The sequence below is a fragment of the Neoarius graeffei genome, chromosome 2, assembly GCF_027579695.1.
Source record: "Neoarius graeffei isolate fNeoGra1 chromosome 2, fNeoGra1.pri, whole genome shotgun sequence".
NCBI lineage: Eukaryota > Metazoa > Chordata > Actinopteri > Siluriformes > Ariidae > Neoarius > Neoarius graeffei.
Genome location: NC_083570.1, coordinates 101078896 through 101190373, shown reverse-complemented (window position 1 = coordinate 101190373; position 111478 = coordinate 101078896). Strand labels below are relative to the sequence as shown.

Here is a 111478-nt window from a genome sequence, read left to right as displayed (position 1 = left end):
CCCAGTAGCAGTCCACGGATCACTCCTTTTAATCCAAAGCCACCGTGTGGCTTTCTCTGCGGCTTCGCTTGCGGATGCAATGGCCCTCTTCTTAGCTGGTCCTACAATGCCCAAACGGTTCAGGACTTTGCAGAGGGAGCACCCTGCAAAACCCCAACAGCCGACTTCTATGGGCTCGTAGAAGGTTCTCCAACCTCTCTCCCTGCACTCCTCCACCAGCTCCTGGTACTTGGCTCTTTTCCTCTCATTGGCCTCCTCAAGACACTCTTCCCAGGGAACTGTTAGTTCCAGAATGATGAGGGGTTTTGAAGCCTCAGATGTTATCGCCACGTCTGGACGGAGAGTTGTTGCAACAATGAAATCCAGTATCTCAAAATATCACAATATTTCATTTTGAGTAAAACAGTATAAATACTGTGCATCACTCAGTCTAGTTCAGTACATGCAACTACAATCATGAGGAAGACTACTGATCATCATTGAGCCATAGGAGGTCATTGCTGAAAAGGTTGGCTGGAAAAGGTGCACAAGCAACAGGGATGACGGCAGCCTCGAGAGGATTGTCAAGAAAAGTCGACTCAAGAACTTGGGAGAGCTTCACAAGGTGTGGACCAAGGCTGGGAAGTGGTCATTGCTGAAAAGATTGGCTAGAAAAGGTGCACAAGCAACAGGGATGACGGCAGCCTTGAGAGGATTGTTAAGAAAAGTTGACTCAAGAACTTGGGAGAGCTTCACAAGGAGTGGACCGAGGCTGGTAGAAGGTCATTAATGGGAGGTCATTTAACGTTTGAGTAAAACAGTATAAATATCGTGCATCACTCAGTCTAGTTCAGTACACGCAACCACAATCATGAGCAAGACTACTGACCATCATTGAGCCATAGAAGGTCATTGCTGAAAAGGTTGGCTGGAAAAGGTGCACAAGCAACAGGGATGATGGCAGCCTTGAGAGGATTGTTAAGAAAAGTTGACTCAAGAACTTGGGAAAGCTTCACAAGGAGTGGACCGAGGCTGGGAGAAGGTTATTGCTGAAAAGGTTGGCTGGAAAAGGTACACAAGCAACAGGGATGACCACAGCCTTGAGAGGACTGTCAAGAAAAGTCGACTCAAAAACTTAGTAGAGCTTCACAAGGAGTGGACTGAGGCTGGTAGGAGGTCATTAATGGAGGTCATTTAACGTTTGAGTAAAACAGTATAAATACCGTGCATCACTCGGTCTAGTTTATTACACGCAACCACAATCATGAGCAAGACTACTGACAGATGATCATCATTGAGCCATAGGAGGTCATTGCTGAAAAGGTTGGCTGGAAAAGTTACACAAGCAACAGGGATGACCGCAGCCTTGAGAGGATTATCAAGAAAAGTCGAATCAAGGACTTGGGAGAGCTTCATGCGGAGGGGACTGATGCTGGTGTCAGTGCATCAAGAGCCACCACGCACAGACATCTTCAAGAAAAGGGTGACAACTGTCACATTCCTCATATCAAGCCCCTCCTGAACCAGAGACATCATCAGAAGTGTCTTACCTGGGCTAAGGAGAGAAAGAATTGGCCTGTTCTTCAGTGATCCAAAAGTCCTCTTTTCAGATGAAAGTAAGTTTTGCATTTAATTTGGAAATCAAGGTCCTAGTGACTGGAGAAAGAGTGGAGAGGTAGAGAATCCAAGGTGTTTGAAGTCCAGTGTGAAGTTTTCACAGTGTGTGATGATTTAGGGTGCCATGTCATCTCCTGGTGTTTGTCCACTGCGTTTTATCAAGTCCAATGAGCAACAGTCTGGTTCTTTCTTTCCTTAGCCCAGGTAAGATGCTTCTGATGTTGTCTCTGGTTCAGGAATGGCTTGATATGAGGAATGCGACAGTTGTAACCCCTTTCCTGAAGACGTCTGTGAGTGGTGCCTCTTGATGCACTGACACCAGCCCTGGTCCACTCCTCATGAAACTCTCCCACGTCCTTGAATCAACTTTTCTTGACAATCCTCTCAAGGCTGCAGTCATCCCTGTTACTTGTGCACCTTTTCCAGCCAACCTTTTCAGTAATGACCTTCTATAGCTCAATTGATGATCTTCTGTCAGTAGTCTTGCTCATGATTGTGGTTACATGTAATGAACTAGACTGAGTAATGCACGGTATTTATACCGTTACTCAAACCCAAAAATTCTGATGTGTTGAGATACTGGATTTCTGATTTTCATGAGTAAAAAGCAATAAACAAAACTAAAACAACAAAAAAACCCCTGAAATATTTCACTTGACATGAAATAAAAGATATGTAACATTGAATCATTTTCCTCAATAAATACATGACTAAGTATAATATTTTTGTCTCATTTGTTTAACTGGGTTCTCTTTATCTACTTTTAGGACTTGTGTGAAAATCTGATGTTTTAGGTCATATTTATGCAGAAATAATAGAAATTCTCAACGGTTCACAAACTTTCAAGTACCACTGTATATCTGCGCAAACGTGTACTTATTGCACTAACGCAGAATCGGGAAAAAATCCAAGCAATTTGTTTTGTGCAGATAATTTATGTTTTTAAAAAAAAAAGTCAAATACCAGTATAATTTACAGTATGTATATATTACAATTTTGTTCATACAGAAATGACATGAGTCGGTCATACTTAGAGCAAGTACAGTAAATAATCCAGAACAATGTATATAAAGATTCCATTCATTACAAACTACAGTGCTGTCACAAACACGTATCTTAATTCAATCAACTGTTCCACAAAAAATGTCTTTCAATGCTTAATTAGGTTAAGTTACATTATACAAGTGTTTAAGAGGTTTATTTCTCCTTCAGGAGGAACATTTCTGTTTTGTTTTGCTGTTAATGCGAAAATTTGACATGTAATTCGTGTGGACACTTTTACTCAGTAATGATTCACAAAAACAAACAAAAAAAATCAACCAACTAACCAACCAAAACTACAACAATGCAAGTTGGAAAACAGTGAAACTGACAAAATTCTCACCAAATAACGAAAAGTTCCATGACAAACACGTCATTTTTCAGAAAATTTCAGAACAAATATAATCATCTTATCTTTTCCAAGACTCCAAAGATGAAGACGCTGTGGGGTAATGTACATGTGGTACATTAGCTTGTGTGCAATGTTGCTACAGTAATAAATATCGCCACACCCGTAACAGTTCCTGATTGAACTTTAAAACACCTGCTGTAGAGGAGTTGTGGAAGCTCGGATTCAGTGTCCCAGTCCTTCGGTTGCGTCACAGTGCTGCGACCTTACTTGCCTCTCGTACGCCGCTCAGATATGCGCCGGTTACCGTCTGAGGAAAGTGTCTGTTTGTGGCCTGGAAAAAGAGATGAAAAAAAAGGAATGAGTGCATCGGGGGGAAAAAAAAAAAAAGGTAATACTGGAGACACACTTGGGGATGTGCTGTTGTAGGAAAATAATCAGTGAACGGATGAGGAATTACTGTTACCAACTCCAGTGTTTTATTTCTCTTATACCACAGCAAATTTAAGTTTACCCATTTACAGTCAAATTTAATATAGTGTGTAATGTCCATGAAACAAGTCCTGTTCCTACAGTGGTGCTTGAAAGTTTGTGAACCATTTAGAATTTTCTCTATTTCTGCATAAATATGACCTAAAACAACATCAGATTTTCACACAAGTCCTAAAAGTAGATAAAGAGAACCCAGTTAAACAAATTAGACAAAATTATGATGCTTGGTCATTTATTTATTGAGGAAAATGATCCAATATTACATATCTGTGAGTGGCAAAAGTATGTGAACCTCTAGGATTAGCAGTTAATTTGAAGGTGAAATTAGAGTCAGGTGTTTGTCATCCCATTTATTAAAATCAGGTGCGAGTGGGCACCCTGTTTTATTTAAAGAACAGGGATCTATCAAAATTTGAGCTTCACAACACATATTTGTGGAAGTGTATCATGGCACGAACAAAGGAGATTTCTGAGGACCTCAGAAAAAGCGTTGTTGATGCTCATCAGGCTGGAAAAGGTTACAAAACCATCTCTAAAAGAGTTTGGACTCCACCAATCCACAGTCAGACAGATTGCGTACAAATGGAGGAAATTCAAGACCATTGTTACCCTCCCCAGGAGTGGTCGACCAACAAAGATCACTCCAAGAGCAAGGCGTGTAATAGTCAGCGAGGTCACAAAGGACCCCAGGGTAACTTCTAAGCAACTGAAGGCCTCTCTCACATTGGCTAATGTTAATGTTCATGAGTCCACCATCAGGAGAACACTGAACAGCAATGGTGTGCATGACAGGGTTGCAAGGAGAAAGCCACTGCTCTCCAAAAAGAACATTGCTGCTCGTCTGCAGTTTGCTAAAGATCACGTGGACAAGCCAGAAGGCTATTGGAAAAATGTTTTGTGGACAAATGAGACCAAAATAGAACTTTCTGGTTTAAATGAGAAGCGTTATGTTTGGAGAAAGGAAAACACTGCATTCCAGCATAAGAACCTTATCCCATCTGTGAAACATGGTGGTGGTAGTATCATAGTTTGGGCCTGTTTTGCTGCATCTGGGCCAGGACGGCTTGCCATCATTGATGGAACAATGAATTCTGAATTATACCAGCAAATTCTAAAGGAAAATGTCAGGACATCTGTCCATGAACTGAATCTCAAGAGAAGGTGGGTCATGCAGCAAGACAACGACCCTAAGCACACAAGTCATTCTACCAAAGAATGGTTAAAGAAGAATAAAGTTCATGTTTTGGAATGGCCAAGTCAAAGTCCTGACCTTAATCCAATTGAAATGTTGTGGAAGGACCTGAAGCGAGCAGTTCATGTGAGGAAACCCACCAACATCCCAGAGTTGAAGCTGTTCTGTATGGAGGAATGGGCTAAAATTCCTCCAAGCCGGTGTGCAGGACTGATCAACAGTTACCGGAAACGTTTAGTTGCAGTTATTGCTGCACAAGGGGGTCACACCAGATACTGAAAGCAAAGGTTCACATACTTTTGCCACTCACAGATATGTAATATTGGATCATTTTCCTCAATAAATAAATGACCAAGTATAATATTTTTGTCTAATTTGTTTAACTGGGTTCTCTTTATCTACTTTTAGGACTTGTGTGAAAATCTGATGATGTTTTAGGTCATATTTATGCAGAAATATAGAAAATTCTAAACTGTTCAAACACCACTGTATATCAACATCATCTAGAAAAAATATCGAAAACCATATCAATAACTACACTTTAAAAAAAAAAAAATCCACTTATGTTGAATGTGTGCCATGAGTCCTTGTGAATTAGTCTTTTTTACTACAGAAACATATTAGAAGAGGTGCATTAACAAAACTGTGATTTGCCTTGAAACTGGAACTACTGCCTGAGCTACTGTTCTAGAAAATTAATCAACCCCTTCTGACCAATCGGAATCGAGATTTCAGCTCCAACAAGAACCAGTGCTGTTTCAGATAACCAGTCTACCAAGCAATTATGTTATCAGACGTAATTAAGAGTTTCCTAATCCAAGTGTCAAGATATGAACAAGCAGGAAGGATTTCTCAAGTTCTACCTTTTGCTTTTAAAACAAACACCACTCAGCCATAAAATTAAAAACTACTGACAGGTGAAGTAGTGAATAACATTGATTATCTCATTACAGTAGCACCTGTCAAGGGGTGGGATATATTAGGCAGCAAGAGAACAGTTAGTTCTTGAAGTTGATGTGTTGGAAGCAGGAAAAATGGGCAAGTTTAAGGATCTGCGTGACTTTAACAAATTGTGATGGTGAGATGACGGGACTCCCTAAAGTGAATGACGCATGAAATGGAATGACGAATGACAGCTAGTGATTTGAACAATAAATGGTCCCTTGTCATTCAGATTCTTATAAATGGAATAACGATTGAAATGTAGGTGGAATGACATGCTTTCAGCTCATGAAATGGAATGACATTGTTTCTAAGTGAAATGACATACTTTAAGCTAATGTTATCAGTGATATCCCCTTTTACAAATGGAATGACAGTGTTTTTAGGTGGAATGACATACTTTGAGGCAATGTTATCAGTGATCTCACCTATAACCTAACCCTAAAAACAATATCATTCCATTTGTTAATTTGATATCACTGATAACATTGCCTCAAAGTATGTCATGCCACCTAGAAACCTTATCATTCCATTTGCAAAAGGTGACATCACTGACATTAGCTCAAAGTAAGTCAATACATATAGAAACCCTGTCATTCCATTTGTAAAAGCTGATATCCCACCAAGCACCCACTTATCTTATCCTAGGGAGGTCTAAAACTAAAGATTTCAATCGTTATTCCATTTGTAAGAATCTGAATGACAAGGGACCATTTATTGTTCAAATTTACTACCTGTCATTCATCATTCCATTTCATGCATCATTCACTTTAGGGAGTCCTTGAGATGACTGGGTCTGAACATCTCCAAAATGGCACATCTTGTTGGGTGTTTCTGGTATGCAGTAGTTAGTACCTACCAAAAGTGGTTCAAGGATCCAAAGGTCAACCGGTGAACTGGTGACAGGGTCATGGGTGTCGAAGGTATATTGAGTCGCATGGGGCATGAAGGCTAGCCCATATGGTCCAATCCCACAGAAGAGCTTCTGTAGCACAAACTGCTGAAAAAAGTAAATGTTGGCTAAAACAGAAAGGTGTCAACATTAAACTTTTCAGCAATTTGTGCTACAGAAGCTCTTCTGTAGGATTGGACCACATGGGCTCACGTTCATGCCCCATGCGACTCAATGAACCTTTGACACCCATGACCCTGTTACCAGTTCACCGGTTGTCCTTTGGATCCGTGGACCACTTTTGGTAGGTACTAACTACTGCATACCAGGAACACCCAACAAGATGTGCCATTTTGGAGATGTTCAGACCCAGTCATCTCACCATCACAATTTGTTAAAGTCACTCACATCCTTAAACTTGCCCATTTTTCCTGCTTCCAACACATCAACTTCAAGAACTGACTGTTTTCTTGCTGCCTAATATATCATCATCTTGTCATGGAGATGACAAAATTATAGCATCTGACTGGCATTGTTGCGGTTTCGGGGGGGGGGGGGGGGGGGGATATTTCAATCAATTTAAAAAACAAAAATAAATAAATTTAAAAAACAACAAAAAAAAAACAACACTTTACGTGCAGTATTCAGTTTTCTGATGAACAGTTTAAATTACACCAATTGTGGAACATTTTACCATCAAAACCTAATCCTTGAGCATCCGCTGATTGATTAAGCACACGCTGACTTCATTTATTTATTTGGTTGGTTTTATTATTTATTTTGAGTGTGTACGTGCTTAAAGAGAGTTTCATTTGCTATCAATTCATTGTTGTTACTCTGACCACTGGTGCATCGCTGCAATAAATCGTTGTACGTCTTATTCAGACAGCCATCTTGAATTGTTGCCATGGTGATAAAATGGCTTTGCCATCAATTCCGAGATGTCACCGAGAGCTGGAACTGAACCAAGAACCGGAACTGAACCAAGAACCAGTTTTCTTGGTTCCTCGAGTGATACCCTAGTATCTTTATATATAACGCTAATTATTCTATCCACATTCAGTGGATATGAGCAACCACGCACTCGGATTGGCTACTCTACTACTAGGATATCAGCTCATATACAGTGCTCAGAGTAAATGAGTACACCCCCTTCAAAAAGTAACATTTTAAGCAATATCTCAATGAACACAAACAATTTCCAAAATGTTGACAAAACAAAGCTTAATATAACATCTGTTTAACTTATAACGGGAAAGTAAAGTTAATAATATAACTTAGATCAGTGGTTCTCAAACTTTTTTCACCAAGTACCACCTCAGAAAATACTTGGCTCTCCAAGTACCACCATAATGACCAACATTAAAATACAGTAGCGTAGTAGGCCTAAGTATTCATTAAAAACAAGGCGGAGGTTTTATTTAACAAGTATATTTAATATTGTTGGCCACTGTAACATTACACACAGTACTTTGAACAGTAACACTGTGTTTAAATATAGGAAAATAAAACACTGTACTTAAATAATGAATCAAATAAATTGGCCAAATCTGCAACATCTGTAGTCTCATCAAGCTGTATGGTAAAATATCTACTGTTCTTAATGCGCTCAATCAGTGTCTCTTTAACATCGTCAGCCATGTCGTTTATTCTCCTTGACACGGTGTCATTTGAAAGCGACACCAAGTTTAACTCTCTGGCAGCTTTCTCTCCACACATGATACGTGTCATCTCTCTGGCTAATGGCAAACACAGCAGTTCCCCGATTGTGTGCGGCTTACCGGCTCTGGCGATCAGGAGGCTGGCACGATATGAAGCTTCCTGTGCTTTGGCTACGGGTGTACCATAGGACAGAATGGTGGACTTGGACTGCTTCAGTTCATCACGTTTTCGTAAAAAAAATCCATTGGTTTGTCCTTTAGTGCTGTGTGTTTGGTTGTAAGATGCCGTTTGAGATGCGATGGTTTCATGGACTCATTGCTCAGAACGTCCCCGCATACAACACACTGCGGCCTGGGCAGCTCCTCTGTCCCGCTGCAAATTAATCCCAGTTTTATGTATTTTTCGTCATACTTCCTCCTCACTGGTTTCTGCCGTTTGCTAGCAGTTCTGGGGCTGGTTTTGCCACTGTCGTTAGCATCTGCGCTCAGCTCACACACGTCCTCTTCAGTTCTCCCTCTCTCCTGATCCACGCTCCCATTCGCGGATTTAAGCCACAACAGTAATTTTGTCATACTCGTCATAATTAGCAAAGCCACCTCCACCTTTTCCCATCACAGCCTAGTCTACCAATGGCGGATAACCGTCTGTCAGCGGAACCGGCGGGAATGCGTACGTACGCTACGTATGGCTACCCAGAAGCACTTGCAAACTTTTTAAAATTATTAACTTAATTTGTATCTCCTTTCATTTTCTTGTCATCGGTTGATAAGATATTTTTCATCCATTTGGATATTATGGATAGTATTTCACGTTTTTTTATTTTATTTTATTTATATTTAATTAAGTGATTCTTTGGCGTACCACTAGAATGGAGCCTGCGTACCACTAGTGGTACGCGTACCACAGTTTGAGAATCACTGACTTAGATTACACATTTTTTCAGTTTTACTCAAATTAGGGTGGTGCAAAAATGAGTACACCCCACAACAAAAACTACTACATCTAGTACTTTGTATGGCCTCCATGATTTTTAATGACAGCACCAAGTCTTCTAGGCATGGAATGAACAAACTGGTGACATTTTGCAACATCAATCTTTTTCCGTTCTTCAACAATGACCTCTTTTAGTGACCGGATGCTGGATGGAGAGTGATGCTCAACTTGTCTCTTCAGAATTCCCCAAAGAAAATAATTTCTTTACACCACAAAGGTGAAGGCTACAAGAAGATCAGCAAAGCTTTACTTATCAGTCAGAATACTGTAGCAAAAGTGGTACAAAAATTTAAGAAAGCTGGAACTGCAACCATCTCACAGAGACGTCCAGGTCGTCCACGGAAGTTAACACCTCGACAGGAGCGTCTTCTGATGAGAAGGGTTGAAGAAAATCGGCATGCAAGTTCACTGCAGTCATCTAAAGAAGTAGAAAGCCAAACTGGGGTGACTATTTCCCGTGACACAATACGGCGTACGCTGCAGAGGAATGGCATGCATGGATGCCGTCCACGAAATAAGCCTCTCCTAAAGCCCAGGCACAAAAAAGCCCACCTAGAGTTTGCCAGGGCCCATGCTGACAAAGATGAAGACTACTGGGACTCTATACTCTGGAGTGATGAGACCAAGATAAATGATTTTGGAACTGATGGCTTCAAAACTGTATGGTGTCACAAAGGTGAGGAATACAAAGAAAAATGCATGGTGCCTACAGTGAAACATGGTGGTGGCAGTGTCCTTATGTGGGGCTGCATGAGTGCTGCATTTCACTGATGGCATCATGAATTCACAGATGTATTGCTCTATACTGAAAGAGAAGATGCTACCATCACTCCGTGCCCTTGGTCGTCGTGAACTTTTCCGACATGACTAAACACACATCTAAGGCCACTGTTGGATTTCTGAAGAAGAACAGGGTGAAAGTGATTCAGTGGCCAAGTATGTCTCCTGATCTGAACCCAATCGAACACCTATGGGGAATTCTGAAGAGACAAGTTGAGCATCACTCTCCATCCAGCATCCAGTCACTAAAAGAGGTCATTGTTGAAGAATGGAAAAAGATCGATGTTGCAAAATGTCGCCAACTTGTTCATTCCATGCCTAGAAGACTTGGTGCTGTCATTAAAAATCATGGAGGCCATACAAAGTACGAGATGTAGTAGTTTTTGTTGTGGGGTGTACTCATTTTTGCACCACCCTAATTTGAGTAAAACTGAAAAATGTGTAATCTAAGTTATATTATTAACCTTACTTTCCCGTTATAAGTTAAACAGATGTTATATTAAACTTTGTCTTGTCAACATTTTGGAAATTGTTTGTGTTCATTGAGATATTGCTTAAAATATTACTTTTCAAAGGAGGCGTACTCATTTACGCTGAGCACTGTACCATGAGTAGAGGGGTTAAAAAAAAAAAAAGCCGATGATACTTTACCTCGCCGGCGAAGTAGACCTTCCCCTGCACATCTTCAGCGATGATGTCATAGGCCTCTCCGCTGCCGCCTGTCTTGACGAAGCTGTAGGACATCTGAGACCACGGGTCTTTACTCCAACGTGTCACAAAGTACTTCAGTGGGTCTGGAACATCCTGCAGGGTCACATTACACACACACAATAAGTTTCAAACAACCATCTTTTTATCTTGAATGCATTTTCCTCAATAATCCTCTAGTTTGCATGGTTTACATTTTGTCCGCAAGTACCAGGGTGTATTCGTCCCCTGATCAACTCACCTGCTCCTTGTAAAGTTCCCTGAGGACGTTCATGCAGAGCTCCACCACTTCCTTGTCCTCAAGATCTCTCACCATGGCCTGAGCCTCTCCTGTTATCACTGACATCAGAACACACTCCTCTCCCTGCAGAGAATCTCACACGCACATACACAGAGCCACTCGAGATTAAGCCTCAGGAGAAATTCTCCCAAATGTCCTCAATTAACTCACTAACAAGACAAGATTTTCCGCTTGCAATCTGTCCTCCATATTGTCCCCGCATTAAAGAATATTGAGTTAATGCCTGAGTGGTCTGACCTTTGGTCTCATGTCGTAAAACACACTGAACATGCCCCTCTTCTCCGGACACGGGGAAACGTGGCCAAAATAATCCGCTCCCTGCACCTTACTGTCCCAGAACCTGTACGGGAACTGCAGTGCAATCTGGAACCCAAGAAACCATCACTTTTACACACCATCTTGTAAATTCAGCTATCTTCTACTGCATGCAAATTTACTGGATTACACTGAGGATTAACGTTTACCTTCTCGATGACTCCGGCCCCCAGGCTGTTTATGGCTTTGAGCTTCCTGTCTGGAAGCGGAGGGTTGAACTGGATGATGTTCTTCTGCAGGAGAGCTAAAGGAGTCGTCACCAGCACCTACAACACAACACGCAATAAGAGGCTTTTCTCCCATTCTGTCAGAGAAACAGGATCCGCGTGTGGATGAGCAACACTGATTCAGGTCTGTACCTTCTGAGCAGTAAACTGGGTTCCGCTGGTGGTGCTGACCTTCACTACATCACCCGAATAATCCACCGACTGCACCTACACAGGAGCAGGCACAGCGTTATTGGCTTTTCAGCCATCTCATTCATCTCTATATCCATCTACCCATTCATCCATCAATTCCTCCATTCATCCATCCATGAATCCATCCATCAAATCCTCCATCCATCCATCTATAAATCTATCCATCAAATTACTCTATCCATTCATCAATAAAGCCATCCATCAACTCCTCCATCCATTCATCTATAAATCCATTAATTCATCCATCCATTCATAAATCCATCCATCAGTTCCTCCATCCATCCACCAATTACTCTATCCATTCATCAATAAAGCCATCCATTCATCTATAAATCCATCCATCAATTCTTCCATTCATCTATAAACCCATCAGTTCCTTCATTCCTTCATAAATTCATCCATCAGTTCCTGCGACCCTGTAGAACAGGATAAAGCGGCTAGAGATAATGAGATGAGATGAACTTTATCCATTCATTCATTTCATTCATCTATAAATCCATCAATTCCTCCATCCATAAATCCATCCATCAGTTCCTCCACCCATCCATCCATCCATAAATCCCTTTATCAATTCCTCCATCCATAAATCCCTCCATCCATCTATAAATCCATCCATCAATTCCTCCATTCATCTATAAATCCAGCAGTTCCTCCATCCATTCATAAATTCATCCATCCATCCGTTTCTTCATCCATCCATCAATAAATCCCTCCATCAATTCCTCATCTATCCATTCATCTATAAATCCATCCAGCCATCTATAAATCCATCCATTCACCTATAAATCTATCCACCAACTCCACCCATTCATTCATTTATAAATCCATCCATCAATTCCTCCATTCATCAATAAATTCATCAGTTCCTTCATCTATTCATTCATAAATTAATCCATCCATCAGTTCCTCCATCCCTCAATCGATAAATCCCTCCATCAATTCCACCATCCATCCATTCATCTATAAATACATCCATTCATTCATCTATAAATTTATCCATCAACTCCATCCATTCATTCATCTATAAATCCATCAATTCCTCCATTCATCTATAAATCCAGCAGTTCCTCCATACATTCATAAATTAATCCATCAGTTCCTTCATCCATCCATCCATCAATCCCTCCATCTATCCATTCATATATAAATCCATCCAGCTGTCTAAATTCATCTATAAATCAATCCATCAACTCCACCCATTCATTCATTTATAAATCCATCCATCAATTCCTCCATTCATCTATAAATCCATCAGTTCCTTCATCCATTCATTCATAAATTAATCCATCCATCAGTTCCTCCATCCCTCCATCAATAAATCCCTCCATCCGTTCATCTGTAAATACATCCATCTAATGCTACTTTGGACTCTACTTTGGCTGCTTTTTACCAGGCTGTGGACTGTCCAACTAGGAACAACAGGACAATTGACTTGCTGTATGCTAATGTGAGGGATGCATACAGAGTCACACCCCTCCCCCCACTAGGGAAGTCTGACCACAACCTGGTTCTTCTACAGCTGAAGTACACCCCCCTGGTCCAAAGGCAGCCTGCAACAACTAGCTCCATGAGGAGGTGGTCTTTTGAAATGGAAGATGCCCTCAGAGACTGCTATGACACCACTGACTGGGATGTGCTGCTTAGCCCACACTGTGAGGACATAGAGGGGCTAACACACTGTCTGACAGATTACCTCAACTTCTGTGCAGACGTGATTTCCCCACCAAGACTGTACGGTGTTACCCTAAATAAAAGCCATAGGTAACACAGGAAGTCAAAGCTGTCCTCAACAGGAAGAAGGCCGCCTTCAGGAACAAGGAGGCGATGAAAGCAGCACAGCAGGAGGTGAAACGCTGCGTGAGGAAAGCTAAGGACAGCTACAGGAGAAAGGTGGAGCAGAAGCTGAAAGAGAACAGCATAAGGGAGGTCTGGGAAGGTGTGAAAATCACAGGCCACAACACAAAGACCAGAGTTGTTGAGGGGGACAGTGGAGAGGGCGACTGAGTTAAATGACTTCTTCAACCGATTCAACCAGCCCGCATCCCCCTCCCCCTCACTGCAGCCATCTCTCCTTCTTCCCTCAACACACCTCCCCCCAGTCATCGCAGCAGCCCCCTCCTCAACACAGACTCCTCCATGCATTACTGCAGACCAGGTCAGAGGTCAACTGAGGAAGCTTCACCCCAGGAAAGCAGCAGGCCCAGACAAGGTGTGTCCCCGACTACTGAAGACCTACACTGCTGAACTGGGTGAACCAACTCCAACACATTTTCAACCTCAGCCTGCAGCTGGGGAGAGTGCCCACCCTCTGGAAGACATCATGCATCATTCCAGTTCCCAAGAAGAACTGGCCCAGCGAGCTGAACGACTTCTGACCGGTGGCACTCACTTCACATCTGATGAAGACGTTGGAGCAGCTCTTCCTCAGCCTCCTCAGACCCCAGGTGCAACATGCCCAGGACTGTCTGCAGTTTGTGTACCGGGCAGGTGTTGGTGTGGAAGACGCCATCCTCTACCTGCTACACTGAGCCCAATCGCATCTGGATAAGGGAAATGGCACAGTGAGGATCCTCTTCTTGGACTTCTCAAGTGCCTTCAACACCATCCAGCCCCTTATGCTTCAGGACAAACTGAACAGGATGCGAGTGGACCCCTGCCTGGTCACCTGGATCTCCAGCTACCTCACCAACAGGCCGCAGTACGTCAGGCTGAAGGACATCACGTCTGACACTGTGATTAGTAGCACCGGAGCACCCCAGGGCATGGTGCTGGCCCCTCTTCTCTTCATCCTGTACACCGCAGACTTCTGCTACAACTCGGAGCTGTGTCACATTCAGAAGTTCGCCGATGACACAGCCATCGTGGGGTGTATCAGGGACGACAGAGAGGAGGAGTATAGGAGCATGGTGAGGGACTTTGCCGTTTGGTGCAACAGGAACCATCTGTAGCTCAACACCTCAAAGATCAAGGAGCTGTTCGTTGACTTTGGGAGGTCCAGACCAAGGTCACGACCAGTTCTGATCGAGGGAGTCGAGGTGGAGGCTGTGGATTCCTACAAGTACCTTGGGCTGTGGCTGGACAGGACTTGCAACACCAACCACCTGTACAGGAAGGGACAGAGCAGGCTGTACTTCCTGAAGAGGCTGCAGTCCTTTAAAATCTGCAGGAAACTCCTGCGGATGTTCTATCAGTCCGTGGTCGCCAGTGTCCTGTTTTACACCGTGGTGTGCTGGGGGTCAGCACATCCAAGGACACATCCAGGCTGGACAAACTGATCAAGCGGGCCGGCTCAGTGGTCGGCATGAAGCTGGACTCTCTGGTGACGGTGGCAGAGAAGACGACTATGGACAAAATACGGAACATCATGGACGATGCCAGTCACCCTCTGAACACCGTCATCAGCAACCAGAGGAGCCTGTTCAGTGACATAATGCTCCTTCCCAAGTGCAGGACAAACAGACTTAAAAACTCCTTTGTCCCTCACGCCATCAGACTGTACAACTCCTCTCTGGGGGGGGAGGAGGGGTAACAGGAGGACAGAGGACAGGAAGGAACAGTAGTCTAGCATGACAGTAAACAATACTGGACAATGTGCAATACCTCTTCTGTTGGACTCCCCCCTTCTCCATATCTTATTCTTTTTTACATTTGTATATGCAAATACCTAATTTAATTTATCTAGAAGTTTTTCTCCATTTCTATTCTCTGTTTATCCTGTAATGATGCTACTGGAATTTTAATTTCCCTGAGGGAACCTGCCCAAAGGGATCAATAAAGATCTGTCTAATCTAATTCATTCATCTATAAATGTATCCATCAACTCCATCCATTCATTTATTCATCTATAAATCCATCAATTCCTCCATCCATCAGTTCCTCCATCCATCCATAAATCCCTCCATCAATTCCTCCATTCATCTATAAATCCAGCAGTTCCTCCATCTGTCCATAAATTCATCCATCCATCAGTTCCTCCATCCATCCATCCATCCATCCATCCATCCATCCATCCATAAATCCCTCCATCAATTCCTCCATCTATCCATTCATCTATAAATCCATCTATCAATTCCTCCATTCATCTATAAATCCATCAGTTCCTCCATCCATAAATCCCTATATCAATTCCTCCATCTATCATTCATTCATCTATAATTCCCTTCATCCATCCATTGATAAATTCATCCATCAATTAATCTATAATTCCATCTATCAGTTCCTTCATCCATCCATCAATTCATTCATAATTCCATCCATCAGCTCCTCCATCCATTCATTCATCTATAAATCTATTCATCAATTCCTCCATCCATTCATAAATCTATCCATCCATCAGTTCCTCCATCCATAAATCCATCTATTTAACCAATTCATCTAATCTGCCTATTCATCCACCTAACCATCAGTCCCTCGATCCATCTGTCTCCTTATCCAACCCATCTACACATCCATCATCTAATCCAAACATCTAAAATCTCTACCTGATCCATCCCTCTACCCATTCATCTATCAGTCTAATCCCTTCTTAGAGCCAATCTTTTTTTCTAAACCTTTCTTGGATCCAAACCTTGAATCTAATCTTTTTTTACATCCAATCCTTTAGTCTAATCTTTTCTTGGACCCAATCTTTTAGTCTAGTCCTCTCTTCCATCCAATCCTTTCATTTAATTTGTTCTCCCACATAATTTTTCCATCAATCCATCTAGTCTTCTCATTCTTCCTGACATTTATCCAACCAACTTTTTCTCCACCCACACCAGACATCAGCTGGAATGTAATTATCTCTCATGAGTGAACTCCACTGTTCACTATGTGAAGAGCAGGAGAGGTGTTGTGCGTTTCTCACCGCAGTGTTGAGATGGATGTCGAGGCCTTGGGCTAGTTTGTGCAGCAGAGTGGAATAGCCTGCAGTCAGCAGTGTGTGGTCCCCTGAGAACTGAGCAAAGAACTCATTATGGTCCCATGATCGAGCAGAAACCTACATAACACACAGGGGGGAGGAAGAGGAGAAAAAAAAAAAAAAGTGTGTAATGACAGACGTGGTGCTGAGGAAGTCACTGTATAATCATGACATCAGCAGCTGCTGGAAAAATGTTCCACAGTTGCTTTTCAGTTGTGATGTTTTGCATGATCTTAGAAAATGGCATCCTTGAGAATACTGGAAAACAAACCCTCAGCTCACACACCAGTTAACAACAAGATCATGTTGGCTCACTTCGGTGCCAATTTACTGCATCAAATGCGAATGAATATTTGAAATTATTGTTTATTGTAAGCAGATTACAAAAATCAGGTACTATAACTAGAAAAGGATATTTAAACAAGAGTGTTCTGAGAGTACAATATCCCCCACTGGCAGATATATCTATACTATACGGCCATCACTCTGGTAAAATGCAACCGAATTGAACAAAATTGCAATATGCGTATTACTGATGTATAATAAAGTATCCTGCCAAGTTTCGTGAAATTCCTCCAAAAATTGAGAGTTGATTTCAGAAGGTGAGTACCCTTCGCGGGACGGACATCACCACGACATAATCCCCCTTTGGGCCTTTCGGCCAGCAGGGGATATTTACCAAAAAAAAGGGTTTTTTTCTTTTGTTTGGGCTTTTTTTTTGGCCAAATTGCATGAAATTCCTTCAAAAACTGTGAGAGGACTTGATTTCAGAAAGCAAGCCCACCTTGATGAAATTGCCAAAGCACAAGTTTGTTGTTAATCAAGGGCATAACTCTGGTAAAATTTGCCCAAATGAAATGAAAATTCAATATTAACTGTCATATAACAAAGCCTTTTGCCAAGTTTGGTGAAATTCCTCCACACACAGAGGAGTTGACTTCAGAAGAACGCACACCCTCATGAAATTGTCAAAGTACAAGTTATTTAATCAAGGGTCAAAACTCTGGGAAAATTTTCACAAACGAAATTAAATCGCAATCTGCGTATTACCGTCATATAACAAGGCCTTTTGCCAAGCTTCGAGAAATTTGTCCAAAAATTGAGAGAGGAGTTGATGTCAGGAGGCAAGCACACCTTCATGAAATTGTCAAAGTACAAAGTTGTAAATCGAGCGCTGTAACTCTGGGAAAATGCAACCGAATTGAACAAAATTACAATGTGTGTATTACCGACATATAACAATGCCTTTTGCCAAGTTTGGTGAAATTCCTCCAAAATTTGTGAGAGGAGTTGATTTCAGAAAGAAAAAACACACTCATGAAACTGTCAAAGTATAATTTTGTTAATCAAGGGCTGTAACTCTGGTAAAATGTGAATGAATTTAATGAAATTACAATACGTGTATTACTGACATACAACAAAGAATCCTGCCAAGTTTCGTGAAACTGTTCCAAAAATTATGAGGAGTTGATTTCAGAAGGTGAGTACCCTTCCCAAGACGGACGGACATCGCCATGACAATCCTCCTTTGGGCCTATCTATCTATCTATCTATCTATCTATCTATCTATCTATCTATCTATCTATCTATATATATATATAAAATCTATGTTCTATTCTGAATAAAATATGGAATTTTGAAACTTCCACATCACTGCATTCCGTTTTTATTTACAATTTGTACTTTGTCCCAACATTTTTGGAATCGGGGTTTTTTTTAATATATATATATATATATATATATATATATATATAAAACCCCGATTCCAAAAAAGTTGGGACAAAGTACAAATTGTAAATAAAAACAGAATGCAATGATGTGGAAGTTTCAAAATTCCATATTTTATTCAGAATAGAACATAGATGACATATCAAATGTTTAAACTGAGAAAATGTATCATTTAAAGAGAAAAATTAGGTGATTTTAAATTTCATGACAACAACACATCTCAAAAAAGTTGGGACAAAGCCATGTTTACCACTGAGACATCCCCTTTTCTCTTTACAACAGTCTGTAAACGTCTGGGGACTGAGGAGACAAGTTGCTCAAGTTTAGGGATAGGAATGTTAACCCATTCTTGTCTAATGTAGGATTCTAGTTGCTCAACTGTCTTAGGTCTTTTTTGTCGTATCTTCCGTTTTATGATGCGCCAAATGTTTTCTATGGGTGAAAGATCTGGACTGCAGGCTGGCCAGTTCAGTACCCGGACCCTTCTTCTACGCAGCCATGATGCTGTAATTGATGCAGTATGTGGTTTGGCATTGTCATGTTGGAAAATGCAAGGTCTTCCCTGAAAGAGACGTCGTCTGGATGGGAGCATATATTGCTCTAGAACCTGGATATACCTTTCAGCATTGATGGTGTCTTTCCAGATGTGTAAGCTGCCCATGCCACACGCACTAATGCAACCCCATACCATCAGAGATGCAGGCTTCTGAACTGAGCGCTGATAACAACTTGGGTCGTCCTTCTCCTCTTCAGTCCGAATGACACAGCGTCCCTGATTTCCATAAAGAACTTCAAATTTTGATTCGTCTAACCACAGAACAGTTTTCCACTTTGCCACAGTCCATTTTAAATGAGCCTTGGCCCAGAGAAGATGTCTGCGCTTCTGGATCATGTTTAGATATGGCTTCTTCTTTGAACTATAGAGTTTTAGCTGGCAACAGCGGATGGCACGGTGAATTGTGTTCACAGATAATGTTCTCTGGAAATATTCCTGAGCCCATTTTGTGATTTCCAATACAGAAGCATGTCTGTATGTGATGCAGTGCCGTCTAAGGGTCCGAAGATCACGGGCACCCAGTATGGTTTTCCGGCCTTGACCTTTACGCACAGATTCTTCCAGATTCTCTGAATCTTTTGATGATATTATGCACTGTAGATGATGATATGTTCAAACTCTTTGCAATTTTACACTGTCGAACTCCTTTCTGATATTGCTCCACTATTTGTCGGCGCAGAATTAGGGGGATTGGTGATCCTCTTCCCATCTTTACTTCTGAGAGCCGTTGCCACTCCAAGATGCTCTTTTTATACCCAGTCATGTTAATGACCTATTGCCAATTGACCTAATGAGTTGCAATTTGGTCCTCCAGCTGTTCCTTTTTTGTACCTTTAACTTTCCCAGCCTCTTATTGCCCCGTCCCAACTTTTTTGAGATGTGTTGCTGTCATGAAATTTCAAATGAGCCAATATTTGGCATGAAATTTCAAAATGTCTCACTTTCGACATTTGATATGTTGTCTATGTTCTATTGTGAATACAATATCAGTTTTTGAGATTTGTAAATTATTGCATTCCATTTTTATTTACAAATTTGTACTTTGGCCCAACTTTTTTTGGAATGGGGTTGTAGTGGTTAGTGGTGGCACAGTGGTGTAGTGGTTAGCACTGTCACCTCACAGCAAGAAGGTTCTGGGTTCGAGCCCAGTGGCGCCCTTCCTGTGCGGAGTTTGCATGTTCTCTCCGTGTCCGCATGGGTTTCCTCCGGGTGCTCCAGTTTCCCCCACAGTCCAAAGACATGCAGGTTAGGCTAATTGGTGGCTCTAAATTGACCGTAGGTGTGAATGTGAGTGTGAATAGTTGTGTCTATGTGTCAGCCCTGTGATGACCTGGCAACTTGTCCAGGGTGTACCCCGCCTCTCACCCATAGTTAGCTGGGATAGGCTCCAGCTTGCTCGCGACCCTGTAGAACAGGATAATTGGCTACAGATAATGGATGGATTAATAATTCTTAAGATTCTTTAAAAGTTAAAATTCAACAGAAATGTGTTTCTTCAAACGTTGTTTCACTCACTTCAAACTTTAATCAACTGCTCCTTTAATTTCTTGCCCAGTGTTGAGAGATCCGTGCGGAACGTTTAATAATTAAACTTTCATTAATGCATGGAAAGGAGGACTTTGAGATTTCTGGGATGTGAATTCACTTTCATTAAAACAGTATCATTCTACATGGAAGTCTAATTAAACTAAAGAATCGAATACATTCCATCAAAAGTAGCCAAAAACCTATTAATTACATTAAAACCTTCTTTATGCAATCTGTAATCACTACTGGAGCGGATATCGTTTGCATAACAACAACCGGCATTATAGCATGTCTAATGTATCGCATGTCATGGATGTCTAATAAATAAATAAATTTTACAACCCCAGTTACATAAATTTGGGATGCTGTGTAAACTGTAAATAAAAACAGAATGCGATAATTTATAAAATCATGGAAACCCGATATTTCATTGAAAATAGTACAAAGACAACACCTCAAATGTTGAAACATAACTTTTATTGGGTTTTAAAATATATATATGCGCTCATTTTGAATTTGACTTCAGCAACATGTGTCAAAAAAGTTGAGACAGGGGCATGTTTACCACTGTGTTGCATCACCTCTGCTTTTAACAACACTGCAAACGTTTGGGAACTGAGGAGACCAACTGCTGTAGTTTTGAAAGAGAAATGTTGTCCCATTCTTGTCCGATATACAATTTCAGTTGCTCAACAGTTCGGGGTCTCCTTTGTCGTATTTTGCGCTTCATTATGCACCAAATGTTTTAAATGGGAGACAGGTCTGGACTGCAGGCAGGCCAGTTTAGCACCCAGACTCTTTTGCTACAGAGCCATGCAGTTTTAATATGTGCAGAAAGCGGTTTGGCATTGTCTTGCTGAAAGAAGGAAGGACTTCCCTGAAAATAATGTTGTCTGGATGGCAGCATATTGCTCTGAAACGTGTTTATATCATTCAGCATTAATGATGCTTTCCCAGATGTACTAGTTACCCATGTCATGTGCACTAATGCACACTCATACCATCACAGATGCTGGCTTTTGAGCTGTGCACTGATAAGCCGGATGGTCCCTCTCCTCTTTAGCCTGGAGGACGTGGTGTCCATGATTTCTAAAAAGAATTTCTACTTTTGATTCGTCAGACCTCGGGACAATTTTCCACTTCGCCCCAGTCCATCGTAAAAGAGCTCAGGCCCAGAGAAGGTGGCAGTGTTTCTGGATATTGTTTATATCTGGTTTTAACTGCGGATGCAGTAATGAACTGTTTTCACAGACGATGGTTTTCTGAAGTGTTCCTGAGCCCAGACAGTGATTTCCACTACAGACACATGTCTGCTTTTAATGCAGTGTCGCCTGAGGGCCTGAAGATCACAGGCATCCAATGTCAGTTTTCAGCCTTGTCTCTCGCATACAGAGATTTCTCCAGATTCTCTGAACCTTTTAGTGATATTATGTACCATAGATGATGTGATCCCCAAATTCTCTGCAATTTTACATTGAGAACGTTTCATTATTCTTAAATTGTTGCACTGTTTGCCCATGCAGACTTTCACAGAGCTGTGAACCCATCCCCATCTTTACTTCTGAGAGACTCCACCTCTCTGGGATGCTCTTTTTATACCCAATCATGTTACTGACCTGTTTCCAATTAACCTACTTAGTTTTTGTTTTTTATAGTATTACACAACTTTTTCAGTCTTTTGCCGTTCCTGTCCCAACTTTTCTGAAACGTCTTGCGGAAATCAAATTCAAAATGAGCAGATATTTTTCAAAAAATAAAAATTTCTCAGTTTCAATATCTGATATGTTGTCTTTGTACTATTTTCAGTGAAATACAGGGTTTCCATATTCTGTCTTTAATTTACGTTTTACAGTGTCCCAACTTTTTGGAATTGGGGTTGCGTATAAATATAGTCAAGTTTTCTGTAAAGAAAAATAATACGTTTTATTTAACATTAACAGAAGGTAGCTTTATCACAAATGGATGTGTTAATATTCTCATAAAGTTTCAAAATGTAACTATAAATGGATAAAAATTGGCAGTACATTCTTTAATTTAAATTAATTTTTTTTAATTCAAATAATCAGAGGAATAAAAACACTTCACACACACCTGGTCCAGTGGGCTTGCACAAGCGTACTCCAGGTTGCTGAGGTGGAACTGCAGCACTTTCTCTTCCAGCTCACTGAAGCGAATGTCTGACTCCTGCAGGAACGTCTTATAGACTTCCTGGATCTTCTCTGGGGAGAAAACAATTTTTAAAAATAAATTAAATCAACCAAGGTTTGCATAAGACAGGCTGACATGGAAATGTTCAGGATCACGACACGGTTAACACCTCATGCAAAAAGGAAATACTGAAAACTTTTTAACTCGTTTGTTGTATAATCTAAGATACAGAAAGAGCCTGCAGATTCTTTTCTTGTTCAGAACTCCCAGTACCCCCGAGCGGGACGTCCTGGTGCTGTGACTTGTCCTTCCTCCACTCGGAGACCACGTCGAGTATGGCGTTGAAGTGGAAATCCATGCGCTTGTCTATGGCAACATCGGTGGCTCGACCGCCCTCCTGGATCAGATCGCAGCGCTCTCCCAGCTTGTGCATCTTCACTCCCAGCTAGAAACATAGCAATTTGCATACTGCAACGTGATTGGCTGAACATTTTATTCACGAATATATTTTAAAATGACTGTAATATGTATCCTATGATGATCAGTACAGTCCACACATTATTACTACACTGCAACCCTGCAATAACGAAGTCCTTGGGGGACGTCCAAATAGTTTGAGATACCGAAAAGTTCGTAAGACTGAAATAGACCCACTTGGAACACCAAACACTCACTCTTAGACTACGTTCAGACTGCACCCTGAAACGACCCATATCCGATTTTTTTGCCCATATGCGACCTGTATCCGATTTGTTATTGACAATCTGAATGACACAGGTCCGATTTTTTCACATGCGACCCAGGCCGCTTGGATATGTGGTCCTAATTCCGATGCATATCCGATATTTTCACATGCGACTGCAGTCTGACCGGACAGGTCGCATTCATGCGACCTACACGTCATCAACAAGAGACAAACGTCACTATTCTGCGTTGGCTAATCCCGCCTCTTTGGTGGAAAACATTTGTACAGTTTTCAGAATTTAAATAGACTTTTATGAAATTGATCAGGCTAATGGTGGATTTGGTAGGGACCTGGATGTTGATCTGTTAGCCTGATTAAATAAAACAGTTTCTATAACTGATTTATAACTTAAACCATCCTGTATTACAAGATTGTTCTGGAAATTTCCAGTAATTTGACACCTTCGGTCTCATTAGTCTGCTGTTAATCAGATTATTGTGTGAGTTCCGCCGCCGCCACAAAAACCACATCGCCAGGTCTCGCCTCATCTCCATAGCAAACTGCACTGGTGTTTCTGCACCTTGAGCCAGCGCTGAGAGAAGTTGCAGAATTCAGCTGGCTATAAACAATCTAAATAAATATTTATAAAAATGTAGAAAAAGTTTATTAATATGACGAAATAAATATGTGCAAATTAAGCCTGAATTAAGAGTTTGGTAATACAGCGGCCGTATCCCAAATGACTGCCTACTGAAGCTCGAGTGCACTATATAGAGTTTAAAAATCCATTACTTCCTAGTAACATGTAGTGCACTTATATAGAAATTAGAGAGACATTTAGGAGTCAACCCTCGTTACCAGGCTACACGTTTTCATTTCAGTTCAGAAACAAAAACACACACGAGACCTCACACTTTAACCAGATAATTAAACAAACAAACAAAAAAACGAAATCATTAAACATGAAGAGTGCGCTTTTTTTTTGGTTTACATATTACGTAGATGTGCTTATTACGTGTCAATTTGCGCATGCGGGACACTTTTGGGTCGTTTTCCGTTCATATTGGAGATCGCATACAAGTCTCATATAATTGGTAATGTGAACGGCCTAACAAAAAAATCGGATTTCACAACAAATCGGATATGGGTCGTTTCAGGTTGCAGTCTGAACGTAGTGTTATGTAGAACAAGACCAACTGTGTGTTTAATTTATAATCACACTTAATTTCACTTACATATTTATGAAGTAAAGGAAAGAAGTTACTTTTAAAGCTAGACGGCCTTTCGATGTCATAAAATCGGTGAAATTTAGCTCCCTCTGAAATGTGGTCATTGTGATACATGTTTATTTCTGTAATATCTCAAAATATCAGGCCTTTCTGTGGCTGGAAAGTTATTATTTTGAGGAGATTAAAGCAAATAATGTGCATGAAATTGCTCGCTTTGCGCAGTCAGGCAGACAGAGGAAGTCCGTGTGTATGCGCAGGTTGACCTTTGAGCGTGCACTGACCGTTCCATCATTCTGTCGCTAAACGAACAGCTGATCACACCGAGGTGCTCGCTGACCGCCGATATTTATTAGTTTGGTTCTGTGTTTCCTTTCCTTCGTATATAACAATGTCTTTTCTTCTCGCTTTCTTTCCGTTACTGTAGTCGGCCTTTCACGTTTCGTTCGCACACTCGCGTCTTCCATTTTTCTCTCCTGTTTCAAATTTGTATCCCACAATGCCTTGCGTGAACGGGGAAAGCCCACCATGTCATGTATGATGTAGTATCTTGAATTGGGTCATGGTGAAGCAGGAAAAAAAAATAGCGGAGGATTTAGGGCCACGTGGCTCTAAAGTCATTAATTGCTCTATTAAAAAAAAAAAAACTAATAAAATTGGAAGTCTGTGATTCGAATTCAGTAGCTTTCGGTCCACTACACAAAAATAATTGGGGTGTCGGGCAAATTCTTTTTATGACCAACACTTGAAAAATCTGAAAGGCAGTCTACCTTTAAAGAAAGGAAGTAAGTCACACTCGTAGTCGTTTGCTTGCCAGATCTTCTTTCTTTCTTTTTAGCCAGTCATGTTGCTGGCAGTCATGAATGAAGTCTCGGAGCGCTTTTCCTTTAAAAGATGAAATTGAATTTTTCGGGATACCAATTCACTGCTTTCTCACCATGCTTTGGACACTCCAGGATATGAAGTTTGTCTTCAATGGTGTCATGTCCAAGCACACGTAGCGCCATTACATTCGGACTAATTACCATGCACCTGTTCCGGATTAGAGCGCAATCACAGCGCACTCTTATAAGGACACAACACAAAGACTTTGTGAAATACACGCGCTGTACCTTTTATAGCACCGTGTTGATATTCTGGTTTCCGACTCGGTTTTGTGTTTTGGATTTTTGTCTCAGACTTTAATATCCTGTTTGTGACTCGCCTGACCATTGCCCGTTTCCTGACTGATATTTGATCAGTGATTTGAAGCTGTTTGCCAGCGTGTTTTATTTAAAAACTCTTCCAGCAATTTTCTACATTTTCTAACAAGAGGAGTAGCTTACGTTTACGAGGAGCCATGACAACAATGCTTATGGAATCAAGACTCGAATAAAACTGCCTTTAGTTGGTGAAATAAAGTGCTTTTAAGGAATTTTTTGAAGTCGATGATCACTGTTCTCGATAACTGCTAGCAATCAACACCCAAGCGAGGCTCGTTAAGCCTGTTTTATGGCGTTAACATGTATTGTTAACTTGACTGTGGACTTGATTACTTGTCTCTCGGGGGAAGAGGAGCACACAGTTTGGCGAATTTTTTTTTTTTGAAGACTTCGACTCCTTGTCATTAAAGGGATTCTCCAGCAGATTGAGTTTCAAGCTTATTTTTATGTAAAATTAGTCGTAGATTTCAAAAATCAAACCTTAGAGACCAAATAGTTGTCGAGAAAAGCGCATTTTAGAATACCGGATGGGCTTCCTGTGGTAATGACTTATGCGATGACATCAGGTAGTGGTCGCTTGGAGCAACACTGTGCGTCTAGTGTGTGTGCGCGCGCGTGTGTATGGCTGCGTGCTCTAAAATCTTGGCTTAATATGACTCAACTCGCAGCGCAACATGGCACTTCATGCTCCAAATTTTTTTTTTTTACATGATCTACATATGGTGCTAGGTAGATAAACGGAGTGTGTGTGAGAAACATGGTTTAAAACAGATTTTAGAGCGCGCAGCCATATACTACACACACACACTTTCTATAAATCATGTTTAAAAAAAAAGATCTTGCAACACGAGATCTCATATCTGATCCGGTGTCTGTTGTTGACGACCCTCTGTTCCAGCTGATCAAGCACACTTAGCATTTTCTCTATGGAAATGCAGTCGAGTTCCAGCTTGTGCTTTCTTTTTAGCATCACCGGCATGCTAAATGGCATTTATATGCTACACAATGAGGCGTACTTCTTTAAAAACTAATCAGTTTGGCAAAATACTTGTACAACTAGCAAAACTACAATCTAAACAGAGAATATAAAGAGCTGAGTTGCTCCAAGCGACCGCTACATGATGTCATCACATACTTCACTACAACAGGAAGCCTAAAAATAAAAATAAATTGCATTTTTCTTGACAATGATTTGGTCTCCAAACATGAAAGTTTGGTTTTTGAAATCTACCACTACTTTTACTTAAAATAAGTTTGAAAATCAAGCTGCTGTAGGATCCCTTTAAGGGCAGGGGACATGAACTTAGTTCATTATATGCGAACGTTTGTAGTGAAAGAAAGAGTTTGCTATAGTGGAGTTGCAGTGTGTATGTTTTTGTGTTTTATTAAAATAAAGTGTACACATTTGCTCAATCTTACCTGTTCACACATTAGTGCAATGGGATTGTTGACACAGCCGTTAACGATCTGTGCACCTCGACCCACGGTGACTCCCAGCGACGTGTCGTCCCAAACTCGCCCTCCTATTCGCTCCCTGGCCTCCAACACCACCACCTAACAACCAATCACAGGGGCGGAGATAGAAGATGACACCGTTTTCATTCGATTATTAATCTTTAGGATACACTTTATCCTGGTCAGGGATGTACTGGACACTGAGCGGGAATACACCCTGGATGGGATGGTGGTCCATTTCAGGACCCCACACACTCCTTCACACCTGAGGTAATTAAGATCACCAAACTATTGTTACTTTTTTGGATTGCAGAGCCTGGCAAAATGCACTGACCTGCATGCCGAAGTTATGCAGCTGTCTGGCAGCAGCGAGACCTGAAGCTCCTGCTCCGATCACCAACACTTTCTTCTGTACACAGCAAAGAACCGGGAGAGAAAACACAGAGGCATCATTTGCAACGATTCAGGAGTTATTATTATGATTATTATTATTATTATGATTATTATATGAGAGGAGGACTCACGTTGCGGTACGGCTCTGGGAGGAGAGGCTGTTTGGCCAGAAGAGCTCCGGTGTTGATCAACCCTTTACGGGTCATGAAGTGCAGAACTCTGTCTAGCTCCTGCACACAGCGCACTCGCACCAAACCCCGGACGATGACGTGAGGAGCGCACTTCTGCGGTATCAGAGCTTCCTGAAGAGCAGGAAGAGAAGAAAAAAAACAAAAAAACACAATTACACAGAGGTCTTCGAGGGATCAAAACACTTCGTCCAATGACCATTTCGTCAAAAGCCTTTTTCATACGTGCTATCAATTATTTTATATGTGGTGACAATATGTGCGACAAGATTGAGACATAAACCATAATTAACTTAAGGGAGTGCATTAAGCAGGTTTATGACTGCGTCTAAAGTCCTTCCCGCACCATATGGCGCATAAGGTGGTGCCGATCTCCGTTTCTGTAGCCCTCGGCCCCTTGCCTATTCCATAGCTAGGGTTACAGTGAGGGGCTAGTCCCCTGGTAACCGCGTAATAAATGCAAATAAACAATTTTTGTAAAGCAAATGAGTGCCATAGTACAAGCGCTTCGACACAAAAGAGCAGTGTAAGGGGCGTAAACAAGTAGACCCTTACCATTACAGGCTGCTCGTCGAGCTTCGAGTCCAGTGAAGCTGTTTAATTCATCATATACAGTGGTGCTTGAAAGTTTGTGAACCCTTTAGAATTTTCTATATTTCTGCATAAATATGACCGAAAACAACAACAGATTTTCACACAAGTCCTAAAAGTAGATAAAGAGAACCCAGTTAAACAAATGAGACAAAAATATTATACTTGGTCATTTATTTATTGAGGAAAATGATCCAATATTGCATATCTGTGGGTGGCAAAAGTATGTGAACCTTTGCTTTCAGTATCTGGTGTGACCCCCTTGTGCAGCAATAACTGCAAGTAAACATTTCTGGTAACTGTTGATCAGTCCTGCACACCGGCTTGGAGGAATTTTAGCCCGTTCCTCCGTACAGAACAGCTTCAACTCTGGGATGTTGGTGGGTTTCCTCACATGAACTGCTCGCTTCAGGCCCTTCCACAACATTTCGATTGGATTAAGGTCAGGACTTTGACTTGGCCATTCCAAAACATGAACTTAATTCTTCTTTAACCATTCTTTGGTAGAACGACTTGTGTACTTAGGGTCGTTGTCTTGCTGCATGACCCACCTTCTCTTAAGATTCAGTTCATGGACAGATGTCCTGACATTTTCCTTTAGAATTCGCTGGTATAATTCAGAATTCATTATTCCATCAATGATGGCAAGCCATCCTGGCCCAGATGCAGCAAAACAGGCCCAAACCATGATGCCACCATGTTTCACAGGTGGGATAAGGTTCTTATGTTGGAATACAGTGTTTTCCTTTCTCCAAACATAACGCTTCTCATTTAAACCAGAAAGTTCTATTTGGGTCCCATCTGTCCACAAAACATTTTTCCAATAGCCTTCTGGCTTGTCCACGTGATCTTTAGCAAACTGCAGATGAGCAGCAGTGTTCTTTTTGGAGAGCACTGGCTTTCTCCTTGCAACCCTGCCATGCACACCATTGTTGTTCAGTGTTCTCCTGATGGTGGACTCATGAACATGAATATTAGCCAATGTGAGAGAGGCCTTCAGTTGCTTAGAAGTTACCCTGGGGTCCTTTGTGACCTCGCTGACTATTACACGCCTTGCTCTTGGAGTGATCTTTGTTGGTCGACCACTCCTGGGGAGGGTAACAATGGTCTTGAATTTCCTCCATTTGTACACAATCTGTCTGACTGTGGATTGGTGGAGTCCAAACTCTTTAGAGATGGTTTTGTAACCTTTTTCAGCCTGGTGAGCATCAACAATGCTTTTTCTGAGGTCCTCAGAAATCTCCCTTGTTCGTGCCATGATACACTTCCACAAACATGTGTTGTGAAGATCAGACTTTGACAGATCCCTGTTCTTTAAATAAAACAGGGTGCCCACTCACACCTGATTGTCATCCCATTGATTGAAAACACCTGACTCTAATTTCACCTTCAAATTAACTGCTAATCCTCACTGAGAAAGGAGAGTCTGGGGCGATCTTTACTCATCATTAGATTTCACAACTTGCGTTTGGCGAGTGGTTCAACTACACGCTGCAAAAATGTTTGTTTTGCGTCAGTCAAATTCCGTTGAAAATTCCTCCTTTTTTTGAACAAATACCCGAAATATAAAATAACTGATAGTGCGTATGAAAAAGGATTTGGATGAAATGGTTGCTGAACGAAGTGTCCTATACCCATCTTGGGTCGATATACACTCAGTGGCCACTTTAATAGGAACTTGTTCTTGATTCTCAGATCCCTGTTCTTGGCTGCAGGAGTGGAACCCAATGTGGTCTTCTGTTCTCCTGCTGCATGCTGAGATGCTTTTCTACTCACCACGGTTGTAAAGAGTTACTTTGAGTTACTACATCCTTCCTGGCCAAAAAACAACCACCCCCCTCGAACCAATCTGTCCATGTTCCTCTGATCTCTCTTACCAACAGGGCATTTGTTTCCACCCGCAGAACTGTCGCTCACTCACTCGATATTTTTTGTTTTTCGCACCATTCTGTGTAAACTCTAGAGACCGCTGTTTGTGTGTGAAAACCCCAGGAAGGAGATCAGCAGTTTCTGAAATACTCAAACCAGTCCATCTGGCTCAAACCAACACCCACAGTGCCACAGTGAAAGAAAGTCACACTTTGAGATCACAATTTCACCCATTCTGATGTTTGAACATTCACTGAAGCTCTTGATTTGGATCTGCATGATTTTATGCATCAAGGGATTGGCTGATTAGAGAACTGCATAAAACAGTGGGTATTCCTAATAAAGTGGCCGGTGCGTGTAGTATCGTTTCTGCGTTTTAATGATTTTACTGGAATTTGCTATTACACCATTTTGAAAAAGCACTTTCGAGGACACCAGAGTGAAACATGGTGGTGGTAGCGTTATCCCTGGCCTCTTGGTTCTCTGATTAATGGACGGCTTCTTCTGTTCTTTTCATTTATCGATCGTGGATTTAACGCTGCTCTGCAGGATTTCGAAAAAAAGTGAGGGAACTTTAGAACCAAACCCTAATTAAAGCTTTTCCAGCATTTTGTCCTCGAGGGTTTTGATAGCCGCTTGGTCTTCATGATGCCGTTTGTGCGTGTTCTAACACGCAAACACTCCGGAAGAGCCGGGTTTATCAGAGAGATCATGTGACGCTTTCATTGCACACCTTAATTTATATGCAAACTATATTTTCCCACCAATTCGATATTACGGGCGGTTTTGTGTAGATTCATGACACGTACTATAAAACATACCGATTTCAGTTCCAACCCTTGATAAAGTGCATTTCCAAGTGGGTGAATACTTTAAGATTTCTGTAAGACTTCCAGGCAGCAAATAAATAAAATAAAATAAATCAAACGACTTGCAAATTATCATTCAGAAACCCAGAATCTGAAAACGCATTTATGAAATTTTTTTTTTTTATATATTTGAAAAATAATCCCTAACCCACACAAATTCTACTACGGAGCATTTTGCGTCCTCTCTCCCTTTAACGTGCATCACGCATAATTTGTAAGCTCAGCTCTGCGTGATACGAGCCCAGATCTGTTCCAACTTGCTCTCAGTAGGGAGCTCGCCTTTGGAAACGCGCACGTCTGCACTTTTCGCTCAGCCTAATCGCTATTAATGTTGGAGTTCGACTCGAGGGAACGTGGCTGTGTAAAATCGTGTGGATAAAAAGGTGCTGAGTAATACGATTTATTATATGGACACAAGTGTTTTACTGGGAAGTGCACCACTCGCATGTATTTTTCATCAGAGCTCTATCCGGGACATGGAGAACCAAAACCGGGACATAAATCTCCATCTGTGACTCGTGAGGAAATCGACAAATTGTTTTGATAAATTTGAGTACTTTGTTTGTGAATCTGTCAATATAATAAAAAGGAAAATATATCACATATATCACATGTTGGCTTGAACATACACTACCGTTCAAAAGTTTGGGGTCACCCAGACAATTTTGTGTTTTCCATGACAAGTCACACTTTTATTTATTTCCCACCATAAGTTGTAAAATGAATAGAAAATATAGTCAAGACATTTTTCTGGCCATTTTGAGCATTTAATCGACCCCACAAATGTGATGCTCCAGAAACTCAATCTGCTCAAAGGAAGGTCAGTTTTATAGCTTCTCTAAAGAGCTCAACTGTTTTCAGCTGTGCTAACATGATTGTACAAGGGTTTTCTAATCATCCATTAGCCTTCTGAGGCAATGAGCAAACACATTGTACCATTAGAACACTGGAGTGAGAGTTGCTGGAAATGGGCCTCTATACACCTATGGAGATATTGCACCAAAAACCAGACATTTGCAGCTAGAATAGTCATTTACCACATTAGCAATGTATAGAGTGGATTTCTGATTAGTTTAAAGTGATCTTCATTGAAAAGAACAGTGCTTTTCTTTCAAAAATAAGGACATTTCAAAGTGACCTCAAACTTTTGAACGGTAGTGTATGAAGAAATTTATCTTCTTGTGTTGAAAAACTTACAAATCTGAGTGACATATTTAAAGGAATACTCTGGAGTGAAATGCTTTTTAGGGCTATTTTCGCATGATTGGGAGTGCATACGTTGAGTTGGTAGCACAATCACGTCAATCGGTAGCCTGGCAAGCCAGACTAAATGTGAATATTTAGTCTGGCCTCGATCCGTAGACATTTCCGAAGGGTGTAGGAGGAACAAACCGCTGTCTTTCAAACTGTCTCTGTGCGTATAGGCCAACGCTCTGACCAGTCAGCGCAACAGTGACTGTGACGTAGTCAGAGCGACAGAAAGCAGTGGGGGAGGCCTTGAAATAAATAATTTTTCAAACTGCATATTAATTAATAAACAGGTTCTAGATATTAAGAAGTTTGGAGATAATGACCACAAGTTTGGAGTCTGTACCACATACACTCATTAGTTTTTCCAAGTGTTTTTCAAGGGTTTGCTTAAACTGTTTTTGAGAGTTTTTATTTAGTGGTGTTTGGTGAAATAATTTCCCTTAAATTTAAAATAACGGGAAAATAAGAAACAATCAAAAAGTAATGTTTCAAAGCTGTTTATTAATTCTTCGTACGGCACAAACTAGCCCCATCCTTTTGGCTACGAGCGGAGCCAGCTGGTAGATCAGACTTTTGCCATAGCCGGTCGGCAAAACAGCGAAAACGTCCTTCTTGAAAAGGAATGAGCGGAGAGCCTCTTCCTGCTCATGTTTCAACGAAAACTCCAAGTCTAATTCTTCTAAAACTGATTCCAAAGCGGAGTCAAACGCGCGCTGTTCACTAGCCGTAGCCATCTTTCCTGTTGCGCTTTCTCCAGCGTCGCGCAGCTTTGTCGTCACTCCTGCAAAAGCCCACCCAAAGAATCCAAACAAAAACCTTGCGTTGTGATTGGCGGGCACGATTTGATGCCCGGGGTGTTTTTGTTTATATGGTGCGAGGCTAGACCCATTCGCTAGGCAAAAATATTTTGGCCGCAAGGCGGATGGGTCTAGTTTACTAGGCTAGTCAATCGGTTGTGTTTTGAGAAAGTTGGTTTGTGATTTTTTTTTTTTAAAGATTTTTTTGGGGGGGCTTTTTCACCTTTATTGAATAAGACAGTGTAGAGACAGGAAATGAGCAGGAGAGAGAGACGGGGAGGGATCGGGAAATGACCTCGGGGCGGAATCGAACTCGGGTCCCCTGATTTATGGTATGGCGCCTTATCCACCTGAGCCACGACACCACCAGGTTTTTTGTGATTTTAAACCGAAAGCGCCAACACGGCAGTGTGAGGGGCATGTCATTTCACCGATACAAAACGCTGTTTTTAAAACCATTGCCAAGGTCCAAACAACATTACAGTTCAGTGGAAGTGAGTACAGAGTTCCTACACACAAACCCAAGTGTCTCTGGCTCTGTAAGTGTACGGACAGATCATCTAGAAGACTGAATACAAAACATGTACCTTCCCGAAAGTAGCTGTTCTCCAGACGCCATCCTCAGGGGACAGTCTGTAAAAGTCGAGTGCAGAGCTAAATCCTCTGGAAATGCACAATTTCGTAGCATTTTATGGAAACACAGTCTAGTGTTTAGCTCGAAATTAAAAGGAAACTGCATGCAATAACATTATAGTCCAAGCAGGTTGGAATTTTGAATGGGAGGTCATGTGATGCTACGAAATTGTGCATTTCCAGAGGCTTTAGCTCTGCACTCGACTTTTACGGACTGTCCCCTGAAGATGGCGTCTGGAGAACAACTACTTTCGGGAAGGTACACGTTTTGTATTCAGTCTTCTAGGCGATCTGTCCGTACACTTACAGAGCCAGGGACACTTCGGTTTGTGTGTAGGAACCCTGTACTCACTTCCACTGAACTGTAATGTTGTTTGGACCTTGGCAATGGTTTTAAAAACAGCGTTTTGTATCGGCGAAATGACATGCCCCTCGCACTGCCGTATTAGCGCTTTCGGCTTAAATCACAACAAAACAACTTTCTCAAAACACAACCGATTGACATGATTGTGCTACCAACTCAACGTATGCACTCCCAATCATGCGAAAATAGCCCTAAAAAGCATTTCACTCCGGAGTATTCCTTCAACAATTATTCCATGAAATCGAGTCGCACATAAGCTGATAGCCGATGAAGTGTGTAGCTATAACCCATGTACGACCAGATTGAGTGGGATAACTGTTTTAGTCTATCCACATTCACTGGATTTTGAGAAACGGATCTTTTTTTTTTTGCAAATTCGATAAATAAAAACTTTATCCAAAACACCCGACAAAATCATTTCCGCTTTAGGCGGACTTCTTAAAAACCTATCGATGGCTGCACGAATTGACTTTAGTGCTGTTTTGTTGTAGAAAGTGCCGTCTTGCTGTCGTGCCGAAGTATAGAATAGCTTTAGACATTTATTTAAATTCTTCCTTGGACATTTCAGCTCTATAATTTTCAAAAATGTAATACTTAAAAATGAAAATAATAATAATAATAATTCTCGGGGGGGGGGGGGGGGGGGGGGGACACGTTCATACCATCAGATACTTTCATTCCATATTTTGTTGCTGTATTTTTGGGGTTTTGTTTTCGAATAGAGTTTTTATTTCGTCCTCGGTTGGTTCAGCAACACGGTCCGCCATTTTCTTTTTCTCTCCTCACGGTATACAAGCCGATATCCTAGTAGTAGAGTAGCCAATCAGAGCGCATGATTGCTCATATCCAGTGAATGTGGATAGAACAATTCCAGGATATTTCACTCCGATGATGTCACTCCCAGTGTTTTCCCGCTGACGAGATGCCCGTTGTCAAAATGGTGAACCGATTTGGAATTAAAATTTTTTGGATTAACTTGCGTATTTTTTTGTGGATGTGTCCATATAATATAAAGAACATTACACAGTGGCGTGAAGATATGAAGTTTATCTTCTCATATTGAAAATATTTTCACTTGTTCGTTTCACTCACTCGTGAATATGTTCACCACTCAAAGATAAACTTCATAGTTTCACACCACCGTGTAACATCCTTGTGGAATATTGTCTATACTGTCAGTGTTGTGCGTATCGTCAGTAGTTTTATACATTTTCCATTCCAGGTTAACTAATAAGTTGACGGGGGATATTAAAATGTATTTTTTTCTGCCTTTTCTTATTAATCATTTTAGAAAGTTACAAAAATAAATAAAAAAAAGTGTCCTTTAATTAAATAAAAATATCAAAATAATCAAATTAATTTTTTAGAATTATTCTTATATAAACGTACTGATCTTTCAGCTTGTATCGTTTCTGACTACATCTGTTAAGCCAATTCATGCGTAAATACGCTCTATAATAAAGAGTGAACAAGTGTAAACGTTCTTGTACCTTGCAGTTTCGATGCCAAACGGCGAGGATGAGGTTGCGTAGAGCGAGGTACATGGTGGGATCCCTGGAGAATTCTGGGAATTCGTAGAGTTCGTCCAGCTCCATCATGTCTGGTCGCACACACAGGGCTTTACCGCACTCGTTGGGCTGGTAGAAAGGCTGGAAGTACGGGCACAAACCTGGGACTAAACACACACATTACACACTCGGTACCCATTTACTTGTGTGTGTTCAGTTACATTTTGATATTCAGACTCTGGGTTTTGGTATTGTCTCATATCTGTGAGCTACTGAACGTGCACATTCATTGCTGATGCAAAGCTCAATGACACACTGTACATCCGACACACTGTACATCCGACACACATATCTGAAGAGATGTGTTTTTGTGCAGAAAGATTTTGAATCCTACAGATTTCTATTAAAAAAGTGTTAGACGTCACACTGAGGCTCCACACCGTTCTTGGCTGCTTCCCTACATGTGGAAATGTTCATGCTATTATAATAATAATAATAATAATAATAACACAAGTCCAGTCATCCTGACTTGCTGCTAACAGACAGAGAAAAACCCAGAAAGGTTGAACTGACTCTGCGGCTGAATGTTGCGTCGCTGCTCAGGCCGTAAATCACAGTGCGAGCCGGACGGACTCATGCCCACGCAGTCGGGGTAATATGCGGTGAGGAAAGGGTTTGCTGGACTCTCTTTTAACAAAGGGGGCAGAATCAACATGGACGACCACCAACTGTCTCCCACTCCAGCTACTCTCTGTGTGTGTGTGAGAGAGAGAGAGAGAGAGAGAGAGAGAGAGACAGACAGACAGAGAGATTTTATTATTTTGTCACAAAACTTTTATCATCTTTAACCCAGGGTACTTGAACACCAAAAATCACCCAAAAAATTAAATAAATAAAAATAGATTTAAAAATGAAGTATTTTATTAAATAAATCAATAAAATGAGAGAGTATGAAGCGGGGGTGGGGTGAGCAAGTTAGAGACAGAGAGCGGTTGAAGCAGGGAAGGAGAGAGAGCGCGCACGCACTCTCTCTCGCCCGCTTCGCGCGCTGTCTCACTCTCTCCTTCCCTGCTTCAAGCAGGCGAGAGAGAGAGAGCATGCGTGCGAGAGAGAGAGAAAGCAAGAGTGTGCGAAGCAGGCAAAAGACAGAACGAGAAGCAGAGAGAGAGAGAGAGAGAGAGACAGCAAGAGCCCATGAAGCGAGAGCGCATGAAGCGGGGGGAGAGAGAGAGCGCATGAAGCGGGGGGAGAGAGAGAGCGCGCGCACTCTCTCGCCCGCTTCGAACGCTGTCTCACTCTCTCTCTCCTTCAAGCAGGCGAGCGAGAGAGAGAGCGCGCATGCGAAGCGGGCGAGAGAGAGAAAGCAAGAGTGCACGAAGTGGGCAAGAGACAGAACAAGAAGCAGGGAGAGAGACAGACAGACAGCAAGAGCCCGTGAAGCGAGAGAGCGCATGAAGCGGGGGGAGAGAGAGAGCGCATGAAGCGGGGGGAGAGAGAGAGCGCATGAAGCGGGGGGAGAGAGAGAGCGCATGAAGCGGGGGGAGAGAGAGAGCGCATGAAGCGGGGGGAGAGAGAGCGCACGAAGTGGAAAAAGAGAGAGTGAGGAAGAGTATGAAGCAGAGAGAAGCGTGGGGAGAGAGCGAGTGAAGCGGAAGGAGAGAGAAGCAGAGGGAGAGAGCGCGAAGCAGGGAGAGCGTGTGAGAAGAGGGGGGAGAGAGAGTTCATGAACAATGATTGAAGACTGTATCTCTGTACTAAATGTAGAGATGGTTATAATGAAAGAAACCGGGATCATTTTATTATTTGTGAGTTAAAGTGATCGGTGATGGTGATGGTGAGCGACTCACCATGTCTTCAGGCTGAGAACACTGATCCGGTCCTTCACTCTTCACAACGACAAACAACACTCATCATTTTCAGCCCATCACATTTACAATCACAGCCAGTGTGTTACAGCAATCAAGAACATTTACAGATCTTTAGCAGGAAGTCAAACCAAGTACAGTCTCAAACAAATAACTCCAGGAAGTAGAGAGCATCAGAGCTGTGAGGTTTCCATCAGTTTCTTACTTTAACGTTGTTGAGCTTCATTCCGCAGCGGTACGTCGCAGCCAGCGAAGCCGTCAGCTGGATGTCTTTCGTGAGCTGCCTCCACTTCCCACAACTGGGTTTCGTACACTGCACCTGGAGGGGGGAGAGAGAGGTTAGAGAAAACCCAAGAAATAAGGAGAGAAAAGGAAGAAGAAACCAGCAGCAGAAGTGCACAGAAAAGAGGATAAAGAGAGGAGGAGAGAAACGTGAGGGAAAGAAAGATCAGGAACATGAGGGATGTCGAGTCTCATGGAAATATGAGGGAAAAGAAAAAACAGTAAGTGACAGAAAAAACGGAACTGCGAGGGTAAAGACAAACATAGTACTGTGCAAAAGTCTTAGCCCCCCTATTTTTTTTCATACAAACCGTGTTATGGATTTCTATTTTATGACTTTTACGTTATCGAGTCAAAGCATCACAAAAACATTTGAGAGTCCAAACGTTTGGTTTTTTTCCAGCACAAAATTAAATGTTACAGGAAAAAAAAAAAGTTTGTATCTGAGCAACGTATTCCATAAAAGAGCATGTTGCGGATTAAAAAAAAAAAAAAAAACAACATAATGAAGGCTGCTGGGTTTCGGTGCAAAATGAAGAAGCGAGTGTGACAGTCAAAGTGTCCAGAAGAACTGTGGCTGGTTCTGTAAGATGCTCAGTAAAACCTACAGCTCTTTTCCACATAAAACTGCACTCACTGTACCCGAGACTACTTTTTTTTTTTTAAAGCTAGACCGCCTTTCAGATTTTTCAAGTGTAGATCAAAAAATTTTCTCCAACACCCAATTATTTGTGTTTATTGGACCAAAAGCTACTGAATTCAAATCACACACCAAATTTTATTAGGGTTTTTAAAATAAAATTACTGAATTAAATTCGCCGCTATTTTTTCCTGCTTCACCATGACCCAATACAAGATACTACATCATGCATGACGTGGTGGGCTTTCCCCGTTCGCGCAAGACATTGTGGGATACTAATTTGAAACCGGAGAGAAAAATGGAGGACGCGAGTGTGCGAATGAAACGTGAAAGACCAACTACAGTAACGGAAAGCGAGAAGAAAAGGCGTTGCTATATATGAAGGAAAGGAAACACAGGAAAATGTCAAACTAATAAATATCGGCGCTCAGCGAGCACCTCGGTGTGATCAGCTGTTCGTTTAGCGACAGAATGATGGAACTGTCAGTGCACGCTCAAAGGTAAACCTGCGCATGCGCACACACATATATGGACTTCCTCTGTCTGCTTGACTGCGCGATTTCATGCACATTATTTGCTTTAATCCCCTCAAATTAAATAATTTCCCAGCCACGGAACAGAATGGCCTGATATTTTGTGAGATATTTCAGAAATAAACAAACATGCATCACAATGACCAAATTTCAGAAGAAACTAAATTTCACCGATTTTATGAAATTGAAAGGCCGTCTAGCTTTAAAGCAAAGGGTCGTCTCACACAAAATATTGACTTTGTTTCATTTTAATGGCTTACTGTATTTTTACCTCGCCCGCTACGGAGTAAGGTATTGTTTTCGTGGCGTTTCTTTGTTTTTTTGTAAACGATGTTACGGGAAAACGGCTGGACCAATCTTCACGAAACTTTCAGGACAGATGGGCATTGGTCTCAAACAGAACCTCCAACATTTTGGGGGTCATCCAGTCAAGGTTTTTGTGGCTACTGCTTCATATAGAGGTGGTAGCCACCATGTCGTCGTGCTGTAAGAGTGTAACAATCGTGCAGTACGGTGTGTTCTGATTGGCTGAGAGCAGCAGAGAATTAGAACCATGTTTATTGGCCAAGTATGTTCACACACAAGGTCAAAATCACCAAAAAGGTAAAAATCGTTTTTTCACGGTATCTTCCTTCGTATTCATCATAAGTGCTACCGGGTGAGGTTTTGTTTTGCCTGGCAACACTTGTTAATGTTGAAACGTTTCATTATTTTTAATGCCATTTCTGGTCTATACTGTAGCATTTCTTTACATGGGCCTGGAGCACTGTTGATATGCCAAAACTACGGATAATGAGATCTGGGGTTAATTATCGCTCGTGGGCTCACAGTAGAAGTCTTTCAAAAATATCAAACAACGTATTTATGTATTTTAGTATGATTATGGACCATCCATATTGTATTTCAAGTGTTATTTTGTAGATCAAATGACTCGCGCACCAAACATTTCCACATCGAATTTACAAATTCAATACTGGAAGTGCAACTTGAGAGTTTTGTTAAGCAGATTTGTAAATCCGAGATACAAACACATATATACATACACATACGTGTTTTTTGTTTTATCATGAAACGTCACAAAATTAAGGTAACAGTAGGCTAACAGCTCAATAACATCCGATGATATCAAATGAATAACACTAAATGAAAACGAACACTAAACCAGAGATAGTAAATTCATCTTCCTATCTCTCTGACTAAATACACGAACACTAACACAACAAAGTTCGCATTGCTTGTCACGTTGCTGTGATGTTTCTCTCCCTCCGGATTAAATGGACAGTGACTTGAAAATCACTAAAATACATGAATACTAAATGAACAGTTTGCTCTGATGGCGCAGTTCACATTGTGCGCAGCTTTCCGATTTAAACTGTTTTTTTCTCATCCTTATACTTCCTGTTTCATGGACTGTAACGGATTTGCTTATTTAATAATTTTAATACAGAATTTACTTTGAAATTATAATCAGACACTCCAACGCACCCCCCCCCCAAAAAAAAAACGGCCATGAAAAAGGCGGCTTCCGCCAAAAGGCGCGCTGTTTGCATCCCTGCAGAACGCAAAGATATTGTTATTATCTACAATGTATCTATTTGCTGGGGACGTTCGTGAACATCAAAGCTGCCACTTCGGGTCATTTTGAAAGTGAGTGCAATGTAGACCATAGAAAACTGTCACAACATGCCTGTCATGTCAACTTTTTTTTTGGTTTGTTTGTTTTATTGATGGGGTTGTCCCCGAGGATTTTTTTTCAGCAGAGATAAAAACCAGAGGGGGGGGATGATCCCCACCATCCCCCCCAGCAAATCGCACCCAGTATATGTGTGTGTGTGTGTATATATATATATATATATATATATATATATATATATATATATATATACACACACACACACACACATATATAAATAAAAGTGTGTATATATATTGTGTATATACTATATTATTTATATATATATATATATATATATATATACACACACACACACACACACATATATAAATAAAAGTGTGTATATATATTGTGTATATACTATATATACACACACAAAATATATTTTATTTTTATATATATATATATATATATATATATATATATATATACACACAAAATATATTTTATATATATATATATATATATATATATATATATATATATATATATATATATGCAAAAACGGTATAACACGCCTAAGGCACAGTACTGTGTATTTAGAGAGAGAGAGAGTGGGTTGAAATGTATGAGGGAAAAGGAAAGATTACAAAAGCAAGGGAAAGGAGAAATATGGAGAGAGAACACAATATAGAAGAGCGAGTCTAGAAGCGATGGAAAGGAAAAATGAGGACAGAGAGAGACACACACACACACACGACAATTTAGGAGAGAGAGAGTCTAGAAATATATGAGGGAAAAGAAGAGATGACAAGAGAGGGAAAGGAGAAGTGAGAAATATGAGGAGAGAGAGGACAATGTCTAGAAATGTATGAGGGAAAAGGAGAGATGACAAAAGCGAGGGAAAGGAGAAATGAGAAATACAAGGAGAGTCGAGAAATGTATGAGGGAGAAGGAGAGATGATAAAGTGAGGGAAAGTAGAAATGAGGGGAGAGATGACAAAAGCGAGGGAAAGGAGAAATATGAGGAGAGAGAGAAACCTGAGATGAAAGAGAGCGCAGAAACATGAAGAGAAAATAGAGAGCAGAAAGAGAGACCAGAAACGTGTGCGCGCGCGCGCGTGCGTGCGTGAGAGAGAGAAACGTCTCACCCAGTAAGGAAGCTGCTGATCCGCCATGAAGGCCTTCAGACTTGGTTCACTCTTCCCATTTCCTGTCCACAGCTTCTTCCAGGAGGAGAATTTCTCATAACCATCCTTATGGCTGAGACACAGACACACACACACACTCATATTTCCTGCTCCTGCTGTGAGAATAATTAGAGCCCATTCTCCGTCACTCACCTCCTGTAATAATGATCGAAGCACTCGTTGCAGAAGTGCTCCCCGCAGGATAAGTGGTACCATCGCGACGTGTAGCCGTTTTTTGCGCACCTTTAGGGCACATCGTGTTTTAGTGATCAGATCAGTAACAGCATCGCCACAACATCAGATTAAAGCCAAGCTGCCAGTAAATGAGAGCCACCTTTCTGACGCGCTGGCAAAACACACAGGATACGTCGCCGGACATCCTGCTTTCTCACACTTCCGGAACTTCTTCTCCACCTGCTCCTCCTCTTCCTCCACGTCAGCCATCTTTCTTTTGGGCTAGGATATTGAAGGAGACCAAAAAAGGAAGAGGCACAAATCAAAACAATCAAAGAATAGTGGAAATGTAGTAAAAGCTTTCTGGCTGACGTGTTGAATCAGGAACGCAGGATCAGATACAGCGTGAGAAACAGGCAAACGGACTGACAGATACTCAGACAAGAAGATAGACAGATTTCAAAAAAGGAAAGAAAAGGTGAAGGCAAGATAGAGCACTGATATTGAAAAGACAGGAAGGAGTGAATAATTGGAAGGATGGACGGACGGACGACTGAAGCCCCAAAATGGACGGACGGACGACTGAAGCCCCAAAATGGACAGACGGACGACTGAAGCCCCAAAATGGACGGACGGACGACTGAAGCCCCAAAATGGACGGACGGACGACTGAAGCCCCAAAATGGACGGACGGACGACTGAAGCCCCAAAATGGACGGACGGACGACTGAAGCCCCAAAATGGACGGACGGACGACTGAAGCCCCAAAACAGATGGATGATTGAAGCCCCAAAATGAATGAATGGATGGATGACTGAAGCCCCAAAATGGATGGAGGACAGAAGACAGATGGATGGATAACTGAAGCCCCAAAATGGATGGAAGACAGAAGACGGATGGATGACTGAAGCCCCAAAATGGATGGATGGATGGATGACTGAAGCCCCAAAATGGACGGATGGACGGATGGATGGATGGATGGATGGATGGATAACTGAAGCCCCAAAATGGATGGATGGATAACTGAAGCCCCAAAATGGATGGAAGACAGAAGATGGATGGATAACTGAAGCTCCAAAATGGATGGAAGACAGAAGATGGATGGATAACTGAAGCTCCAAAACGGATGGAAGACAGAAGATGGATGGATGAATAACTGAAGCCCCAAAATGGATGGAAGACAGATGGATGGATAACTGAAGCTCCAAAATGGATGGAAGGATAACTGAAGCTCCAAAATGGATGGATGAATGAGAGAAGACAGACAGATGGATGGCTGGATGGATAACTGAAGCACCAAAATAAATGAAGAGATGGATGAATGAATGAAGCCCCAAAATAGATTAATAAATAAAAGGATAGATATATGGATCTGAAAATAAAAGAATGGAGACACTGATGGATGGGAGACAGACCATAAAGAGAGAGCATGGGTGGGTGGATCGATGATTGAACCCAGGATGGAGAGACAGAAGAATGGACAGACCAATCGTTCTGCTAAAAAGGAAAGAAAAGAGACAGCAATAAATGGATGTGCAGGCAAATAAATGGTAAAGAAAGGGAGTATGGATGGATAGACAGATCAATTAATCAATAACTAAAGCCCCAAAATGAATGGATGGATGGATCTGAAAGGAAAGAAAGGGAGTAGAGATAGATAGCTGGATGGATGCATGGATAACTGATGGCCTGAGATGGACAGGTGAATAAACAGACAAACGAATAAACAGCTGAACCTAAGCTGGATGGATAGTCCGATACTTAATCCTGAAAAGAAAGATGGCTGGAAGGAAGGAAGGAAGGAAGGAAGGAATGAATGACAGACGTGTGAACCTGAGACAGACAGATACATGTCTAATTTGCCACTGAGCTCCTACATTTGCCTGCACTGTAGAAACGCTGCTGTTTCTTTTGCCTCTGCTGCTGGGCGCCTGCCTGGATGGACGCATGGAGTGACTTTCCCCTACAGCCATTGAGGATGACGAAGCCTCTACACTTGCTGGAGCTGCTGCGGCTCTCTTCTTCCCCCGTGAGCGACCACAGGATGTCATTCCCCTGTAATCTGTCAAAAAATAATCAGAAAACCCATCATTACCGTTTTTACACCAGCAGTGCACGCCAGTGTGCCGGTGGGTCGGTGTGCCGATGCGTCAGTGTGCCGGTGTGCATCGGTGCGTGCCGGTGTGTCAGTGTGCCGGTGCGTGCAGGTGCGTCAGTGTGCCCGTGTGTACTGTGTCGGTGTGCCCGTGTGTCAGTGCATCAGTGTGCCGGTGTGTACTGTGTCATGTGTCAGTGGGCTGGTGTGTACTGTGTCGGTGTGACAGTGTGCTGGTGTGTCAGTGTGCTGGTGTGTCAGTGTGCCCATGTGTACTGTGTCGGTGTGTCAGTGTGCTGGTGTGTCAGTGTGCCCGTGTGTACTGTGTCGGTGTGCCCGTGGTCTGGTGTGTCGGTGCGCACTGTGTCGGTGCGTCAGTGTGCCGGTGTGCTGGTGTGTACTGTGTCATGTGTCAGTGGGCTGGTGTGTGGTGTGCCAGTGTGTACTGTGTCGGTGTGTCAGTGTGCCGGTGTGTACTGTGTCGGTGTGTCAGTGTGCTGGTGTGTCAGTGTGCCCGTGTGTACTGTGTCGGTGTGTCAGTGTGCCGGTGTGTACTGTGTCAGTGTGCTGGTGTGTCAGTGCGCCCGTGTGTACTGTGTCGGTGTGTCAGTGTGCCGGTGTGTACTGTGTCGGTGTGTCAGTGTGCCGGTGTGTCAGTGTGCCCGTGTGTACTGTGTCGGTGTGTCAGTGTGCCCGTGTGTCAGTGTGCCCGTGTGTACTGTGTCGGTGTGTAATGTGTCAGTGTGCCCGTGTGTACTGTGTCAGTGTGCTGGTGTGTCAGTGTGCTGGTGTGTCAGTGGGCTGGTGTGTCAGTGGGCTGGTGTGTCAGTGGGCTGGTGTGTCAGTGGGCTGGTGTGTCAGTGGGCTGGTGTGTAGTGTGTCCTGTGTAGGTGTGCCAGTGTGTATTTTGTTGGTGTGCCAGTGTGTCAGTGTGCTGTGTCGGTGTGTCAGTGTGCCCGTGTCGGTGTGTAGTGTGCCAGTGTGCAGCTGGGCCGGTGTGTCCTGTGTCGGTGCATCAGTGCACCAGTGTTTTAGCGTGTCGGTGTGTAGTGTGCCGGTGTTTTAGCGCATCAGTGCGTAGGTGTTTTAGCGTATCGGTGTGTAGCGTATCGGTGTGTAGCGTATCGGTGTGTAGGTGTGTAGCGTATCGGTGTGTAGGTGTGTAGCGTATCGGTGTGTTGTGTATCAGTGTGTAGGGTATCGGTGTGTAGGTGTGTAGCGTATCGGTGTGTAGCGTATCAGTGTGTAGCGTATCGGTGTGTAGGTGTGTAGCGTATCGGTGTGTAGGTGTGTAGCGTATCGGTGTGTAGGTGTGTAGCGTATCTGTGTAGGTGTGTAGTGTATCGGTGTGTAGTGTGTCGGTGTGTAGTGTATCGGTGTGTAGGTGTGTAGTGTATCGGTGTGTAGTGTATCGGTGTGTAGTGTATCAGTGTGAAGTGTATCTGTGTGTAGTGTATCGTGTGTTGGTGTGTAGTGTATCAGTGTGTTGTGTATCAGTGTGTAGGTGTGTAGTGTGTAGGTTTGTAGCGTAATGGTGTGTAGGTGTGTAGTGTATCAGTGTGTAGGTGTGTAGTGTATCGGTGTGTAGTGTGTCGGTGTGTAGGTGTGTAGTGTATCGGTGTGTAGTGTATCAGTGTGAAGTGTATCTGTGTGTAGTGTATCGTGTGTTGGTGTGTAGTGTATCAGTGAGTTGTGTATCAGTGTGTAGTGTATCGTGTGTAGGTGTGTAGCGTATCGGTGTGTAGTGTATCGGTGTGTAGGTGTATAGTGTATCGGTGTGTAGTGTATCAGTGTGAAGTGTATCTGTGTGTAGTGTATCGTGTGTTGGTGTGTAGTGTATCAGTGTGTTGTGTATCAGTGTGTAGTGTATCGTGTGTAGGTGTGTAGCGTATCGGTGTGTAGTGTATCGGTGTGTAGGTGTATAGTGTATCGGTGTGTAGTGTATCAGTGTGAAGTGTATGTGTGTAGTGTATCGTGTGTTGGTGTGTAGTGTATCAGTGTGTTGTGTATCAGTGTGTAGTGTATCGTGTGTAGGTGTGTAGCGTATCGGTGTGTAGTGTATCGGTGTGTAGGTGTGTCGGTGTGTAGTGTATCAGTGTGTAGTGTATCGTGTGTTGGTGTGTAGTGTATCAGTGTGTTGTGTATCAGTGTGTAGGTGTGTAGTGTGTAGGTTTGTAGCGTAATGGTGTGTAGGTGTGTAGTGTATCAGTGTGTCGGTGTGTAGTGTATCGGTGTGTAGGTGTGTAGTGTATCGGTGTGTAGTGTATCAGTGTGAAGTGTATCTGTGTGTAGTGTATCGTGTGTTGGTGTGTAGTGTATCAGTGTGTTGTGTATCAGTGTGTAGTGTATCGTGTGTAGGTGTGTAGCGTATCGGTGTGTAGGTGTGTAGTGTATCAGTGTGTAGTGTATCGTGTGTCGGTGTGTAGTGTCGGTGTGTAGTGTGTCGGTGTATCGGTGTGTAGCGTATCGGTGTGTAGTGCATCAGTGTGTAGGTGTGTATCAGTGTGTAGCGTATCGGTGTGTAGTGTATCAGTATGTTGTGTATCAGTGTGTAGGTGTGTAGTGTGTCGGTGTATCGGTGTGTAGTGTATCGGTGTGTAGAGTATCAGTGTGTAGGTGTGTAGTGTGTCGGTGTATCGGTGTGTAGCGTGTCGGTGTGTAGCGTGTCGGTGTGTAGCGTGTCGGTGTGTAGGTGTGTAGTGTATCGGTGTGTAGCGTAACGGTGTGCAGGTGTGTAGTGTATCGGTGTGTAGTGTATCAGTGTGTAGCGTATCGGTGTGTAGTGTATCGTGTGTTGGTGTGTAGTGTATCTGTGTTGTGTATCAGTGTGTAGGTGTGTAGTGTACTGGTGTGTAGTGTGTCGGTGTATCGGTGTGAAGCGTATCGTGTGTAGCGTATCGGTGTGTAGGTGTGTAGTGTATCGGTGTGTAGTGTATCAGTGTGTAGGTGTGTAGTGTATCGGTGTAGTGTATCGTGTGTCGGTGTGTAGTGTCGGTGTGTAGTGTGTCGGTGTATCGGTGTGTAGCGTATCGGTGTGTAGGTGTGTAGTGTATCGGTGTGTAGGTGTGTAGTGTGTAGGTGTGTAGTGTATCGGTGTGTCGGTGTGTAGTGTATCGTGTGTCGGTGTGTAGCGTATCGTGTGTCGGTGTGTAGCGTATCGTTGTGTAGCGTATCGGTGTGTAGCGTATCGGTGTGTAGGTGTGTAGTGTATCGGTGTGTAGTGTGTTGGTGTGTAGTGTATCGGTGTGTTGGTGTGTAGCGTGTTGGTGTGTAGTGTATCGGTGTGTAGGTGTATCGGTGTGTAGGTGTGTAGTGTGTCGGTGTGTCGGTGTGTAGTGTATCGTGTGTCGGTGTGTAGCGTATCGTTGTGTAGCGTATCGGTGTGTAGGTGTGTAGTGTGTTGGTGTGTAGTGTATCGGTGTGTTGGTGTGTAGCGTGTAGGTGTGTAGCGTATCAGTGTGTAGTGTATCAGTGTGTAGTGTATCAGTGTGTAGCGTATCGTGTATCGTGTGTTGGTGTGTAGTGTATCGGTGTGTAGTGTATCGGTGTGTTGGTGTGTAGTGTATCAGTGTGTAGGTGTGTAGTATGTTGGTGTGTAGTGTATCGGTGTGTAGGTGTGTAGTGTATCGGTGTGTCGGTGTGTAGTGTATCGTGTGTCGGTGTGTAGCGTGTCGGTGTATCGGTGTGTAGCGTATCGGTGTGTAGCGTATCGGTGTGTAGCGTATCGGTGTGTAGGTGTGTAGTGTGTTGGTGTGTAGTGTATCGGTGTGTTGGTGTGTAGCGTGTTGGTGTGTAGTGTATCAGTGTGTAGGTGTGTAGTGTATCAGTGTGTAGCGTATCGGTGTGTAGTGTATCAGTGTGTTGTGTATCAGTGTGTAGGTGTGTAGCGTATCGGTGTTTAGGTGTGTAGTGTATCGGTGTGTAGTGTATCGTGTGTTGGTGTGTAGTCTGTAGTGTATCAGTGTGTTGTGTATCAGTGTGTAGGTGTGTAGCGTATCGGTGTTTAGGTGTGTAGTGTATCGGTGTGTAGTGTATCGTGTGTTGGTGTGTAGTGTGTAGTGTATCAGTGTGTTGTGTATCAGTGTGTAGGTGTGTAGCGTATCAGTGTGTAGTGTATCAGTGTGTCGGTGTATCAGTGTGTCGGTGTATCGGTGTGTAGCGTATCGTGTATTGGTGTGTAGTGTATCGGTGTGTAGTGTATCGGTGTGTGGTGTGTTGGTGTGTAGTGTGTTGGTGTGTAGTGTGTTGGTGTGTAGTGTGTTGGTGTGTAGTGTGTTGGTGTGTAGTGTATCGGTGTGTAGGTGTGTAGTGTATCGGTGTGTAGGTGTGTAGTGTATCGGTGTGTAGGTGTGTAGTGTATCGGTGTGTAGGTGTGTAGTGTATCGGTGTGTAGGTGTGTAGTGTATCGGTGTGTTGGTGTGTAGTGTATCTGTGTGTTGGTGTGTAGTGTATCTGTGTGTTGGTGTGTAGTGTATCTGTGTAGGTGTGTAGTGTATCGGTGTGTGGTGTGTTGGTGTGTAATGTATCGGTGTGTGGTGTATCGGTGTGTTGGTGTGTAGTGTATCGGTGTGTAGGTGTGTAGTGTATCGGTGTGTAGGTGTGTAGTGTATCGGTGTGTAGGTGTGTAGTGTATCGGTGTGTAGGTGTGTAGTGTATCGGTGTGTAGGTGTGTAGTGTATCGGTGTGTGGTGTGTTGGTGTGTAGTGTATCGGTGTGTGGTGTGTAGTGTGTTGGTGTGTAGTGTATCGGTGTGTGGTGTGTAGTGTGTTGGTGTGTAGTGTATCGGTGTGTTGGTGTGTAGTGTATCGGTGTGTAGTGTATCGGTGTGTGGTGTGTTGGTGTGTAGTGTATCGGTGTGTAGTGTGTTGGTGTGTAGTGTGTTGGTGTGTAGTGTATCGGCGTGTTGGTGTGTAGTGTGTCGGTGTGTTGGTGTGTAGTGTGTCGGTGTGTAGTGTATCGGTGTGTGGTGTGTAGTGTGTCAGTGTGTAGTGTATCGGTGTGTGGTGTGTAGTGTATCGGTGTGTGGTGTGTCGGTGTGTAGCGTATCGGTGTGTTGGTGTGTAGCGTATCAGTGTGTAGGTGTGTAGCGTATCGGTGTGCAGGTGTGTAGCGTATCGGTGTGCAGGTGTGTAGCGTATCGGTGTGCAGGTGTGTAGCGTATCGGTGTGCAGGTGTGTAGCGTATCGGTGTGCAGGTGTGTAGCGTATCGGTGTGTAATCTATCAGTGTGTAGGTGTGTAGCGTATCGGTGTGTAGTGTATCAGTGTGTAGTGTATCGGTGTATCGGTGTGTAGTGTATCGGTGTGTTGGTGTGTAGTGTATCAGTGTGTAGGTGTGTAGTGTATCGGTGTGTAGGTGTGTAGTGTATCTGTGTAGGTGTGTAGTGTATCTGTGTAGGTGTGTAGTGTATCGGTGTGTGGTGTGTTGGTGTGTAGTGTATCGGTGTGTTGGTGTGTAGAGTATCGGTGTGTGGTGTGTAGTGTGTCGGTGAGTAGTGTATCGGTGTGTGGTGTGTAGTGTGTCGGTGTGTGGTGTATCGGTGTGTGGTGTGTAGTGTGTCGGTGTGTAGTGTATCGGTGTGTTGTGTGTAGTGTGTCGGTGTGTAGTGTATCGGTGTGTTGGTGTGTAGTGTGTCGGTGTGTAGTGTATCGGTGTGTTGGTGTGTAGTGTGTCGGTGTGTAGTGTATCGGTGTGTGGTGTGTAGTGTGTCGGTGTGTGGTGTGTCGGTGTGTGGTGTGTCGGTGTGTAGTGTATCGGTGTGTCGGTGTGTAGTGTATCGGTGTGTGGTGTGTAGTGTGTCGGTGTGTAGTGTATCGGTGTGTCGGTGTGTAGTGTATCGGTGTGTTGGTGTGTAGTGTGTCGGTGTGTAGTGTATCGGTGTGTTGGTGTGTAGTGTGTCGGTGTGTAGTGTATCGGTGTGTGGTGTGTAGTGTGTCGGTGTGTAGTGTCGGTGTGTAGTGTGTCGGTGTATCGGTGTGTAGCGTATCGGTGTGTAGGTGTGTAGTGTATCGGTGTGTAGGTGTGTAGTGTGTAGGTGTGTAGTGTATCGGTGTGTCGGTGTGTAGTGTATCGTGTGTCGGTGTGTAGCGTATCGTGTGTCGGTGTGTAGCGTATCGTTGTGTAGCGTATCGGTGTGTAGCGTATCGGTGTGTAGGTGTGTAGTGTATCGGTGTGTAGTGTGTTGGTGTGTAGTGTATCGGTGTGTTGGTGTGTAGCGTGTTGGTGTGTAGTGTATCGGTGTGTAGGTGTATCGGTGTGTAGGTGTGTAGTGTGTCGGTGTGTCGGTGTGTAGTGTATCGTGTGTCGGTGTGTAGCGTATCGGTGTGTAGCGTATCGGTGTGTAGGTGTGTAGTGTGTTGGTGTGTAGTGTATCGGTGTGTTGGTGTGTAGCGTGTAGGTGTGTAGCGTATCAGTGTGTAGTGTATCAGTGTGTAGTGTATCAGTGTGTAGCGTATCGTGTATCGTGTGTTGGTGTGTAGTGTATCGGTGTGTAGTGTATCGGTGTGTTGGTGTGTAGTGTATCAGTGTGTAGGTGTGTAGTATGTTGGTGTGTAGTGTATCGGTGTGTAGGTGTGTAGTGTATCGGTGTGTCGGTGTGTAGTGTATCGTGTGTCGGTGTGTAGCGTGTCGGTGTATCGGTGTGTAGCGTATCGGTGTGTAGCGTATCGGTGTGTAGCGTATCGGTGTGTAGGTGTGTAGTGTGTTGGTGTGTAGTGTATCGGTGTGTTGGTGTATCAGTGTGTAGGTGTGTAGTGTATCAGTGTGTAGCGTATCGGTGTGTAGTGTATCAGTGTGTTGTGTATCAGTGTGTAGGTGTGTAGCGTATCGGTGTTTAGGTGTGTAGTGTATCGGTGTGTAGTGTATCGTGTGTTGGTGTGTAGTCTGTAGTGTATCAGTGTGTTGTGTATCAGTGTGTAGGTGTGTAGCGTATCGGTGTTTAGGTGTGTAGTGTATCGGTGTGTAGTGTATCGTGTGTTGGTGTGTAGTGTGTAGTGTATCAGTGTGTTGTGTATCAGTGTGTAGGTGTGTAGCGTATCAGTGTGTAGTGTATCAGTGTGTCGGTGTATCAGTGTGTCGGTGTATCAGTGTGTCGGTGTATCGGTGTGTAGCGTATCGTGTATTGGTGTGTAGTGTATCGGTGTGTAGTGTATCGGTGTGTAGTGTGTTGGTGTGTAGTGTGTTGGTGTGTAGTGTATCGGTGTGTAGTGTGTAGGTGTGTAGTGTATCGGTGTGTAGGTGTGTAGTGTATCGGTGTGTAGGTGTGTAGTGTATCGGTGTGTAGGTGTGTAGTGTATCGGTGTGTAGGTGTGTAGTGTATCGGTGTGTTGGTGTGTAGTGTATCTGTGTGTTGGTGTGTAGTGTATCTGTGTGTTGGTGTGTAGTGTATCTGTGTAGGTGTGTAGTGTATCGGTGTGTGGTGTGTTGGTGTGTAATGTATCGGTGTGTGGTGTATCGGTGTGTTGGTGTGTAGTGTATCGGTGTGTAGGTGTGTAGTGTATCGGTGTGTAGGTGTGTAGTGTATCGGTGTGTAGGTGTGTAGTGTATCGGTGTGTAGGTGTGTAGTGTATCGGTGTGTAGGTGTGTAGTGTATCGGTGTGTGGTGTGTTGGTGTGTAGTGTATCGGTGTGTGGTGTGTAGTGTGTTGGTGTGTAGTGTATCGGTGTGTGGTGTGTAGTGTGTTGGTGTGTAGTGTATCGGTGTGTTGGTGTGTAGTGTATCGGTGTGTAGTGTATCGGTGTGTGGTGTGTTGGTGTGTAGTGTATCGGTGTGTAGTGTGTTGGTGTGTAGTGTGTTGGTGTGTAGTGTATCGGCGTGTTGGTGTGTAGTGTGTCGGTGTGTTGGTGTGTAGTGTGTCGGTGTGTAGTGTATCGGTGTGTGGTGTGTAGTGTGTCAGTGTGTAGTGTATCGGTGTGTGGTGTGTAGTGTATCGGTGTGTGGTGTGTCGGTGTGTAGCGTATCGGTGTGTTGGTGTGTAGCGTATCAGTGTGTAGGTGTGTAGCGTATCGGTGTGCAGGTGTGTAGCGTATCGGTGTGCAGGTGTGTAGCGTATCGGTGTGCAGGTGTGTAGCGTATCGGTGTGCAGGTGTGTAGCGTATCGGTGTGCAGGTGTGTAGCGTATCGGTGTGTAATCTATGTGTGTAGGTGTGTAGCGTATCGGTGTGTAGTGTATCAGTGTGTAGTGTATCGGTGTATCGGTGTGTAGTGTATCGGTGTGTTGGTGTGTAGTGTATCAGTGTGTAGGTGTGTAGTGTATCGGTGTGTTGGTGTGTAGTGTATCTGTGTAGGTGTGTAGTGTATCTGTGTAGGTGTGTAGTGTATCGGTGTGTGGTGTGTTGGTGTGTAGTGTATCGGTGTGTTGGTGTGTAGAGTATCGGTGTGTGGTGTGTAGTGTGTCGGTGAGTAGTGTATCGGTGTGTGGTGTGTAGTGTGTCGGTGTGTGGTGTATCGGTGTGTGGTGTGTAGTGTGTCGGTGTGTAGTGTATCGGTGTGTTGTGTGTAGTGTGTCGGTGTGTAGTGTATCGGTGTGTTGGTGTGTAGTGTGTCGGTGTGTAGTGTATCGGTGTGTTGGTGTGTAGTGTGTCGGTGTGTAGTGTATCGGTGTGTAGTGTGTCGGTGTGTGGTGTGTAGTGTGTCGGTGTGTAGTGTATCGGTGTGTTGGTGTGTAGTGTGTCGGTGTGTAGTGTATCGGTGTGTGGTGTGTAGTGTGTTGGTGTGTAGTGTATCGGTGTGTGGTGTGTGGTGTGTAGTGTGTCGGTGTGTAGTGTGTCGGTGTGTAGTGTGTCGGTGTGTGGTGTGTAGTGTGTCGGTGTGTAGTGTGTCGGTGTGTAGTGTGTAGTGTGTCGGTGTGTGGTGTATCGGTGTGTGGTGTGTAGTGTGTCGGTGTGTGGTGTATCGGTGTGTGGTGTGTAGTGTGTCGGTGTGTGGTGTATCGGTGTGTGGTGTGTAGTGTGTCGGTGTGTGGTGTATCGGTGTGTTGGTGTGTAGTGTGTCGGTGTGTAGTGTATCGGTGTGTGGTGTGTAGTGTGTTGGTGTGTAGTGTATCGGTGTGTGGTGTATCGGTGTGTGGTGTGTAGTGTGTCGGTGTAACGGTGTGTGGTGTGTAGTGTGTCGGTGTGTGGTGTGTAGTGTGTCGGTGTGTAGTGTGTCGGTGTGTAGTGTGTCGGTGTGTGGTGTATCGGTGTGTGGTGTGTAGTGTGTCGGTGTGTAGTGTGTCGGTGTGTGGTGTATCGGTGTGTGGTGTGTAGTGTGTCGGTGTGTGGTGTATCGGTGTGTGGTGTATCGGTGTGTGGTGTGTAGTGTGTCGGTGTGTGGTGTATCGGTGTGTGGTGTGTAGTGTGTCGGTGTGTGGTGTATCGGTGTGTGGTGTGTAGTGTGTCGGTGTGTGGTGTATCGGTGTGTGGTGTGTAGTGTGTCGGTGTGTGGTGTGTCGGTGTGTGGTGTGTAGTGTGTCGGTGTGTGGTGTGTCGGTGTGTGGTGTGTAGTGTGTCGGTGTGTGGTGTGTCGGTGTGTGGTGTATCGGTGTGTCGGTGTGTAGTGTATCGGTGTGTGGTGTGTAGTGTGTCGGTGTGTAGTGTATCGGTGTGTGGTGTGTAGTGTGTCGGTGTGTGGTGTGTAGTGTGTCGGTGTGTAGTGTATCGGTGTGTGGTGTGTAGTGTGTCAGTGTGTAGTGTATCGGTGTGTGGTGTGTAGTGTGTCGGTGTGTAGTGTATCGGTGTGTGGTGTGTAGTGTGTCGGTGTGTAGTGTATCGGTGTGTGGTGTGTAGTGTGTCGGTGTGTAGTGTATCGGTGTGTGGTGTGTAGTGTGTCGGTGTGTAGTGTATCGGTGTGTGGTGTGTAGTGTGTCGGTGTGTAGTGTATCGGTGTGTGGTGTGTAGTGTGTCGGTGTGTAGTGTATCGGTGTGTGGTGTGTAGTGTGTCGGTGTGTAGTGTATCGGTGTGTGGTGTGTCGGTGTGTAGTGTATCGGTGTGTGGTGTGTAGTGTGTCGGTGTGTAGTGTATCGGTGTGTGGTGTGTAGTGTGTCGGTGTGTAGTGTATCGGTGTGCGGTGTGTAGTGTGTCGGTGTGTAGTGTATCGGTGTGTGGTGTATCGGTGTGTGGTGTGTAGTGTGTCGGTGTGTAGTGTATCGGTGTGTGGTGTGTAGTGTGTCGGTGTGTGGTGTGTCGGTGTGTGGTGTGTAGTGTGTCGGTGTGTGGTGTGTCGGTGTGTGGTGTATCGGTGTGTCGGTGTGTAGTGTATCGGTGTGTGGTGTGTAGTGTGTCGGTGTGTAGTGTATCGGTGTGTGGTGTGTAGTGTGTCGGTGTGTAGTGTATCGGTGTGTGGTGTGTAGTGTGTCAGTGTGTAGTGTATCGGTGTGTGGTGTGTAGTGTGTCGGTGTGTAGTGTATCGGTGTGTGGTGTGTAGTGTGTCGGTGTGTAGTGTATCGGTGTGTGGTGTGTAGTGTGTCGGTGTGTAGTGTATCGGTGTGTGGTGTGTAGTGTGTCGGTGTGTAGTGTATCGGTGTGTGGTGTATCGGTGTGTGGTGTGTAGTGTGTCGGTGTGTAGTGTATCGGTGTGTGGTGTGTAGTGTGTCGGTGTGTAGTGTATCGGTGTGTGGTGTGTAGTGTGTCGGTGTGTAGTGTATCGGTGTGTAGTGTGTCGGTGTGTAGTGTATCGGTGTGTGGTGTGTCGGTGTGTAGTGTATCGGTGTGTGGTGTGTAGTGTGTCGGTGTGTAGTGTATCGGTGTGTGGTGTGTCGGTGTGTAGTGTATCGGTGTGTGGTGTGTAGTGTGTCGGTGTGTAGTGTATCGGTGTGTGGTGTGTAGTGTGTCGGTGTGTAGTGTGTCGGTGTGTGGTGTGTAGTGTGTCGGTGTGTAGTGTGTCGGTGTGTGGTGTGTAGTGTGTCGGTGTGTAGTGTGTCGGTGTGTGGTGTGTAGTGTGTCAGTGTGTAGTGTGTCGGTGTGTGGTGTGTAGTGTGTCGGTGTGTAGTGTGTCGGTGTGTAGTGTGTCGGTGTGTGGTGTGTAGTGTGTCGGTGTGTAGTGTATCGGTGTGTGGTGTGGTGTGTCGGTGTGTAGTGTATCGGTGTGTGGTGTGGTGTGTCGGTGTGTAGTGTGTCGGTGTGTGGTGTGTCGGTGTGTAGTGTGTCGGTGTGTGGTGTGTCGGTGTGTGGTGTGTAGTGTGTCGGTGTGTGGTGTATCGGTGTGTGGTGTATCAGTGTGTGGTGTGTAGTGTGTCGGTGTGTAGTGTATCGGTGTGTGGTGTGTCGGTGTGTAGTGTATCGGTGTGTGGTGTGTAGTGTGTCGGTGTGTAGTGTATCGGTGTGTGGTGTGTAGTGTGTCGGTGTGTAGTGTATCGGTGTGTGGTGTGTAGTGTGTCGGTGTGTAGTGTACCGGTGTGTGGTGTGTAGTGTGTCGGTGTGTAGTGTATCGGTGTGTGGTGTGTAGTGTGTCGGTGTGTGGTGTGTAGTGTGTCGGTGTGTAGTGTATCGGTGTGTTGGTGTGTAGTGTGTCGGTGTGTAGTGTATCGGTGTGTGGTGTGTAGTGTGTTGGTGTGTAGTGTATCGGTGTGTGGTGTATCGGTGTGTGGTGTGTAGTGTGTCGGTGTAACGGTGTGTGGTGTGTAGTGTGTCGGTGTGTGGTGTGTAGTGTGTCGGTGTGTAGTGTGTCGGTGTGTAGTGTGTCGGTGTGTAGTGTGTAGTGTGTCGGTGTGTGGTGTATCGGTGTGTGGTGTGTAGTGTGTCGGTGTGTGGTGTATCGGTGTGTGGTGTGTAGTGTGTCGGTGTGTGGTGTATCGGTGTGTGGTGTGTAGTGTGTCGGTGTGTGGTGTGTAGTGTGTCGGTGTGTGGTGTATCGGTGTGTTGGTGTGTAGTGTGTCGGTGTGTAGTGTATCGGTGTGTGGTGTGTAGTGTGTTGGTGTGTAGTGTAGCGGTGTGTGGTGTATCGGTGTGTGGTGTGTAGTGTGTCGGTGTAACGGTGTGTGGTGTGTAGTGTGTCGGTGTGTGGTGTGTAGTGTGTCGGTGTGTAGTGTGTCGGTGTGTGGTGTATCGGTGTGTGGTGTGTAGTGTGTCGGTGTGTAGTGTGTCGGTGTGTGGTGTATCGGTGTGTGGTGTGTAGTGTGTCGGTGTGTGGTGTATCGGTGTGTGGTGTATCGGTGTGTGGTGTGTAGTGTGTCGGTGTGTGGTGTATCGGTGTGTGGTGTGTAGTGTGTCGGTGTGTCGTGTATCGGTGTGTGGTGTGTAGTGTGTCGGTGTGTGGTGTATCGGTGTGTGGTGTGTAGTGTGTCGGTGTGTGGTGTATCGGTGTGTGGTGTGTGGTGTGTGTGGTGTGTCGGTGTGTGGTGTGTCGGTGTGTGGTGTGTCGGTGTGTGGTGTGTCGGTGTGTGGTGTGTGGTGTGTCGGTGTGTGGTGTGTAGTGTGTCGGTGTGTGGTGTGTAGTGTGTCGGTGTGTGGTGTATCGGTGTGTGGTGTGTGGTGTATCGGTGTGTGGTGTGTAGTGTGTCGGTGTGTGGTGTGTCGGTGTGTGGTGTGTCGGTGTGTGGTGTGTCGGTGTGTGGTGTGTCGGTGTGTGGTGTGTCGGTGTGTGGTGTGTCGGTGTGTGGGTGTGTCGGTGTGTGGGTGTGTGGTGTGTCGGTGTGTGGTGTGTCGGTGTGTGGTGTGTCGGTGTGTGGTGTGTCGGTGTGTGGTGTGTCGGTGTGTGGTGTGTAGTGTGTCGGTGTGTGGTGTGTGGTGTGTAGTGTGTCGGTGTGTGGTGTATCGGTGTGTGGTGTGTAGTGTGTCGGTGTGTGGTGTATCGGTGTGTGGTGTGTAGTGTGTCGGTGTGTGGTGTATCGGTGTGTGGTGTGTAGTGTGTCGGTGTGTGGTGTATCGGTGTGTGGTGTGTAGTGTGTCGGTGTGTGGTGTATCGGTGTGTGGTGTGTAGTGTGTCGGTGTGTGGTGTATCGGTGTGTGGTGTGTAGTGTGTCGGTGTGTGGTGTGTCGGTGTGTAGTGTGTCGGTGTGTGGTGTGTAGTGTGTCGGTGTGTAGTGTGTCGGTGTGTGGTGTGTCGGTGTGTGGTGTGTCGGTGTGTGGTGTGTCGGTGTGTGGTGTGTCGGTGTGTGGTGTGTGGTGTGTCGGTGTGTGGTGTGTCAGTGTGTGGTGTGTAGTGTGTGGTGTGTGGTGTGTCGGTGTGTGGTGTGTCGGTGTGTGGTGTGTCGGTGTGTGGTGTGTCGGTGTGTGGTGTGTCGGTGTGTGGTGTGTGGTGTGTCGGTGTGTGGTGTGTCGGTGTGTGGTGTGTCGGTGTGTGGTGTGTCGGTGTGTGGTGTGTCGGTGTGTGGTGTGTCGGTGTGTGGTGTGTCGGTGTGTGGTGTGTCGGTGTGTGGTGTGTCGGTGTGTGGTGTGTCGGTGTGTGGTGTGTCGGTGTGTGGTGTGTCGGTGTGTGGTGTGTCGGTGTGTGGTGTGTCGGTGTGTGGTGTGTCGGTGTGTGGTGTGTCGGTGTGTGGTGTGTCGGTGTGTGGTGTGTCGGTGTGTGGTGTGTCGGTGTGTGGTGTGTCGGTGTGTGGTGTGTGGTGTGTCGGTGTGTGGTGTGTCGGTGTGTGGTGTGTCGGTGTGTGGTGTGTCGGTGTGTGGTGTGTCGGTGTGTGGTGTGTCGGTGTGTCGGTGTGTGGTGTGTCGGTGTGTGGTGTGTCGGTGTGTGGTGTGTCGGTGTGTGGTGTGTCGGTGTGTGGTGTGTCGGTGTGTGGTGTGTGGTGTGTCGGTGTGTGGTGTGTCGGTGTGTGGTGTGTCGGTGTGTGGTGTGTCGGTGTGTGGTGTGTCGGTGTGTGGTGTGTCGGTGTGTGGTGTGTCGGTGTGTGGTGTGTCGGTGTGTGGTGTGTCGGTGTGTGGTGTGTCGGTGTGTGGTGTGTCGGTGTGTGGTGTGTCGGTGTGTGGTGTGTCGGTGTGTGGTGTGTCGGTGTGTGGTGTGTCGGTGTGTGGTGTGTCGGTGTGTGGTGTGTCGGTGTGTGGTGTGTCGGTGTGTGGTGTGTCGGTGTGTGGTGTGTCGGTGTGTGGTGTGTCGGTGTGTGGTGTGTCGGTGTGTGGTGTGTGGTGTGTCGGTGTGTGGTGTGTCGGTGTGTGGTGTGTCGGTGTGTGGTGTGTCGGTGTGTGGTGTGTCGGTGTGTGGTGTGTCGGTGTGTGGTGTGTCGGTGTGTAGTGTGTCGGTGTGTCGGTGTGTGGTGTGTCGGTGTGTGGTGTGTCGGTGTGTGGTGTGTCGGTGTGTGGTGTGTCGGTGTGTGGTGTGTCGGTGTGTGGTGTGTCGGTGTGTGGTGTGTCGGTGTGTGGTGTGTCGGTGTGTGGTGTGTCGGTGTGTGGTGTGTCGGTGTGTGGTGTGTCGGTGTGTGGTGTGTCGGTGTGTGGTGTGTCGGTGTGTGGTGTGTCGGTGTGTGGTGTGTCGGTGTGTGGTGTGTCGGTGTGTGGTGTGTCGGTGTGTCGGTGTGTGGTGTGTCGGTGTGTGGTGTGTCGGTGTGTGGTGTGTCGGTGTGTGGTGTGTCGGTGTGTGGTGTGTCGGTGTGTGGTGTGTCGGTGTGTGGTGTGTCGGTGTGTCGGTGTGTGGTGTGTCGGTGTGTGGTGTGTCGGTGTGTGGTGTGTCGGTGTGTGGTGTGTCGGTGTGTGGTGTGTCGGTGTGTGGTGTGTGGTGTGTCGGTGTGTGGTGTGTCGGTGTGTGGTGTGTCGGTGTGTGGTGTGTCGGTGTGTGGTGTGTCGGTGTGTGGTGTGTCGGTGTGTGGTGTGTCGGTGTGTGGTGTGTCGGTGTGTGGTGTGTCGGTGTGTGGTGTGTCGGTGTGTGGTGTGTCGGTGTGTGGTGTGTCGGTGTGTGGTGTGTCGGTGTGTGGTGTGTCGGTGTGTGGTGTGTCGGTGTGTGGTGTGTCGGTGTGTGGTGTGTCGGTGTGTGGTGTGTCGGTGTGTGGTGTGTCGGTGTGTGGTGTGTCGGTGTGTGGTGTGTCGGTGTGTGGTGTGTAGTGTGTCGGTGTGTGGTGTGTCGGTGTGTAGTGTGTCGGTGTGTAGTGTGTCGGTGTGTAGTGTGTCGGTGTGTGGTGTGTCGGTGTGTAGTGTGTCGGTGTGTGGTGTGTCGGTGTGTGGTGTGTAGTGTGTCGGTGTGTGGTGTGTCGGTGTGTAGTGTGTCGGTGTGTGGTGTGTCGGTGTGTAGTGTATCGGTGTGTGGTGTGTCGGTGTGTAGTGTATCGGTGTGTGGTGTGTCGGTGTGTGGTGTGTCGGTGTGTGGTGTGTCGGTGTGTGGTGTGTCGGTGTGTGGTGTGTAGTGTGTCGGTGTGTAGTGTGTCGGTGTGTGGTGTGTCGGTGTGTGGTGTGTCGGTGTGTGGTGTGTCGGTGTGTGGTGTGTCGGTGTGTGGTGTGTCGGTGTGTGGTGTGTCGGTGTGTGGTGTGTCGGTGTGTAGTGTGTCGGTGTGTGGTGTGTCGGTGTGTGGTGTGTCGGTGTGTGGTGTGTCGGTGTGTGGTGTGTCGGTGTGTGGTGTGTCGGTGTGTGGTGTGTCGGTGTGTGGTGTGTCGGTGTGTGGTGTGTGGTGTGTCGGTGTGTGGTGTGTCGGTGTGTGGTGTGTCGGTGTGTGGTGTGTCGGTGTGTGGTGTGTCGGTGTGTGGTGTGTCGGTGTGTGGTGTGTCGGTGTGTGGTGTGTCGGTGTGTGGTGTGTAGTGTGTCGGTGTGTAGTGTGTCGGTGTGTGGTGTGTCGGTGTGTGGTGTGTCGGTGTGTGGTGTGTCGGTGTGTGGTGTGTCGGTGTGTGGTGTGTCGGTGTGTGGTGTGTCGGTGTGTGGTGTGTCGGTGTGTGGTGTGTCGGTGTGTGGTGTGTCGGTGTGTGGTGTGTCGGTGTGTGGTGTGTCGGTGTGTGGTGTGTCGGTGTGTGGTGTGTCGGTGTGTGGTGTGTCGGTGTGTGGTGTGTCGGTGTGTGGTGTGTCGGTGTGTGGTGTGTGGTGTGTCGGTGTGTGGTGTGTCGGTGTGTGGTGTGTCGGTGTGTGGTGTGTCGGTGTGTGGTGTGTCGGTGTGTGGTGTGTCGGTGTGTCGGTGTGTGGTGTGTCGGTGTGTGGTGTGTCGGTGTGTAGTGTATCGGTGTGTGGTGTGTCGGTGTGTAGTGTGTCGGTGTGTGGTGTGTCGGTGTGTGGTGTGTGGTGTGTCGGTGTGTGGTGTGTCGGTGTGTGGTGTGTCGGTGTGTGGTGTGTCGGTGTGTGGTGTGTCGGTGTGTGGTGTGTCGGTGTGTGGTGTGTCGGTGTGTGGTGTGTCGGTGTGTGGTGTGTCGGTGTGTGGTGTGTCGGTGTGTGGTGTGTGGTGTGTCGGTGTGTGGTGTGTCGGTGTGTGGTGTGTCGGTGTGTGGTGTGTCGGTGTGTGGTGTGTCGGTGTGTGGTGTGTCGGTGTGTGGTGTGTCGGTGTGTGGTGTGTCGGTGTGTGGTGTGTCGGTGTGTGGTGTGTCGGTGTGTGGTGTGTCGGTGTGTGGTGTGTCGGTGTGTGGTGTGTCGGTGTGTGGTGTGTCGGTGTGTAGTGTGTCGGTGTGTGGTGTGTAGTGTGTCGGTGTGTAGTGTGTCGGTGTGTAGTGTGTCGGTGTGTGGTGTGTCGGTGTGTGGTGTGTCGGTGTGTGGTGTGTCGGTGTGTGGTGTGTAGTGTGTCGGTGTGTGGTGTGTCGGTGTGTAGTGTGTCGGTGTGTGGTGTGTCGGTGTGTAGTGTATCGGTGTGTGGTGTGTCGGTGTGTAGTGTATCGGTGTGTGGTGTGTCGGTGTGTGGTGTGTCGGTGTGTGGTGTGTCGGTGTGTGGTGTGTCGGTGTGTGGTGTGTAGTGTGTCGGTGTGTAGTGTGTCGGTGTGTAGTGTGTCGGTGTGTGGTGTGTCGGTGTGTGGTGTGTCGGTGTGTGGTGTGTCGGTGTGTGGTGTGTCGGTGTGTAGTGTGTCGGTGTGTGGTGTGTCGGTGTGTGGTGTGTCGGTGTGTGGTGTGTCGGTGTGTAGTGTGTCGGTGTGTGGTGTGTAGGTGTGTAGTGTATCGGTGTGTGGTGTGTTGGTGTGTAGTGTATCGGTGTGTAGTGTGTTGGTGTGTAGTGTATCGGTGTGTGGTGTGTCGGTGTGTAGTGTATCGGTGTGTGGTGTGTCGGTGTGTAGTGTATCGGTGTGTGGTGTGTCGGTGTGTAGTGTATCGGTGTGTGGTGTGTCGGTGTGTGGTGTGTCGGTGTGTGGTGTGTCGGTGTGTGGTGTGTCGGTGTGTGGTGTGTCGGTGTGTCGGTGTGTGGTGTGTCGGTGTGTGGTGTGTCGGTGTGTGGTGTGTCGGTGTGTGGTGTGTCGGTGTGTGGTGTGTCGGTGTGTGGTGTGTCGGTGTGTAGTGTGTCGGTGTGTGGTGTGTAGTGTGTCGGTGTGTGGTGTGTCGGTGTGTAGTGTGTCGGTGTGTGGTGTGTCGGTGTGTAGTGTGTCGGTGTGTGGTGTGTCGGTGTGTGGTGTGTAGTGTGTCGGTGTGTGGTGTGTCGGTGTGTAGTGTGTCGGTGTGTGGTGTGTCGGTGTGTAGTGTATCGGTGTGTGGTGTGTCGGTGTGTAGTGTGTCGGTGTGTGGTGTGTCGGTGTGTGGTGTGTCGGTGTGTGGTGTGTCGGTGTGTGGTGTGTCGGTGTGTGGTGTGTAGTGTGTCGGTGTGTAGTGTGTCGGTGTGTGGTGTGTCGGTGTGTGGTGTGTCGGTGTGTGGTGTGTCGGTGTGTGGTGTGTCGGTGTGTGGTGTGTCGGTGTGTGGTGTGTCGGTGTGTGGTGTGTCGGTGTGTGGTGTGTCGGTGTGTGGTGTGTCGGTGTGTGGTGTGTCGGTGTGTGGTGTGTCGGTGTGTGGTGTGTCGGTGTGTAGTGTATCGGTGTGTGGTGTGTCGGTGTGTGGTGTGTCGGTGTGTGGTGTGTCGGTGTGTGGTGTGTCGGTGTGTGGTGTGTCGGTGTGTCGGTGTGTGGTGTGTCGGTGTGTGGTGTGTCGGTGTGTGGTGTGTCGGTGTGTGGTGTGTCGGTGTGTGGTGTGTCGGTGTGTGGTGTGTCGGTGTGTAGTGTGTCGGTGTGTGGTGTGTAGTGTGTCGGTGTGTGGTGTGTCGGTGTGTAGTGTGTCGGTGTGTGGTGTGTCGGTGTGTAGTGTGTCGGTGTGTGGTGTGTCGGTGTGTGGTGTGTAGTGTGTCGGTGTGTGGTGTGTCGGTGTGTAGTGTGTCGGTGTGTGGTGTGTCGGTGTGTAGTGTATCGGTGTGTGGTGTGTCGGTGTGTAGTGTGTCGGTGTGTGGTGTGTCGGTGTGTGGTGTGTCGGTGTGTGGTGTGTCGGTGTGTGGTGTGTCGGTGTGTGGTGTGTAGTGTGTCGGTGTGTAGTGTGTCGGTGTGTAGTGTGTCGGTGTGTGGTGTGTCGGTGTGTGGTGTGTCGGTGTGTGGTGTGTCGGTGTGTGGTGTGTCGGTGTGTGGTGTGTCGGTGTGTGGTGTGTCGGTGTGTGGTGTGTCGGTGTGTGGTGTGTCGGTGTGTAGTGTGTCGGTGTGTGGTGTGTCGGTGTGTAGTGTGTCGGTGTGTGGTGTGTCGGTGTGTAGTGTGTCGGTGTGTGGTGTGTCGGTGTGTAGTGTGTCGGTGTGTGGTGTGTCGGTGTGTGGTGTGTCGGTGTGTGGTGTGTCGGTGTGTAGTGTGTCGGTGTGTGGTGTGTCGGTGTGTAGTGTGTCGGTGTGTGGTGTGTCGGTGTGTAGTGTGTCGGTGTGTGGTGTGTCGGTGTGTAGTGTGTCGGTGTGTGGTGTGTCGGTGTGTAGTGTGTCGGTGTGTGGTGTGTCGGTGTGTAGTGTATCGGTGTGTGGTGTGTCGGTGTGTAGTGTATCGGTGTGTGGTGTATTGGTGTGTGGTGTGTCGGTGTGTTGGTGTGTAGTGTGTCGGTGTGTGGTGTGTTGGTGTGTAGTGTATCGGTGTGTGGTGTGTTGGTGTGTAGTGTATCGGTGTGTAGTGTGTTGGTGTGTAGTGTATCGGTGTGTGGTGTGTTGGTGTGTAGTGTATCGGTGTGTGGTGTGTTGGTGTGTAGTGTATCGGTGTGTTGGTGTGTAGTGTATCGGTGTGTGGTGTGTAGTGTGTCGGTGTGTAGTGTGTCGGTGTGTGGTGTGTAGTGTGTCGGTGTGTAGTGTGTCGGTGTGTGGTGTGTAGTGTGTTGGTGTGTAGTGTGTCGGTGTGTGGTGTGTAGTGTGTTGGTGTGTAGTGTGTCGGTGTGTGGTGTGTAGTGTGTTGGTGTGTAGTGTGTCGGTGTGTAGTGTGTCGGTGTGTGGTGTGTAGTGTGTCGGTGTGTAGTGTGTCGGTGTGTGGTGTGTAGTGTGTCGGTGTGTGGTGTGTAGTGTGTCGGTGTGTGGTGTGTCGGTGTGTGGTGTGTGGTGTGTCGGTGTGTGGTGTGTCGGTGTGTGGTGTGTCGGTGTGTGGTGTGTCGGTGTGTGGTGTGTCGGTGTGTGGTGTGTCGGTGTGTCGGTGTGTGGTGTGTCGGTGTGTGGTGTGTCGGTGTGTAGTGTGTCGGTGTGTGGTGTGTCGGTGTGTAGTGTGTCGGTGTGTGGTGTGTCGGTGTGTGGTGTGTGGTGTGTCGGTGTGTGGTGTGTCGGTGTGTGGTGTGTCGGTGTGTGGTGTGTCGGTGTGTGGTGTGTCGGTGTGTGGTGTGTCGGTGTGTGGTGTGTCGGTGTGTGGTGTGTCGGTGTGTGGTGTGTCGGTGTGTGGTGTGTCGGTGTGTGGTGTGTCGGTGTGTGGTGTGTCGGTGTGTGGTGTGTCGGTGTGTGGTGTGTCGGTGTGTGGTGTGTCGGTGTGTGGTGTGTCGGTGTGTGGTGTGTCGGTGTGTGGTGTGTAGTGTGTCGGTGTGTAGTGTGTCGGTGTGTGGTGTGTCGGTGTGTGGTGTGTCGGTGTGTGGTGTGTCGGTGTGTGGTGTGTCGGTGTGTGGTGTGTAGTGTGTCGGTGTGTGGTGTGTCGGTGTGTAGTGTGTCGGTGTGTGGTGTGTCGGTGTGTAGTGTGTCGGTGTGTGGTGTGTCGGTGTGTGGTGTGTCGGTGTGTGGTGTGTCGGTGTGTGGTGTGTCGGTGTGTGGTGTGTCGGTGTGTGGTGTGTAGTGTGTCGGTGTGTAGTGTGTCGGTGTGTGGTGTGTCGGTGTGTGGTGTGTCGGTGTGTGGTGTGTCGGTGTGTGGTGTGTCGGTGTGTGGTGTGTCGGTGTGTGGTGTGTCGGTGTGTGGTGTGTAGTGTGTCGGTGTGTAGTGTGTCGGTGTGTGGTGTGTAGTGTGTTGGTGTGTAGTGTGTCGGTGTGTGGTGTGTAGTGTGTTGGTGTGTAGTGTGTCGGTGTGTAGTGTGTCGGTGTGTGGTGTGTAGTGTGTCGGTGTGTAGTGTGTCGGTGTGTGGTGTGTAGTGTGTCGGTGTGTGGTGTGTAGTGTGTCGGTGTGTAGTGTGTCGGTGTGTAGTGTGTCGGTGTGTGGTGTGTCGGTGTGTAGTGTGTCGGTGTGTGGTGTGTAGTGTGTCGGTGTGTAGTGTTTCGGTGTGTGGTGTGTAGTGTGTCGGTGTGCGGTGTGTCGGTGTGCGGTGTGTCGGTGTGCGGTGTGTCGGTGTGTGGTGTGTCGGTGTGTGGTGTGTCGGTGTGTGGTGTGTCGGTGTGTGGTGTGTCGGTGTGTGGTGTGTCGGTGTGTGGTGTGTCGGTGTGTGGTGTGTCGGTGTGTGGTGTGTCGGTGTGTGGTGTGTAGTGTGTCGGTGTGTAGTGTGTCGGTGTGTGGTGTGTCGGTGTGTGGTGTGTAGTGTGTTGGTGTGTAGTGTGTCGGTGTGTGGTGTGTAGTGTGTTGGTGTGTAGTGTGTCGGTGTGTAGTGTGTCGGTGTGTGGTGTGTAGTGTGTCGGTGTGTAGTGTGTCGGTGTGTGGTGTGTAGTGTGTCGGTGTGTGGTGTGTAGTGTGTCGGTGTGTAGTGTGTCGGTGTGTAGTGTGTCGGTGTGTGGTGTGTCGGTGTGTAGTGTGTCGGTGTGTGGTGTGTAGTGTGTCGGTGTGTAGTGTTTCGGTGTGTGGTGTGTAGTGTGTCGGTGTGCGGTGTGTCGGTGTGCGGTGTGTCGGTGTGCGGTGTGTCGGTGTGTGGTGTGTCGGTGTGTGGTGTGTCGGTGTGTGGTGTGTCGGTGTGTGGTGTGTCGGTGTGTGGTGTGTCGGTGTGTGGTGTGTCGGTGTGTGGTGTGTCGGTGTGTGGTGTGTAGTGTGTCGGTGTGTAGTGTGTCGGTGTGTGGTGTGTCGGTGTGTGGTGTGTCGGTGTGTGGTGTGTCGGTGTGTGGTGTGTCGGTGTGTGGTGTGTAGTGTGTCGGTGTGTGGTGTGTCGGTGTGTGGTGTGTCGGTGTGCGGTGTGTCGGTGTGCGGTGTGTCGGTGTGCGGTGTGTCGGTGTGCGGTGTGTCGGTGTGTGGTGTGTCGGTGTGTGGTGTGTCGGTGTGTGGTGTGTCGGTGTGTGGTGTGTCGGTGTGTGGTGTGTCGGTGTGTGGTGTGTCGGTGTGTGGTGTGTCGGTGTGTGGTGTGTAGTGTGTCGGTGTGTAGTGTGTCGGTGTGTGGTGTGTCGGTGTGTGGTGTGTCGGTGTGTGGTGTGTCGGTGTGTGGTGTGTCGGTGTGTGGTGTGTAGTGTGTCGGTGTGTGGTGTGTCGGTGTGTAGTGTGTCGGTGTGTGGTGTGTCGGTGTGTAGTGTGTCGGTGTGTGGTGTGTCGGTGTGTGGTGTGTCGGTGTGTGGTGTGTCGGTGTGTGGTGTGTCGGTGTGTGGTGTGTCGGTGTGTGGTGTGTAGTGTGTCGGTGTGTAGTGTGTCGGTGTGTGGTGTGTCGGTGTGTGGTGTGTCGGTGTGTGGTGTGTCGGTGTGTGGTGTGTCGGTGTGTGGTGTGTCGGTGTGTGGTGTGTAGTGTGTCGGTGTGTAGTGTGTCGGTGTGTGGTGTGTAGTGTGTTGGTGTGTAGTGTGTCGGTGTGTGGTGTGTAGTGTGTTGGTGTGTAGTGTGTCGGTGTGTGGTGTGTAGTGTGTTGGTGTGTAGTGTGTCGGTGTGTAGTGTGTCGGTGTGTGGTGTGTAGTGTGTCGGTGTGTAGTGTGTCGGTGTGTGGTGTGTAGTGTGTCGGTGTGTGGTGTGTAGTGTGTCGGTGTGTAGTGTGTCGGTGTGTAGTGTGTCGGTGTGTGGTGTGTCGGTGTGTAGTGTGTCGGTGTGTGGTGTGTAGTGTGTCGGTGTGTAGTGTTTCGGTGTGTGGTGTGTGGTGTGTCGGTGTGCGGTGTGTCGGTGTGCGGTGTGTCGGTGTGCGGTGTGTCGGTGTGCGGTGTGTCGGTGTGCGGTGTGTGGTGTGTCGGTGTGTGGTGTGTCGGTGTGTGGTGTGTCGGTGTGTGGTGTGTCGGTGTGTGGTGTGTCGGTGTGTGGTGTGTCGGTGTGTGGTGTGTCGGTGTGTGGTGTGTCGGTGTGTGGTGTGTCGGTGTGTCGGTGTGTGGTGTGTCGGTGTGTGGTGTGTCGGTGTGTGGTGTGTCGGTGTGTGGTGTGTCGGTGTGTGGTGTGTCGGTGTGTGGTGTGTCGGTGTGTGGTGTGTGGTGTGTCGGTGTGTGGTGTGTCGGTGTGTGGTGTGTCGGTGTGTGGTGTGTCGGTGTGTGGTGTGTCGGTGTGTGGTGTGTCGGTGTGTGGTGTGTCGGTGTGTGGTGTGTCGGTGTGTGGTGTGTCGGTGTGTGGTGTGTCGGTGTGTGGTGTGTCGGTGTGTGGTGTGTCGGTGTGTGGTGTGTCGGTGTGTGGTGTGTCGGTGTGTGGTGTGTCGGTGTGTGGTGTGTCGGTGTGTGGTGTGTCGGTGTGTGGTGTGTCGGTGTGTGGTGTGTCGGTGTGTGGTGTGTCGGTGTGTGGTGTGTCGGTGTGTGGTGTGTAGTGTGTCGGTGTGTAGTGTGTCGGTGTGTGGTGTGTCGGTGTGTGGTGTGTCGGTGTGTGGTGTGTCGGTGTGTGGTGTGTCGGTGTGTGGTGTGTCGGTGTGTGGTGTGTCGGTGTGTCGGTGTGTGGTGTGTCGGTGTGTGGTGTGTCGGTGTGTGGTGTGTCGGTGTGTGGTGTGTCGGTGTGTGGTGTGTCGGTGTGTGGTGTGTCGGTGTGTGGTGTGTCGGTGTGTGGTGTGTCGGTGTGTGGTGTGTCGGTGTGTGGTGTGTCGGTGTGTGGTGTGTGGTGTGTCGGTGTGTGGTGTGTCGGTGTGTGGTGTGTCGGTGTGTGGTGTGTCGGTGTGTGGTGTGTAGTGTGTCGGTGTGTAGTGTGTCGGTGTGTGGTGTGTCGGTGTGTGGTGTGTCGGTGTGTGGTGTGTCGGTGTGTGGTGTGTCGGTGTGTGGTGTGTCGGTGTGTCGGTGTGTGGTGTGTCGGTGTGTGGTGTGTCGGTGTGTGGTGTGTCGGTGTGTGGTGTGTCGGTGTGTGGTGTGTCGGTGTGTGGTGTGTGGTGTGTCGGTGTGTGGTGTGTCGGTGTGTGGTGTGTCGGTGTGTGGTGTGTCGGTGTGTGGTGTGTCGGTGTGTGGTGTGTCGGTGTGTGGTGTGTCGGTGTGTGGTGTGTCGGTGTGTCGGTGTGTGGTGTGTCGGTGTGTGGTGTGTCGGTGTGTGGTGTGTCGGTGTGTGGTGTGTGGTGTGTCGGTGTGTGGTGTGTGGTGTGTCGGTGTGTGGTGTGTCGGTGTGTGGTGTGTCGGTGTGTGGTGTGTCGGTGTGTGGTGTGTCGGTGTGTGGTGTGTCGGTGTGTGGTGTGTCGGTGTGTGGTGTGTCGGTGTGTGGTGTGTCGGTGTGTGGTGTGTCGGTGTGTGGTGTGTCGGTGTGTGGTGTGTCGGTGTGTGGTGTGTCGGTGTGTGGTGTGTCGGTGTGTGGTGTGTCGGTGTGTGGTGTGTCGGTGTGTGGTGTGTGGTGTGTCGGTGTGTGGTGTGTCGGTGTGTGGTGTGTCGGTGTGTGGTGTGTCGGTGTGTGGTGTGTCGGTGTGTGGTGTGTCGGTGTGTGGTGTGTCGGTGTGTGGTGTGTCGGTGTGTGGTGTGTCGGTGTGTGGTGTGTCGGTGTGTGGTGTGTCGGTGTGTGGTGTGTCGGTGTGTGGTGTGTCGGTGTGTGGTGTGTCGGTGTGTGGTGTGTCGGTGTGTGGTGTGTCGGTGTGTGGTGTGTCGGTGTGTGGTGTGTCGGTGTGTGGTGTGTCGGTGTGTGGTGTGTAGTGTGTGGTGTGTGGTGTGTCGGTGTGTGGTGTGTCGGTGTGTGGTGTGTCGGTGTGTGGTGTGTCGGTGTGTGGTGTGTCGGTGTGTGGTGTGTCGGTGTGTCGGTGTGTGGTGTGTCGGTGTGTGGTGTGTCGGTGTGTGGTGTGTCGGTGTGTGGTGTGTCGGTGTGTGGTGTGTCGGTGTGTGGTGTGTCGGTGTGTGGTGTGTCGGTGTGTGGTGTGTCGGTGTGTGGTGTGTCGGTGTGTGGTGTGTCGGTGTGTGGTGTGTCGGTGTGTGGTGTGTCGGTGTGTCGGTGTGTGGTGTGTCGGTGTGTGGTGTGTCGGTGTGTGGTGTGTCGGTGTGTGGTGTGTCGGTGTGTGGTGTGTCGGTGTGTGGTGTGTGGTGTGTCGGTGTGTGGTGTGTCGGTGTGTGGTGTGTCGGTGTGTGGTGTGTCGGTGTGTGGTGTGTCGGTGTGTGGTGTGTCGGTGTGCGGTGTGTGGTGTGTCGGTGTGTGGTGTGTCGGTGTGTGGTGTGTCGGTGTGTGGTGTGTCGGTGTGTGGTGTGTCGGTGTGTGGTGTGTGGTGTGTCGGTGTGTGGTGTGTCGGTGTGTGGTGTGTCGGTGTGTGGTGTGTCGGTGTGTGGTGTGTCGGTGTGTGGTGTGTCGGTGTGTGGTGTGTCGGTGTGTGGTGTGTCGGTGTGTGGTGTGTCGGTGTGTGGTGTGTCGGTGTGTGGTGTGTCGGTGTGTGGTGTGTCGGTGTGTGGTGTGTCGGTGTGTGGTGTGTCGGTGTGTGGTGTGTCGGTGTGTGGTGTGTCGGTGTGTGGTGTGTCGGTGTGTGGTGTGTCGGTGTGTGGTGTGTCGGTGTGTGGTGTGTCGGTGTGTGGTGTGTCGGTGTGTGGTGTGTCGGTGTGTGGTGTGTCGGTGTGTGGTGTGTCGTGTGTCGGTGTGTAGTGTGTCGGTGTGCGGTGTGTCGGTGTGCGGTGTGTCGGTGTGCGGTGTGTCGGTGTGCGGTGTGTCGGTGTGCGGTGTGTCGGTGTGCGGTGTGTCGGTGTGCGGTGTGTCGGTGTGCGGTGTGTCGGTGTGCGGTGTGTCGGTGTGCGGTGTGTGGTGTGTCGGTGTGTGGTGTGTCGGTGTGCGGTGTGTCGGTGTGCGGTGTGTCGGTGTGCGGTGTGTCGGTGTGCGGTGTGTCGGTGTGCGGTGTGTCGGTGTGCGGTGTGTCGGTGTGCGGTGTGTCGGTGTGCGGTGTGTGGTGTGTCGGTGTGTGGTGTGTCGGTGTGTGGTGTGTCGGTGTGTGGTGTGTCGGTGTGTGGTGTGTCGGTGTGTGGTGTGTCGGTGTGTGGTGTGTCGGTGTGTGGTGTAGTGTGTCGGTGTGTGGTGTGTCGGTGTGTGGTGTGTCGGTGTGTGGTGTGTCGGTGTGTGGTGTGTAGTGTGTCGGTGTGTGGTGTGTAGTGTGTCGGTGTGTGGTGTGTCGGTGTGTGGTGTGTCGGTGTGTGGTGTGTCGGTGTGTGGTGTGTAGTGTGTCGGTGTGTAGTGTGTCGGTGTGTGGTGTGTCGGTGTGTGGTGTGTCGGTGTGTGGTGTGTCGGTGTGTGGTGTGTCGGTGTGTGGTGTGTCGGTGTGTGGTGTGTCGGTGTGTCGGTGTGTGGTGTGTCGGTGTGTGGTGTGTCGGTGTGTGGTGTGTCGGTGTGTGGTGTGTCGGTGTGTGGTGTGTCGGTGTGTGGTGTGTGGTGTGTCGGTGTGTGGTGTGTCGGTGTGTGGTGTGTCGGTGTGTGGTGTGTCGGTGTGTGGTGTGTCGGTGTGTGGTGTGTCGGTGTGCGGTGTGTGGTGTGTCGGTGTGTGGTGTGTCGGTGTGTGGTGTGTCGGTGTGTGGTGTGTCGGTGTGTGGTGTGTCGGTGTGTGGTGTGTGGTGTGTGGTGTGTCGGTGTGTGGTGTGTCGGTGTGTGGTGTGTGGTGTGTCGGTGTGTGGTGTGTCGGTGTGTGGTGTGTCGGTGTGTGGTGTGTCGGTGTGTGGTGTGTCGGTGTGTGGTGTGTCGGTGTGTGGTGTGTCGGTGTGTGGTGTGTCGGTGTGTGGTGTGTCGGTGTGTGGTGTGTCGGTGTGTGGTGTGTCGGTGTGTGGTGTGTCGGTGTGTGGTGTGTCGGTGTGTGGTGTGTCGGTGTGTGGTGTGTCGGTGTGTGGTGTGTCGGTGTGTGGTGTGTCGGTGTGTGGTGTGTCGGTGTGTGGTGTGTCGGTGTGTGGTGTGTCGGTGTGTGGTGTGTCGGTGTGTGGTGTGTGGTGTGTCGGTGTGTGGTGTGTGTGTGTCGGTGTGCGGTGTGTCGGTGTGCGGTGTGTCGGTGTGTGGTGTGTGGTGTGTGGTGTGTCGGTGTGTGTGTGTCGGTGTGTGGTGTGTCGGTGTGTGGTGTGTCGGTGTGTGGTGTGTCGGTGTGTGGTGTGTCGGTGTGTGGTGTGTCGGTGTGTGGTGTGTGGTGTGTCGGTGTGTGTGTGGTGTGGTCGGTGTGTGGTGTGTCGGTGTGTGGTGTGTCGGTGTGTGGTGTGTCGGTGTGTGGTGTGTCGGTGTGTGGTGTGTCGGTGTGCGGTGTGTCGGTGTGCGGTGTGTCGGTGTGCGGTGTGTCGGTGTGCGGTGTGTCGGTGTGGGGTCGTGTGTCGGTGTGCGGTGTGTCGGTGTGCGGTGTGTCGGTGTGCGGTGTGTGGTGTGTCGGTGTGCGGTGTGTCGGTGTGCGGTGTGTCGGTGTGCGGTGTGTCGGTGTGCGGTGTGTCGGTGTGCGGTGTGTCGGTGTGCGGTGTGTCGGTGTGCGGTGTGTCGGTGTGCGGTGTGTGGTGTGTCGGTGTGTGGTGTGTCGGTGTGTGGTGTGTCGGTGTGTGGTGTGTCGGTGTGTGGTGTGTCGGTGTGTGGTGTGTCGGTGTGTGGTGTGTCGGTGTGTGGTGTGTCGGTGTGTGGTGTGTCGGTGTGTGGTGTGTCGGTGTGTGGTGTGTCGGTGTGTGGTGTGTCGGTGTGTGGTGTGTGTGTGTCGGTGTGTGGTGTGTCGGTGTGTGGTGTGTCGGTGTGTGGTGTGTCGGTGTGTGGTGTGGGTGTCGTGTGTGGGTGTGTCGGTGTGTGGTGTGTCGGTGTGTGGTGTGTCGGTGTGTGGTGTGTCGGTGTGTGGTGTGTCGGTGTGTCGGTGTGTGGTGTGTCGGTGTGTGGTGTGTCGGTGTGTGGTGTGTCGGTGTGTGGTGTGTCGGTGTGTGGTGTGTCGGTGTGTGGTGTGTCGGTGTGTGGTGTGTCGGTGTGTGGTGTGTCGGTGTGTGGTGTGTCGGTGTGTGGTGTGTCGGTGTGCGGTGTGTGGTGTGTCGGTGTGTGGTGTGTCGGTGTGTGGTGTGTCGGGTGTGTGGTGTGTCGGTGTGTGGTGTGTCGGTGTGTGGTGTGTGGTGTGTCGGTGTGTGGTGTGTCGGTGTGTGGTGTGTCGGTGTGTGGTGTGTCGGTGTGTGGTGTGTCGGTGTGTGGTGTGTCGGTGTGTGGTGTGTCGGTGTGTGGTGTGTCGGTGTGTGGTGTGTCGGTGTGTGGTGTGTCGGTGTGTGGTGTGTCGGTGTGTGGTGTGTCGGTGTGTGGTGTGTCGGTGTGTGGTGTGTCGGTGTGTGGTGTGTCGGTGTGTGGTGTGTCGGTGTGTGGTGTGTCGGTGTGTGGTGTGTCGGTGTGTGGTGTGTCGTGTGTCGGTGTGTGGTGTGTCGGTGTGTGGTGTGTCGGTGTGTGGTGTGTCGGTGTGTGGTGTGTCGGTGTGTGGTGTGTCGGTGTGTGGTGTGTAGTGTGTCGGTGTGTGGTGTGTCGGTGTGTGGTGTGTCGGTGTGTGGTGTGTCGGTGTGTGGTGTGTCGGTGTGTGGTGTGTCGGTGTGTGGTGTGTCGGTGTGTGGTGTGTCGGTGTGTGGTGTGTCGGTGTGTGGTGTGTCGGTGTGTGGTGTGTGGTGTGTCGGTGTGTGGTGTGTCGGTGTGTGGTGTGTCGGTGTGCGGTGTGTCGGTGTGCGGTGTGTCGGTGTGCGGTGTGTCGGTGTGCGGTGTGTCGGTGTGCGGTGTGTCGGTGTGCGGTGTGTCGGTGTGCGGTGTGTCGGTGTGCGGTGTGTCGGTGTGCGGTGTGTCGGTGTGCGGTGTGTCGGTGTGCGGTGTGTCGGTGTGCGGTGTGTCGGTGTGCGGTGTGTCGGTGTGCGGTGTGTCGGTGTGCGGTGTGTCGGTGTGCGGTGTGTCGGTGTGCGGTGTGTCGGTGTGCGGTGTGTCGGTGTGCGGTGTGTCGGTGTGCGGTGTGTCGGTGTGCGGTGTGTCGGTGTGCGGTGTGTCGGTGTGCGGTGTGTCGGTGTGCGGTGTGTCGGTGTGCGGTGTGTCGGTGTGCGGTGTGTCGGTGTGCGGTGTGTCGGTGTGCGGTGTGTCGGTGTGCGGTGTGTCGGTGTGCGGTGTGTCGGTGTGCGGTGTGTCGGTGTGTAGTGTGTCGGTGTGTGGTGTGTCGGTGTGTGGTGTGTCGGTGTGTGGTGTGTCGGTGTGTGGTGTGTCGGTGTGTGGTGTGTCGGTGTGTGGTGTGTCGGTGTGCGGTGTGTCGGTGTGTGGTGTGTCGGTGTGTGGTGTGTCGGTGTGTAGTGTGTCGGTGTGTGGTGTGTCGGTGTGTGGGTGTCGGTGTGTGGTGTGTCGTGTGTCGGTGTGTGGTGTGTCGGTGTGTGGTGTGTGGTGTGTCGGTGTGTGGTGTGTCGGTGTGTGGTGTGTCGGTGTGTGGTGTGTCGGTGTGTGGTGTGTCGGTGTGCGGTGTGTCGGTGTGCGGTGTGTCGTGTGTGGTGTGTCGGTGTGTGGTGTGTCGGTGTGTGGTGTGTCGGTGTGTGGTGTGTCGGTGTGTGGTGTGTCGGTGTGTCGGTGTGTGGTGTGTCGGTGTGTGGTGTGTGGTGTGTCGGTGTGTGGTGTGTCGGTGTGTGGTGTGTCGGTGTGTGGTGTGTCGGTGTGTGGTGTGTCGGTGTGTGGTGTGTCGGTGTGTGGTGTGTCGGTGTGTGGTGTGTCGGTGTGTGGTGTGTCGGTGTGTGGTGTGTGGTGTGTCGGTGTGTGGTGTGTCGGTGTGTGGTGTGTCGGTGTGTGGTGTGTCGGTGTGTGGTGTGTAGTGTGTCGGTGTGTGGTGTGTCGGTGTGTGGTGTGTCGGTGTGCGGTGTGTCGGTGTGCGGTGTGTCGGTGTGCGGTGTGTCGGTGTGCGGTGTGTCGGTGTGCGGTGTGTCGGTGTGCGGTGTGTCGGTGTGCGGTGTGTCGGTGTGCGGTGTGTCGGTGTGCGGTGTGTCGGTGTGCGGTGTGTCGGTGTGCGGTGTGTCGGTGTGCGGTGTGTCGGTGTGCGGTGTGTCGGTGTGCGGTGTGTCGGTGTGCGGTGTGTCGGTGTGCGGTGTGTCGGTGTGCGGTGTGTCGGTGTGCGGTGTGTCGGTGTGCGGTGTGTCGGTGTGCGGTGTGTCGGTGTGCGGTGTGTCGGTGTGCGGTGTGTCGGTGTGGGTGTGTCGGTGGTGTGTGGTGTCGGTGTGTGGTGTGTCGGTGTGTGGTGTGTCGGTGTGTGGTGTGTCGTGTGTCGGTGTGTGGTGTGTCGGTGTGTGGTGTGTGGTGTGTCGGTGTGTGGTGTGTCGGTGTGTGGTGTGTCGGTGTGTGGTGTGTCGGTGTGTGGTGTGTCGGTGTGCGGTGTGTCGGTGTGCGGTGTGTCGTGTGTGGTGTGTCGGTGTGTGGTGTGTCGGTGTGTGGTGTGTCGGTGTGTGGTGTGTCGGTGTGTGGTGTGTCGGTGTGTCGGTGTGTGGTGTGTCGGTGTGTGGTGTGTGGTGTGTCGGTGTGTGGTGTGTCGGTGTGTGGTGTGTCGGTGTGTGGTGTGTCGGTGTGTGGTGTGTCGGTGTGTGGTGTGTCGGTGTGTGGTGTGTCGGTGTGTGGTGTGTCGGTGTGTGGTGTGTCGGTGTGTGGTGTGTGGTGTGTCGGTGTGTGGTGTGTCGGTGTGTGGTGTGTCGGTGTGTGGTGTGTCGGTGTGTGGTGTGTGGTGTGTCGGTGTGTGGTGTGTCGGTGTGTGGTGTGTCGGTGTGTGGTGTGTCGGTGTGTGGTGTGTCGGTGTGTGGTGTGTCGGTGTGTGGTGTGTCGGTGTGTGGTGTGTCGGTGTGTGGTGTGTCGGTGTGTGGTGTGTGGTGTGTCGGTGTGTGGTGTGTCGGTGTGTGGTGTGTCGGTGTGTGGTGTGTCGGTGTGTGGTGTGTAGTGTGTCGGTGTGCGGTGTGTCGGTGTGCGGTGTGTCGGTGTGCGGTGTGTCGGTGTGCGGTGTGTCGGTGTGCGGTGTGTCGGTGTGCGGTGTGTCGGTGTGCGGTGTGTCGGTGTGCGGTGTGTCGGTGTGCGGTGTGTCGGTGTGCGGTGTGTCGGTGTGCGGTGTGTCGGTGTGCGGTGTGTCGGTGTGCGGTGTGTCGGTGTGCGGTGTGTCGGTGTGCGGTGTGTCGGTGTGCGGTGTGTCGGTGTGCGGTGTGTCGGTGTGCGGTGTGTCGGTGTGCGGTGTGTCGGTGTGCGGTGTGTCGGTGTGCGGTGTGTCGTGTGTGGTGTGTCGGTGTGTGGTGTGTCGGTGTGTGGGTGTGTCGGTGTGTGGTGTGTCGGTGTGTGGTGTGTCGGTGTGTGGTGTGTCGGTGTGTGGTGTGTCGGTGTGTGGTGTGTCGGTGTGTGGTGTGTCGGTGTGTGGTGTGTCGGTGTGTGGTGTGTCGGTGTGTGGTGTGTCGGTGTGTGGTGTGTGGTGTGTCGGTGTGTGGTGTGTCGGTGTGTGGTGTGTCGGTGTGTGGTGTGTCGGTGTGTGGTGTGTCGGTGTGTGGTGTGTCGGTGTGTGGTGTGTCGGTGTGTGGTGTGTCGGTGTGTGGTGTGTCGGTGTGTCGGTGTGTGGTGTGTCGGTGTGTGGTGTGTGGTGTGTCGGTGTGTGGTGTGTCGGTGTGTGGTGTGTCGGTGTGTGGTGTGTCGGTGTGTGGTGTGTCGGTGTGTGGTGTGTCGGTGTGTGGTGTGTCGGTGTGTGGTGTGTCGGTGTGTGGTGTGTGGTGTGTCGGTGTGTGGTGTGTCGGTGTGTGGTGTGTCGGTGTGTGGTGTGTCGGTGTGTGGTGTGTCGGTGTGTGGTGTGTCGGTGTGTGGTGTGTCGGTGTGTGGTGTGTCGGTGTGTGGTGTGTCGGTGTGTCGGTGTGTGGTGTGTCGGTGTGTGGTGTGTGGTGTGTCGGTGTGTGGTGTGTCGGTGTGTGGTGTGTCGGTGTGTGGTGTGTCGGTGTGTGGTGTGTCGGTGTGTGGTGTGTCGGTGTGTGGTGTGTCGGTGTGTGGTGTGTCGGTGTGTGGTGTGTCGGTGTGTGGTGTGTCGGTGTGTGGTGTGTGGTGTGTCGGTGTGTGGTGTGTCGGTGTGTGGTGTGTCGGTGTGTGGTGTGTCGGTGTGTGGTGTGTCGGTGTGTGGTGTGTCGGTGTGCGGTGTGTCGGTGTGCGGTGTGTCGGTGTGCGGTGTGTCGGTGTGCGGTGTGTCGGGTGTGCGGTGTGTCGTGTGCGGGTGTGTCGGTGTGTGGTGTGTCGGTGTGTGGTGTGTCGGTGTGTGGTGTGTCGGTGGTGTGGTGTGTCGGTGTGTGGTGTGTCGGTGTGTGGTGTGTCGGTGTGTGGGTGTCGGTGTGTGGTGTGTCGGTGTGTGGTGTGTCGGTGTGTGGTGTGTCGGTGTGTGGTGTGTCGGTGTGTGGTGTGTCGGTGTGCGGTGTGTCGGTGTGTGGTGTGTCGGTGTGTGGTGTGTCGGTGTGTGGTGTGTCGGTGTGTGGTGTGTCGGTGTGTGGTGTGTCGGTGTGTGGTGTGTCGGTGTGTGGTGTGTCGGTGTGTGGTGTGTCGTGTGTCGGTGTGTGGTGTGTCGGTGTGTGGTGTGTGGTGTGTCGGTGTGTGGTGTGTCGGTGTGTGGTGTGTCGGTGTGTGGTGTGTCGGTGTGTGGTGTGTCGGTGTGCGGTGTGTCGGTGTGCGGTGTGTCGTGTGTGGTGTGTCGGTGTGTGGTGTGTCGGTGTGCGGTGTGTCGGTGTGTGGTGTGTCGGTGTGTGGTGTGTCGGTGTGTGGTGTGTAGTGTGTCGGTGTGTGGTGTGTCGGTGTGTGGTGTGTCGGTGTGTGGTGTGTCGGTGTGTGGTGTGTCGGTGTGTGGTGTGTCGGTGTGTGGTGTGTCGGTGTGTGGTGTGTCGGTGTGTGGTGTGTCGGTGTGTGGTGTGTCGGTGTGTGGTGTGTCGGTGTGTGGTGTGTCGGTGTGTGGTGTGTAGTGTGTCGGTGTGTGGTGTGTCGGTGTGTGGTGTGTCGGTGTGTGGTGTGTCGGTGTGTGTGTGTCGGTGTGTGGTGTGTCGGTGTGTGGTGTGTCGGGTGGGTGTCGGTGTGTGGTGTGTCGGTGTGTGGTGTGTGGTGTGTCGGTGTGTGGTGTGTCGGTGTGTGGTGTGTCGGTGTGTGGTGTGTCGGTGTGTGGTGTGTCGGTGTGTGGTGTGTCGGTGTGTGGTGTGTCGGTGTGTGGTGTGTCGGTGTGTGGTGTGTCGGTGTGTGGTGTGTCGGTGTGTGGTGTGTAGTGTGTCGGTGTGTGGTGTGTCGGTGTGTGGTGTGTCGGTGTGTGGTGTGTCGGTGTGTGGTGTGTCGGTGTGTGGTGTGTCGGTGTGTCGGTGTGTGGTGTGTCGGTGTGTGGTGTGTGGTGTGTCGGTGTGTGGTGTGTCGGTGTGTGGTGTGTCGGTGTGTGGTGTGTCGGTGTGTGGTGTGTCGGTGTGTGGTGTGTCGGTGTGTGGTGTGTCGGTGTGTGGTGTGTCGGTGTGTGGTGTGTCGGTGTGTGGTGTGTCGGTGTGTGGTGTGTAGTGTGTCGGTGTGTGGTGTGTCGGTGTGTGGTGTGTCGGTGTGCGGTGTGTCGGTGTGCGGTGTGTCGGTGTGCGGTGTGTCGGTGTGCGGTGTGTCGGTGTGCGGTGTGTCGGTGTGCGGTGTGTCGGTGTGCGGTGTGTCGGTGTGCGGTGTGTCGGTGTGCGGTGTGTCGGTGTGCGGTGTGTCGGTGTGCGGTGTGTCGGTGTGCGGTGTGTCGGTGTGCGGTGTGTCGGTGTGCGGTGTGTCGGTGTGCGGTGTGTCGTGTGTGGTGTGTCGGTGTGTGGTGTGTCGGTGTGTGGTGTGTCGGTGTGTGGTGTGTCGGTGTGTCGGTGTGTGGTGTGTCGGTGTGTGGTGTGTGGTGTGTCGGTGTGTGGTGTGTCGGTGTGTGGTGTGTCGGTGTGTGGTGTGTCGGTGTGTGGTGTGTCGGTGTGTGGTGTGTCGGTGTGTGGTGTGTCGGTGTGTGGTGTGTCGGTGTGTGGTGTGTCGGTGTGTGGTGTGTGGTGTGTCGGTGTGTGGTGTGTCGGTGTGTGGTGTGTCGGTGTGTGGTGTGTCGGTGTGTGGTGTGTCGGTGTGTGGTGTGTCGGTGTGTGGTGTGTCGGTGTGTGGTGTGTCGGTGTGTGGTGTGTCGGTGTGTGGTGTGTCGGTGTGCGGTGTGTCGGTGTGCGGTGTGTCGGTGTGCGGTGTGTCGGTGTGCGGTGTGTCGTGTGCGGTGTGTCGGTGTGTGGTGTGTCGGTGTGTGGTGTGTCGGTGTGTGGTGTGTCGGTGTGTGGTGTGTCGGTGTGTCGGTGTGTGGTGTGTCGGTGTGTGGTGTGTCGGTGTGTGGTGTGTCGGTGTGTGGTGTGTCGGTGTGTGGTGTGTCGGTGTGTGGTGTGTGGTGTGTCGGTGTGTGGTGTGTCGGTGTGTGGTGTGTCGGTGTGTGGTGTGTCGGTGTGTGGTGTGTCGGTGTGTGGTGTGTCGGTGTGTGGTGTGTCGGTGTGTGGTGTGTCGGTGTGTGGTGTGTCGGTGTGTGGTGTGTCGGTGTGTGGTGTGTCGGTGTGTGGTGTGTCGGTGTGTGGTGTGTCGGTGTGTGGTGTGTCGGTGTGTGGTGTGTCGGTGTGTGGTGTGTCGGTGTGTGGTGTGTCGGTGTGTCGGTGTGTCGGTGTGTCGGTGTGTGGTGTGTCGGTGTGTGGTGTGTCGGTGTGTGGTGTGTCGGTGTGTGGTGTGTCGGTGTGTGGTGTGTCGGTGTGTGGTGTGTCGGTGTGTGGTGTGTCGGTGTGTGGTGTGTCGGTGTGTGGTGTGTCGGTGTGTGGTGTGTCGGTGTGTGGTGTGTCGGTGTGTGGTGTGTCGGTGTGTGTGTGTCGGTGTGTGGTGTGTCGGTGTGTGGTGTGTCGGTGTGTGGTGTGTCGGTGTGTCGGTGTGTGGTGTGTCGGTGTGTGGTGTGTCGGTGTGTGGTGTGTCGGTGTGTGGTGTGTCGGTGTGTGGTGTGTCGGTGTGTGGTGTGTCGGTGTGTGGTGTGTCGGTGTGTGGTGTGTCGGTGTGTGGTGTGTCGGTGTGTGGTGTGTCGGTGTGTGGTGTGTCGGTGTGTGGTGTGTCGGTGTGTGGTGTGTCGGTGTGTGGTGTGTCGGTGTGTGGTGTGTAGTGTGTCGGTGTGTGGTGTGTCGGTGTGTGGTGTGTCGGTGTGTGGTGTGTCGGTGTGTGGTGTGTCGGTGTGTGGTGTGTCGGTGTGTGGTGTGTCGGTGTGTGGTGTGTGGTGTGTCGGTGTGTGGTGTGTCGGTGTGTGGTGTGTCGGTGTGTGGTGTGTCGGTGTGTGGTGTGTCGGTGTGTGGTGTGTCGGTGTGTGGTGTGTCGGTGTGTGGTGTGTCGGTGTGTCGGTGTGTGGTGTGTCGGTGTGTGGTGTGTCGGTGTGTGGTGTGTCGGTGTGTGGTGTGTCGGTGTGTGGTGTGTGGTGTGTCGGTGTGTGGTGTGTCGGTGTGTGGTGTGTCGGTGTGTGGTGTGTCGGTGTGTGGTGTGTCGGTGTGTGGTGTGTCGGTGTGTGGTGTGTCGGTGTGTGGTGTGTCGGTGTGTGGTGTGTCGGTGTGTGGTGTGTCGGTGTGTGGTGTGTCGGTGTGTGGTGTGTCGGTGTGTGGTGTGTCGGTGTGTGGTGTGTCGGTGTGTGGTGTGTAGTGTGTCGGTGTGTGGTGTGTCGGTGTGTGGTGTGTCGGTGTGTGGTGTGTCGGTGTGTGGTGTGTCGGTGTGTGGTGTGTGGTGTGTCGGTGTGTGGTGTGTCGGTGTGTGGTGTGTCGGTGTGTGGTGTGTCGGTGTGTGGTGTGTCGGTGTGTGGTGTGTCGGTGTGTGGTGTGTCGGTGTGTGGTGTGTCGGTGTGTGGTGTGTCGGTGTGTGGTGTGTCGGTGTGTGGTGTGTCGGTGTGTGGTGTGTCGGTGTGTGGTGTGTCGGTGTGTGGTGTGTCGGTGTGTGGTGTGTGGTGTGTCGGTGTGTGGTGTGTCGGTGTGTGGTGTGTCGGTGTGTGGTGTGTCGGTGTGTGGTGTGTCGGTGTGTGGTGTGTCGGTGTGTGGTGTGTCGGTGTGTGGTGTGTCGGTGTGTGGTGTGTCGGTGTGTGGTGTGTCGGTGTGTGGTGTGTCGGTGTGTGGTGTGTCGGTGTGTGGTGTGTCGGTGTGTGGTGTGTCGGTGTGTGGTGTGTCGGTGTGTGGTGTGTCGGTGTGTGGTGTGTCGGTGTGTGGTGTGTCGGTGTGTGGTGTGTCGGTGTGTCGGTGTGTGGTGTGTCGGTGTGTGGTGTGTCGGTGTGAGGTGTGTCGGTGTGTGGTGTGTCGGTGTGTGGTGTGTCGGTGTGTGGTGTGTCGGTGTGTGGTGTGTCGGTGTGTCGGTGTGTGGTGTGTCGGTGTGTGGTGTGTCGGTGTGTGGTGTGTCGGTGTGTGGTGTGTCGGTGTGTGGTGTGTCGGTGTGTGGTGTGTCGGTGTGTGGTGTGTCGGTGTGTGGTGTGTCGGTGTGTGGTGTGTCGGTGTGTGGTGTGTCGGTGTGTGGTGTGTCGGTGTGTGGTGTGTAGTGTGTCGGTGTGTGGTGTGTCGGTGTGTAGTGTGTCGGTGTGTGGTGTGTCGGTGTGTGGTGTGTCGGTGTGTGGTGTGTCGGTGTGTGGTGTGTAGTGTGTCGGTGTGTGGTGTGTCGGTGTGTAGTGTGTCGGTGTGTGGTGTGTCGGTGTGTAGTGTATCGGTGTGTGGTGTGTCGGTGTGTGGTGTGTCGGTGTGTGGTGTGTCGGTGTGTGGTGTGTCGGTGTGTGGTGTGTCGGTGTGTAGTGTGTCGGTGTGTGGTGTGTCGGTGTGTGGTGTGTAGTGTGTCGGTGTGTGGTGTGTCGGTGTGTAGTGTGTCGGTGTGTGGTGTGTCGGTGTGTAGTGTATCGGTGTGTGGTGTGTCGGTGTGTGGTGTGTCGGTGTGTGGTGTGTCGGTGTGTGGTGTGTCGGTGTGTGGTGTGTCGGTGTGTGGTGTGTCGGTGTGTGGTGTGTAGTGTGTCGGTGTGTAGTGTGTCGGTGTGTGGTGTATCGGTGTGTGGTGTGTGGTGTGTAGTGTATCGGTGTGTGGTGTGTTGGTGTGTAGTGTATCGGTGTGTGGTGTGTTGGTGTGTAGTGTATCGGTGTGTTGGTGTGTAGTGTGTCGGTGTGTGGTGTGTGGTGTGTCGGTGTGTGGTGTGTCGGTGTGTGGTGTGTCGGTGTGTGGTGTGTCGGTGTGTGGTGTGTCGGTGTGTGGTGTGTCGGTGTGTGGTGTGTCGGTGTGCGGTGTGTCGGTGTGCGGTGTGTCGGTGTGCGGTGTGTCGGTGTGCGGTGTGTCGGTGTGCGGTGTGTCGGTGTGCGGTGTGTCGGTGTGCGGTGTGTCGGTGTGCGGTGTGTCGGTGTGCGGTGTGTCGTGTGTCGGTGTGTGGTGTGGTGGTGTGTCGGTGTGTGGTGTGTCGGTGTGTGGTGTGTCGGTGTGTGGTGTGTCGGTGTGTGGTGTGTCGGTGTGTGGTGTGTCGGTGTGTGGTGTGTCGGTGTGTGGTGTGTCGGTGTGTGGTGTGTCGGTGTGTGGTGTGTCGGTGTGTCGGTGTGTGGTGTGTCGGTGTGTGGTGTGTCGGTGTGTGGTGTGTCGGTGTGTGGTGTGTCGGTGTGTGGTGTGTGGTGTGTCGGTGTGTGGTGTGTCGGTGTGTGGTGTGTCGGTGTGTGGTGTGTCGGTGTGTGGTGTGTCGGTGTGTGGTGTGTCGGTGTGTGGTGTGTCGGTGTGTGGTGTGTCGGTGTGTGGTGTGTCGGTGTGTGGTGTGTCGGTGTGTGGTGTGTCGGTGTGTGGTGTGTCGGTGTGTGGTGTGTCGGTGTGTGGTGTGTCGGTGTGTGGTGTGTCGGTGTGTGGTGTGTCGGTGTGTGGTGTGTAGTGTGTCGGTGTGTGGTGTGTCGGTGTGTGGTGTGTCGGTGTGTGGTGTGTCGGTGTGTGGTGTGTCGGTGTGTGGTGTGTGGTGTGTCGGTGTGTGGTGTGTCGGTGTGTGGTGTGTCGGTGTGTGGTGTGTCGGTGTGTGGTGTGTCGGTGTGTGGTGTGTCGGTGTGTGGTGTGTCGGTGTGTGGTGTGTCGGTGTGTGGTGTGTCGGTGTGTGGTGTGTCGGTGTGTGGTGTGTCGGTGTGTGGTGTGTCGGTGTGTGGTGTGTCGGTGTGTGGTGTGTGGTGTGTCGGTGTGTGGTGTGTCGGTGTGTGGTGTGTCGGTGTGTGGTGTGTCGGTGTGTGGTGTGTCGGTGTGTGGTGTGTCGGTGTGTGGTGTGTCGGTGTGTGGTGTGTCGGTGTGTGGTGTGTCGGTGTGTGGTGTGTCGGTGTGTGGTGTGTCGGTGTGTGGTGTGTCGGTGTGTGGTGTGTCGGTGTGTGGTGTGTCGGTGTGTGGTGTGTCGGTGTGTGGTGTGTCGGTGTGTCGGTGTGTGGTGTGTCGGTGTGTGGTGTGTCGGTGTGAGGTGTGTCGGTGTGTGGTGTGTCGGTGTGTGGTGTGTCGGTGTGTGGTGTGTCGGTGTGTGGTGTGTCGGTGTGTCGGTGTGTGGTGTGTCGGTGTGTGGTGTGTCGGTGTGTGGTGTGTCGGTGTGTGGTGTGTCGGTGTGTGGTGTGTCGGTGTGTGGTGTGTCGGTGTGTGGTGTGTCGGTGTGTGGTGTGTCGGTGTGTGGTGTGTCGGTGTGTGGTGTGTCGGTGTGTGGTGTGTCGGTGTGTGGTGTGTAGTGTGTCGGTGTGTGGTGTGTCGGTGTGTAGTGTGTCGGTGTGTGGTGTGTCGGTGTGTGGTGTGTCGGTGTGTGGTGTGTCGGTGTGTGGTGTGTAGTGTGTCGGTGTGTGGTGTGTCGGTGTGTAGTGTGTCGGTGTGTGGTGTGTCGGTGTGTAGTGTATCGGTGTGTGGTGTGTCGGTGTGTGGTGTGTCGGTGTGTGGTGTGTCGGTGTGTGGTGTGTCGGTGTGTGGTGTGTCGGTGTGTAGTGTGTCGGTGTGTGGTGTGTCGGTGTGTGGTGTGTCGGTGTGTGGTGTGTCGGTGTGTGGTGTGTAGTGTGTCGGTGTGTGGTGTGTCGGTGTGTAGTGTGTCGGTGTGTGGTGTGTCGGTGTGTAGTGTATCGGTGTGTGGTGTGTCGGTGTGTGGTGTGTCGGTGTGTGGTGTGTCGGTGTGTGGTGTGTCGGTGTGTGGTGTGTCGGTGTGTGGTGTGTCGGTGTGTGGTGTGTAGTGTGTCGGTGTGTAGTGTGTCGGTGTGTGGTGTATCGGTGTGTGGTGTGTGGTGTGTAGTGTATCGGTGTGTGGTGTGTTGGTGTGTAGTGTATCGGTGTGTGGTGTGTTGGTGTGTAGTGTATCGGTGTGTTGGTGTGTAGTGTGTCGGTGTGTGGTGTGTGGTGTGTCGGTGTGTGGTGTGTCGGTGTGTGGTGTGTCGGTGTGTGGGTGTGTCGGTGTGTGGTGTGTCGGTGTGCGGTGTGTCGGTGTGCGGTGTGTCGGTGTGCGGTGTGTCGGTGTGCGGTGTGTCGGTGTGCGGTGTGTCGGTGTGCGGTGTGTCGGTGTGCGGTGTGTCGGTGTGCGGTGTGTCGGTGTGCGGTGTGTCGGTGTGCGGTGTGTCGTGTGTCGGTGTGTGGTGTGGTGGTGTGTCGGTGTGTGGTGTGTCGGTGTGTGGTGTGTCGGTGTGTGGTGTGTCGGTGTGTCGGTGTGTGGTGTGTCGGTGTGTGGTGTGTCGGTGTGTGGTGTGTCGGTGTGTGGTGTGTCGGTGTGTGGTGTGTCGGTGTGTGGTGTGTCGGTGTGTGGTGTGTCGGTGTGTGGTGTGTCGGTGTGTGGTGTGTCGGTGTGTGGTGTGTGGTGTGTCGGTGTGTGGTGTGTCGGTGTGTGGTGTGTCGGTGTGTGGTGTGTCGGTGTGTGGTGTGTCGGTGTGTGGTGTGTCGGTGTGTGGTGTGTCGGTGTGTCGGTGTGTCGGTGTGTGGTGTGTCGGTGTGTGGTGTGTCGGTGTGTGGTGTGTCGGTGTGTGGTGTGTCGGTGTGTGGTGTGTCGGTGTGTGGTGTGTCGGTGTGTGGTGTGTCGGTGTGTGGTGTGTCGGTGTGTGGTGTGTAGTGTGTCGGTGTGTAGTGTGTCGGTGTGTGGTGTGTAGTGTGTCGGTGTGTCGTGTGTCGGTGTGTGGTGTGGTGGTGTGTCGGTGTGTGGTGTGTGGTGTGTGGTGTGTCGGTGTGTGGTGTGTCGGTGTGTGGTGTGTCGGTGTGTGGTGTGTCGGTGTGTGGTGTGTCGGTGTGTAGTGTATCGGTGTGTAGTGTGTTGGTGTGTAGTGTATCGGTGTGTAGTGTATCGGTGTGTGGTGTGTTGGTGTGTAGTGTATCGGTGTGTGGTGTGTTGGTGTGTAGTGTATCGGTGTGTTGGTGTGTAGTGTATCGGTGTGTGGTGTGTAGTGTGTCGGTGTGTAGTGTATCGGTGTGTGGTGTGTAGTGTGTCGGTGTGTAGTGTATCGGTGTGTGGTGTGTAGTGTGTCGGTGTGTGGTGTGTCGGTGTGTGGTGTGTCGGTGTGTGGTGTGTCGGTGTGTGGTGTGTCGGTGTGTGGTGTGTCGGTGTGTGGTGTGTCGGTGTGTGGTGTGTCGGTGTGTGGTGTGTCGGTGTGTGGTGTGTCGGTGTGTGGTGTGTCGGTGTGTGGTGTGTCGGTGTGTGGTGTGTCGGTGTGTGGTGTGTCGGTGTGTGGTGTGTCGGTGTGTGGTGTGTCGGTGTGCGGTGTGTCGGTGTGCGGTGTGTCGGTGTGCGGTGTGTCGTGTGTCGGTGTGTGGTGTGGTGGTGTGTCGGTGTGTGGTGTGTCGGTGTGTGGTGTGTCGGTGTGTGGTGTGTCGGTGTGTCGGTGTGTGGTGTGTCGGTGTGTGGTGTGTCGGTGTGTGGTGTGTCGGTGTGTGGTGTGTCGGTGTGTGGTGTGTCGGTGTGTGGTGTGTCGGTGTGTGGTGTGTCGGTGTGTGGTGTGTCGGTGTGTGGTGTGTCGGTGTGTCGGTGTGTGGTGTGTCGGTGTGTGGTGTGTCGGTGTGTGGTGTGTCGGTGTGTGGTGTGTCGGTGTGTGGTGTGTCGGTGTGTGGTGTGTCGGTGTGTGGTGTGTCGGTGTGTCGGTGTGTCGGTGTGTGGTGTGTCGGTGTGTGGTGTGTCGGTGTGTGGTGTGTCGGTGTGTGGTGTGTCGGTGTGTGGTGTGTCGGTGTGTGGTGTGTCGGTGTGTGGTGTGTAGTGTGTCGGTGTGTAGTGTGTCGGTGTGTGGTGTGTAGTGTGTCGGTGTGTCGTGTGTCGGTGTGTGGTGTGGTGGTGTGTCGGTGTGTGGTGTGTGGTGTGTGGTGTGTCGGTGTGTGGTGTGTCGGTGTGTGGTGTGTCGGTGTGTGGTGTGTCGGTGTGTGGTGTGTCGGTGTGTAGTGTATCGGTGTGTAGTGTGTTGGTGTGTAGTGTATCGGTGTGTAGTGTATCGGTGTGTGGTGTGTTGGTGTGTAGTGTATCGGTGTGTGGTGTGTTGGTGTGTAGTGTATCGGTGTGTTGGTGTGTAGTGTATCGGTGTGTGGTGTGTAGTGTGTCGGTGTGTAGTGTATCGGTGTGTGGTGTGTAGTGTGTCGGTGTGTAGTGTATCGGTGTGTGGTGTGTAGTGTGTCGGTGTGTGGTGTGTCGGTGTGTGGTGTGTCGGTGTGTGGTGTGTCGGTGTGTGGTGTGTCGGTGTGTGGTGTGTCGGTGTGTGGTGTGTCGGTGTGTGGTGTGTCGGTGTGTGGTGTGTCGGTGTGTGGTGTGTCGGTGTGTGGTGTGTCGGTGTGTGGTGTGTCGGTGTGTGGTGTGTCGGTGTGTGGTGTGTCGGTGTGTGGTGTGTCGGTGTGTCGGTGTGTCGGTGTGTGGTGTGTCGGTGTGTGGTGTGTCGGTGTGAGGTGTGTCGGTGTGTGGTGTGTCGGTGTGTGGTGTGTCGGTGTGTGGTGTGTCGGTGTGTGGTGTGTCGGTGTGTCGGTGTGTGGTGTGTCGGTGTGTGGTGTGTCGGTGTGTGGTGTGTCGGTGTGTGGTGTGTCGGTGTGTGGTGTGTCGGTGTGTGGTGTGTCGGTGTGTGGTGTGTCGGTGTGTGGTGTGTCGGTGTGTGGTGTGTCGGTGTGTGGTGTGTCGGTGTGTGGTGTGTCGGTGTGTGGTGTGTCGGTGTGTGGTGTGTAGTGTGTCGGTGTGTGGTGTGTCGGTGTGTAGTGTGTCGGTGTGTGGTGTGTCGGTGTGTGGTGTGTCGGTGTGTGGTGTGTCGGTGTGTGGTGTGTAGTGTGTCGGTGTGTGGTGTGTCGGTGTGTAGTGTGTCGGTGTGTGGTGTGTCGGTGTGTAGTGTATCGGTGTGTGGTGTGTCGGTGTGTGGTGTGTCGGTGTGTGGTGTGTCGGTGTGTGGTGTGTCGGTGTGTGGTGTGTCGGTGTGTAGTGTGTCGGTGTGTGGTGTGTCGGTGTGTGGTGTGTCGGTGTGTGGTGTGTCGGTGTGTGGTGTGTCGGTGTGTGGTGTGTAGTGTGTCGGTGTGTGGTGTGTCGGTGTGTAGTGTGTCGGTGTGTGGTGTGTCGGTGTGTGGTGTGTCGGTGTGTGGTGTGTCGGTGTGTGGTGTGTAGTGTGTCGGTGTGTGGTGTGTCGGTGTGTAGTGTGTCGGTGTGTGGTGTGTCGGTGTGTAGTGTATCGGTGTGTGGTGTGTCGGTGTGTGGTGTGTCGGTGTGTGGTGTGTCGGTGTGTGGTGTGTCGGTGTGTGGTGTGTCGGTGTGTAGTGTGTCGGTGTGTGGTGTGTCGGTGTGTGGTGTGTAGTGTGTCGGTGTGTGGTGTGTCGGTGTGTAGTGTGTCGGTGTGTGGTGTGTCGGTGTGTGGTGTATCGGTGTGTGGTGTGTCGGTGTGTGGTGTGTCGGTGTGTGGTGTGTCGGTGTGTGGTGTGTCGGTGTGTGGTGTGTCGGTGTGTGGTGTGTCGGTGTGTGGTGTGTCGGTGTGTGGTGTGTCGGTGTGTGGTGTGTCGGTGTGTGGTGTGTCGGTGTGTGGTGTGTCGGTGTGTGGTGTGTCGGTGTGTGGTGTGTCGGTGTGTGGTGTGTCGGTGTGTGGTGTGTCGGTGTGTGGTGTGTCGGTGTGTGGTGTGTCGGTGTGTGGTGTGTCGGTGTGTCGGTGTGTGGTGTGTCGGTGTGTGGTGTGTCGGTGTGAGGTGTGTCGGTGTGTGGTGTGTCGGTGTGTGGTGTGTCGGTGTGTGGTGTGTCGGTGTGTGGTGTGTCGGTGTGTCGGTGTGTGGTGTGTCGGTGTGTGGTGTGTCGGTGTGTCGGTGTGTCGGTGTGTGGTGTGTCGGTGTGTGGTGTGTCGGTGTGTGGTGTATCGGTGTGTGGTGTGTTGGTGTGTAGTGTATCGGTGTGTGGTGTGTTGGTGTGTAGTGTATCGGTGTGTTGGTGTGTAGTGTATCGGTGTGTGGTGTGTAGTGTGTCGGTGTGTAGTGTATCGGTGTGTGGTGTGTAGTGTGTCGGTGTGTAGTGTATCGGTGTGTGGTGTGTAGTGTATCGGTGTGTGGTGTGTTGGTGTGTAGTGTATCGGTGTGTGGTGTGTTGGTGTGTAGTGTATCGGTGTGTTGGTGTGTAGTGTATCGGTGTGTGGTGTGTAGTGTGTCGGTGTGTAGTGTATCGGTGTGTGGTGTGTAGTGTGTCGGTGTGTAGTGTATCGGTGTGTGGTGTGTAGTGTGTCGGTGTGTGGTGTGTCGGTGTGTGGTGTGTAGTGTGTCGGTGTGTAGTGTGTCGGTGTGTGGTGTGTAGTGTGTCGGTGTGTAGTGTGTCGGTGTGTGGTGTGTAGTGTGTCGGTGTGTAGTGTGTCGGTGTGTGGTGTGTAGTGTGTCGGTGTGTAGTGTATCGGTGTGTGGTGTGTAGTGTGTCGGTGTGTGGTGTGTCGGTGTGTAGTGTGTCGGTGTGTGGTGTGTCGGTGTGTAGTGTGTCGGTGTGTGGTGTGTCGGTGTGTGGTGTGTAGTGTGTCGGTGTGTGGTGTGTCGGTGTGTGGTGTGTCGGTGTGTGGTGTGTCGGTGTGTGGTGTGTCGGTGTGTGGTGTGTCGGTGTGTGGTGTGTCGGTGTGTGGTGTGTCGGTGTGTGGTGTGTCGGTGTGTGGTGTGTCGGTGTGTAGTGTATCGGTGTGTGGTGTGTCGGTGTGTGGTGTGTCGGTGTGTGGTGTGTCGGTGTGTGGTGTGTCGGTGTGTGGTGTGTCGGTGTGTGGTGTGTAGTGTGTCGGTGTGTGGTGTGTCGGTGTGTAGTGTGTCGGTGTGTGGTGTGTCGGTGTGTGGTGTGTCGGTGTGTGGTGTGTCGGTGTGTGGTGTGTCGGTGTGTCGGTGTGTGGTGTGTCGGTGTGTGGTGTGTCGGTGTGTGGTGTGTCGGTGTGTAGTGTGTCGGTGTGTGGTGTGTCGGTGTGTAGTGTGTCGGTGTGTGGTGTGTCGGTGTGTAGTGTGTCGGTGTGTGGTGTGTCGGTGTGTAGTGTGTCGGTGTGTGGTGTGTCGGTGTGTAGTGTGTCGGTGTGTGGTGTGTCGGTGTGTAGTGTGTCGGTGTGTGGTGTGTCGGTGTGTAGTGTGTCGGTGTGTGGTGTATTGGTGTGTGGTGTGTCGGTGTGTGGTGTGTTGGTGTGTAGTGTGTCGGTGTGTGGTGTGTTGGTGTGTAGTGTATCGGTGTGTGGTGTGTTGGTGTGTAGTGTATCGGTGTGTAGTGTGTTGGTGTGTAGTGTATCGGTGTGTGGTGTGTTGGTGTGTAGTGTATCGGTGTGTGGTGTGTTGGTGTGTAGTGTATCGGTGTGTGGTGTGTTGGTGTGTAGTGTATCGGTGTGTTGGTGTGTAGTGTATCGGTGTGTTGGTGTGTAGTGTATCGGTGTGTTGGTGTGTAGTGTATCGGTGTGTGGTGTGTAGTGTGTTGGTGTGTAGTGTATCGGTGTGTGGTGTGTAGTGTGTCGGTGTGTAGTGTGTCGGTGTGTGGTGTGTAGTGTGTCGGTGTGTAGTGTGTCGGTGTGTGGTGTGTAGTGTGTCGGTGTGTAGTGTATCGGTGTGTGGTGTGTCGGTGTGTGGTGTGTCGGTGTGTAGTGTGTCGGTGTGTGGTGTGTCGGTGTGTGGTGTGTGGTGTGTCGGTGTGTGGTGTGTCGGTGTGTGGTGTGTCGGTGTGTGGTGTGTCGGTGTGTGGTGTGTCGGTGTGTGGTGTGTCGGTGTGTGGTGTGTCGGTGTGTGGTGTGTCGGTGTGTGGTGTGTCGGTGTGTGGTGTATCGGTGTGTGGTGTGTCGGTGTGTGGTGTATCGGTGTGTGGTGTGTCGGTGTGTGGTGTGTCGGTGTGTGGTGTGTCGGTGTGTGGTGTGTGGTGTGTCGGTGTGTGGTGTGTCGGTGTGTGGTGTGTCGGTGTGTGGTGTGTCGGTGTGTGGTGTGTCGGTGTGTGGTGTGTCGGTGTGTGGTGTGTAGTGTGTCGGTGTGTGGTGTGTCGGTGTGTGGTGTGTCGGTGTGTGGTGTGTCGGTGTGTGGTGTGTCGGTGTGTGGTGTGTCGGTGTGTGGTGTATCGGTGTGTGGTGTATCGGTGTGTGGTGTGTCGGTGTGTGGTGTGTCGGTGTGTAGTGTATCGGTGTGTGGTGTGTCGGTGTGTGGTGTGTCGGTGTGTGGTGTGTCGGTGTGTGGTGTGTCGGTGTGTGGTGTGTCGGTGTGTGGTGTGTCGGTGTGTGGTGTGTAGTGTGTCGGTGTGTGGTGTGTCGGTGTGTAGTGTGTCGGTGTGTGGTGTGTCGGTGTGTGGTGTGTCGGTGTGTGGTGTGTAGTGTGTCGGTGTGTGGTGTGTCGGTGTGTGGTGTGTCGGTGTGTAGTGTGTCGGTGTGTGGTGTGTCGGTGTGTAGTGTGTCGGTGTGTGGTGTGTCGGTGTGTAGTGTGTCGGTGTGTGGTGTGTCGGTGTGTAGTGTGTCGGTGTGTGGTGTGTCGGTGTGTAGTGTGTCGGTGTGTGGTGTGTCGGTGTGTAGTGTGTCGGTGTGTGGTGTGTGGTGTGTCGGTGTGTAGTGTGTCGGTGTGTGGTGTGTCGGTGTGTGGTGTGTCGGTGTGTAGTGTATCGGTGTGTGGTGTGTTGGTGTGTAGTGTATCGGTGTGTGGTGTGTTGGTGTGTAGTGTATCGGTGTGTGGTGTGTTGGTGTGTAGTGTATCGGTGTGTGGTGTGTTGGTGTGTAGTGTATCGGTGTGTTGGTGTGTAGTGTATCGGTGTGTTGGTGTGTAGTGTATCGGTGTGTTGGTGTGTAGTGTATCGGTGTGTGGTGTGTAGTGTGTTGGTGTGTAGTGTATCGGTGTGTGGTGTGTAGTGTGTCGGTGTGTAGTGTGTCGGTGTGTGGTGTGTAGTGTGTCGGTGTGTAGTGTGTCGGTGTGTGGTGTGTAGTGTGTCGGTGTGTAGTGTATCGGTGTGTGGTGTGTCGGTGTGTGGTGTGTCGGTGTGTAGTGTGTCGGTGTGTGGTGTGTCGGTGTGTGGTGTGTGGTGTGTCGGTGTGTGGTGTGTCGGTGTGTGGTGTGTCGGTGTGTGGTGTGTCGGTGTGTGGTGTGTCGGTGTGTGGTGTGTCGGTGTGTGGTGTGTCGGTGTGTAGTGTGTCGGTGTGTGGTGTGTCGGTGTGTGGTGTGTCGGTGTGTGGTGTGTCGGTGTGTGGTGTGTCGGTGTGTGGTGTGTCGGTGTGTGGTGTGTCGGTGTGTGGTGTGTCGGTGTGTGGTGTGTCGGTGTGTGGTGTGTCGGTGTGTGGTGTGTCGGTGTGTGGTGTGTCGGTGTGTGGTGTGTCGGTGTGTGGTGTGTCGGTGTGTGGTGTGTCGGTGTGTGGTGTGTGGTGTGTCGGTGTGTGGTGTGTCGGTGTGTGGTGTGTCGGTGTGTGGTGTGTCGGTGTGTGGTGTGTCGGTGTGTGGTGTGTCGGTGTGTGGTGTGTCGGTGTGTGGTGTGTCGGTGTGTGGTGTGTCGGTGTGTGGTGTGTCGGTGTGTGGTGTGTCGGTGTGTGGTGTGTCGGTGTGTGGTGTGTCGGTGTGTGGTGTGTCGGTGTGTAGTGTGTCGGTGTGTGGTGTGTCGGTGTGTAGTGTGTCGGTGTGTGGTGTGTCGGTGTGTGGTGTGTAGTGTGTCGGTGTGTAGTGTGTCGGTGTGTAGTGTGTCGGTGTGTGGTGTGTCGGTGTGTAGTGTGTCGGTGTGTAGTGTATCGGTGTGTGGTGTGTCGGTGTGTGGTGTGTCGGTGTGTAGTGTGTCGGTGTGTGGTGTGTCGGTGTGTGGTGTGTGGTGTGTCGGTGTGTGGTGTGTCGGTGTGTGGTGTGTCGGTGTGTGGTGTGTCGGTGTGTGGTGTGTCGGTGTGTGGTGTGTCGGTGTGTGGTGTGTCGGTGTGTGGTGTGTCGGTGTGTGGTGTGTCGGTGTGTGGTGTGTCGGTGTGTGGTGTGTCGGTGTGTAGTGTGTCGGTGTGTAGTGTGTCGGTGTGTGGTGTGTCGGTGTGTAGTGTATCGGTGTGTGGTGTGTCGGTGTGTGGTGTATCGGTGTGTGGTGTGTCGGTGTGTAGTGTGTCGGTGTGTGGTGTGTCGGTGTGTGGTGTGTAGTGTGTCGGTGTGTGGTGTGTCGGTGTGTGGTGTGTCGGTGTGTGGTGTGTCGGTGTGTGGTGTGTCGGTGTGTGGTGTGTCGGTGTGTGGTGTGTCGGTGTGTGGTGTGTCGGTGTGTAGTGTGTCGGTGTGTAGTGTGTCGGTGTGTGGTGTGTCGGTGTGTGGTGTGTCGGTGTGTGGTGTGTCGGTGTGTGGTGTGTGGTGTGTCGGTGTGTGGTGTGTCGGTGTGTGGTGTGTCGGTGTGTGGTGTGTCGGTGTGTGGTGTGTCGGTGTGTAGTGTGTCGGTGTGTGGTGTGTCGGTGTGTGGTGTGTCGGTGTGTAGTGTATCGGTGTGTGGTGTGTCGGTGTGTAGTGTGTCGGTGTGTGGTGTGTCGGTGTGTGGTGTGTCGGTGTGTGGTGTGTCGGTGTGTGGTGTGTCGGTGTGTGGTGTGTCGGTGTGTGGTGTGTCGGTGTGTAGTGTGTCGGTGTGTAGTGTGTCGGTGTGTCGGTGTGTGGTGTGTCGGTGTGTGGTGTGTCGGTGTGTAGTGTATCGGTGTGTGGTGTGTCGGTGTGTAGTGTGTCGGTGTGTGGTGTGTCGGTGTGTGGTGTGTAGTGTGTCGGTGTGTGGTGTGTCGGTGTGTGGTGTGTCGGTGTGTGGTGTGTCGGTGTGTGGTGTGTCGGTGTGTAGTGTGTCGGTGTGTGGTGTGTCGGTGTGTAGTGTGTCGGTGTGTGGTGTGTCGGTGTGTGGTGTGTCGGTGTGTGGTGTGTCGGTGTGTAGTGTGTCGGTGTGTGGTGTGTCGGTGTGTAGTGTGTCGGTGTGTGGTGTGTCGGTGTGTAGTGTGTCGGTGTGTGGTGTGTCGGTGTGTAGTGTGTCGGTGTGTGGTGTGTCGGTGTGTGGTGTGTCGGTGTGTGGTGTGTCGGTGTGTAGTGTGTCGGTGTGTGGTGTGTCGGTGTGTGGTGTGTCGGTGTATAGTGTGTCGGTGTGTGGTGTGTCGGTGTGTAGTGTGTCGGTGTGTGGTGTGTCGGTGTGTGGTGTGTCGGTGTGTGGTGTGTCGGTGTGTAGTGTGTCGGTGTGTGGTGTGTTGGTGTGTAGTGTATCGGTGTGTGGTGTGTTGGTGTGTAGTGTATCGGTGTGTAGTGTGTTGGTGTGTAGTGTATCGGTGTGTGGTGTGTTGGTGTGTAGTGTATCGGTGTGTGGTGTGTTGGTGTGTAGTGTATCGGTGTGTTGGTGTGTAGTGTATCGGTGTGTGGTGTGTAGTGTGTTGGTGTGTAGTGTATCGGTGTGTGGTGTGTAGTGTGTCGGTGTGTAGTGTGTCGGTGTGTGGTGTGTCGGTGTGTGGTGTGTAGTGTGTCGGTGTGTAGTGTGTCGGTGTGTGGTGTGTAGTGTGTTGGTGTGTAGTGTGTCGGTGTGTGGTGTGTAGTGTGTCGGTGTGTAGTGTGTCGGTGTGTGGTGTGTAGTGTGTCGGTGTGTAGTGTGTCGGTGTGTGGTGTGTAGTGTGTCGGTGTGTAGTGTGTCGGTGTGTAGTGTGTCGGTGTGTAGTGTGTCGGTGTGTGGTGTGTCGGTGTGTAGTGTGTCGGTGTGTGGTGTGTCGGTGTGTGGTGTGTAGTGTGTCGGTGTGTGGTGTGTCGGTGTGTAGTGTGTCGGTGTGTGGTGTGTTGGTGTGTAGTGTATCGGTGTGTGGTGTGTTGGTGTGTAGTGTATCGGTGTGTAGTGTGTTGGTGTGTAGTGTATCGGTGTGTGGTGTGTTGGTGTGTAGTGTATCGGTGTGTGGTGTGTTGGTGTGTAGTGTATCGGTGTGTTGGTGTGTAGTGTATCGGTGTGTGGTGTGTAGTGTGTTGGTGTGTAGTGTATCGGTGTGTGGTGTGTAGTGTGTCGGTGTGTAGTGTATCGGTGTGTGGTGTGTAGTGTGTCGGTGTGTGGTGTGTCGGTGTGTGGTGTGTAGTGTGTCGGTGTGTAGTGTGTCGGTGTGTGGTGTGTAGTGTGTTGGTGTGTAGTGTGTCGGTGTGTGGTGTGTAGTGTGTCGGTGTGTAGTGTGTCGGTGTGTGGTGTGTAGTGTGTCGGTGTGTAGTGTATCGGTGTGTGGTGTGTAGTGTGTCGGTGTGTGGTGTGTCGGTGTGTAGTGTGTCGGTGTGTGGTGTGTCGGTGTGTGGTGTGTAGTGTGTCGGTGTGTGGTGTGTCGGTGTGTAGTGTGTCGGTGTGTGGTGTGTCGGTGTGTAGTGTGTCGGTGTGTGGTGTGTTGGTGTGTGGTGTGTCGGTGTGTGGTGTGTTGGTGTGTAGTGTGTCGGTGTGTGGTGTGTCGGTGTGTGGTGTGTTGGTGTGTAGTGTGTCGGTGTGTGGTGTGTTGGTGTGTAGTGTATCGGTGTGTGGTGTGTTGGTGTGTAGTGTATCGGTGTGTAGTGTGTTGGTGTGTAGTGTATCGGTGTGTGGTGTGTTGGTGTGTAGTGTATCGGTGTGTGGTGTGTTGGTGTGTAGTGTATCGGTGTGTGGTGTGTTGGTGTGTAGTGTATCGGTGTGTGGTGTGTTGGTGTGTAGTGTATCGGTGTGTTGGTGTGTAGTGTATCGGTGTGTTGGTGTGTAGTGTATCGGTGTGTGGTGTGTAGTGTGTTGGTGTGTAGTGTATCGGTGTGTGGTGTGTAGTGTGTCGGTGTGTAGTGTATCGGTGTGTGGTGTGTAGTGTGTTGGTGTGTAGTGTATCGGTGTGTGGTGTGTAGTGTGTTGGTGTGTAGTGTATCGGTGTGTGGTGTGTAGTGTGTCGGTGTGTAGTGTATCGGTGTGTGGTGTGTAGTGTGTTGGTGTGTAGTGTATCGGTGTGTTGGTGTGTAGTGTGTTGGTGTGTAGTGTATCGGTGTGTTGGTGTGTAGTGTATCGGTGTGTTGGTGTGTAGTGTATCGGTGTGTAGTGTATCGGTGTGTGGTGTGTGGTGTATCGGTGTGTGGTGTGTAGTGTATCGGTGTGTGGTGTGTAGTGTATCGGTGTGTTGGTGTGTAGTGTATCGGTGTGTTGGTGTGTAGTGTATCGGTGTGTGGTGTGTTGGTGTGTAGTGTATCGGTGTGTTGTGTATCGGTGTGTAGTGTATCGGTGTGTTGGTGTGTAGTGTATCGGTGTGTGGTGTGTAGTGTGTTGGTGTGTAGTGTATCGGTGTGTGGTGTGTAGTGTGTTGGTGTGTAGTGTATCGGTGTGTGGTGTGTAGTGTGTTGGTGTGTAGTGTATCGGTGTGTGGTGTGTAGTGTGTTGGTGTGTAGTGTATCGGTGTGTGGTGTGTAGTGTGTTGGTGTGTAGTGTATCGGTGTGTTGGTGTGTAGTGTGTTGGTGTGTAGTGTATCGGTGTGTAGTGTATCGGTGTGTAGTGTATCGGTGTGTTGGTGTGTAGTGTATCGGTGTGTGGTGTGTAGTGTGTTGGTGTGTAGTGTATCGGTGTGTGGTGTGTAGTGTGTCGGTGTGTAGTGTATCGGTGTGTGGTGTGTAGTGTGTTGGTGTGTAGTGTATCGGTGTGTGGTGTGTAGTGTGTTGGTGTGTAGTGTATCGGTGTGTGGTGTGTAGTGTGTTGGTGTGTAGTGTATCGGTGTGTTGGTGTGTAGTGTGTTGGTGTGTAGTGTATCGGTGTGTTGGTGTGTAGTGTATCGGTGTGTAGTGTATCGGTGTGTGGTGTGTGGTGTATCGGTGTGTGGTGTGTAGTGTATCGGTGTGTGGTGTGTAGTGTATCGGTGTGTTGGTGTGTAGTGTATCGGTGTGTCGGTGTGTAGTGTATCGGTGTGTTGTGTATCGGTGTGTAGTGTATCGGTGTGTTGGTGTGTAGTGTATCGGTGTGTGGTGTGTAGTGTGTTGGTGTGTAGTGTATCGGTGTGTGGTGTGTAGTGTATCGGTGTGTGGTGTGTAGTGTATCGGTGTGTTGGTGTGTAGTGTATCGGTGTGTAGTGTATCGGTGTGTGGTGTGTAGTGTGTTGGTGTGTAGTGTATCGGTGTGTGGTGTGTAGTGTGTTGGTGTGTAGTGTATCGGTGTGTGGTGTGTAGTGTGTTGGTGTGTAGTGTATCGGTGTGTGGTGTGTAGTGTGTTGGTGTGTAGTGTGTCGGTGTGTAGTGTATCGGTGTGTAGGTGTGTAGTGTATCGGTGTGTGGTGTATCGGTGTGTAGTGTATCGTGTATCGGTGTGTGGTGTATCGGTGTGTGGTGTGTAGTGTGTTGGTGTGTAGTGTATCGGTGTATCGGTGTGTGGTGTATCGGTGTGTCGGTGTGTAGTGTATCGGTGTGTAGTGTATCGGTGTGTAGTGTATCGGTGTGTTGGTGTGGAGTGTATCGGTGTGTGGTGTATCGGTGTGTTGGTGTGTAGTGTGTTGGTGTGTAGTGTATCGTGTATCGGTGTGTGGTGTATCGGTGTGTGGTGTGTAGTGTGTTGGTGTGTAGTGTATCGGTGTGTAGTGTATCGGTGTGTTGGTGTGTAGTGTATCGGTGTGTGGTGTATCGGTGTGTGGTGTGTAGTGTATCGGTGTGTTGGTGTGTAGTGTATCGGTGTGTAGTGTGTTGGTGTGTAGTGTATCGGTGTGTTGGTGTGTAGTGTATCGGTGTGTAGTGTGTTGGTGTGTAGTGTATCGGTGTGTCGTGTGTAGTGTGTTGGTGTGTAGTGTATCGGTGTGTAGTGTGTTGGTGTGTAGTGCATCGGTGTGTGGTGTGTAGTGTGTTGGTGTGTAGTGTATAGTGTGTTGGTGTGTAGTGTATCGGTGTGTGGTGTGTAGTGTGTTGGTGTGTAGTGTATCGGTGTGTTGGTGTGTAGTGTGTGGTGTGTAGTGTATCGGTGTGTTGGTGTGTAGTGTATCGGTGTGTTGGTGTGTAGTGTATCGGTGTGTTGGTGTGTAGTGTATCGGTGTGTTGGGTATCGGTGTGTAGTGTATCGGTGTGTTGGTGTGTAGTGTATCGGTGTGTTGGTGTGTAGTGTATCGGTGTGTTGGTGTGTAGTGTATCGGTGTGTGGTGTGTAGTGTGTTGGTGTGTAGTGTATCGGTGTGTGGTGTGTAGTGTATCGGTGTGTAGTGTATCGGTGTGTGGTGTGTAGTGTATCGGTGTGTTGGTGTGTAGTGTATCGGTGTGTAGTGTATCGGTGTGTAGTGTATCGGTGTGTAGTGTATCGGTGTGTTGGTGTGTAGTGTATCGGTGTGTAGTGTATCGGTGTGTTGGTGTGTAGTGTATCGGTGTGTGGTGTGTAGTGTGTTGGTGTGTAGTGTATCGGTGTGTGGTGTGTAGTGTGTTGGTGTGTAGTGTATCGGTGTGTTGGTGTGTAGTGTGTTGGTGTGTAGTGTATCGGTGTGTTGGTGTGTAGTGTGTTGGTGTGTAGTGTATCGGTGTGTGGTGTGTAGTGTGTTGGTGTGTAGTGTATCGGTGTGTGGTGTGTAGTGTATCGGTGTGTGGTGTGTAGTGTATCGGTGTGTTGGTGTGTAGTGTATCGGTGTGTTGGTGTGTAGTGTATCGGTGTGTAGTGTGTTGGTGTGTAGTGTATCGGTGTGTTGGTGTGTAGTGTATCGGTGTGTTGGTGTGTAGTGTGTTGGTGTGTAGTGTATCGGTGTGTTGGTGTGTAGTGTATCGGTGTGTAGTGTGTTGGTGTGTAGTGTATCGGTGTGTTGGTGTGTAGTGTATCGGTGTGTTGGTGTGTAGTGTATCGGTGTGTTGGTGTGTAGTGTATCGGTGTGTTGGTGTGTAGTGTATCGGTGTGTTGGTGTGTAGTGTGTTGGTGTGTAGTGTATCGGTGTGTTGGTGTGTAGTGTGTTGGTGTGTAGTGTATCGGTGTGTTGGTGTGTAGTGTGTTGGTGTGTAGTGTGTTGGTGTGTAGTGTGTTGGTGTGTAGTGTATCGGTGTGTTGGTGTGTAGTGTATCGGTGTGTAGTGTATCGGTGTGTTGGTGTGTAGTGTATCGGTGTGTTGGTGTGTAGTGTGTTGGTGTGTAGTGTATCGGTGTATCGGTGTGTGGTGTATCGGTGTGTTGGTGTGTAGTGTATCGGTGTGTAGTGTATCGGTGTGTAGTGTATCGGTGTGTTGGTGTGTAGTGTATCGGTGTGTGGTGTATCGGTGTGTGGTGTGTAGTGTATCGTGTATCGGTGTGTGGTGTATCGGTGTGTGGTGTGTAGTGTGTTGGTGTGTAGTGTATCGGTGTATCGGTGTGTGGTGTATCGGTGTGTTGGTGTGTAGTGTATCGGTGTGTAGTGTATCGGTGTGTAGTGTATCGGTGTGTTGGTGTGTAGTGTATCGGTGTGTGGTGTATCGGTGTGTTGGTGTGTAGTGTATCGTGTATCGGTGTGTGGTGTATCGGTGTGTGGTGTGTAGTGTGTTGGTGTGTAGTGTATCGGTGTGTTGGTGTGTAGTGTATCGGTGTGTGGTGTATCGGTGTGTGGTGTGTAGTGTATCGGTGTGTGGTGTATCGGTGTGCGGTGTGTAGTGTATCGGTGTGTGGTGTATCGGTGTGTGGTGTGTAGTGTATCGGTGTGTTGGTGTGTAGTGTATCAGTGTGTAGTGTGTTGGTGTGTAGTGTATCGGTGTGTTGGTGTGTAGTGTATCGGTGTGTAGTGTGTTGGTGTGTAGTGTATCGGTGTGTGGTGTGTAGTGTATCGGTGTGTGGTGTGTAGTGTGTTGGTGTGTAGTGTATCGGTGTGTAGTGTATCGGTGTGTTGGTGTGTAGTGTATCGGTGTGTGGTGTATCGGTGTGTGGTGTGTAGTGTATCGGTGTGTGGTGTATCGGTGTGTGGTGTGTAGTGTATCGGTGTGTTGGTGTGTAGTGTATCGGTGTGTAGTGTGTTGGTGTGTAGTGTATCGGTGTGTTGGTGTGTAGTGTATCGGTGTGTTGGTGTGTAGTGTATCGGTGTGTTGGTGTGTAGTGTATCGGTGTGTGGTGTATCGGTGTGTGGTGTATCGGTGTGTGGTGTGTAGTGTATCGGTGTGTTGGTGTGTAGTGTGTTGGTGTGTAGTGTGTCGGTGTGTGGTGTGTCGGTGTGTAGTGTGTCGGTGTGTGGTGTGTCGGTGTGTGGTGTGTCGGTGTGTGGTGTGTCGGTGTGTAGTGTGTCGGTGTGTGGTGTGTCGGTGTGTAGTGTATCGGTGTGTGGTGTGTTGGTGTGTAGTGTATCGGTGTGTGGTCTGTTGGTGTGTAGTGTATCGGTGTGTGGTGTGTTGGTGTGTAGTGTATCGGTGTGTGGTGTGTTGGTGTGTAGTGTATCGGTGTGTTGGTGTGTAGTGTATCGGTGTGTGGTGTGTAGTGTGTCGGTGTGTAGTGTATCGGTGTGTGGTGTGTAGTGTGTCGGTGTGTGGTGTGTCGGTGTGTGGTGTGTAGTGTGTCGGTGTGTGGTGTGTCGGTGTGTGGTGTGTCGGTGTGTGGTGTGTCGGTGTGTGGTGTGTCGGTGTGTGGTGTGTCGGTGTGTGGTGTGTAGTGTGTCGGTGTGTGGTGTGTCGGTGTGTAGTGTGTCGGTGTGTGGTGTGTTGGTGTGTAGTGTATCGGTGTGTGGTGTGTTGGTGTGTAGTGTATCGGTGTGTAGTGTGTTGGTGTGTAGTGTATCGGTGTGTGGTGTGTTGGTGTGTAGTGTATCGGTGTGTGGTGTGTTGGTGTGTAGTGTATCGGTGTGTTGGTGTGTAGTGTATCGGTGTGTGGTGTGTAGTGTGTTGGTGTGTAGTGTATCGGTGTGTGGTGTGTAGTGTGTCGGTGTGTAGTGTATCGGTGTGTGGTGTGTCGGTGTGTGGTGTGTCGGTGTGTGGTGTGTAGTGTGTCGGTGTGTAGTGTGTCGGTGTGTGGTGTGTAGTGTGTTGGTGTGTAGTGTGTCGGTGTGTGGTGTGTAGTGTGTCGGTGTGTAGTGTGTCGGTGTGTGGTGTGTAGTGTGTCGGTGTGTAGTGTATCGGTGTGTGGTGTGTAGTGTGTCGGTGTGTGGTGTGTCGGTGTGTAGTGTGTCGGTGTGTGGTGTGTCGGTGTGTGGTGTGTAGTGTGTCGGTGTGTGGTGTGTCGGTGTGTAGTGTGTCGGTGTGTAGTGTGTCGGTGTGTAGTGTGTCGGTGTGTGGTGTGTTGGTGTGTAGTGTGTCGGTGTGTGGTGTGTTGGTGTGTAGTGTGTCGGTGTGTGGTGTGTTGGTGTGTGGTGTGTCGGTGTGTGGTGTGTTGGTGTGTAGTGTGTCGGTGTGTGGTGTGTTGGTGTGTAGTGTATCGGTGTGTGGTGTGTTGGTGTGTAGTGTATCGGTGTGTAGTGTGTTGGTGTGTAGTGTATCGGTGTGTGGTGTGTTGGTGTGTAGTGTATCGGTGTGTGGTGTGTTGGTGTGTAGTGTATCGGTGTGTGGTGTGTTGGTGTGTAGTGTATCGGTGTGTTGGTGTGTAGTGTATCGGTGTGTTGGTGTGTAGTGTATCGGTGTGTGGTGTGTAGTGTGTTGGTGTGTAGTGTATCGGTGTGTGGTGTGTAGTGTGTCGGTGTGTAGTGTATCGGTGTGTGGTGTGTAGTGTGTCGGTGTGTAGTGTATCGGTGTGTGGTGTGTAGTGTGTTGGTGTGTAGTGTATCGGTGTGTTGGTGTGTAGTGTGTTGGTGTGTAGTGTATCGGTGTGTTGGTGTGTAGTGTATCGGTGTGTTGGTGTGTAGTGTATCGGTGTGTAGTGTATCGGTGTGTGGTGTGTGGTGTATCGGTGTGTGGTGTGTAGTGTATCGGTGTGTGGTGTGTAGTGTATCGGTGTGTTGGTGTGTAGTGTATCGGTGTGTTGGTGTGTAGTGTATCGGTGTGTGGTGTGTTGGTGTGTAGTGTATCGGTGTGTTGTGTATCGGTGTGTAGTGTATCGGTGTGTTGGTGTGTAGTGTATCGGTGTGTGGTGTGTAGTGTGTTGGTGTGTAGTGTATCGGTGTGTGGTGTGTAGTGTGTTGGTGTGTAGTGTATCGGTGTGTGGTGTGTAGTGTGTTGGTGTGTAGTGTATCGGTGTGTGGTGTGTAGTGTGTTGGTGTGTAGTGTATCGGTGTGTGGTGTGTAGTGTGTTGGTGTGTAGTGTATCGGTGTGTTGGTGTGTAGTGTGTTGGTGTGTAGTGTATCGGTGTGTAGTGTATCGGTGTGTAGTGTATCGGTGTGTTGGTGTGTAGTGTATCGGTGTGTGGTGTGTAGTGTGTTGGTGTGTAGTGTATCGGTGTGTGGTGTGTAGTGTGTCGGTGTGTAGTGTATCGGTGTGTGGTGTGTAGTGTGTTGGTGTGTAGTGTATCGGTGTGTGGTGTGTAGTGTGTTGGTGTGTAGTGTATCGGTGTGTTGGTGTGTAGTGTGTTGGTGTGTAGTGTATCGGTGTGTTGGTGTGTAGTGTATCGGTGTGTAGTGTATCGGTGTGTGGTGTGTGGTGTATCGGTGTGTGGTGTGTAGTGTATCGGTGTGTGGTGTGTAGTGTATCGGTGTGTTGGTGTGTAGTGTATCGGTGTGTCGGTGTGTAGTGTATCGGTGTGTTGTGTATCGGTGTGTAGTGTATCGGTGTGTTGGTGTGTAGTGTATCGGTGTGTGGTGTGTAGTGTGTTGGTGTGTAGTGTATCGGTGTGTGGTGTGTAGTGTATCGGTGTGTGGTGTGTAGTGTATCGGTGTGTGGTGTGTAGTGTATCGGTGTGTTGGTGTGTAGTGTATCGGTGTGTAGTGTATCGGTGTGTGGTGTGTAGTGTGTTGGTGTGTAGTGTATCGGTGTGTGGTGTGTAGTGTGTTGGTGTGTAGTGTATCGGTGTGTGGTGTGTAGTGTGTTGGTGTGTAGTGTATCGGTGTGTGGTGTGTAGTGTGTTGGTGTGTAGTGTGTCGGTGTGTAGTGTATCGGTGTGTAGTGTATCGGTGTGTTGGTGTGTAGTGTATCGGTGTGTGGTGTATCGGTGTGTAGTGTATCGTGTATCGGTGTGTGGTGTATCGGTGTGTGGTGTGTAGTGTGTTGGTGTGTAGTGTATCGGTGTATCGGTGTGTGGTGTATCGGTGTGTCGGTGTGTAGTGTATCGGTGTGTAGTGTATCGGTGTGTAGTGTATCGGTGTGTTGGTGTGGAGTGTATCGGTGTGTGGTGTATCGGTGTGTTGGTGTGTAGTGTGTTGGTGTGTAGTGTATCGTGTATCGGTGTGTGGTGTATCGGTGTGTGGTGTGTAGTGTGTTGGTGTGTAGTGTATCGGTGTGTAGTGTATCGGTGTGTTGGTGTGTAGTGTATCGGTGTGTGGTGTATCGGTGTGTGGTGTGTAGTGTATCGGTGTGTTGGTGTGTAGTGTATCGGTGTGTAGTGTGTTGGTGTGTAGTGTATCGGTGTGTTGGTGTGTAGTGTATCGGTGTGTAGTGTGTTGGTGTGTAGTGTATCGGTGTGTCGTGTGTAGTGTGTTGGTGTGTAGTGTATCGGTGTGTAGTGTGTTGGTGTGTAGTGCATCGGTGTGTGGTGTGTAGTGTGTTGGTGTGTAGTGTATAGTGTGTTGGTGTGTAGTGTATCGGTGTGTGGTGTGTAGTGTGTTGGTGTGTAGTGTATCGGTGTGTTGGTGTGTAGTGTGTAGTGTATCGGTGTGTTGGTGTGTAGTGTATCGGTGTGTTGGTGTGTAGTGTATCGGTGTGTTGGTGTGTAGTGTATCGGTGTGTTGGTGTGTAGTGTATCGGTGTGTTGGGTATCGGTGTGTAGTGTATCGGTGTGTTGGTGTGTAGTGTATCGGTGTGTTGGTGTGTAGTGTATCGGTGTGTTGGTGTGTAGTGTATCGGTGTGTTGGTGTGTAGTGTATCGGTGTGTGGTGTGTAGTGTGTTGGTGTGTAGTGTATCGGTGTGTGGTGTGTAGTGTATCGGTGTGTTGGTGTGTAGTGTATCGGTGTGTAGTGTATCGGTGTGTAGTGTATCGGTGTGTAGTGTATCGGTGTGTAGTGTATCGGTGTGTTGGTGTGTAGTGTATCGGTGTGTAGTGTATCGGTGTGTTGGTGTGTAGTGTGTTGGTGTGTAGTGTATCGGTGTGTGGTGTGTAGTGTGTTGGTGTGTAGTGTATCGGTGTGTGGTGTGTAGTGTGTTGGTGTGTAGTGTATCGGTGTGTTGGTGTGTAGTGTGTTGGTGTGTAGTGTATCGGTGTGTTGGTGTGTAGTGTGTTGGTGTGTAGTGTATCGGTGTGTGGTGTGTAGTGTGTTGGTGTGTAGTGTATCGGTGTGTGGTGTGTAGTGTATCGGTGTGTGGTGTGTAGTGTATCGGTGTGTTGGTGTGTAGTGTATCGGTGTGTTGGTGTGTAGTGTATCGGTGTGTAGTGTTGGTGTGTAGTGTATCGGTGTGTTGGTGTGTAGTGTATCGGTGTGTTGGTGTGTAGTGTATCGGTGTGTTGGTGTGTAGTGTATCGGTGTGTTGGTGTGTAGTGTATCGGTGTGTTGGTGTGTAGTGTGTTGGTGTGTAGTGTATCGGTGTGTTGGTGTGTAGTGTGTTGGTGTGTAGTGTATCGGTGTGTTGGTGTGTAGTGTGTTGGTGTGTAGTGTGTTGGTGTGTAGTGTGTTGGTGTGTAGTGTATCGGTGTGTTGGTGTGTAGTGTATCGGTGTGTTGGTGTGTAGTGTATCGGTGTGTTGGTGTGTAGTGTATCGGTGTGTTGGTGTGTAGTGTGTTGGTGTGTAGTGTATCGGTGTATCGGTGTGTGGTGTATCGGTGTGTTGGTGTGTAGTGTATCGGTGTGTAGTGTATCGGTGTGTAGTGTATCGGTGTGTTGGTGTGTAGTGTATCGGTGTGTGGTGTATCGGTGTGTGGTGTGTAGTGTATCGTGTATCGGTGTGTGGTGTATCGGTGTGTGGTGTGTAGTGTGTTGGTGTGTAGTGTATCGGTGTATCGGTGTGTGGTGTATCGGTGTGTTGGTGTGTAGTGTATCGGTGTGTAGTGTATCGGTGTGTAGTGTATCGGTGTGTAGTGTATCGGTGTGTTGGTGTGTAGTGTATCGGTGTGTGGTGTATCGGTGTGTTGGTGTGTAGTGTATCGTGTATCGGTGTGTGGTGTATCGGTGTGTGGTGTGTAGTGTGTTGGTGTGTAGTGTATCGGTGTGTTGGTGTGTAGTGTATCGGTGTGTGGTGTATCGGTGTGTGGTGTGTAGTGTATCGGTGTGTGGTGTATCGGTGTGCGGTGTGTAGTGTATCGGTGTGTGGTGTATCGGTGTGTGGTGTGTAGTGTATCGGTGTGTTGGTGTGTAGTGTATCAGTGTGTAGTGTGTTGGTGTGTAGTGTATCGGTGTGTAGTGTATCGGTGTGTAGTGTGTTGGTGTGTAGTGTATCGGTGTGTGGTGTGTAGTGTATCGGTGTGTGGTGTGTAGTGTGTTGGTGTGTAGTGTATCGGTGTGTAGTGTATCGGTGTGTTGGTGTGTAGTGTATCGGTGTGTTGGTGTGTAGTGTATCGGTGTGTGGTGTGTAGTGTGTTGGTGTGTAGTGTATCGGTGTGTGGTGTGTAGTGTATCGGTGTGTAGTGTATCGGTGTGTGGTGTGTAGTGTATCGGTGTGTTGGTGTGTAGTGTATCGGTGTGTAGTGTATCGGTGTGTAGTGTATCGGTGTGTAGTGTATCGGTGTGTTGGTGTGTAGTGTATCGGTGTGTAGTGTATCGGTGTGTTGGTGTGTAGTGTATCGGTGTGTGGTGTGTAGTGTGTTGGTGTGTAGTGTATCGGTGTGTGGTGTGTAGTGTGTTGGTGTGTAGTGTATCGGTGTGTTGGTGTGTAGTGTGTTGGTGTGTAGTGTATCGGTGTGTTGGTGTGTAGTGTGTTGGTGTGTAGTGTATCGGTGTGTGGTGTGTAGTGTGTTGGTGTGTAGTGTATCGGTGTGTGGTGTGTAGTGTATCGGTGTGTGGTGTGTAGTGTATCGGTGTGTTGGTGTGTAGTGTATCGGTGTGTTGGTGTGTAGTGTATCGGTGTGTAGTGTGTTGGTGTGTAGTGTATCGGTGTGTTGGTGTGTAGTGTATCGGTGTGTTGGTGTGTAGTGTGTTGGTGTGTAGTGTATCGGTGTGTTGGTGTGTAGTGTATCGGTGTGTAGTGTGTTGGTGTGTAGTGTATCGGTGTGTTGGTGTGTAGTGTATCGGTGTGTTGGTGTGTAGTGTATCGGTGTGTTGGTGTGTAGTGTATCGGTGTGTTGGTGTGTAGTGTATCGGTGTGTTGGTGTGTAGTGTGTTGGTGTGTAGTGTATCGGTGTGTTGGTGTGTAGTGTGTTGGTGTGTAGTGTATCGGTGTGTTGGTGTGTAGTGTGTTGGTGTGTAGTGTGTTGGTGTGTAGTGTGTTGGTGTGTAGTGTATCGGTGTGTTGGTGTGTAGTGTATCGGTGTGTAGTGTATCGGTGTGTTGGTGTGTAGTGTATCGGTGTGTTGGTGTGTAGTGTGTTGGTGTGTAGTGTATCGGTGTATCGGTGTGTGGTGTATCGGTGTGTTGGTGTGTAGTGTATCGGTGTGTAGTGTATCGGTGTGTAGTGTATCGGTGTGTTGGTGTGTAGTGTATCGGTGTGTGGTGTATCGGTGTGTGGTGTGTAGTGTATCGTGTATCGGTGTGTGGTGTATCGGTGTGTGGTGTGTAGTGTGTTGGTGTGTAGTGTATCGGTGTATCGGTGTGTGGTGTATCGGTGTGTTGGTGTGTAGTGTATCGGTGTGTAGTGTATCGGTGTGTAGTGTATCGGTGTGTAGTGTATCGGTGTGTTGGTGTGTAGTGTATCGGTGTGTGGTGTATCGGTGTGTTGGTGTGTAGTGTATCGTGTATCGGTGTGTGGTGTATCGGTGTGTGGTGTGTAGTGTGTTGGTGTGTAGTGTATCGGTGTGTTGGTGTGTAGTGTATCGGTGTGTGGTGTATCGGTGTGTGGTGTGTAGTGTATCGGTGTGTGGTGTATCGGTGTGCGGTGTGTAGTGTATCGGTGTGTGGTGTATCGGTGTGTGGTGTGTAGTGTATCGGTGTGTTGGTGTGTAGTGTATCAGTGTGTAGTGTGTTGGTGTGTAGTGTATCGGTGTGTTGGTGTGTAGTGTATCGGTGTGTAGTGTGTTGGTGTGTAGTGTATCGGTGTGTGGTGTGTAGTGTATCGGTGTGTGGTGTGTAGTGTGTTGGTGTGTAGTGTATCGGTGTGTAGTGTATCGGTGTGTTGGTGTGTAGTGTATCGGTGTGTGGTGTATCGGTGTGTGGTGTGTAGTGTATCGGTGTGTGGTGTATCGGTGTGTGGTGTGTAGTGTATCGGTGTGTTGGTGTGTAGTGTATCGGTGTGTAGTGTGTTGGTGTGTAGTGTATCGGTGTGTTGGTGTGTAGTGTATCGGTGTGTTGGTGTGTAGTGTATCGGTGTGTTGGTGTGTAGTGTATCGGTGTGTGGTGTATCGGTGTGTGGTGTATCGGTGTGTGGTGTGTAGTGTATCGGTGTGTTGGTGTGTAGTGTGTTGGTGTGTAGTGTGTCGGTGTGTGGTGTGTCGGTGTGTAGTGTGTCGGTGTGTGGTGTGTCGGTGTGTGGTGTGTCGGTGTGTGGTGTGTCGGTGTGTAGTGTGTCGGTGTGTGGTGTGTTGGTGTGTAGTGTATCGGTGTGTGGTGTGTTGGTGTGTAGTGTATCGGTGTGTGGTCTGTTGGTGTGTAGTGTATCGGTGTGTGGTGTGTTGGTGTGTAGTGTATCGGTGTGTGGTGTGTTGGTGTGTAGTGTATCGGTGTGTTGGTGTGTAGTGTATCGGTGTGTGGTGTGTAGTGTGTTGGTGTGTAGTGTATCGGTGTGTGGTGTGTAGTGTGTCGGTGTGTGGTGTGTCGGTGTGTGGTGTGTAGTGTGTCGGTGTGTAGTGTGTCGGTGTGTAGTGTGTCGGTGTGTGGTGTGTCGGTGTGTGGTGTGTCGGTGTGTGGTGTGTCGGTGTGTGGTGTGTCGGTGTGTGGTGTGTCGGTGTGTGGTGTGTAGTGTGTCGGTGTGTGGTGTGTAGTGTGTCGGTGTGTGGTGTGTTGGTGTGTAGTGTATCGGTGTGTGGTGTGTTGGTGTGTAGTGTATCGGTGTGTAGTGTGTTGGTGTGTAGTGTATCGGTGTGTGGTGTGTTGGTGTGTAGTGTATCGGTGTGTGGTGTGTTGGTGTGTAGTGTATCGGTGTGTTGGTGTGTAGTGTATCGGTGTGTGGTGTGTAGTGTGTTGGTGTGTAGTGTATCGGTGTGTGGTGTGTAGTGTGTCGGTGTGTAGTGTATCGGTGTGTGGTGTGTAGTGTGTCGGTGTGTGGTGTGTCGGTGTGTGGTGTGTAGTGTGTCGGTGTGTAGTGTGTCGGTGTGTGGTGTGTAGTGTGTTGGTGTGTAGTGTGTCGGTGTGTGGTGTGTAGTGTGTCGGTGTGTAGTGTGTCGGTGTGTGGTGTGTAGTGTGTCGGTGTGTAGTGTATCGGTGTGTGGTGTGTAGTGTGTCGGTGTGTGGTGTGTCGGTGTGTAGTGTGTCGGTGTGTGGTGTGTCGGTGTGTGGTGTGTAGTGTGTCGGTGTGTGGTGTGTCGGTGTGTAGTGTGTCGGTGTGTAGTGTGTCGGTGTGTGGTGTGTTGGTGTGTAGTGTGTCGGTGTGTGGTGTGTTGGTGTGTAGTGTGTCGGTGTGTGGTGTGTTGGTGTGTGGTGTGTCGGTGTGTGGTGTGTTGGTGTGTAGTGTGTCGGTGTGTGGTGTGTTGGTGTGTAGTGTATCGGTGTGTGGTGTGTTGGTGTGTAGTGTATCGGTGTGTAGTGTGTTGGTGTGTAGTGTATCGGTGTGTGGTGTGTTGGTGTGTAGTGTATCGGTGTGTGGTGTGTTGGTGTGTAGTGTATCGGTGTGTGGTGTGTTGGTGTGTAGTGTATCGGTGTGTTGGTGTGTAGTGTATCGGTGTGTTGGTGTGTAGTGTATCGGTGTGTGGTGTGTAGTGTGTTGGTGTGTAGTGTATCGGTGTGTGGTGTGTAGTGTGTCGGTGTGTAGTGTATCGGTGTGTGGTGTGTAGTGTGTCGGTGTGTAGTGTATCGGTGTGTGGTGTGTAGTGTGTTGGTGTGTAGTGTATCGGTGTGTTGGTGTGTAGTGTGTTGGTGTGTAGTGTATCGGTGTGTTGGTGTGTAGTGTATCGGTGTGTTGGTGTGTAGTGTATCGGTGTGTAGTGTATCGGTGTGTGGTGTGTGGTGTATCGGTGTGTGGTGTGTAGTGTATCGGTGTGTGGTGTGTAGTGTATCGGTGTGTTGGTGTGTAGTGTATCGGTGTGTTGGTGTGTAGTGTATCGGTGTGTGGTGTGTTGGTGTGTAGTGTATCGGTGTGTTGTGTATCGGTGTGTAGTGTATCGGTGTGTTGGTGTGTAGTGTATCGGTGTGTGGTGTGTAGTGTGTTGGTGTGTAGTGTATCGGTGTGTGGTGTGTAGTGTGTTGGTGTGTAGTGTATCGGTGTGTGGTGTGTAGTGTGTTGGTGTGTAGTGTATCGGTGTGTGGTGTGTAGTGTGTTGGTGTGTAGTGTATCGGTGTGTGGTGTGTAGTGTGTTGGTGTGTAGTGTATCGGTGTGTTGGTGTGTAGTGTGTTGGTGTGTAGTGTATCGGTGTGTAGTGTATCGGTGTGTAGTGTATCGGTGTGTTGGTGTGTAGTGTATCGGTGTGTGGTGTGTAGTGTGTTGGTGTGTAGTGTATCGGTGTGTGGTGTGTAGTGTGTCGGTGTGTAGTGTATCGGTGTGTGGTGTGTAGTGTGTTGGTGTGTAGTGTATCGGTGTGTGGTGTGTAGTGTGTTGGTGTGTAGTGTATCGGTGTGTTGGTGTGTAGTGTGTTGGTGTGTAGTGTATCGGTGTGTTGGTGTGTAGTGTATCGGTGTGTAGTGTATCGGTGTGTGGTGTGTGGTGTATCGGTGTGTGGTGTGTAGTGTATCGGTGTGTGGTGTGTAGTGTATCGGTGTGTTGGTGTGTAGTGTATCGGTGTGTCGGTGTGTAGTGTATCGGTGTGTTGGTGTGTAGTGTATCGGTGTGTGGTGTGTAGTGTGTTGGTGTGTAGTGTATCGGTGTGTGGTGTGTAGTGTATCGGTGTGTGGTGTGTAGTGTATCGGTGTGTGGTGTGTAGTGTATCGGTGTGTGGTGTGTAGTGTATCGGTGTGTTGGTGTGTAGTGTATCGGTGTGTAGTGTATCGGTGTGTGGTGTGTAGTGTGTTGGTGTGTAGTGTATCGGTGTGTGGTGTGTAGTGTGTTGGTGTGTAGTGTATCGGTGTGTGGTGTGTAGTGTGTTGGTGTGTAGTGTATCGGTGTGTGGTGTGTAGTGTGTTGGTGTGTAGTGTGTCGGTGTGTAGTGTATCGGTGTGTAGTGTATCGGTGTGTGGTGTATCGGTGTGTAGTGTATCGTGTATCGGTGTGTGGTGTATCGGTGTGTGGTGTGTAGTGTGTTGGTGTGTAGTGTATCGGTGTATCGGTGTGTGGTGTATCGGTGTGTCGGTGTGTAGTGTATCGGTGTGTAGTGTATCGGTGTGTAGTGTATCGGTGTGTTGGTGTGGAGTGTATCGGTGTGTGGTGTATCGGTGTGTTGGTGTGTAGTGTGTTGGTGTGTAGTGTATCGTGTATCGGTGTGTGGTGTATCGGTGTGTGGTGTGTAGTGTGTTGGTGTGTAGTGTATCGGTGTGTAGTGTATCGGTGTGTTGGTGTGTAGTGTATCGGTGTGTGGTGTATCGGTGTGTGGTGTGTAGTGTATCGGTGTGTTGGTGTGTAGTGTATCGGTGTGTAGTGTGTTGGTGTGTAGTGTATCGGTGTGTTGGTGTGTAGTGTATCGGTGTGTAGTGTGTTGGTGTGTAGTGTATCGGTGTGTCGTGTGTAGTGTGTTGGTGTGTAGTGTATCGGTGTGTAGTGTGTTGGTGTGTAGTGCATCGGTGTGTGGTGTGTAGTGTGTTGGTGTGTAGTGTATAGTGTGTTGGTGTGTAGTGTATCGGTGTGTGGTGTGTAGTGTGTTGGTGTGTAGTGTATCGGTGTGTTGGTGTGTAGTGTGTGGTGTGTAGTGTATCGGTGTGTTGGTGTGTAGTGTATCGGTGTGTTGGTGTGTAGTGTATCGGTGTGTTGGTGTGTAGTGTATCGGTGTGTTGGTGTGTAGTGTATCGGTGTGTTGGGTATCGGTGTGTAGTGTATCGGTGTGTTGGTGTGTAGTGTATCGGTGTGTTGGTGTGTAGTGTATCGGTGTGTTGGTGTGTAGTGTATCGGTGTGTTGGTGTGTAGTGTATCGGTGTGTTGGTGTGTAGTGTATCGGTGTGTGGTGTGTAGTGTGTTGGTGTGTAGTGTATCGGTGTGTGGTGTGTAGTGTATCGGTGTGTTGGTGTGTAGTGTATCGGTGTGTAGTGTATCGGTGTGTAGTGTATCGGTGTGTAGTGTATCGGTGTGTAGTGTATCGGTGTGTTGGTGTGTAGTGTATCGGTGTGTAGTGTATCGGTGTGTTGGTGTGTAGTGTGTTGGTGTGTAGTGTATCGGTGTGTGGTGTGTAGTGTGTTGGTGTGTAGTGTATCGGTGTGTGGTGTGTAGTGTGTTGGTGTGTAGTGTATCGGTGTGTTGGTGTGTAGTGTGTTGGTGTGTAGTGTATCGGTGTGTTGGTGTGTAGTGTGTTGGTGTGTAGTGTATCGGTGTGTGGTGTGTAGTGTGTTGGTGTGTAGTGTATCGGTGTGTGGTGTGTAGTGTATCGGTGTGTGGTGTGTAGTGTATCGGTGTGTTGGTGTGTAGTGTATCGGTGTGTTGGTGTGTAGTGTATCGGTGTGTAGTGTTGGTGTGTAGTGTATCGGTGTGTTGGTGTGTAGTGTATCGGTGTGTTGGTGTGTAGTGTATCGGTGTGTTGGTGTGTAGTGTATCGGTGTGTTGGTGTGTAGTGTATCGGTGTGTTGGTGTGTAGTGTGTTGGTGTGTAGTGTATCGGTGTGTTGGTGTGTAGTGTGTTGGTGTGTAGTGTATCGGTGTGTTGGTGTGTAGTGTGTTGGTGTGTAGTGTGTTGGTGTGTAGTGTGTTGGTGTGTAGTGTATCGGTGTGTTGGTGTGTAGTGTATCGGTGTGTTGGTGTGTAGTGTATCGGTGTGTAGTGTATCGGTGTGTTGGTGTGTAGTGTGTTGGTGTGTAGTGTATCGGTGTATCGGTGTGTGGTGTATCGGTGTGTTGGTGTGTAGTGTATCGGTGTGTAGTGTATCGGTGTGTAGTGTATCGGTGTGTTGGTGTGTAGTGTATCGGTGTGTGGTGTATCGGTGTGTGGTGTGTAGTGTATCGTGTATCGGTGTGTGGTGTATCGGTGTGTGGTGTGTAGTGTGTTGGTGTGTAGTGTATCGGTGTATCGGTGTGTGGTGTATCGGTGTGTTGGTGTGTAGTGTATCGGTGTGTAGTGTATCGGTGTGTAGTGTATCGGTGTGTAGTGTATCGGTGTGTTGGTGTGTAGTGTATCGGTGTGTGGTGTATCGGTGTGTTGGTGTGTAGTGTATCGTGTATCGGTGTGTGGTGTATCGGTGTGTGGTGTGTAGTGTGTTGGTGTGTAGTGTATCGGTGTGTTGGTGTGTAGTGTATCGGTGTGTGGTGTATCGGTGTGTGGTGTGTAGTGTATCGGTGTGTGGTGTATCGGTGTGCGGTGTGTAGTGTATCGGTGTGTGGTGTATCGGTGTGTGGTGTGTAGTGTATCGGTGTGTTGGTGTGTAGTGTATCAGTGTGTAGTGTGTTGGTGTGTAGTGTATCGGTGTGTAGTGTATCGGTGTGTAGTGTGTTGGTGTGTAGTGTATCGGTGTGTGGTGTGTAGTGTATCGGTGTGTGGTGTGTAGTGTGTTGGTGTGTAGTGTATCGGTGTGTAGTGTATCGGTGTGTTGGTGTGTAGTGTATCGGTGTGTGGTGTATCGGTGTGTGGTGTGTAGTGTATCGGTGTGTGGTGTATCGGTGTGTGGTGTGTAGTGTATCGGTGTGTTGGTGTGTAGTGTATCGGTGTGTAGTGTGTTGGTGTGTAGTGTATCGGTGTGTTGGTGTGTAGTGTATCGGTGTGTTGGTGTGTAGTGTATCGGTGTGTTGGTGTGTAGTGTATCGGTGTGTGGTGTGTAGTGTATCGGTGTGTTGGTGTGTAGTGTGTTGGTGTGTAGTGTGTTGGTGTGTAGTGTGTCGGTGTGTTGGTGTGTAGTGTATCGGTGTGTTGGTGTGTAGTGTGTTGGTGTGTAGTGTATCGGTGTGTTGGTGTGTAGTGTATCGGTGTGGAGCTGAAGCAGCTGTGGAGGTAAAAGAGGACAATAGCAGCTCCCACACAGACCTGTATCCGACAGCATCGCACGGAGCAGACTGGCCCTCACACACACCGCGCCGGGTCACTGCCACCAATCAGAGCCAGTCAGACAACACCACACGGTTATAGGGTTATTTCCCGAATCCAAATTTCGTGTTTAAAACGGGAAGAAAAGTCAGCCCGACCTTAAACTGTCTAACGTTACTACAACTTCCGGTTTAACAAACACAATAATACGCGTCAAAATAAAAGTCCGGATTGAGTTTGTATATACAAAAAAAGTACCCTTTCATGAAAGAAACGCTACTACTTATTATTATTATTATTATTATTATTATTATTATTGTTGTTGTTGTTGTTGTTGTCTGTGAAGATTCTCAGTCGTCCAGGTCATAGTAAACTGTGGGTGGTAAAAGAGAGCAACTGGACTTGCTTGAAGATTCTTGAAGACGTTTCACCTCTCATCTGAAAGGCTTCTTCAGTTCTGTTTGACTAATAGGGAGTATCAGGTATTTATCCTCTCATGGATGAAAAGCAATCCTAAGGTATCGTTGAGTCATCCTGTTGGTGTGGGTCACTGGGAGCTGGGTGTGAACGGCCTAGAGAGTCGTTGGTTCTCTCCGT

The 111478-nt window shown here is 49.4% G+C and overlaps 1 protein-coding gene across 1 annotated transcript; it reads right to left on the bottom strand.

The window, feature by feature from the left end:
• Window positions 1-2571: 2571 nt before the first annotated feature.
• LOC132882070 (lysine-specific histone demethylase 2) lies at window positions 2572-111106 on the bottom strand. The gene is made up of 21 exons (XM_060915291.1): window positions 110882-111106; window positions 43749-43933; window positions 42032-42153; window positions 41851-41940; window positions 41659-41770; window positions 37643-37756; window positions 37420-37458; window positions 36146-36323; window positions 35555-35739; window positions 27634-27804; window positions 27444-27518; window positions 27074-27208; window positions 22815-22986; window positions 22485-22612; window positions 16529-16660; window positions 11623-11697; window positions 11413-11529; window positions 11186-11311; window positions 10889-11011; window positions 10591-10743; window positions 2572-3320 (listed from the first exon to the last, which is right to left on the bottom strand). Exons 1-21 carry the CDS (start codon window positions 110895-110897, stop codon window positions 3237-3239), a joined length of 2532 nt encoding a protein of 843 aa, XP_060771274.1. The 5' UTR covers window positions 110898-111106; the 3' UTR covers window positions 2572-3236.
• Between the last annotated feature and the right edge of the window lie 372 nt (window positions 111107-111478).

Bases quoted from the DNA above. Each gene is read 5' to 3' on its own strand.
- LOC132882070 (XM_060915291.1), bottom strand. The intron at 22,613-22,814 runs GTACTGGGAGTT...TTTTCTCCCCAG, and splicing joins CCAGGACGTCCCGCTCGGGG to AGAAGATCCAGGAAGTCTAT. The intron at 11,312-11,412 runs GTAAACGTTAAT...CTTGGGTTCCAG, and splicing joins GGGCCGGAGTCATCGAGAAG to ATTGCACTGCAGTTCCCGTA.